General features: G+C 32.9%; 1 protein-coding gene across 1 annotated transcript in view; it reads right to left on the reverse strand.

Moving 5' to 3' along the window:
* Positions 1–138,377: 138,377 nt before the first annotated feature.
* The window catches only part of LOC133189219 (fibroleukin-like), a 6,003-nt gene continuing 201 nt past the window's right edge, over positions 138,378–144,179 (reverse strand). The window contains exon 2 of the mRNA XM_061324621.1: positions 138,378–138,637. Within this exon, the coding sequence (XP_061180605.1) occupies positions 138,378–138,637 (260 nt within the window). The remainder of the gene's footprint in view (positions 138,638–144,179) is intronic.

Here is a 144,179-nt window from a genome sequence, read left to right on the forward strand (position 1 = left end):
ATTTATTTCTTCATGGCAACACTCTACAAACGTAAACAAAAGACTTTTTCTGGATACTAGAGAATGCATTCAGTATAAACAAAATATATAATGTATATTTCATAGCATGAAATATTTAAAAGATTACATATTGACTCATCAGTACATTTCATGATTTTTTTCAGCTGAAATAGCTTTTATTAACATTATACAAAAAAAGGATCTTACCTGTCTTTAAGTTTTCAGTTGAGGACAAAACTGAAAAAAATCCATATTTATCCATTTTCTTTAAATATAGCTCTTCACGTTGATTTTGTTTTCTCGATATATGTTTTTCAATCTATAGTGATGAGTCTATTTTACATAAGATGCTAAAATATATCAAATTGAACATTTTCGTCTAACCCTAGCTATTTCAAATGCTGCACTTAATAAATACGTAATATGAAGGTTGTTAAGAGGAATGACCCTTTAAACAAAACAATCCACTCCATCCCGCCTCACACCCGTCTAAACAAGTTCCATTTATCTTGGAGCAGGGTTTTCCTTTTTTACAATGTCCACAGTCAAATACACAATTAGGTCCATATTTATATCCTTAACACTCTAAAATAAATTTTAAAAAAGAATATATAAAGATATCCCTGCTCAGGAAGCAAAATAAATTTAAACCTATTTTTATATACATAAAATTTTAGCACTGAATAGTAAATTCAATGTGTTTCTTTTTTAGTTAATTTGGAAATGCTAGAAGCTATCCAGGACATTTTTTTTAAATGCATTGTGTCTGCATGTTAATTCACCACATTTTTTTTTTACTTCAGGAAAATTTACAGTTAGTGGTATGTTTGCAGTGTATTTCATATAAACTCTCTGGAGAAAATAATTTTTATACAATTGTCTCTATGTACAAAAAGGAAAAGCATTCATTACAAGATAAACCTACATCATTCAGTCAACTGAATGGTTGGTGAAAGGTCTGGAATAGTCACTGAACGGTAAAGTTCTGCCATTCAGTCACCTTCCAGTAAACTTTAAGTCACATTTCATTTAACTGGATGGCAGAGTTTTGTTTATATTTGGATCCAGTATATCATTTAAAGCAAATAAGTGCATTTACCTCATGTAAGATGAATCCAGATAAGAAAAAAATATTTTATTGCATAATACCTGGCGGCCTCGAATTTTTTTTTTTTTAAATCTATGGCAGTCGACAAATGGTGGCCAAATATTTCCTACTGCCTGCAATATAAATAACAGGCGGCAGCCAGTTAAAATTTAGCTTATCAATATACCTACACTTCATTTACTACCACACAGTTATACGCTTGGTTTTATTTCTACTCTTTTTTTTCTTGCAGCGGTCATATAAATAATCGGCGGTTGACAGGTAATTATGTGGCGGACTTAAAATATTTTTTTCTCATCTGGTACCTACTTGCTTCCGTATAAAACAGTACTAACCATTTATGGAAAACACAAAAAGGTTCTTCAACGTTTTCAGAAAGGCTTTTAAAATTATCAAGATTCAGGTGCATGGCAAATATTTATGTTCTGTCTCTTTTACCCTTTCTTTTACTGTTCATGATGATGGAAATGGCGATGTGTTATTAATTTATACAGGCAGTTTGGGAGGTGTATTGTTTGGAATTTAAGTAACTGAAGTGTTTCAAAAGTAAAAAGCATAAAAAATCCTGCAACTTACTATAAATGTAATTAAATGAAAGAGATTAAAAAATATTAGGCCTATTTAAAATAATAAAAAAAACGTACATTTAAATAACGTATTAAGTAAATTATACGAGGGTCATTCAAAAAGTTCGTAGACTTTTGTCATAACTTTTTTTATTTAACGTCATATTACAACCAAATTTATTACACATATTTTAACAACAGATTCAAATAACTTGAATATAAAAAGTGGAATTTATCTTGATATTTGTCAAAATTATCAAAGACTTAAGACAGCAAAAATAGGGTCACGGAGCAGAGTCAGAATTGATTTATTTACTAATTTTACATTTTATAATGTTTATAGCCATACCTCTAATGAATGTTGCTTAAACAAAATAAAATTTAAATGTTTTAATTTAGTATTGTTCTATTACTTTAGATGCTTAAAGGTAATGAAATACATCGCTTCGTTTAAAAGATATGAATTTCTAAAGACAGATAGACCTGATTAAAAAAAAAAAAAAAGAAGCATGACGTCGAGGGACGTCACGGAGCAGCGTGTAGCAATAAAATTTTGTTTTGCGGAAACCTCTTAAACAAACTCTTCAAATGCTGGAGGAACTAGAAAATATATAAAAATGAGCTGTGGATTTGTAAAATTTTTGTGTGGTAGAGACTTTGAATCGGACGATGGACGGTCTGAGAAGACACAGATTATAGTTAGAAATCTTATCAAAAGAGTCGGTAACGTCATGAAACGTCTCGTGCGCTTCACTGTTGTGGAACTTGTGAAAGCAAAGTTACGCGGTAAGGAATTTGAAAAAAAACTGAAAATCCAACTTCAGCTACTCAAACAATTGTTAGCAAAGTTTTTATGAATTGGGAAGACACTATAATCCGTGTATAAAATGAAAAGACAGAGTAATTTTGAGAAACTTTCTCGACGTTGTTTTTGGCGTTACAATGTTGTTAACCGTGTTTCGTGGTGACAAAACATGTTGCTTTTAAAATTGGCTAACATGAATTCCATCTAATCAATTGGAATGAAACTTCACATATCGACAAAATAAATGTTTTTATATATAAAAATGTGTTGATCTTTAATCTTGTAAAAATAATATGTTTATGAGGAACATTGTCTACGTATTTTTCGAATGACCCTCGTATGTATCACATTTTCTTTTATTTCCTGTTTAGTCATATAAGGTGATGCAGGGCTTAGTTATGCTATTTGGATTTTTAAGTACGTTGATTTTAAGAGCATTGCATTGCATTTGACATAATAATCAGGGTGTATTTGTTTTGAGATATGAAAATATTCCGCAAAAACATTTCGAATAAAATATCCAAATCGACCATACAACAGCACTCTGCAAAGTTGACAAAGGATTGCCCTCTGTAAGGCGTTTTGCGGCCTACAATGACTTCAAATGTTCATGTAATATGTTTTGCCTCAAAACTCGTGAATAAGTATGCTAAGTTCCATTTTAATGATAAATGTTGATTAGTTAATGATACTATAGTATTTATTAGCATATAGGGTATTAGAGTAATGTACATGCACTATGGGTCCATATTAACATTAGCGAAATGGGAAAACTCAAGAGGGTGAGTGTAAGGCAACTCCTACATATGTAATATCCATCTTTAATCAAAACAAAATTGGCATTTAAACAGAAAAAAAGAGACTGCCAGCTAATAGACTTGGTTAAAGGTGGTTATGACATCTAAATAACATAATGATAACAACAACAACAACAAAAATAAAAAGAAACTTTTTATATCATATTACGATACTTGAAGGAAAAGCTGATTACTCATAATGAAGGTTATCATCTTATGTAGATTATTTCATATTATAAACTATCGACTCCAGTGCATGTTTCTACTGATTTCACAAGAATTAATTTTAAGCCATGCATTTTTTGATTGAAAAATTCTAAAATCAAAGGACTGTTACGAAATAACACATCAAGACAAGTTTCAGTGAGATGTCTGCTAGAAGCAAAGGAAAAAAAAACTGTTTATTTACTGTAATGTGTGAATCTTTATAGTTTAGTTTATTTATGCTACTTCTTTCTATTTGTTCCATGGAAGTTCTATATATCTGTAAGTGCTAGAAATACTTGAAGCTATCCATGTTGTAGTGGTAAAATACACGTATACTATATGCGTTATTAACTTATTTTTCTATATAGTACCTGTGATAGATAGGGAATTACTGACACGAAATAAAATGTTCATAATAAGAATTTCGCTTAGACCTTTCAGAAGGACGTTCATGTTTCTCCATATGAGTGGCGTATGATCCAGGTGTTTTATTTATCTTGCTAGTGGGTGTTGAGAAGACTCAATCTACTGGGATTTCGGGATGCAACCCACATCATTGTTAGAACTTCTAGCTACAGGAACAACAGTTATGTCTTTAAACATCAAATACCAAGAGGGGAGTGGGGTCCCCAATGGTCATCTATGATTGATAATTGAATGTTGCTTTCGCCATTTAAGAATTATTCACCCAGATAAAGAGGTAATTCGCTTGATATGAAAGTGACACAATTTTGATTTATGCATGGTGTTTCATTATTGACCAGCGCATGTCGTGGCTCGGGAACTCTTTTTAAAGTTAATGTCCAACATATGTCGACTCGATATATCCCAGAGATCTTGATTTAAAAGATACCACGGATTCTGACACATCTCTTTCATATTTAGATATTTACTAGAAAAAGACCTTAATGATAACCTAACAACAAAGCTTTATGATAAACGTGATGACTTCAACTTTTCAATCGTCAACTTCCCTTACAGTACCAACCAGACCCAAACTGACACCTAAACAGTTCCAGAATGCAGTCCCCGGGACTGCTTTGGGACCGCTCTGGGACTGCTGTTGGACTACTCTGGGACCGCTGTGGGACTGCTCTGGGACTGCTGTGGGACTGCTCTAGAAAGCTGACCCAGCATCTCTGGGACTGCTTTCCGGGGCTGCTTTGTTCACTGATGCGTGAAAAAAGTTCTTAGTGACATGATAGCTGCCCCCCTTGTGTATTCTGAATTTGCAGCTCCCTGTTGTTGTTTTGTTTACTTTCTGCAGAGAAATGTTAAAGACATAAAAAAACCCAAGTATTTCTTACAAAAATTAAATAAGTAGAGATAGTTATACATGTACATGTAATAACTGAATGTCTTCAGGGGCTGTTAATTTACACAATTGTAGTCTAGAATTAATTTAAAAAAAAATAAAGTACCGATAGTTAAAAAGGGAAGTCATGGGATGATTTTTATCAGTTAAATTAAACTTCATTACAGGTATAATACAATTTTTAACTTCTTTATTTCGTTTATTGACGTATTATTCAGAAATCAACAGAACGTGGAAGTACCTTTTCAAAAGGAATTTATATTTGTAAATCTAATATATTATAACATAGCTTTATAATGATTGAATTAACATAGTTTATCCCACTCTGTATTGAATTTAGTTTAGTAATCTGATTTGACAGCGATAAATGCATATGATGTATGGTGGTCAGAGGGGTTCGATTGGCAGTGGCCAGATAGCTCCGTTGGTAGATCACTTGGGGGACCTGAGGTTGAGTCCCCGTTACACGTAGGCATCTAGCATTTTTTCTACTCCCGTTATAAATGTGTACTGCAAAAAGGTCATAAACAAATTTCAATATTGTAAAGGAATACACTGCCGGTTACTCAAATAAAAAAAAATAAAGTGATAAATTGTTTCCACATATCTAGTACTTTCCGGAAAGTTTGTTTCTTTGTGTGCTTGTTTGTTTAACGTCCCTTTCGAGAATATTTCACTCATATTGAGATGCCACTACTTGCCGGTGGAGGGCTGCAAATTTTAAACCAATTAGGACTATTGAGCAGTGAGGGTTCTTTTTCGAGCCAGCACATACTGTGACACGGGACATTTGTTTATACGGTCTTGTCCGTAGGACCACGTCGGTACGTTAAAGCTTCCCATATAGAGTCACTGAAACGTTCTTCTTTCCCTTTTTTCCCCTTCGCTCACCGTGCGCTCTCCGTTCACAGTTTTGCGTTCAGCGTTCACCGTTCATTCGCATACGCCGTTCACAAAGTGTTTAGCGTTCGCAATTCATTCGTTCTCTTTGCGTTCACCTTGCGTTCAGCGTTCACTTATCGTTCAGCCTTCATTGTCATTCGAAGCTCGAATGTAAAATGACTCATCTCTTAAAGGGAGAAAGAAAGAGAATGCGAGCATCTACAGGTTTTGAAATTTTATGAAATATATATATTGTTTAAAAATTATTAACTGAATTATGATGTTATCTAATGATTTAATGTACAAAAAATGTTATGAGAATACTAAATTAAAATACTGAACAAATAAACTAGAATACGTCAATGTTACATGTGCATCAACATTTTGTTGTTATGTAAAAATCGACAAATCATTGATAGAGATAAAAACTCAAGTCAACTGAATAACCATCTACAGTATAATTACAAAATTCGTGCCAGAATTCGTGGCAGTAGCAGAAAAGAATATATTCACATTATTCATTTCTAACACATTTTCAGTTACTTAAAAAATACATGTAAGAGCTAGTTCTGAGAATTATAGATAACATTGTGCATTAAATATCTACCGTAAGACGTTCATTGATAGTGTGGTTTAAAATTTTTATTTAAATTGTAATGCACGAAAAAAAAAAATTAGCAAAGTTTAGGCGGAACTGACAGGGAATTAGCTTTTCCACTTTACATATAGTCATAGTTTATGATTAGAGAGAGAGAAAAACAAATGCTTTTCTACACTGAAACTGTATATGTTTGTTGTTCGATATAATTAAGAGCCCCCGTCCCCCCCCCCCCCCCTTTAAAAAAAAAATCAGCCACTGTACGCAATATTTGTAGTATATATTTAATTAATATTAAACAAGAGACCGGTTCTTCGGATGAGACCGTAGAAACCGAGGACCCGTGTCACAGTAGGTGCTGGCACGAAAAAGATCCCTCACTGCTCAATGGCCGTAAGTGCCGAGTATAGTTCAGAATTTGTAGCCCTGCACCGGCAAGTGGTGGCTTCTCCATATTAGTGAAAAATTCTCGAGAGGTACGTTAAACAACGAACAATCAATCAATCATGTAGGCCTGGGGGAGGGGTTCATTAGCTCCAATACACTCCATAAGTTTCATAATATTATGTAATCCTAATAACTTCTACCAACTTAACAGGTTTTAATTTGCTTTAGTATATACTTTTAATTACTGTGAATTACAGTGGGGATCAGGAACCCAAATCCCCTACACCCTTCTAGAACCCGAAAATTGGGCCAATAAATAGGCACAGTATAAAAAAAAGAATAAGGACGTTTTAGAATAAATGAGAAAATATAACAAAATATTCCATGTTAACTTCCCTTATGCATGGAGACAATGCATAAAAACATGTTACAGATCAAAATTAAAAAAAGTCCATTATTACTACAGGTTCGAAATTCCAATTGTTTAGCATGACATTGGCAAAGCTCCTAGAAAAAAAAACACCGTATGAAATCACAATTTTTGTCAACCAACCGTCCTTTTAAATTGTCTCAAGAAAAAACTGAGATAGTGGCCTGTGTTTGAATTGTGTAGATCCCATTTTGGATGGATTTTAAATAAATATTAATGACATCTAGTTACAATTAAAAGATGATTCAATATCACCCTCAGTAAATCATCAATCATTAGATGACACATATTCTTCTAAATTACAATGGAATGTAAAATATACCATCACATCTATTTCCAGCCCAATGACTCAAACATCCATCTTGACAGATTCCTGTTATGTTGTTACAATTTTTTTTCTGTTTTACAGTGTCCACAATTCTGTCCACAATCTGTACCATAAAATCCATGGTTGCAAACTGTAAAACAAATAATGCATTTTTTTATATTTTAAGTGTAACAACTTTGTTCAGTCCGATTTATTTTCCCTGTTAACAATTCACGCCAGATTGGCATGTTGAAGTGATTTGAATAATACGTGTACGAACTAAATGAATTCACGAATTTTATAAACGAATTATACTCTATGTTACGATAAAAGTATACACAAAATGTAAATTCACTGCATGTAAGCAATGATTTAATATTGTAAGTTAAAATTATTTTTTGGAATTAACAATACCGTCACATTTCTCTCCAGCCCAATGATCTCGACAACCATCCTGACAAATCCTAGTAATGTTGTTACAGTATGTCCCAGTTTTACAATTTCCACAGGTTGTAGCACAATCTCTACCGTAGAACCCATTTTTGCAAACTATCAAAAAATAATTTCAGAATAATAAATATGCTAGCACTACTTGCTTAACCGTAATATATGATTGATGAGCCTATTTTCAAAACCAAGATTTCATTATTTTACTCAAAACTCTTTCCTCGAATTACTTCATACCGTCACATTTCTCTCCAGCCCAATGGTCTCAACAACCACCGTGACAAATCCCAGTAATGTTGTTACAGTATGTCTCTGTTTTACAGTTTCCACAGGGTGTCCCACAGTCTCGACCGTAGAATCCTTTTTTTTGCAAACTAATAAGGAATAAATTTAAGACAAGATGTGTTTATGAAACACTGATGCACCCGTATGACAACTTATAGCAAAGGTTAAACTTTCACAAAGGCAAATTCAAATTTGTTGGTACCAAAAGTAAAGACTTTTCTCGAGGAATATACCTGTGAAATAAAAAAAAAACCCTAGCAGCAACTATTGAATGGATATGGAAAAGGTTAAAGTTTTTCAAAAGTAAGTAAAACATCAAGGTCAAATGGTTAAAAAAAAATTGTGCCCAAGGAAAGGTCTTCTCACAGGGAATACACATGTAAAATATGAAAGCCGTAGCATCAATCGTTCAAAAAATATGACCAAGGTAAAAGGTTTTCAAAAGTTAGGAGCAAGGTCAAAGTTCATCAAAAGTAGTTCAAACTCGAAGGTCATGGTCAAAAGGGCAAAGTTGTTGGTATCTAAATGAAGGTCTTGTCACAAAAATTACATAACTAGAGTATAAAGCTCTAGCACCAACCGTTCAAAAGTTATGGCTAAGGTTAAAGTTCGGTAAAATTTTGCAAAACTGGGTCAAACGCAAAGGTCTAGGTCAAAGTTGTTGGTATCTAAAGGAAGGTCTTGTCACAAGGAATACACTTGTGAAGATTGAAAGAGCTAGCTAAAACCGTTCAAAAGTTATGACCAAGGTTAAAGTTTTACAAAAGTAGGTCAGACTCCAAGGACGATGTTAAAAGTTCAAAGTTGTTGGTATTCGAAGGACGATCCTGTCACATGAAATGTACATGTGAAGTATGAAAGCCTTAGCACCAACCGTTCAAAAGTTATGGCCTGGTTTAAAGTTCGGAAAAAGTTTGCAAAACTGGGTCAAACTCCAAGGTCAAAAGGTCAAATATGGCTGTACCCAAAGTAAGGTTTTGTCACAAGGAATAAACATGTGAAATATGAAAGTCATACCTCCAACCAATCAAAAGTTATTGGCAATGTTAAAGTTTTTGCGGACAAAAAGACATTCTGAGAGACAGATGGACGGACATGGTAAATATTATATATGCCCGAATCTTCGATACGTGGGCATAAAAAAAGGAGAATTAAATGCAAAGTATATGAATTTAAGAGTGTGAGTATGGGCGGAACAGAAAAGAAATTTAAAAAAGTGAATAGAAACGTTTTGAATCTTCTGATTAAAAAAAAGCAATCAAGAAATGCAGGGGTTTGCCAAAAGTACTACCGTCACATTTCTCTCCAGCCCAATGGTCTCGACAACCATCCTGACAAATCCCAGTAATGTTGTTACAGTATGTCCCTGTTATACAATTTCCACAGGGTGTCCCACAGTCTCGGCCGTAGAACCCTTCTTTGCAAACTTATAATAAATAAGATAAAATACTTAGATAAAAAGTGTGTGTATTTAATAAACGAATTTATTATAATTGATCGATAATTTACGCCTTTTCCTCCAGCCCAATGATCTCGACATCCATGCTGACAAAACCCGGTAATGCTGTCACATACTGTCCCTGCCTTACACTGTTCACAAGCTTTCTCACAATTTAACCCATAGAACCCTCTTATGCAAACTAATAACAATCAAAATTAAATATAGTAGATCGTGTTTAATCTAGACACAATTTTTTTCAATCCGTTTTGTTCATTCAAATTTCAGTGAAAAGTCTATACCCTGGAATTCCTACAAATATTCTCAGACTGTTGCTTCCAAACTTTTCAATTTCGAACAAACCTAACAGTGCCTAGATATTGAATATCTAAAACAAAATCCACTTAATTGTTCTTGTTTTTATTCTTCTTTTAACTATAGTCAAGTTTTTGACAGTCATGTGATAAATGTATATAATGTGTACTGTATGTAGGAAATGGACAAATTTCAATATCGCAAGAGCATACCCTAGTTAAAATAAAAAATAATTAAGTAATAAATCTGTTCCACATATTTTGTAGTTAAAGTGCTGCTGCTTTAAATAGAATTCTCATTTTAATAGTTTAAATTTCAAGTTATTTAGCTCTAGTCGAAATATGTGTGACTTTAAGTATTCTATATGTTATCAAGTAATGCTCTCGATTTCAGGAAAGCAACAACACTTTTCAAGTTAAGGAACTTTCCGATATGTTACTTTAAAAACATGGTCAAGATCTGTTGAGTGTATGTCCTTGCGAAAAGGCGATTTAATTAAGCACCTCGGCGTGAACATGCAAACCCCGTACAAAGAAACAAGGTGGAATTAATTCAATACATTCTCTCGATAGTCTTTAAATACAAGTACTAAACAAAGGTTTCAGATTTGTATTAATGGTCTGCTTAAAATTTGCAAATAATATTCTGTTTAATAATAAAATTCATTTTTCACTGTGATAAAATTACTTGATCCGCCTCTCGCTGCACATAAAATGCATCAGATCCTACCATAATGACGTCATGTCGACAAGTGCATTGCGATCAATGACTTGTTAATATCTTGCTGTGTGAGATTTAACTAACGACAAAAATGAATGCAATGGTAAGTTTTGATGTAGTTCATTACTCTTATGCAGTTTAAAATCGCAAATTATTTCATTTTCTGTTATTGCTATTTTTGTGTAAAGCCACAGTTAACATTTCCCGTATAATTAAGCCCAGCCCCCCCCCCCCCCCTTTGTGCAGCCTTAACAGAGATGCGTTTGAAGGACCTTCTCATTGTTGAAATAATGTCATTCACTATTCTTTTGAATTCTGCTTGGCAAAACAGCATTGTAAGCAAAATATTGTTAATTTCATAGTAATCTAAAAGGTGAAAATTTCGAACAGTTATCGATTTCATGAATGCAACAGACAAAACGAATCCTGAAAAGGGGGGGGAGGGGGAACATGCTCTTCTGGAAACAACAGAGGCAGAATCAGGTGTAAAGTAGAAGATAGCTTCCACTGTTGACTGATCACACCTGCCACGAAGTCTATGTATTGACCAACTGGACGGAATATCCCTAGTCAAATTTCGTATAAAAACAGTAACCTAATAAATGGAAAGAAAAATATCATACAAATACGAAATACTTGTATTTGTACAACCATATGTTGTATTTTAAAACAAGATAGGATTTGCTTAAAGCTGTTTTAATATTTTATTTTTTATATCTTTTTTAGTTGTCAGTAGGTTGATTGCATTGCTTTTACTGTCTCGAATCAGTTGGGAGACATAAACACAACATGCAGGTGATGTTGGAATATTCCTACACAAATAACAGAAGTTGACAGTTGAAGTCATTCTGATTGTCATGCAGATTAGTTACTGGTTGACCATTATCGTTTATAAAAAAGTAAATCTTCAGAATATAACATAGTTGTGGTAGACTTTTCAGTGTTTTTTTATTCTGATGTCACTGGGTTTTATCGAGTCTACATTGAATGATAGTTATGCCTTGTTCACACGCATGCCCATCAAAATTCAATTTGCATTACATTAGCTTTTGTTATATTTGAATTAAAATTTCCGTTTTAACAGGGCAAAATTACTGTTAATTAATAAAACATCGGCGATACTGTACGTACTCATAAATTGACGCATTCAAAATTTAGTGCACTGTTTGGAAATCTATTGTTTTGCATAGTCATGAATTAGCACTGCGTCCTCGTCTGCACCATGTATTTATTTTTGATTTATTAACGCTATTTCCAAAAAGTATTTTAATCCCATTTGAATTTTTGGCCAAAGTATATGTCAGAGAGAGAGAGAGAGAGAGAGAGAGAGAGAGAGAGAGATTATCCCTGCTATATAGTCCTACAAGAAACTTTAAAATCTCGCAAATGTCTCGAAGGAAATTTAATGTTTAAAAAAAAACATTTTTTTATGCAGTGTTCTTCAAAAATATTCAAAACTGAAAATTACTATGTTACCATGCATAGTGCAAATTTTATCCCTTTGAAAATTAAAAATCTTCACATTTTAGGGAAAAAAATAGGATTAAATAGCGAATCAAAGTATTTTGAATAGCGAAAACACGCTATACAGGTATTGCTTAGCCTAATTCAAATAAAGATTTTGTTAGACCTGTTTATTTTTTAACCATTCTTAAATTATTTCCATCAACATTACTGAATCAATGGAAGCTAGACATAATGATCAAAAAGTCAACGATATATAAAGTTATATATATGAATGTTGTTAGGAGTAGGTAATGATGATAAGTGGGAAGTGGGGTTAATATTCACAAATCTTATTAAATTTTGAACATTTAGGACCATTTAGAGATAACTCATTATCAAGTTTTGATTTAGTATATTACTCTTATATAGTTCAAAATCGCAAATTATATAAGGGTGTATGTACAAGTACCGTTCCATTCCTTAAAAGAAATGGGGCCGAGGCCACAAAAGCGCCGAAGCCTGTTGCTTTCTTCCAGCCCAAAGCTACTTTGCCTTTCAGGAAAGGAGTGCTACAGGTATATTGACCAGCCTAAAATCCTCTGTTTTAAATACTTTTATTTATTGTTTGTCAATATATAATGAAGATATATTTTTATGATACACTGCAAAGTATGGCGAAGAAAATATTAGGAAGTTATTTAAATCCACTATACTTTAATGAGTGAGATGAGTGTCTGACAGCGAAAGTATAGGTACCGAGTTCGATCTTCAAGTATGACACATTTTTCCTAATACGAAAATATAACTTGGATTTTTTTTTTTATAAATTCTAGCCTTTGTAGAGGCAAAGGAAGGAGAATTTGTACATAACAAACAACGTTTTCTCTTTAAATTGCAAGTCTTCATTCCTGAAAAGTAATGAGGCACTCAAACAAAAGAGTAAAGCCACAAGTGGATTTTAATTCATTTTTGGTATTGTGAGGAATTGCTTATTTGTGTGATGACACAGTCATCATTCCCGTATAAATTAGCCCCCCCCCCCTTTATGCAGCCTCAACGGTGCTTGGAAAGTAATGAGAATGAAACTAAATCTCCCATATCTGCTATAAATTGCATTATGACGTCATACCTAGATATATCAGAAGTTGCATATTTACATATTAACGCATTCCAAAATCAAAACAGAAAATCTTTTTTTCTGTTTTAGGCATTTTGCCTTAAGGTATTGCCAAAATCTAACAAAAAACACAGTTTTATAAGATATTTATTGATAAGATTGTGAAAAATCAACATTTTTTTTTAATGGAAACACGATTTAGTGTCACAAATAAACTGAAATGTAAATATTTGGAGAAAATATTAACAATTTAGCAAGACTTTACGGGGTAAATTTCACCCGAAAGAAAATCACTGATTCACATCTTAATGATAGCAAAAACCTACAGGGTAAACTTCCTCTCAAAAAACGACATTGATACAGTTAATCTACAGTAATTCAAAGCAAAAGCAGCCATCTTTTAGACAGCGACATTACGGGGTAAATTTTCCCCAAAGAATATAACTGATACAGTATTCACTACTCTTATAAAAAGGGAACATTAGACTTTGAAAATCGCAGAACTCTACAGGGTAAATTTCCTCTCAAAAATGACATTGATGCAGTTTATATACAGTGTTTGAAAGCAAAAGCAACCATCTTGATGATTGCAAGACTTTACGGGGTAAATTCTCTCCCCCCCCCCCCCCCCCTAAGAAAATCACTTATTGTCACAGATTGTCGAGCGGATCTATCTTTTAACTAATTAAAATACAACTCAAATGCTTTTGTTTACAATTTACATGTTTAATTAATGATGATACTATATACAAATGTCATTGTTGTTGTTTGTCGTAATTTCCCGTCTCGCCGCTGGCTTTTCCACCTCACAGGCTGGAGGATGGACTCTAGGTTCCAAAGCTGGCTGGCCTATCTTCTACACGCCATGGGCGGACTTTAGGCACTGGGTGGCCTCACTGTTGTACAAAAACTCTGACATATGGATGGAACCTGCTCCAACATATACATACAAGTTTTACTTACAAGCTCTTGTGGCTTTACACAAATACACTTTACACTCATTATCAGATTTATAGATAATGGACACGTCTTAGATAAAACTCAATTACACACACATGGGTTGTTTAAATTATACATACAACTCTTACACAAATGCAATATTGCGAATTGCTACTTTACGGATAACAATTTTGACAGAAATTGTACACCGTACTTTGAAATATTTAAATACGTGTTACTATGGATAGAAATCAAATTAAAGGAAACACACATGCTAAAAATGATGAGAAATGCGATGACTGGATGTTTTAGGACAAATGAATAATATATAGGAAATAACTAAAATAGAATTATAAATATAAGCCTTACCTCAGAAAAGCTGGGCCATTACACTGCTAAAAATAATATCACACCAGAGCAAGCACTGCCGTGAATCACAAGGGTACATACATGTAAAAATCAAAGATTTAAGAGGAGATAGAGGCGTCCTCTTCTCTGGACTGCCGCGTCCAAACTAACTGGCACGGACTGGCGGGTTTTAAGGGCCAGTGAATTGAGGTTCACTGAAGGATATGTACAGTAATAACACATTTAAAACGAAGGGGTTCCCCACGGGATATTTACATGAAAATTTGAAATACATTACCAAAAGTATGATAGGATGATTTTAATTTGACACTAATACAGTATTAATGATTCGCAAACATCCTTAAGATGGCAACAATGTACAGAGTACTTTTTCTCTCAAAAATATATTGATACATTTTATACACAGTATTTCAAAGCAAAAACCCCAATCTTGTAGATAGCAAGATATTTCGGGGTAAATTTCCCCCAAAAGAATATCACTGAAACAGTATTTATGATTCGCAAACATCCTAAAGATGGCAACAGTCTACGGGGTAATTTTTCTCTCAAAAATGACATTTCAAAGCAAAAACATCCATCTTTTAGATAGCAAGACTTAACGGTGTAAATTTCTCCAAAAAGAATATCACTCATACAGAATTTATGCTTCACAATACCTTGGCGGTAACAAAAATCAACAGGGTAAATTTCCTCTCAAAAAATACTATTAATACAGTTTATCTTATACGTAGAAAAAGCAAACATAACACTTCGAAAATCGCAGAACTCGACAGGGTGAATATCCTCTCAAAGATGATACAGTTGATACAGTTTATATGCAGTAATTAAAAGCTAAAACAACCATCTTTTAGATAGAGAAACTTTACGGGGTAAATTTCCCCCCAAAGAAAGTAACTCATACAGATTTTTTTTATTCACAACATCTTAAAGATAGCAAAAATCTACAGAGTAAACTGCCTCTCAAAAATGACATCGATAGTTTCCATATATTAATTCAAAGCAAAGGCAACAATTTTTTAGAAAGTAAGACTTTACGGGGTAAATTTCCCCCCAAAGAAGGTATCACTGATACAGTATTCAATACACTTATAAAAGCGAATATTACACATTGAAAATCGCAGAACTCTACAGGGTAAATTTCCTCTCAAAAATAACACAGATACAGTTTATATACAGTGTTTCAAAGCAAAAACATCCATTTTTAGATAGCAAGACTTTACGGGGTAAATTTCCCCCCAAAGAATATCACTGATACAAAATTTATGCTTCGCAATGTCTTGGAGGTAGTAAAAAATCTACGGGGTAAATTTCCTCTCAAAAATTTTCCTGATACAGTTTACATCATACTTAGAAAAAGCAAACATTACATTTTGAAAATAGCAAGTATGTTCAAGGTAAATTTCCTCTCATAAAATAAACAAATTCTGTATATATTGTTTACAGAAAAAGCATACATTACATCTTGACGACAAAAAATCTCGGGATGAATTTCATATCAAAGAATATTGATAATGTATTATTTTAGTATTACAAACGATACTTTTTTTTAATTATCCTGCAAGCAGGAAAAGTTAACGATTAAAGTTAACATAATATTACGCCTTCTACACATAGAAAAACATACAAAAACATAAAAAAAAAACCCTCTGGCATCTTTTTTTTTTTTTGTTAAAGGAATACGATTTCTTTGTTTAAACAGCGTTTTCCTTTTCTATCTTTGACCGAAGTTCCACTACTATGCTTTTCTCTTGGCTGATAGAATAGACAGATTGTAGAGTGCATTTTCCAAAGGAAATCTGGCAACCATATTCTGAACCAATCCATAGTTGCCCTAGGGATGAAAATTTTAAGTCTCATAAACTTCAATTTTCCAAAGCCTTAGGCATTTATATATGATTTCTTGACAGACATAACTGGTTTAATATTGCGCACTAGAGTAGATCTAGAGCAACAGGTGCCTGCTCCGAATTTTTGTAAAACAGTCTTTCTGTTATATTGTATGAAAATTGCATTGATCTAAAGATCCCCCCCCCAACACACACTCATATACACACACACATTTATAAATGTTTCTTTTGAGAATGATTCTCAATCGTGATATGGGTCTACATCGTAAGATAATCAAAAAAGTTAAATGCACTTACCAAAGTATTGTATTTGTAATAAGAAAACTTCAGACAGGACATATAATTACATGTATTACTGATTCCCTCTAGGTCCATCAATGACGTTTTTAAGGGGAAGTAAAAGAGGTACTAGTAACTGATAGCCTATACAGATAGTTTTACTACCGCCTAAGTGTTGGTTAAGGTGTTTAACATTTCAGCTTCAGTTATTTCGCTATTAAAGAAAGGAACCAACTTCCGAAATCCTTATGCTGAGCAATGGGATTGTAGATCAGGAAGGAATTCAAATGCAGATACTGCCTAAAAAATACATATGACGTGACATATATAAAATTGTATATTTACCTTGATTGTTCAAGATTTGGACTTATATTTGTAGTTCAGTTCCAGCACAAAGCAGTCTCTTTTGTATCGAATCGTCCATAAAAATACAATTTTGAAACACTCTTAAAGTACTTGTGTCCATAAAATTGAGAGGTCATCTAGCCTGGTTTCCTTTCTCTAAATTGCGGGACCTCTGGCGTGGATGAGCCAGGGAACAAGGCAAATGAACGCCGGCCATATCAATACGGCCAATAATATTTAAATTCCCAACTCACTTTTCATCATGTAGTATATATTACAGGGAAACGGACAAAATCAACTATATGCATTGCTTTCAAAGGAAATGAGTGAATATATCAATGGGTGGTTGCGAGAGAAAAATTGAGGTGATCTCTTTCTCATCACTTTACTGTTTACTCTTTTGCTGCGTGAATTACAGATGTTAATCAATCCTTTTATTGGATAACATTGTGGCCATGTCATAAAACTGACCTAAGTTAAGATAATTTCTCCATTTTCTCAGCATCCATATCTTGATCTATAAAAAGCACAGGTTGCTCTAATTAAAACTTGGTGACCTTTTACATATACTCTACTGCAATTGCAAATGCATCATCTACTCATGTGGCAGTTTTTATTACTTACAAAATACGTGGTTTCAAAGATGTGAAAAAATTATGAACAGATATTCTTTTTTCAGTTGATCTTTCTACACTGACACAACCTTACAGTACCAACCAGACCCAACCTGACACCAAAGCAGTCCCAGAAAGCAGTCCCCGGGACTGCTTTGAGACCGCTCTGGGACCGCTGTGGGACTGCTCTGGGACCGCTATGGGGCTGCTCTGGGACTGCTGTGGGACTGCTCTAAAAAGCAGACCCAGCAGTCCCTGTAGTCCCTGGGACTGCTTTCCGGGACTGCTTTGTTCACTCATGCGTGAAAAAGGTTCTGAGTGACATGATAGCTCCGCCCCTTGTGTATTCTGAATTTACAGCTCCTTGTTGTTGTTTTGTTTACTTTCTGCAGAGAGGTGTTTAAGATAAAAGCAAATATAAGAAAACAAGTATTAATTTCTTACAAAAAATTAAATAAATAGAGATAGTTATACATGTAATTACTAAATGTCTTCAGAGGGCTGTAAATTTACACAATTGTAGTCTAGAATTAATTTTAAGAAAATAAAAGTAGTTAAAAAGGGAAGTCAGGGGATAATTTTTATCCCTTAAATTAAACTTCAATACAGGTGTTTGAAAAAAAAATTATCTAGGCCTATTTAATAAATTAATGCTGTCAAATTACATATGTACTCAAAGTTTGCATTAACACTATTTAAAAAAAGCAAACAGAAAACAAACAAACTTGTCATTTCAGTAAGATACATGTATTCAGAGGAACGTACGGTACTGGATTTTTTTTCTTAATTGAAAAAGCTAATACCATGCTTAAAAAAGAGCACCCCATGCTATTTTTTACCACCCTCAAATAAGACCTAATAATTTATTTAATGACCATGAAATAAAATTATTCTACCATTTTTCTGTCACATAAACAATGTGAACAATTATTCGGGGATTTATTTATGAATTAGTTTTTAATTTATAAACAAGTCATTAAAAGAGTACATTTATTTAAAAAATAAACATTTGAAAATATCAGGCATTGTGACTTGTTTCTTTTACTTTTCTTTTACCCGGCCCGTTAATACAATGGGATTGTATAAAATGGTGTCAACACCTGAGGTTTCAATCGCCTTTGGGCATAATTAGCAGAAAGTCAATGCATGTTATTTGGGTATCAGTGTTACACATCACTGAACACGCAGGTCAACATTGAGACCAATTTCAATCTTTGTACTACAAAAAACCTTAGTTTCAATAATTGTGTATAAATTTATTTCGGGATTAATTAATTTTGAACATAATCTGAGGGTTCCGTTTGAGTGATTTACAGATGTAGACTCGAACATTTATATAATAAAACACTTAAAACTGAGAATCTAAAGATAATTAAATTGGGAAGTCATTGAAAATAATCATGACTGAAATATAATACTCGGCAATGTTTAACAAAGAATTTTTCAAAAGCTCCAATACTGAAGAAAAATGCATTCAGAGTATAGTATGGGAATCGGCCTTGCTCTATAATTATTATTAGCTATTTAAAGCTAATTCTGGTATAAAATAAACAATTTAAGTTTAATTTTCTATATAAAAAAAAATAAATATGAAAACCAATATCAATCACAAAAAATAAAGAAATTGGTTTATTTTGGTTAAAAATTAATATACCAAATAATTGTGTTTAAATATTCATGTTTTTATAGGTGTGGACGTCTTCTTCATTCAATAATTATAATTTGTTTCTATACGCGTACTGTGATTTTCTTAACAGTTCAGAAATGACTGTCGCGTAAGAATTGTAAATATTTGTTGATACTACTCAGAAAGAATTGCTCATCAATTTCAACTGCCTTTTATAGTTACATTGTTTATTGGTAATCTCATTCTGAGTAAGCTCCGCCCATTAAATTAATTAACCCCGCCCACTGGGACTGCTTTCTGGGACTGCTGGGACTGCTTTCTGGGACCGCTGGGACCGCTGTGGGACTGCTGTGGGACTGCTCTGGGACCGCTCTGGGACTGCTTTAGCAGTCCCAGGAAGCAGTCCCCGGGACTGCTCTGGGACTGCTTTGTGTCAGATTGGGTCTGGTTGGTACTGTAAGTTGAAAAAGAGAAAAATAAACTAAATAAAAAAATAGCTAATGAAAAGCAATATTGATAGAATGTATTCTTGACTTTAAAACTTGAATATATTGTACATCATTTTAAAAATTAAAGAAAAAAAAATCTATCTACCTTAAGCGCGTCGACCAGTCAACATGCCAGTTTGTAATCTAAACATTGTACAAGCAAAGCGTGTGAATGTACAGTGTAAAAATATTATTAATATGATTTTTAAACATGGTTTTACATTATAAGTATATTTTAATTCTCCAGAAAACATGCAATATTTACACATCTATTTTCATTATTTTTTATCTTTAAAATCTATTAATTCATTATATGTGTAAATTTATCAGACAATAAGTACTTTAAATCATAATAGAAAAAAGAAGATAATAATGGTTATAACAATTGTTACTAAAAAAAGAATTTAAAAAACTGGTCTTCGATAAATTATAGAATTTTATTATCTCAAGATACAGTATAAGAACATGTTCGTGCTTTAATTTAATTATTAAGGTCTTCCGTTCCAACGGAAGACCTTCTACTGATTCTGATGGTTAAGATTATTATTCTTTTTTTTTCTTCTCCTTTCTAGACGCCAACTTTGAGGCCTCATATCTCGCTCATTTCTCAACGGATTTTGCTCAAATTTGCAGGGTTTATAGACGTTACAAAACTCTATCAGAATGCTGTCAAACATGTCAAAAATCCACTTCCGCTTTTGGGTTATCTCCCTTTAAATGAAAATTTAGGAGGCTTCATTTCCAGATAAAGGCTCAGAGACTACAAAAGCTGGAGTAGAAATTCTGCCGAATTTAAATAATAGAAGCATTGAAGTTGTGCACATCTATTTTTGTTTTTTGATTTCTGTGTTCAAAATGGTGCTAGATAGGGGTCAAAAATTAGAACGCCCAAAAGCGCGAAAATTTACACATATTTTATTATGTATCTTTTAAACTAAAAATATTTTGTTAAGACATGTTGAATAAAAGTTGTGCACAATTTTAAGGTCTTTCATTTGGCACCTCCAAAAAGGGGCTGGTCCCTTAAATTAGGGATCTAGGGTCCTTGAAAGTTTTCTTTTTATAACTCAAAAACGGTAAATATTTCGATATAGCTGTCGCTAAAAAAGTTGTTCTTTGACATATTATTGATCTCATGAACTTGTTATTTTGTACGAGTCTTTTTTAATAAATGAGCTAGAAGCTTGACCCATATACAGAAAACTAGTTTCATTAGACAAGTGAAGGTGAAATCTTTATGCGCATAGCTGAAATAAACTTGCTATAAATGATAAACCTATCCAAAATAAACACTAATATTACTTTAAAATAAGTTTTTACGTGTTCTGTGGTTTCATTCCAATTTATTGAGTCACACATTTTCAATACGTCTCGGGGTTTGTTTTTGTTTATAATTACGTAACCGGCCATCCCCCGATCACGCGTGACCTAGATCCAGTGATCAGTGGCCATACACTAAACAGGCATTGCCGTTCTAAATCTATTTTGCAAACTCATCTATGTACGGATAACTGTTTTTTTTTTTTTTAAATATATCGGATCTTCCAAATTATTTCATCTTATCTATGTTGGTCATGTTAGTGATATACTTATTAAACAATTGTGGCCGAAATTACAAGAGATCCATTGCGTGTGAACCAGCGACCTGCGTTCGTAAACAAAACATCTTTTCGTCGTTTAATGTTGAAACATACACTATATTAAATTTTAAAAAAAAAAGTTGGCAAAAAATAAATCAGTCTTTAACTGCATTTAACTGCGTTTCACATATACCCGGGTTTTGTGTTTGTTTACAATTATGTAACCTAATTATGTAGCCGAGGAAGCAGCTATTAGTGCTCATACACAAAACATTGTCGTTCTATATTCATTTTGCTGTCTCAATGATTTACGGAAAATTATTTTTTAAATCATACCGGATCATTCAATTAAATCATTTATTCTTATCTTAATTTGATTTAATTTAAATCCAAAACATTTTATTAAGGACATATAAAGGTCCCCGATTTCATGAATCCTAATCTTTAAACTGCATACATGTATTTAATAAACGATTTATTTCTCAATTATGTGTTAATATGTGTTTCATTTCGGAGATTCATTGCGTGTGGTTAATTCTGCAGATAATTCTAACTTGACACAAGGTTTGTAGACAAAGAATTCAAAAGAAATATATTTTGAAAACAATAAGACGCATTGCTAAACACTTTTACATTATTTTCTTTTTAAAATGGCTATCTTTATGATTAAACCAACTCTGAACATGTTATGTGAAAAACTCTGTCGACTATAGTTTTGTAACTCCAGCATATGACAAGTACATGTGCTTTTATGAAACATCCAATTTTCCAGTAACACACACAAAATCTACCTAGCTTAAGATCGATAATATACCGCCCGACAATCATACAAAAATAAAACAATAGCTGCTGATTTGATTGATAGGCCAGCAACCTGTGCTACCTGATACTGTAGTCTGAGTTTGCATGCTTTGAAAGCAATTACACGTACCTGGTCAAGCGTCAAACGCTTTCATGTACCGCTTGAAAAGTCGCTTTGTATACACTCTGGTAAAAACTTATATATTTGTTGGTAATTATATTTCACAAAATAATTGAGAGAAGACTTTGAGTTCATTATTTTTATTTTTACTGCTGTTTTGTACACTGTACTTGTACGCGATATGTCGTCCAAGATAACTGTACAGCTTTCCGAAGAAAAAAAAAACGGGGGGCTATTCGAGCCCCTTTTCGCCTTCAATGTCCTCTTCAAAACATACCTGTTTACAGAGAAGAGATCATAATATTCAATAAAATATTTCATATTATATGTAATTTAATTTTGTATGTATAAGTATCTGAAAGGCTATATTGTGCTGATTTTTTTACAATACATGTTTTATGTAATACATATATTTTAGCATACGATAAAATATCGCCAACACTATAAGCTAAATTATTTCTTATGTCCAGAACTGTGTAACGTAAATGCCATGCTTTTAAGAATTATGTTAACTTTTTATAATTTAATTCCACTTGCACGCGCGGTTCAAAAGAAAAAAATGTACAAGGAGTACATATACATGGACTTGAATATAACAAACTTATTAGCACACATCTAATGATAAAAATGAAAATAATTGATATTACACTTTTACAACTTCATTTCAATGATAAGTTATTCTAAAACTTTACTTCAAATGTCAGCACAGCCAAACTACTCTTAATTGTCTCTGTTTTAATTACAATGTCGATCACAATAACTCTTCTTTTTTTTTTTAGATCCCTTCATTTCTTATTTGTACATAGTTACATGAAGTCCATGTACGGCGCTACACCTGTCAATCAAAATTGTAAACTCCTGATGCCACGGAAGCATTTCCCCTGTGGTGTAAAATATTCTTTAGGTCAATTCTAATTTTACCCTTTTATAGACAGTGTAATATTTCGAAACAACGTTTTAATTAAGGCTGAAGATGCATGCTGTGAATTTATCAAACCTGCAGTTCCTAATTGACGATCCGCTCTTACATGCATATTATAATTAATCAGAGTCCAGTATTTGTGACAAATTTTGATTGAGATTTCACTTTCCCTTTAGGATAAAATGATTGATTGAATAGATTATGCATATGAGATGGATACCTGTACTACATATAAATGTATACTTTTCACTTTGTAACAAGAATCTGTTATTGACAAAAATAAAAGTGAAGAGTTTAGGTAAAAGACTTTGACAAATGACAAGTTATTCCTTCTTAGTCACTATATAGCTTAAAGCTATATGGTCGTGCCCTCCCCCCTCCCCCGCAATTATGTTTTTATTTTTTATTTTTATTTTTTTTATGCTTAGATATCAAAAACATTTGATTGTTTGTGCCCCGTCCCAGAAAAAAATGAAATTGCTTTCTACAGGCTTAAGTCAGAACATGATTTTCATAATGATAGTACCTTAATCAAAATGTTTCTACCCCTACGATTCGTAGTCGTGGTTTCGAATACCACCACGTCGCCTGTGTGGCGCAGTGGTTTGAGCGATTGCTCTAGAGTCGCGGAGTAAGGAGTTAATCTTTACGTGGCGGGTTCGACTCCCTCTGCGGGACGTGGAGACCGGTCCTTTGCATGAGACCGTATAAACCGAGATCCCGTGTAGCAGTAGATGCTGGCACGAAAGAGATCCGTCACTGCTCAATGACCTTGAGTGTCGAGTATAGATCTTAATTTGCAGCCCTCCACCGGCAAGTGGTGGCGTTTCCATATGAGTGAAAAATCTCGAGAGGAACGTTAAACAACACACAAACAAACAAACTATTCCACTACGGGACGTGGAGACTGGTCCTTCGGATGAGACCGTTTAAACCGAGGTCCCGTGTAGCAGTAGGTGCTGGAATGAAAAAGATCTCTCACTGCTCAATGGCCTTGAGTGTCGAATTTACAGCCCTCCACCAGCAAGTGGTGGCGTTTCCATATGAGTGAAAAATCTCGACGGGGACGTTAACACACAAACAAACAAACAATTTCACTACAGAACGTGGAGTATGGTCCTTCGGATGAGGTCGTATAAACCGAGGTCCCGTGTAGCAGTAGGTGCCGGCATGAAAAAAATCCCCCACTGCTCAATGGCCTTGAGTGTTGAGTATAGGTCTGAATTTGCAACCCTCCCCTGGCAAATGCTGGCAGCTCAAGGGACGTTAAACAACAGACAATCAAACAAACACTTTTGTGTCGCCTGCAGAGCAGAGCAGCACGTAGCGATCAATTTACCTGGCGTTTGTCTTGCTGTCCATCTGTCTGTCACACCTTATATCTCGAGAAATGGAAGAGGTAGGTATGGGTTTGATAATTTGCACATATAGCTTGACACTATGGCTTTTGTATTTTTCCATGGCTTCCGACCTAGATATCCTTGAACTTGACCTCTGACCTACTTTTCAAAATAACCAATAATGGCGATATACTTCTTTTTGATATTTATGAGGTAAGTCTATGCTATTTAGAATGTGCACTGTTTGTCATAATACATTTTGAAAAATACCAGCGTTACAGTCCACTTGACCCTTGACCTATTTTGTAAAATATATTGCAGAAGGTTAAATTTAACTTATGTCTTTTGAAATTACAGAGGCAGGGTTTGATAATTAACAGTTATACATGTTTATGAGCTCATGACAATGTATTTTGACACTGTAAGAAATAAAGAAACCACAAAAACTGAAATTTAAGTACTATGAAAATACAACGGGATCGGTATTCCAAAATGGATGGTGTAGACTGACAATTGCTGATATGATAGACTGAAGCCTCTTTCGAAGGATTGTTGAAATCACGTACTTAAATAATTTATATGTAATTATTTATAATAAATTTATTCAAATTTTATTAATATTCGTTTTAGCTTTCAGGGGTTAAGGATTTGCATTTCTATTTGATTGTTAGATTCTATCGCAGTCTTACTATCCCTGGATTTTTTTTTTTTTACGCATGAACTATATTCAATGCCGTAGCAAATAAACAGTTGATAACTTTTAGACTTAGTTACATCTTTAATGAAGCTAAAAGCAGGCGACACATGCGTTCCTGGGAACAACCTAGTTCTGTAAGAAATCGGCAAAGATAATTAAGCAGAGATTTTTGATGAATAAAATGGGTTTTTAACCTTTTTATAACGCTGACTATATATACATATATGGTCTGCGTTATAAAACATGATGTGATAGGGTAACGTAATGCACCTTGTACACGTACTCAAAGACGCCGACGTTTTTCAATATCGAAATTGGACATTAAACATATTTACAATAAAATTTGAAGCAAGCGAGTTAAAAGTAATAAATTACAACTATATGGAAACGAAATGGAAAAAAAAAACATGTGTAAACTTGTCAAGTTGGAAACACTCAGAATGGGTATTGTTGGTATCATACAGACTGTGTCATGGCCTTGACTCAAGTTCAAGGTCACTAAGAACATGATGCTTTTACTGGATGTGTGGTCTGAAAGAACATATGTTAACTTGTCAAGTCGGTAACACAGTTAGGTTTGCGTCATAACCAGAGTGTGTCATGGCTTGACGCAAGGTCATCTGGACAAGTTCAAGGTCACGAAATAGAAAGTGTACATTATTTTATTGTCTTTCTACTGGCAAAGCATTGCAAGTTGATAGTCCCTTAAACGATTATTTATCATCTTAGAATATGGCATGACCTTGACTCAAGGTCACTGCTCCAACGGAAGACCTATTCGTTGCTCTGCAACGAGCTCGGCTCTAGTTTTTTATTTATTATTTCAATTTACATGCACGCTTTAATTTATCCAGATCAACATCGAAATTATCGATCTTAATAATTGATCACGAAGAAAAAAATTAAATGTACATTGTACAGTATAAATGTGCATTATATCAATACGTAAATTGGAGGGAAAAAATCTCTTTTTTTTTTAATTACTATGATATTTTTTTAAAATTAATTTTTTACCAAATTTAATAAATAGTTTGATTTAAATACATACGGAAGCCGGTTGGTGCCAGGTAGAAAAAATGTTTTATCTGGCGGCCGCCAGAAACTTATCTGGCGGTCGCCAGATAAAATATTTTTCTACCTGGCACCTACCGGCTTCCGTAAATACATGTATATAGGGAAAGATTATTTTGTCAATTCTAATTATCCTACCTGAGACCTTACATTGCATGTTTTTGAATTTTTGTAACTACTTGCAAGCCAGTCCAAAAAAAAAAAAAAAATGTTATCACTTTCCTTAGCGTTGATATATTTATACAGGTGTACATGTTCACGAACCTCTTACATGTACTACATGTAATTTTCGAAATACTTTATATAGATATATTAAAAAGAAAATACTAGGAAAATGTACATAATATATTTTTTCATTAAATAGGTACCAGTATTTGAACTTTTGTAATTGACATAATTATTTAGTTTTAACACTAAACTTCAAGAGTACTGTGCAACAATATATTCGAGAAGTGGTGTAAATCAGATGTGGGTGCTTAACAATTCCAAGGAACTTTTGGAAAATTTGAAATCACAAGATTTTACCAAAATCAACAGCTTAAAAACTTACGACTTTTCAACTTTGTACACAACCATTCCCCACGATAAATTAAAGTCCAGGCTTTTTGATATCATTGACAGCTGCTTTTTCAATAAAAATGGAACTCGTAAATATACTTACCTTGTCATTGGTCATTTGCTAAATTATTTTGTTAAAAAACATTCTGATTGTTCACACAAGTACTCTGAAGTTAACATTAAAAAGATGCTTGAGTTTCTGATTGCGCAGTGCAGTTAAGGCTACACATGAAGATAATATGGTAATGAGGTCATAGTGAGGTTTGACGTCATGACAGTTGCTCCGCCTTGATAGATCCATATAAGGAAATAGAGTTCATAAAAGCTATTTAATGATGATTGCGAGAATTTGTAATGAATGTCTGTATTTTCAGGTTTAAATAAATAAACATTAGTGATTTTCTCTTATATAATAACAACACGTCTTCGAAATAATTCTCTTTTTATTGTGTGGTTTGGCTGCATTCGGCTTCAGTCAAGCGCTTGCACTCGGTGACACGGAATGTTGTTTACATCTAAAAACGTGGCGACAGCAGCTGAGATATATGTACTGGATAAATGCAACAATCAGGCAATCTTTGTAGAGAATAGGGATAAAATGAGAGACCTGGGCCTTGTTTATCTTTCTGATGAGAAGATGGTGACGTTATTTCGGGAAAACATGGAAAACTGAGACGATCCGCACTACCTCCCTAGGTCCCTTTCTGTTCATTAAGGTGTGTATGTGCATATGTATTAACATGTAGACATACTATTCTTTACATCGATGTAAAATAACCGTGAACATGTACAATAAGATGTATTGTTACAGTCCGTCACAAACTGCAATGCAGTGCCTTGTGTGTAACCCTCCCCCCCCCCCCCCCCACACACACACATAAACAAAACACACACTATGAAAGTTGCACACTTTTAAACATGCAATGATGTTGTCCTTTGGCATACATGTACAAACATGTAACATAATATAAGCACAGCACGTCATGATATCAAATAGTATAATTTAGATGCAGTCACACTTACAATGTATTTTTGAAGTCAAACTGCACAGTGTACAATGTATGTGCATTGTACATACAAGAGTATAAGACCCATAAATTTTAATTTATACCTATGGCAATCAAAAATATGTGAATTTTAAGATTTCAGTTTTTACCAGTGCTTCATATTTTAAATTCATCATAGAACTTTTACTATCTGTATCACTAGGCTGTAAATTTGTGGAATTTCTACATTTAATGAAGATAAAATGTTTGATTTTTCATTTGTCTGACTACATGTACATTAAGTCAGTCTTATTTGTATATACATGTATATATGTACTGTTTATATGTATAATTCTTTTGTCATTGTAGCTGTAACAGAACTGGTTAAAACTGGAATTTACATCAGCTAGAACTATCAAAATAGATGCATCAATTTCTCCACCGGGTATGATCACACTAAAGCATTTCACATTAATTTTATAGTATGCCAGTGTTAAACATTTTTTTTTAATGTTGTATAGGTAAAGATTTAAATGTTATCTCTATACTATTGATTTTTTTTTTACTTAAATTAAGTATAGCTACCAATTCTACTTTTGCAAATGTCGTAGGTTTCAATTTCCCAGAAAAGTTTTGTATCAAAAGTTTGTTTCCATTTATTTTATGAATTTCAGAAAATATAGTATAGCATGGTTTGTTTTGTACAATGCAATGTCATTTCATTCTACAATAGTAATCATTATGTTTCTCACTCCTTACATATATATTGTGTTGTAGCTACTCCCAAACAATTTGAACAATTTATTCAGGCAGCAAGTGTTTCCACCAATAAAATAAAAAAGGTATGCTCCATATAAGCTCTAAACCATACATATTCCTAGCAAAATTATTGAAATGTTTTGATAATAAAAACAGTAGAGTCATGTATATGCTTTCCATGTTACTCAATGCATTGTTTTGAGTATCACTTTTTTAAAACACCAATGAACTTTCCATAATGGTATTTCATTTTGTTTTCAGAATTGATTTCATCCAGAAGAACTGTCTGAACTGTGGACTGTTTGAAATATTTTGCACCTGCTCAGAAATCCCTTCACAGCCTGCCTTTGAATTTGAAAAGCTGTTTTTAATTAAATAAATTTTCTAGATAAATAATACTTTGAATTTTTAACAGTAAAATGGTGTGAAAGTTTGAAGGCTGTTAAGATTTGAATATCTTTACTTGAATGTATTCTGACAGGCACGTTACTGCCTATACGCAAATACGCAGATGTGTACACATCGTTTTCAAATTTAAAAAATGGGATGGAGGGGGGAATTTGTGAGAAGAGAAAAAATATCAATTATTTTATCTCGTACTGTTTCGATTCAAATTCAAATTTTATATTACCATGTTTTTTTTTTTTTTTAAAAAATTGTAATGTTTCATTAAATCATTCCCACAACCAATTTGTTGCTGAAAGTTAAAAAAGAGTAGATGATACCAATATATCATTTTAAAAAGTATTCAGCCTCTACAGGTACAATAAATTATTTAACTTTGTGTTAAAAACAATATTAAGTACTATGTCTTGTATTTTCTAAAGAAAATCGAAATGGCATGATTTTGAATGAAATATTTGGTAAAACCCATGAGCTTCCAGGAACTTCGCCCCTACATGTAGGTCCTCATCAGGGCTTCGCCCTGGACCAACGGGGGGTTTCAAAGCGGACCCCAGCCGTTCTCTGCGTACATTTCACTTCAATTCTGGCTACGCGCCTGTCTGTGTTTTTGGGTACCAACAAGATCTTAATTTCAGCATGTATATTGTGTTCACCTGTTCTTTAACAGCTATGTTTCTTGATTACAAAGTTTTAATATGATTATCTTGTTTGCGCATGGATTGATAATAACTCAAAAAAATGAGACTAAAGCCCCCCCCCCCCCCTCCCCAAATGTGATTTGTGCTAAATACCCCAAAAAAGTAAAACCTGCTGTAAACACTGTTTAATAATTTATTTTTTACATGCAAGTAAGGTAAATGGTTTCAAAGGAGCCAGAGGCAAACTGGTGAGGGGGGGTGGGGGGGGGGTGGGGGGGTGTAGATCTGTAGAAAGGAAAACAGGTTATTAAAACAGGAGTAAGCACCCCAATCCTTTCCTCATGTTCTTAAAACTTTTAACGTAGTCTAGAATCCCTAAACAGTTGAAGGTTTGATAACTAAAATAATCACATATGTATATATATATAAAAAAAAAAAAAAAAAAAAAAAAAAAAAAAAAAAAAAAAACTAAGTTCTGTTGGAGATATTATTTCTGTGTGTCTAATGGGGAAGAATAAATATTTTATCATTGATAGCGGCTGTCTATTTTGTATTACAAATGATTGAATCTTTCAATATTTTTAACCATTGGCATTTTCCAATTGATTTACATGATGTTGCGGCAAATTTTAGGCCTATTGTTTACGAACGGAGGAAATGCGGTAGGTGTCAAATACGTCTTGTGTAGCGTATAAATGAACGAAGATATACAAAACAAAGTAAAGTCAAGGATTTTTTTTTTATGCATACCGATTTGATTTGATGAAATAAAGCCTAGTACAGTCCGTAGGTATTATTTGTTCAAAATTTGCGAGGTACACAAACTCTATTAAGTACCACAGAGTTATCTCCCATGCTGGGTCAATGATGCGTTTGAAAACTATATTTATAATGATTGTGTTAAGATTTTAATTTTTAATCAAAAAGTGCAAGGGCAAGGCGACAACCCAAGAGGTAGGTTTTTATTTTAAATTCTTTACTTTATTGTATAGTTTTTAAAAAGTGATGCTCATTTCTTTGTAATTCATTAGGCAATTAAAGATTTCCGATTAAATGATGAAAAATACTCTATTTTTGAATACTGGTGTTTGTTTTCAATGAATAACTTAAATATCTCAGAAATCTGACTGAATGAGCATCAGTTTTTCGATAGAATAGATACTAAGGGACACAATGAAACATTGTACAGTTCACATATTGTATGCCTTGCCCTTGCACTTTTTGGTTAAATTTGACATTTCATATTTTGACCTAAAATCGGAGCTCACGTGACTGTAGAGGGTCACATGATGTCAAAAAATACCGATGTGAAAAGCGATGGACAAACTCTTCATAAAGCCATTAAGATATTTCAGATAGAGTTTCATACTATAAAAAATAAAACGGTTGAACTTTAAGTGTCTCGTTTTTGGTGCCTTTTTATAGAAAATGTTGCCTTAACTGTACTGCGTGACAATATCTATGTGGTTTTTGGAGACCAGGTCTTCCAACAATCTATCGGAATTTCCATGGGTACCAATTGCGCCCCGTTATTAGCAGACCTTTTTTTGTATTCATATGAAGCAGAATCTTGTACGTGAAAAGAAGAAAACAATTGCTGTGGCCTTCAACTCGACATTTAGATATATCGATGACGTATTGTCAATTAACAATGGCTATTTCCATTCTTATGTCGATACGATATATCCTTGTGAACTTGAGATAAAAGATACCACAGAGTCTGACACATCTGTTTCATATTTGGATATTTTACTTGAAAAAGACTTTTCAATCGTCAACTTCCCTTACTTATGCAGCAATATACCTTCATCATCTGCATACGGGGTATATATCTCTCAGTTGATTCGATACGCAAGAGCATGCTCTACGTATGTACAATTTCTAAAACGAGGTAAATTATTGACGAATAAGTTGATGAAACAAGAATATCGGCTGTCTCGTTTAAAGTCATCATTTCGTAAGTTCTATGGTCGATACAATGACCTTGTCAGCAAATACAATTTATCATTGAGTCAAATGCTGACTGACGTTTTTCACACTAATTGTTAGGCCATTTATTAACGGATTTTTCCGTTATTTCCCGATCATGAGAAGGAGCACACGGCGGGTGTGACCGGTCGGCAGGGGATGCTCACTCCTCCATGGCACCTGATCCCACCTCTGATGTTTGGAGGTCCGTGTTTGCTCTGCTCCTATTTTGTATTGATTAATGGACTTTTGAGCTTGAATACTGTTCGTTATCTCCATATATTTCACTTTAATAATTATAGTTTCAAAGTGAAGCCAGGGTCATCACCTGTCGGTAATCATCGACCTGTTTCGAAGAGCAACTGCAGTGGGTTTTTTTAATTGACACTTGCTAGCTGGATGTATACTATCTCCATGGTCACGGTATACCTGAGTATATTCTCTCCCCTACATTTGAACCTTTCATAAACTCTTCATGCCCTTTAAGTTACATGTACCTCGTCTTGGCACGTTATCAATGAGAAATTCAAACATTATTCTTATTTATTTTTTTTGATTTTTGATTTTTGAATTTGGAAACGTCATAGTTCTTTTGTACGTTGCATGAAGAGTACATGTTCATGTAATTTGCTGCCACCTGAATGCTGAAAATCAGTAAAATAGCTTTACGAGAGAGAGATAAAAACAGTGTATTATTTGAAATTAAAATCGCTACAACCGGCCCATGGAAAACAATTCGAGTACGGAGAGGGGGGAGGGGAGGGGGGTCATCGAAATAAATAATGATAATAAAATCTTAATTTCATCTACTTAATCATGCGTGTTTTAGGGGTGCAACGATACACTAACCTCACGATGCGATACGTATCACGGTTTTCAGTTCACGATACGATACGTATCACGATACATGACAAGGTTAAAAAGTCTTTCAAGTTTGTCTCCATATTTTTTCTTTAACTTGACAGGGTTATATAAAATGTTCATATTTTTTGATAATAATTAAAATTTTGTTAATTTGAATTGGATTATTGGGTACATCTTTGAGTTTTGACAATATTCTAAACCAATGATGAACATTTACAGGGAACTACGGGGACCTTTCCTAATAATCTTTTTAAATTGGAATGAAAAAGAAAGACATTCATTCTTTTATTCCTTTTATTTACGTAGAAAACCAGTTGTCATATTTCTCGTGTTAACACGTTTTAGTCAACAAGACAGTGAATTCTCATCGAAATACACACGTGATGAAATATCGTGTATTACCAAAGAATACGTTTAGATCTAAAGGGTTTATCATTTGTCTTAACATCTATAACATATAATCACATTAAGTCCTTCTCAGTGTTAAATCTGAGGTCTATAAGATGCTGGAGATGAGCCATTTTGAAATTGTAAAAAAGGAAACAAAACGGACGATTCGGATAATTCTGCACCGATTGAACCGAACCGCGATATCAGTTTAGCGTATCGTGAATTGAACCGTGGAAAAATATACTGCGATATACCGTCAAACGGTTTATCGTTGCACCCTAAGCCGTGTTTACATTTTTTGAATTCTTGTTTTGTTTGTTTTCTTTCTTGTTTTTATTATTTTTTTTAAACATTTAGAATTTTGTTTGTCAACATGCCGCTCCAGAATGTACATGTATGTAGTGGGGCGGGGGAGGGGGGGGGGGATCATGAACCAGTAAGGAGCACAAACTATTCAAATGATCATTTATTTTAAAACAATTTAAAAAAGTAATATATTCTTATCAGTGGACCAATTATTAGTTTTTGTTTGTTTGTTTTGGTTTTTTGATTGTTGTTTTTTAATATAAGTCTTCCGTTGAACTCGCCTAATAAAACAATGATTTATAGCATGGTAGTAAATTATTAATGATCTGTAAAACGAAACTCAAGTTACACTGTATGAGAATTTTTAGTGATTATCACGACCTACATGTACATGTAATGGACGACAACCTAGAGCTTAAATGTAAACTGCTAAATATGAAAACTTTGCATTTTACGTGTACAGTATGTTTCAGCTATTTCATAGATAAGATCATAATTCAGCTGTTTATTTTTCAAACATTTAAATTACGATTTAGCACTTGCAATTCAATTTGGAAGTTCCAACTGATTTTAAAACGCATGAATAATGCAAACAAATGAATTTGAAAGCATTTTTTTTTTATTAAGATATCTTATCAATTTCACACCATCCAATACATCGAATATAAGTTTAACACCTTTTCTTCTTTTTCTTTCGAGATATACTTACTTGTAGCTTGTAAGTTAAGAAAAATAAAAGTGATAATTCTACGTCGGATGTACGGTGAAATTCTTGAAAATTTATCAACGTTCTCCATATTGTCACTTACATGTACATGTTTCGGTCGCCATAAAAACAGCAATGATCGATTTCACAACTGTATTTAGAATATACAAGGGGCGGGGCTTACTGGCGGCAAGATTAAAGCGGGGGCCGCTTCACGCATGAGTGCGTAAAGAGAACCCGGAAAGCGAATGCCGGGTTCGCTCTAGTGGACCCAGAGCTTACCCCGAGCGAACGCAGAGCGAACCCGAAGCGCACCCATAGCGGTCCCAAATTTTCTGAAAGCGGACCCGCAGCGGACCCCGAGCGAACCCAGGAAGCGAACCCGGGGTGCGCGTTTGGTTCGCTCTGGAGTTTGTGTCCGGTCGGTACTGTACTGTTGTGTCCGGTCGGTACTGTACAATACTATGGTAAGTGCATTTAACTTTTTTGATTATCTTACGATGTAGACCCATATCACGATTGAGCATCATTCTCAAAAGAAACATTTATTAATGTGTGTGTGTATATGAGTGTGTGTTGGGGGGGGGATCTTTAGATGAATGCAATTTCCATACAATATTACAGAAAGACTATTTTACAAAAATTCGGAGCAGGCACCTGCTGCTCTAGATCTAGTCTAGTGCACAATATTAAACCAGTCATATCTGTTAAGAAATCATATATAAATGCCTAAGGCTTTGGAAAATTGAAGTTTATGAGACTTAAAATTTTCATCCATAGGGCGACTATGGATTGGTTCAGAATGTTGTTGCCAGATTTCCTTTGGAAAATGCACTCTACAATCTGTCTATTCTATCAGCTAAGAGAAAAGCATAGTAGTGGAACTTCGGTTAAAGATAGTAAAGGACGACGCTGTTTAAACAAAGAAATCGTATTCCTTAAACAAATAAAAAAAGATACCAGAGGGTTTTTTTTATGTTTTTGTATGTTTTTTTTATATTTAGAAGGCGTAATATTATGTTAACTTTAATATTTAACTTTTCCAGCTTGCAGGATATTTAAAAAAAAATATCGTTTATAATATAAAAATAATATATTATTAATATTCTTTGATATGAAATTCACCCCGAGTCTTTTTGTCATCAAGATGTAATGTATGCTTTTTCTGTAAACAATATATACAGAATTATCAGTTTATTTTATGAGAGGAAATTTACCTTGAAAAGTTCTGTTTTTTTTCAAAAAGTAATATATGTTTTATTCTGTGAATTATATAAACTGTATCAGTGATATTCTTTGTTGGGGGGGGGGGGGGGTAGTCTTGCTATCATTGAGTTGCAATGTTTGTTCATGCTTTGAATAATATATGCTGTATTATTGATACTCTTGGGGGGATTTACCCTGTAAATACTTGCTTTTTTTCAGAGTATAATGTTTGCTTTTTTTAAGTATGATGTAAACTGTATCAGTAGTATTTTTGAGAGGAAATTTACCCCGTAGATTTTTACTACATCCAAGATATTGCGAAGCATAAATTTTGTATCAGTGATATTCTTTGGGCGGAAATTTACCCTGTAAAGTCTTGCTATCTAAAAATGGGTGTTTTTTTCTTTGAAAGACTGTATATAAACTGCAACAATGTTATTTTTGAGAGGAAATTTACTCTGTAGAGTTCTGCGATTTTCAATGTGTAATATTCGCTTTTATAAGAGTATTGAATACTGTATCAGTGATACCTTCTTTGGGGGGGGGGGGGGAAATTTACCCCGTAAAGTCTTACTTTCTAAAAGATTGTTGCTTTTGCTTTGAATTGATATATGGAAACTGTATCGATGTCATTTTTGAGAGGCAGTTTAACCAGTAGTTATTTGCTGTCTTTAAGATGTTGTGAATAAAAAAATCTGTATCAGTTATTTTCTTTGGGGGAAATTTACCCCGTAAAGTCTCGCTATCTAAAAGATGTTTTTTTTTTTTTGCTTTGAATTACTGTATATAATCTGTATCAATATCATCTTTGAGAGGAAATTAACCCTGTATAGCTCTGGGATTTTCGAAGCGTTATGTTTGCGTTTTCTACGTATAAGATAAACTGTATCAGTTATATTTTATGAGAGGAAATTTACCCTGTAGATTTTTGTTACCGCCAGGATATTGTGAGGCATAAATTCTGTATGAGTGATATTCTGTTGGGGGAAATTTATCCCGTAAAGTCTTGCTATCTAAAAGATGGATGTTTTTGCATTGTAATATATCGTGTATAAACTGCATCAATGTCATTTTTGAGAGAAAAATTACCCCGTAGATTGTTGCCATATTCACTATGTATGCGAATCATAAATACTGTATAAGTGATTTTCTTTGGGGGGGAATTTACCCTGTAAAATCCTGCTATCTACAAGATTTGGATTTTTGCTTTGAAATACTGTGTATAAAATGTATCAATATATTTTTGAGAGAAGAAGTACTCTGTACATTGTTGCCATCTTCACGATGTTTGCGAATCATAAATACTGTATTAGTGATTTTCTCTTTTTTTTTGGGGGGGGGGGGGTGGGGGGTGGGGTGGGGGGGGGTTTCCCCGTAAAGACTTGCAATCATCAAGATGGTTGCTTTTCCTTTCAAACACTGTATATAAACTCAATGTCATTTTTGAGAGGAAATTTACCCTGTAGAGTTCTGCGATTTTCAAAGTGTAAAGTTCCCTTTTTATAAGAGTAGTGAATACTGTATCAGTTATATTCGTTGGGGGGAAATTTACCCCGTAAAGTCTTGTTATCTAAAAGATGGTTGCTTTTGCTTTGAATTACTGTAGGTTAACTGTATCAATGTCATTTTTGAGAGAAAATTTACCCTGTAGGTTTTTGCTATCTTTAAGATGTGAACCAATGATTTTCTTTCGGGGGAAATTTACCCAGTAAAGTCTTGCTAAAATGTCAATATTTCCTCGAAATATTTACATTTCAGTTTATTTGTGACACTAGATCGTGTTTCCTTTATAAAAATGCTGATTTTTCACAATCTATCAATAAATATCTTATAAAACTGTGTTTTTGTTAGATTTTGTCAATACCTTAGGGCAAAATGCCTTAAACAGAAAAAACATTTTCTGTTTTGATTTTGGAATGAGTTTATTGTATAAAATTGGTATCCTAATGTTTCAGTGAACTTTTAGAATCTTTTTTTTTTTTTGTTTGGCATGTTGTGAAGAAAGAAAAAAAAATAATGTTCCTCTACCAAAAAAAAAAAAAAAAAAAAAAAAAAAAAAAAAAAAAAAAAAAAAAAAAAAAAATCGTAATAAGCTTGGAATTGAATTACTTCTTTTCACAACCAGACCTATACAAATTTTTATTTGCTGTCTCTACACAAACACTGAAAAATAGATACGTTCGTAATTGTCCAAAAGAGTTTAAATTAAACGTTTTACTCCAATGGGATAACCAAGACATGTGCAATTAAGATAAAAAGAGGAATTCTTGCGGTGAGAAAAGCTTGCAATACTTAAAAATTTATTTCACCTAAAATATCTATTCTAGCTTTTAACTATCAGCTGAATTTAAAATATTTTAAAGGGGTTTAGAATTCATTGTCTTGAAAAAATGAGATATAAAGAAGCACAACGATGATTAACTTAGCGTCACATTTTTGTCCACTCCAATGATTCTGGCATATACTTGGACTAATTCCTGTTGAGGTGTCACAATACGTTCCTGTTACGCATTGTCCACACATGTGTTCACAGTTCAAACCGTAGTATCCTTGTTTACAGACTTGAAATAAGGGTATGAAAATAACATGGCATTATAAAATACTGAATATCTCTAAAATATATTAAATGATTAAAAGGGTCAATTGGTTCTAGGTTTTAGGTTTGTCAAAAAACTGAATTATGTTTTCATTTATTTCCATTAACACCCCCAAGGGGGAAGGGATGTATAGTTATTCATTTCTTCAAAGTTAAATGCTTGAAGGACAGGTGATATATAAAAAAAATGGATGCCTGGATTGGTATATATTTTTGGACCTATTTTGGTTGTAAATGATGCGAAAAATAAATATCTAAAATATTTAGAAATTTTAAACCTTCCGTGATGTTCAAAATTCTACCTTTCTGCAACCATCCTTCTTAATCAGCTCAACTTTTCGTAACTTTAAATCCAATTATTGTGAATTTGTGAATGAAAAATGAAAATCCACTCGGTTAAAGTTATTCATTTTACTCGCCTGAACATGACAAGTTGTTATTTTTGAATTTTGAGTTTGTTTAAAAGTTTGTTTGTATCATCTGTCTTAGTTTGAACTAAGTTTGGCTTACATTAGTTCAGTAGCACTGGGAAAAAATACTGTACGTGTACTGAAAAAAAAAGACTGGCTTCACTGATGAAATGCAAAATATTAACATTATCAATCAGAATTAAATTATGAAAATGTGCAAAACCAAACCATATAAAACAGTTGTGTGCATAATTTACTGCATGATTAATTTATGCTATACATTCTTCAGTTGTAAAGAAACAATGAGAAAATTTTCAAGCATTCACCGTAAAAAGAACCATAAATATGGCAAAACAGGAGCTCACACCGCTCTGAGTTTGTATTTTATGATAGTCTTCTTGTACATTGAAGCAGAATTAACCGCGAATAACTAGTATATTTATCAAGCTTAGAGAATTTCAATAAGCAACAATGGTTAAAATAGAGTAGATTTATATGATTAAAAAATAATATAGAAAGCTTTCATTAATGACAAGTAATAAAAATGTATTTACTTAACCATAAATTCTAGTGTACACGCTCTCTGAAAGCCGCGTGGTTTTCATTGCAACAATGCGATAAATTATTTTTGGTTGTTTTTTTTTACATACCATTTGTTCTGAAATTTTTTCCATAAGTTTTAACCTAATTTATATTATGCCACTTTCAACATTTTTTAACTAAATGCTCGATCCTTTCTGATTCTGACTCTTAAAAACTGAACAATAAAAAAGATGTATAAAATTTGTTGCCTTCAGGTTATCACGCAATTGACAGATTAAACTCGGTACATGCATTGCATCTCAAGTTTTGTAGCATCGAATTTTCCATGGTTTAAAGGGAATGAGTTAACGAAATATTTTAAAAAAATAGTCATTTATCCTTTTAACAAAAATAATGTATTGAACGTTGTATATTATAGGAATAACCTGTTCACATTTGCGATTTGTATATAAAAGAAAATAACAAAATAAGACAATAAAAGTATTTCCATCAGCCTATATGGAACATGTCGAAAAAAGAGCAATCTCAAAGGAGGTCTCGATAAAATCATTTCAATTTGAAAATAAGTTAATTTACGAGGTGAGGCTGATGTGGTGATGTGATGGAAAAATATCCTTACCATCCTTACCATTACAATTTGGAGGTACCAACAGTGAATTGCTACAGCCATATATACATGATCCATTGAAGACATCACACTGTCTGTTCAAACATTTAATGTCACAAAATTCACATGTAGGACCAAAATGACCAGCCTGGCAACCTTTTTAGTTAAAAAAAAATAAATTATGACAAAGACTCTCATCAGGCAATTATTTTTTGTAAAATTTCCGTAGTGTGAGTATGAAAATACATCATTTTTTTAAATATTAATTATAAAGAGGATTCCCAAAGTACTTTGAAATATATGTAAAGAAATATGAAGATAACAAACAGTTATCAAGCTCAAAAGTCCATTGACCGTCACTCTAGCTCAGTCGTTAGAGCGCTCGCTCCGTGATCGGAAGGCCGTGTGTTTGAAACACGGCAGCGACTGACCTAGTCGACAAAAATAGGTAGCAACTATTCATTCGCTAAGCGCTCGGCACTTTGAAGTGAAAATAGTGGGTCTATTGAGACCTTAAAAACCGAGGCCCCGTGTCACGGTAGGCGTTGGCACGATAGAGAACTTTAACTGCTAAAAGGCCCTGAGTGCCGAGTAAAGGTCTAAATTTGAAGCCCTTTAACGGTTTATGGTGACATCTCTATATGGGTGAAAAATTCTCGAATGGGACGTTAAACAACATACAATCAATCAATCAAAAGTCAATTGAAACAAAAAAATTGAAGCAGAGCAATCTTGGACTTCTAAAAGTATCAGAGGTTGGTTCAGGTTCCATGGAGGAATATTCACCCCCTTTCGACCGGTCACACCCGCCGCTTGCTCACCATCATGATCGAAAAAAGGAAAAATCAGTAGACGATTCAGTGTGAGAATATTTACCTAACAATTTGTATAATAAATGTCAGTCAACATTCGACTTATTGATAGAGTGTATTTGCTGACAAGGTAATTAATCTCTTTAGTTAAAGAATCTGCTAAATGTTGACCTTAAAGGAGACTGTTGACGTTATCGTTTCATCAATGAAATATATGGAGATAACGAACAGTATTCAGGCTCAAAAGTCCATCAAACAATACAAAATAGGAGTAGAGCAAACATGGACCTCCAAACATCAGAGGTGGGATCAGGTGCCATTGAGGAGTGAGCATCCCCTGCCAACCGATCACACCCGCCGTGTGCTCCTTATCATGATCGGGAAATAACGGAAAAATCCGTCGACAATTCAGTGTGTAAATAATGGCCTAACAATTTGTATGAAAAACGTCAGTCAGCATATGACTCAATGATTAATTGTATTTGCAGATTCAACTAATTTGTCACTAGCTGTCTCGTTGTAAAAATTGTTTGTACGTTGCGTATTAAATCACCTTGGAGAGAAATCCCCATATGTAGGTGTTAAGTAATAAATAAAGAAGTTGACGATATGAAAGTTGAAGTCATCCTAAAGTCATCAAAAGTATCATAAAGTTTATTATTAGGGCCCCAAGAACATCCTTTTCTAGTAAAATATCTTCTTCTTTTTTTTTTGGGGGGGGGATTAACTGTTTCCTTGAGGGATTCATATGAGTATTGTTATTTTCATAAGCAATAGTCTTTTAAAATGCGTTTTACAGTTTTTCAACAGGAATAACGACCTAAAAGACGTACATTGAAACGTATTACTAACACGTGAAAGCATTTCACTTTTTAGCGCTTTTCCTTTTAGGCTTTTCCTTTCTTACCTTTTCGCAGGATACGAGCAGCTTTAACACAAACCACGTGGGTTTCGATTACGATGGAGAAACTGTGCGAGAAGGGTGTGAGAAACTTTTAATTAGAACTTTGATTGTAAGTTGTTTAACGTCCATTCGAGAATTTTTCATTCATATAGAGAAGTCTCCATATACTGATGAAGGGCTTCAAATTTTGACCTTTACTCGGCACTCAGAACCATCACTACTGGACGAAAAAAGTGCTGAGAATCCCAAATGTTACTGATAATGTTTGATAATTACTGATACGGTGCTGTTCTTGCTGATAAATACTGATATTTACTGTTATTATTACTGTCGTTGCTGATAATTTTTGTTGTTTCTGAGAAATACTGATAATTACTGTCGTCTTTACTGTGGAGTCTGATAAATACTGATAAATATTGTTGATGTGCTGTCGATGCTGATATTTACTGATAATTACTGTAGTCATTGTTTTTAATCTGGGAAGGGACTAAAATAGCCTAAGAAATGATTATTTGTTTTAAAGAAATTATTTTATCAACAAATTCATTACAGTATTCTAACAAAAAAAAATTTTCTAGAAAAATAGTCCCATTTTATTTGTTTTCATATTTCATGTATTGATTTTATTATAATCATTTTAACATCATATTGTTAAAATGAGATCATAAATGTTTGTGTTTTTCTTTACCTTTATATTTCTCCTTTCACAAAGTTTTCAATATCTGCGAAAAATAATAATCGTGTTGTTATTGCAGTGGTTTTTCTCCCCAAGTACTTTTTAAAACAAGTTTTTATTTTTAAAGGTTAAAAAAAAATCCCATCTCATCCTTTTTTTTTATTGTCATCAAAAGCTTTTAGAGGGCATCTTTAATATAGTCAATGGTTGTTATTGTCAATTTATTTTTTTCGTGTGGAGAACTGAACATGTATGAGCTCTATAAGTTGAGACCCCCCCCCCCCCCCCCTCTATTTACATACAACTCTCATTTTAAGAAGACACACTTTAACCAGTATTAAATATATCTCACAAAAAAATCTATTCTGATTTTTTGTTGTGTACACTATGTCCTTTTATTGAAGAATGTGACAGGTTTAAATAATAAGAATAAAACATCTTTAATTTGTAGAATAATCTCTTTTATATACATATAGCCAGTGCGCTCTAGTTCTCTGATTATGTCCTCGATGCGAATTTGATATCATTGTGTGGTATCGACGCTTTCTATCTTTCGTTTTTTTTTTTATTTTGATTGTTAAGTCATCAGTACACTATAAATCTTATGCAGTGTGATTTTCAATCAATGAAATACACGTCTTTCTTTAATTCTTTGTTAATAGTACATAAATCTGCGTTAGGTCTATAGACATACGCCAGTATCAGGGAGATCAATAAATAACTGCTTATAAATGTTTTACGCGGTCAGTCAGTTAAAAGAAAAAAAATTAAAATAAAACAAAACTTAAAGTTACTTTCGTCCATTAATGTCGCCTAGCTAAATTGCAATCTCTCTCCAGAGGGCGTATTACGCTTCACTACAACACCTCTGTTAACGTCTAAATGCCAAGATTCTTGGCAAAACTTACCCTGACCTATTGCATAACAGATTATAAATTTTCAAGTTATACATTTTAGTTTTAAGATTTGAAGAAAAGTTTATGTATGAAAATTAGAAAGAGATATATCTGTATCACTTTATCTTACAAGGGATTATTTCTGGACGGGATATTGCATCACTCATGTACACAGATATGAAGAACGTGGAAAATTTAAAACGCATTGCCGACAAATATCAACATGGTTCAATTTTTTAAGACAAACAACTTGCAGCATTGACACATATACAAAAAAAGTGAAGGTTATACGCTTGTTAATCTTCCTGTGATAAAGGCCACGCGTCTCCGCCTTCCGCACTACTTTTTAGACGTTGACAGAGGTATAAGTGGAGCGCAGCGGGAACGATAACTCTGGATAGAGATTGGCTAAATTGCTGTTCTGGAACACACATGTCAACCACGTGTAAAAGTTCTACTTTCGTTTTGAGAATCGGGTCAATTATTAATACATTCTGTGTATCGGGCGACATTAATTTTGTAAAATTAGAAATAGTTTTGTACAGAGATTATAATGTTTTTTTTTCCATTTTCTCCTTGTCGGAGACCTTTGTATAAATGAACAGTGCAGGCTGGGCGCTTACCGACTTGATTAATATGCTTTATTGTAGCACAAAAAGGGGGTGGAGTGGGGGTGAAATACTGTTAACTTAAAACTGATACGCGGAAGGTTGATTCTTTAGTTTTATGTTTAATAAGTCATACATGTTATAATTACTTATTACACATTTTTTATATACATGAATAGAATTATTTTAGAGAATCAATGAACGATACCAAATTCAGAACTATAACATTTATTCATGAGTGCGATAAACAACGTCATGTTACTGTCATTCAAAATTCATAAAAGATTTTTTTCACGGATTCTGAGCGATGTAGAGTTTAATTCTCTGTTTCTGAATTGTGAACAGTTAATGCTAATATAATTTCAATAATTGCTTTCACTAAACCATCTATTCTTTTTTTAAATTTATATGTACATTTTGCGTAATGTTTTAATTATAAGATGAAGTCAAATGTTCCGTATCAATTTCTCGTCTCCGTTTCACGGGGTCCAAACCATCGTTAACCGAGATTCAGAATTGAAAATACATGTAGCCCCCTCTCCGGGATTTTCTTTTAAATTTATCTCAAGCATGTCAAGAAATGTGCATAAAACTAACAAATAAAATTAAATACTGAGCAAAGATATATTTATGTGAATTGAAATAATTAATGAATATTAAGTCTGTACAATGTATATGTAACATATAACTTCATTTCTTTTTTTTTTAATCTAGTACTGCAATGTCCTATTTTGCTAAATAGTTTTTTTTTTCAATTTGATTCGTCAACAAACTGAATATTACAGGATAATTTTTTTTCCGTGCGACCGTAAAGATTTTCCTGCTCAAAGAAGAAATTACATGAACAGTGTAGGTAGTTTATTTATTATGTACACGGTGGCCGCAGACGAGGAACAATAGGTAATTATTGCCCATTGTTACCCTGACCACTACAATTTACATGGGATATACAAGTTGTACCCCGTTCTACGCCGGGGCGGAAGACTTGTACACAATACAGCCAAATCAGAGACTGATCTTCGATTTTTGATCAATGAAGATCAATTTATTCCATGCAATTTTTGACCACACAAGATTAAAATCGATCAATTTGATCATATACATGTACTTTACTAAGTAAACATATTATAATAGATCTCATTTTTTATTTCACATTCCATAAAATTAAATTAATGAGATTTTAAATCTTATTGAATAAAAATGTTTCGTGTCAGGAAATTTTAAGAGACCAACATCAAAATAACATAAACACATGTGTACCTTCGCTCTGTCTCTGGGGATTCTTTTTAATCAGCCCCCAATCTGCCGGTTGCACATGTACGTATCGTGTACATGTAGATGTATAGAAGAGATATTCAGGAAGATTCTAAAATGCCTATAATACGTTAAAATAAATGAATAAATAAATAAATAAATAAATAATCTGTTCCTCCAGATTGAACATATTCACCTCTGTTTTCATCATTCTCTTTATTAAATTTAAAAATGCTTCAAATTTCTAATTTTCGAGCAAATTTTGAAATATCTTGACAGAGACCAGAAAATCGAACATTTAAAAATGAAAGAAAAAAATGTCTTTGAGAGAGAAAAAACAAAAATATGAAAGGTCATCTTTAAAAAGAAAATGTCGTCCTCTCTTGACCAGTTGACGGAGTGAAACCGTGCGAATCAAACTTTTCTAACCTGCAGGAAATATTTTTTATCCCGATTTTTTTTCCACCCATTAAGAACTATTTCTTATTATTGAAAAAAAAAACATCACCAACCTCCCTCCCCAAATATCTTGGAGTCGAGAGAGGGCGGCGATGAATCTTTTTAAAAGATAGCCTTATTTCTTTTTTATTTACAGTACATTAATAAAATTCCATTTATCTTGCTTACGGATAAATTATACTATTTTCATAGATCAATAGAACACATTTGCTTAATATACGCGGAAAGTTTCATTTATTTATTGTCAATATTTTCACAACCGTATGGTAGTAAATGAGATTAGAATAATTTTTGTCACAAGCAGAACATTTAAAGAACTCAGTTCTTCTTTAGCCCTTCCCAGCTTAAGAACAAAGACCACAGTAATTATCAGTAAATATCAGTATCGACAGCACATCAACAGTATTTATCAGTATTTATCAGACTCCACAGTAAAGACGACAGTAATTATCAGTATTTCTCAGAAACAACTAAAATTATCAGCAACAACAGTAATAATAACAGTAAATATCAGTATTTATCAGCAAGAGCAGAACCGTATCAGTAATTATCAAACATTATCAGTAAAATTTGGGATTCTCGGCACATTTTTCGTCCAGTAGTGCATTGAGTAGTGAGGAATCTTCATCGTGCCAATGCCTGTCGTGACACGGGGCCTCGGTTTTTAAGGTCTCATCCGAAAGACCCGCAACCTTCACTTCAAAGTGCCGAGCGCATGGCGAAAGAACTGTTGCTACCTATTTTTTTATCGACTTAGGCTAGTCGCGGCCGAAATGTGAGCTCACGACCTTCTGACGATATGAAAGTTGAAGTCATCATAAAGTCATCAAGTTTATTATAAATTTTATTATCAGGGTACCATTTCCATTCTTTTCTATTAAAATATCTTCTTCTTTTGGGTTCACTGTTTCTTTGAGGGATTAATATGATTATTGCTATTTTTAAATGCTCTTGTCTTTTAAAATGCATCTAACAATTCCTCCAAAGGAATAAAGACCTAAAAGAAGAACAGCAAAACGTATTACTATCACGTGAAAGCATTTGACTTTTGAGCGCTTTTCCTTTCAGGCTTTTCCTTTCGTACCTTTTCGCGGTATACGAGCAGCTTTAACACAAAACATGTTGGTTTCGATTACAATGGAGAAAGTGTGCGAGAAGGGTGTGAGAAACTTTTAACTAAAACTTTGATTGTATGTTGTTTTACGTCCCATTCGAGAATTTTTTACTCATGTAAAGACGTACCCATATACTGTTCTCATCTGAAGGACCCGCAACTTTCACTTCAAAGTGCCGATCGCAAGGCGAAGGAACAGTTGCTACCTATTTTTTTTATCGACTTAGGCAAGTCGCGACCGAGATTCGAACTCACTACCTTCTGATCACGGAGGGAGCGCTACTTTCTGATTTAATGATAACATTAGCTAGTTATCTTCATCCCTATACATATACCTGTTCATGTGCTTTCCTTACTGTATCAAAAATAATTAACAATTCCACCAGTAGTAGCATCACGCAGTAGTCCATAACTGAATTTCAGCCCACATGTATTTTTATCGGCCATTCAAATAAAAACGTGTCTGTGAATTCATGTTTCCATAACATTAATTTTTACTTCTGTTTCATACACTGATTAAATGTTTTTACAACGATTGCAATTTAAAAAATACTGTAATTTATTCAAGTTACCGGTATTCTGATTATTCCTATTGACATAATTCTTTTTTGTTCATTCTTCTTTAGAAGAAATGTTGGGAATGGATTATTAGGGACATGAATCTGTGTAGAGGAAATAGAGCGAACTGCGTCGAATCGGTGCAATGAAATGAAAACAAGTTTAAACAAATAATTGAAACTTAACGTACCCACAACGTAGACTTCACATATCTCAATCGATGCAAATTAATCATCATAGTTTCTGCATATCCGTTTTAAATTCGGTTGGTTTGAATTATAAAGAGCAATCCCCATCGTCACTTTATTGATTGTTACTTTCATTGTTTGATTAGGACAAATATAAGAAGACAGAGTAAACACTTTATAGCCCCCAGGTGATGGTGGTTCATAAGACGTGTGGTTAAACACAAAAACAGAAAATCCTGCATGTCGTTCCACTGCTACAATAAAGAATTACATGCAATTATAAAAAATAAACATTTTATTCGTTTGCACAGTAGTAAAATGAATAAACTGGTCCCTCATCTTTATCTACTTTTATTGGGTATGGGGGTTAGAAAGAGGTATTATGACATGATATCAAAATACAGTAAAACTCGGTTATAGCAAAGTTTTGGGGACCTGCGAATTTACTTGGCAATATCCTTAATTCGTTATATCCTTATAGCGAATTCGCTAAAGGATACATAGCGATGTCGCAATATAGATTTTTTCCCCTTCAAAATTGACTACCAAATGTATTTAGAGAATTATAAACATGAAATATTTCTAAGAGTTCAAAAGCTTTCGGACGAATTGAGTTTTAGATATAAATACTTAGAAAAATTATTTTCAGTTCAGTATTTTAATACAGAGATTTTTGAAAAATCGTCCAAAAGTTGTAAATGTCTTTATTTTAAACTTCTACGGGACACAAAACCAGATTTTTATAACCGTAAATTTGCTATATCCTAGTTCAAAATATCCATAAAATTTTACCTGAAATTGTCAACAATTTCAGCGGGGATTGCAAAAGACTTCGCTATAACCATAAATTCGCTATAACCATGATAGTACTTAATACGTTTTACCTTAATCTATGAAAAATGAACAATCAGAATTTGAAAGCTTTATTATTACAAAAACAATATAATGATATTTTACTAGGAATTTCACCAGGGATTGCAAAACGCGTCTATATAACTATACATTCGCTATATCCGTGATAGTACTAAAAGAGTTTAACTGTAATTTATAAAAAAAATGCACTATTAGAATATTGAAGCTTTATTGTTGCAATAATAATATAGATATATTTAATTAAGAATTTCACCGGTGATTGCCAAAGACTTCGATATAACCATAACTTCGCTATATCCGTGTTTGTACATGTGCTAAACAAGTTTTACTGTAATCTATGAAAATACACCATTAGAATTTTGAATCTTTATTATTTCAATAATAATATAATATTAATAATAATAATGAACATGATGATTGTGGTTATGATGATAATTTAACTTGATTTTTACTTATTTTCCTGAAGAATATCTCTAAGTATGCCACGTTAGACATTATTTTCAAAGGAAACTTCCACCAGGCATATTGAATTCCCGGATCCCCCTTAGTAAAACTGCAAGAACGCTCATCTGTTCCCTGAAGTTGTCCATCAACTGCTTTGTCTGCAGACCACTTATTGTCAGAATAAGATGAACTCTGTGATGCGTGACCCTTGTAGTCGTTTAGTCTTGCCAAGTTTTCTACAAATCAAAGCAAAAAAAAGTGACTTTTTAATATTGGAACTAATAAATCTTCTTACTTCAATAACATATACGACTAAAAACTGCATTTAAACGGTCAATGGCTGCCTTTATTGAATAAAGGCTTTAGAAACTAATGGCATAATTGAAGAAATGAACACATTTATCATCATTTAGATATTCTCTGTTGGATGTTAAAAATAAAATTATAAGAAGAAAAAAAATGTTTAAAAATTGAAGGAAAAAAACCCTCTGTCTTAGATAAAGAACGGAACAGTTTTTTATTCATATTTGGTTTCATAAATGCGAGAGTAATGTGGTTGGAAATAAATCATAAAGTTTTTTGAGTTTCTAAACGAATTTAAACAGGAACGATTTGTTTAATATCCTATTATGAGTTGTTGATTTCATAAATTTGTTTTTATGCTATTGTATCGTCATAAAGTTATTGTCTTTAGTATAGTGCAGACTCACTGTGGCTAGTATTCTTTTTTCAGTTCTGAGTAAATAATAATAGATTTTCTTTCACAGTAATCCGATCATCATTTCCTTGCATTTCCTTGCTTAGTTAAAGATGCAATAGATATCATGGGTGTAAGAGATTTTGATCTTTACATGCCTCCCTGCTGAAAGCAGCAGCAAAAGCCTAGCAAACATTGCAGTTCGATGTATATTTAAGATACGCAAGTTGCAAAAAAGTCTACACTTATCTTACTGTAATGGGGTCTAAAATATTGCCCAAAGTAGACAAAATTACTGAGGTACTTTACTTAGAAGATAGTCCAGTTGATATTTGCCCTGTGAAAGTGTAAGGAGATGCAACTGCTTCTATAGGGCCCTCTTTAAAGCCCTTTTCGGTATTGAAGAGGGACATGCCATGACCGTATTAGAACTTGTAAAAAATCCAAGAAAGTATGCGTCACAGGCAACTTACGACAAGGTGTATTCTAATTCCATGTAGAATATGTTGTGGAGAAGTCAGTGTGGTAAAGATCACTTGTACCGGAGAATTTTCTCAAGTCGATTCAAAATGAAACTATAAATTCAGTTTAATCAGATGAATATTGTTTTTTGATTCATTTTCTCGCAGCAGCAAAAGCGTCGAATATTCCCATATATAGCATTTACCCAACAATACAACATGTTGCCGTGAACAGACATTTTCTTCATCAAATTAAAAAGTCATTTTCAGATGAAAAGATACGTCCCGTTTCGCTTATCTAGACATCATGTAGTCACACACTGAAAACAGTAACCAAAACAATTGGACACCAAATCATTTTGTCGTCTGTTTCCCAGTTTTACCTACTGAATCCAATGAAATGAAGGAACCTGCCCATAAAAAGTCAAAGATTCTGATGATACTCCGGAAATCACAGATATTCAATCTGGTGACGATGAATTTATTAGACAACAAAACATAATAAAAATGGAAAATCTTTCGACGATTTGGATTTTTCTGATCTTGGTAAAATTTGTAACAGGTGCATTAAAGTTGAACTCAATGTCCTCAGCTGAAAAGATATATTCAGAAACAACCCTTGCTAGATGATGTCGCCAAGTGTGTGTACAAAGTGTGTTGATCATTCTTTGCGGGAAACAAAATATTCCTCTCCGATGACACAGAGATGATACCACAAGTGATTCCTCAAATAAAGATAATTTCCTGGCAATATTACAGTTGTTAACAAAGCATGATGAGCAGCTCTTGTCTCATCTACAAACAAGAATGCCTTATATAGGGTGAATTCACCATGCATCGGACACCCTCGCACTTAACAAGTTCTAGCGATATCGCTACCGAACGAATATTATCAAAATGAAACTTAATATGTAGTATATGGTTAAAATATAAATTTTTGACACAATCTTGTGCTATTTATTGAGAAAATATCACTGAAAACTGTTTTTTTTTTTCGAAATAAGTCAGAATTCACCATGGATCGTACAATATTCACCATGCATCGGACATAAGGTATTTAAACCAGAAAAAATATTATACCTTGATCTCGGTGCTTTAAAATTAGTTATATCGAAACATTTTTATTTAAACATTAACATTCTAGTCAAATTTAAATGACTATTTCGATCCACAGATGTGAAGAGATTTTAGTTGCATCACATCGCCTTAAAAAGGTTTTTCAATGCTAGTAATATAGCAACTTGCGCCTTTGTCTCGTTGGTTAGCATCATCTAGTTCAAAAAAATATATAGAGTCCACTTCTAGTCGTCATATATCGATAACTCGTATTTTCAGGGAAAATTTAGAGTTTTTATTTTCTATTTCCTTAAAAGAAAAAAAAAATAAAAAAAAAAAAAAAATAAAAAAAAAAATAAAAAAGCTCTCATTTGGGGTTTTTATGAAAATGGAAGTGATTATCCATTCATCCTAAAGTGTCCGATGCATGGTTAATTTGTGTCCGATGTACGGTGAAATAAACATACTTGTAAAAAACAACTATCTAAATATATACAAATATTATACATTCATTGAAGAAAAATCCTTGAAAAAATTCTTTAAAATGATCAATCATTGACATATTTCACCTAGGTCCGACTCGTTCAGCTGAAGTCTATTTAAAAGAACGACAACTCTAAAAATTGCAAAATCGTAAAATTCTGGTTTCTCCCCTTTGATGATGCAAAATATGACGTAATACCAAGGCTATTCTTGTGGTATTTTTATCACATAGGAAAATTAAAATCGGCATCATTAAAAAGTTTAAATCTTCATCTTTAAGACAGAAACAAGTAAAAACACGGGCCGGGGAGTCTCAGCTTCAAGGAAAATTTATTGCTTAAAGTTGTCCGAAGCAAGTTATGTGTCCGATGCATGGTTAACTCACCCTACCAGCAAAACCATTAATTCAGAATGATGTTATCCAAATCATAGGAAATCACATCTCAGGTAAATTTTGAAGGGTTTAAAAGGGAGGAGGTTTTATTCCATCATAGCTGATGAGGTAAGTACGCAAAAAAAGAAGCTGAAGTCTAGTGTACCAGATTTCTAGATGGTGGAGAACATCCTGCCATCATTAAGGGAGGTGGGGATTTATTGACGGCAAATATACGCAGAACTACTGGGGAAGCGATTGCTGATAAACTTATTGAAATCTTCCGCTTGCGTGCAATTCCGATTGAAAACATGCAAGGGCAAGCATACGACGGTACATCAGCAATGACATCGGCAAAAAAGGGGATGGGGGTTTCGGGGATGAATTAAGTCCCTAAACCAATTGGCTTTGTAGACACACTGTCGGAGTCATGTATTCAATCTGAGCATCGCTTTAGCCTGCAAATTACCCTTTGTGGGGAATATGATAGATGTCCTTAATCCAGTGTTTATTATCTTTGACAGTTCCTCTAAATGACAAGGGCTTCTTGAGACTATTATAGAAAATGATGAGTCGGAAGATTTTTCCAGAAAGCAACTACCGTATATACTCGCCTATAACTCGATCCGCCTATAAGTCGGTTGTATTTTTTTGTTTGAGGTTATTTTGCAGGGATTTGCCATTGATCAACTTATAAGTCGGTACAACTTTTTTACAAGAATCAGATGACAATTTCAAATAAATGTTATGATGTTATAACTTGGTTTCTAATAATATTTTTAGAAATGAAGGCGATATTTAGTTTTAAATCATTAAAAAAATAAATAATGCCCACTTAAGATTAAAAAAGAAAAAAAAAATAAATATATGAATACTTGTTCTTTGTGTACGTATAATCTTAGTATACATAGATGATATAATATATCCAGACTTTGTTCAACGATAACAATTACTGTTGTTTTTTTATGACTCGCCTATAAGTCGGACATCGACTTTTGGACCAAAATTTTACTCCAAAAAACCGACTCATAGACTTCTGGACTAAAATTTAACTCCCCAAAACCTGACTTATAGGCGAGTATATACAGTAGTTGGATTCTAGGTTAGCTGAGCTTCATATCTGCTTTTATGTGTTCTACAGTATGTACAAGTTCGTCGTCAAATGTCTGCAGCACGTTCTCAATCCAAAACTCGATGAAAGTACCAGTGAAAACTGATCTTGGGATAGACAAACTAAGGTGACCGCACAGGGGCTTTGGGCTTCGATGACGTCCTTCTCTGTGTTGATAACATTTGTCTTCATAAGGTATGCCCTAGATTCAATAAAGCCTTTGACTGTCAAACTTCAGAAAAGAGATATTGACATTTTCACTGCAAGTAAGTTAATTGAGGACCACATGGATAGGCTAAAAAATCGCAGAGAGGGGGGTACCGAATTCGAGTCATGCCTTGACGATGCAAAAGAAATTGCATACGACTTTGATATGGTGATTAAAACCATGGCGTTTGCTTCAAGCAGATCGCAGAGAAAATGTCTCTACTAATAATCAAGGAGATTATTATCGATCTGTCGTGGTCACTCCATTTCTGGACTTTTTCCTCAGTGAATCAAACAAGAGGTTTCAGAAAGAAGATCAGGCGGCATATTCGATTTGTCTTTGTTGCATGTCAACGTGACAAAAATTTTACATGAAGAGTTGTCCAACCTTGCCTTAGAACTAATATTGGGGGGGGGGGGGGGAGGGGGGCTGCCTTGTCTTTCTGTAAATGACTTGGAGAAAGAACTTAGAGATTGGAGACATTATTATGTTAACATGAGCAAAGAAACTTCACACAAGCTCCCCTGCTTAATCTTTTCAACTTTGTAGATGGAGACGTTTTCCCGAACGTTGAAATTCTTCTTCACATTGGTTGTGTTTTACCTATCATAACGTTTGAGGCAGAAATATCAAGAGTTACATCGCAGAACTGTGCAAGAAGACAGATTGACTGGGCTTGCACTGATCCATCTTCACATTCATTAAAAAAATGACCAGAAGGAAATTGTACAATAATTCATTAGGCAGGGAAAACGATCATTTCAGTCATGTTTCTTAAGCTAAATTAATAAAACCTCATACCAGAAAACATCTACACATGACAAAAATGTCGCCTGTATGGCTCATGGATTAGAGCATTTCGTTCGAGAGTTGCGAACTAAAGGGTTGATCATCATACCGCGGGTTCGATTTTTGTGAAAAAGTCCCCCCTCCCGGAAAAAACTCTGGATCCGCGCCTGATTTCTGAAAAAAAAAATTTCTATGCCTAATGTATAAGGTAGCTATAAAACCATTATCCATAACGTCATATTTAGAAAAAAAATATTTTTTTTTATATATTTATTTTTTTAGCGATAGGCAATCGCTTAAAATAAAGATTCTGGAAATATTAGAATGATCGGAATTAACATCTCCCTGTTATAATTACTTCAAGTCAATGATAGCATAAGGTACAATACCATAGCTTTCTGAAGTTGACAAAAACAGGACTCCTATAATCAGAACTTCCATGACCGACACCATCTTCTGTTAAATAAACCTTCCGCATTACTGATATGTTCGGATTTACTGTTAGTATTTCATGCTACCGATAAGATAACATTTTATCTATAGCGTAAAATGCAAATTGTATGCATACGGTTTTTCATTTACAATTTATTTCTTATCTGATAGATCAAAAACCTCTCTTTATTGAAATAACTATTTAAATAAATAATTCTTTTTTTCCGAAATTTCAAAGATATAAATTATCAAGAACAATCTATTGATTTTCTTTATCCTACTCTATATTGATTTCATATTTCCTGAGATACTCATTGGGAGAGTAGCTGTTCTTATTCTCCATAGACAGTTTATTAATGTAATCAAAGATACATTTCTTTTAAAGCTAGTGTTTATACTGAATCACGAGTCGAAGGTAAAGTGTAAAACATAGATTCCGTTCACAGAAGGCCTCGGCTCCTAAAGATCCCTTTACCGGTATACGAGTTCAGAAGTAAGATAACCTAGAAAAAAATCACAAATAATCACTTATCTAGACCGAAGCAGAGATAAACAAATCGTTTTAAGTCCTCCACCTAGCATTTAAAGTACGAAAGTCCATTTAGGACCTAATATTTTAATATACTTTCCTTAAGATATTTGATTAGTTTTCTAACATCTTATTCTTCTAACGATTTGACCGGTCGCAGTAGCCTAGTGGTAGGGCGTTTGCTTCTTGATTGGAAGGCACGAGTTCGATTCTCCTTCGCCGCGTGTTAAATGTGAAACGTAAACATAGATAGTGACTGTTCCTTCGCCAAGCATCCTGCACTAGAAGTGAAAGTCGAGGGTCTTTCGGATGAGACCTTAAAACCGAGGCTCCGTGTCAAGATAGCCATTTGCACCATAAAGAACACACACTGCTCAATGCCCCTGAGTGCCGAGTATAGGTAAAAATTTGAAACCCTTCACCGGTATATGGTGACGTCTTTATATGAGTGAAAAATTCTCGAAGGAGACGTAAAACATTATAAAATCAGTAAAACTAACGATTTGGAAAAAAAGATTCAATTAGGCAATAAGTTTCTTTTTGAGTATATGGTCTGGAAGTGTATGAAAGGGATGCATAGGTACTACTTCTTAATTATTGTGTAAGCAAGTTAGATAGGACTTCAATGTACCCTGATGTGAATAAGAGTGAAATTTTAAACCAAACTGATGTAATTCTGTACAAAACTAGTGATGAGCTAAATCACTGCATGAAAATTTGGCTTTACAAAACAAGTAAAGATAATGTAAATTTAATATTTACAATGCCTTTAATTGGCTTTTCTGAAAAAAGTCGAAGTTGGAAAAGGTAACCTTTACATTAACTTTACATGCGCTTAAATATGATGTAATGTCCCACTTTTTCTTGACTTTACAAAAAAAGTAAAGTTAATATTTACAAACATTAAACACAGTATTTGGGGTACATTAAATCTGATAATTACAAATATTAAATTTAATTAAATACCGTCTTTAATAGCCACAAAAGTTAATTATTACTATTTCCATTCTTCTGAATAAAGCTTGTGCATATGATAAATAAGCTTTTCCTTCCTTAATATACTAAGTAACAACAGATTGAATTAAACTCTGTTTATTACTATACCAAACATCTTTATACAAACATATAATCAAAAACATCAAGTTTCTTGACAGTATCTGTTCTTCATAGTCTATCCTGCAAATCCCACACACATAAATAAGTATCCAGGACAGAGTACATTTCACAAAAATCCTTTTCAAACATGTCATTTTGTTTTATAAAGAACCAACTGTTCATCCTTGAATTTCAAGATTTGAATTGACATGAAACTGTGCTCCGCTTTCTTGTTACTCGACATGTGTTTCTGTGGAAATCAACAACTGTCCAAATATATATTTTGTCACATCTTCCGTTTCAGAGTCCAAAACTTTTATTCTAGTGCAGGCAGTCTTCTATTGTTTTCCTTAAAAGAAAAAAATATATATATATTTTCAGTGACATGAATATTTTCATAGGCATCTGTGTTATAAATTCAAACAAACTGTGATATCAGTATTCACAGGATCATGACTAATTAAAATTGAAACAAGATGCAACCATATGAATAGATAAAAATTTCATACATGACCTTTAACCTCAAAAATAAAATATTTTGAACCATTAATGTCAGCCTTTATTTTTACCAAAAAGGCGATGTTAATCTTATTAAATAAGACAGATACAAACAGATGAACATGTTGTTATAAACTTATTTTATGATATAAATGGACTGGGCCACTAGCCCTTATCTTACCCCTAGGATTAGAATTTAATAACTCTGTAATTTCTTTGTTTATCATTACCTAATTTTTCTTTTGAAAGGATTATTTACAAAATATACTAATGTAGGAGTAATATAAGATTTCTCGTGACCTTCTGTAGCTAAGATACTTTTGCAGAATTGGAAAATGTTTGTCTCACTTGCAAGATAATTTGTGAAAAAGTACTGGCATCAGTATCTATGGATAATTACTGAACACATATAATTAACTCCATTTTCCTTCTTAGTAATCAGGTAACAAAAGGACCAATAGTTGCTGCTTATCGAGCTATAGTATGATACTCAAGTTATGGTTTAGGATATATGTACCTTTCTCCCAGTAGCATGTTGCTGTTCATGAATTATTTCCTGATCTTGGAATTGTAAAAGTTGAGAGGTCCCTCATTTTGAAGATAACATGCTAAAATGGAATTCATACTTTGATATTCATTTCATACGTCTGGATAAATATAGTCAATGTTTTCATAAATACTTCTGAGTTTGAAGCATACCAAAGAATGATTTTAAAAATACACAATGCAATCACAGTCAATAGTTATGAATTGCCAAACACCCTTATGTTTGTTTTCTTCACAATTAAAGAATACTTTAGATCTAAGCAATACTTGCCATCTATTAAATTAAAGTATTGAACCCTTCTCAAGTGTTTCTTCTTCATGAAAGATCTGTCAATAAGGTGTTAACTCTCTCACAGTAAGCTGAGTAGCTGGAGCCTGGAAAAAGTAATAACACATTTTTTGAAAACAGAAATGTATAACTATACTCACTCCCGAACAAGTCAAGCACTTGATAAAGTAAATAATTGTTTAAGTAACATTTTTATACTATTGATTGACTTTTTTTAAAACTAATACGTACAAGTACCGTCAAAAAAAAAAAAAAAAAAAAAAAAAAAAAAAAACATTGGTATCCCTTGGTCTGTTGTCATCCATGACTTTTTTTTCAAGAACCGGCATAATTGATTTCACAGTACCTGTTTTTGAAAAATGGATATGGTTTAGAATACAAAATAATATCTATAAAATATAACCTAACTTGCCCTCTATTAAGAACATTGCCCCTACCCTGGCTTCTATTTATTTTTTTTTTCTTCTGGCACTAATGTAAACAGCTAATCATTCTAAAACTGACCTAGAATTGTTTTTCTCGGTCTTGTTTAATCCATGATCCTTTACAGAAAAAAATGGAACAATATCCTCAATTTATCAAGTTACTTATCTAAAATACGTATCTAGCGTAGTTCTTCTTCTTCTGCTATTTACAACAAAACTTCAGAGCGCTGAAGATTACTTGCTGGTGCGCATGCGTGACCTAAGCAAACTAATATAAAGAAAAAAAAAACTGCTTTTATTTACATTTGTGATTAAAAGAAATGTTACTTTTTACATGATACTGTTGAGGACAGCTGGGGTTAGCTGTTGTCTAAAAAATTCTACTTTAGTAGATTCAGGGCACTTCAGTTTCAATGTTCCACAATTTATGCTGAAAACAAATGGAAAACGTAAACAAACCTGCAGTGCAAGCCAGCCCGGGAGCTCGAGCAGTTTTCCAAGCAATAATCTCCTTAAAGTTTCGTCCAAAATACCAGAAAATCCGATGAGACCCGCTCAACTTGATTTGAAATGATTGGCTATTCAACCGAATACACAGTGCCATATTTGGGTTACTGGTAAAAATAGATCGTTCGTTTTGTATTCGAGAAGACTTATATGAAAAGGATTACACAATACTGATGTGGAAAACATCTGTATAATATGATAATATATATTTCAGTATTTTAAAGTAAAGGTTGTCAAATGAACGGGACATATTACTGATATTACCTCTTATAAACAAAACTAATAAGCGTATGACCCCCCACCCCCTTCTGCATTAGTAATTGATGTTTTGTGACGTCCCTATCCACCACATAATTAATAAAAGGGATCATGTGTGAAAGCTTTAAAAAAGATATTTTAGTACTGCACAACAACATTGAATTCTTTACATGGATTACCATTGGTAATGTCAAATGAAGATTTTTTAATCCAAGAGAACATTCAACTTTATTAATATACATGTCATGTGTTTTGCAGTCCCTCATGTATTGTTTAACTAAGTTTTTCTCATATGATTTTGGACTTAATACACTATCACAATCCACCATAGGTTCCAACTGGCTGAATAAATTTTCTGTTCTATAATTTTAAAAGTACTTTAAATTTTAAAATAAAAATTATTTTATTTTATTCGTTGAAGCATTCCACATGCCCATTGTATAAATGGAACGTGTTTAATTTGGTAGTTTGAGCTTCAGACATGTCCAAAGATTTCTTTTTAATTGTGAGCTTCACGAAACTGAAATTTGACACTTAAAAATGATAAATCTTTTGAGAAAAAAAATCACAACAACAAAAATGAGACACAGGCCTCCACCTGCAAAGCAAGCAATCAAAGACGAGAATGAATGAATGGATGAATGAATAAATAGATGAATTAATTAATTAATGATAAAAAATAAATAAAAATGAAATAAGAAAAATTAAAATGCATACCCCTCCCCCTCTTCTTGAGTTCATACCAGAATTCAGTAAAGCTTTTCATGCAATATATTACCACTAAAACATTTTTTTAAATGTATTATTCAATAGGAAAATTATACTATGTCACAAAAAATCTTATATTTCTAGTTTGTGCATTGAAAATAATCCTGAAGACATTCGTAATTAATAATTTTTATTAACAAATAAATTAGAGTTATTTCTTTCCTCTAAAGTCTGGTGAAAGGGGCCACAGAAAGATCCGCCCCTCCATAGTGCGTAGTACGCAGTCTAGACAGTGACATCACTGGAATTCGTTAAACTGAGTTTTTTTGGGTTTTTTTCACCAAAGTATAGTAAAGTTTATTAAAAGGTGAATAAATCTGATTTTAAAAAAGAGAGGACGCATTTGAAATATCAATTATTACAGGTTGTTAAAAATTCAACAATTTCCACTAAAGTCAATGAATGACGTCACATGTCAGGTCTATGACGATCGAGTGCAAGTTAGTTGAAAACGAAAGTAACAAGGCTGTGTACTATAGGGGTGTTTTTATTATTAGAATTGATAAAATTTCATTAACGCAGGATTGGAATTAAAATTACGATTCTCCAGCATCTCGTTTATGCGGGAATTTGTCCCGAGATTCAAGATGGAAAAGACTATGGACGCCATATTGGCGACAAGGTTCTCAGTTCCATAGGTATTGTAATAAAATTATTTTTTTCAATAGAATTCACTATATTTTACATACGTGTTACCTATAGGTAGAGCTTCGCTCTCACGGGCCCTTCGGGCCCGTGAGAGGACTCCGCCCTCTATAACTGTTTTCTGTCTTTCAAGATATTGAACAACAGTCGTTTAACATTTCAGACGAAACATCTAGGGAAGGGAGGGAAGAAGAGGGGTCACCTTAATTTGTTGCATCTACTACCACTGTGTATCAGTGTCAGGATATAATAAATTAAAATGAAAAAAATATTATCATTATGAAAATTTTGTTATAGATTTAGGACAGCTAATAAAGGGGCGACTATTTTTTGTTTGATGCCGGGGGGGGGGGGGGTAAAATATTAACCTCAAAAATGTACAAATGTTTAAAAGATATAATCTCATATCAACTGAAAAAAATGATTAATAATCTTTCCTTGTCTGATGCCATTATTGCCTTTTACTCACTGAAATAAGAGTTTCTGAGTCAGTTTATTTTTTTCCTTTTGTAGTGGCGATTGGGGGGGGGGGGGGTCAAACTTTGTTCATTTTAGATAAACATGAATATATATAATCTGTCCCTGATTATTAAGGAAATCAAATCAAAATTCTGTTCATCACTAGCTGGAAAATAATTAATCTGACTTAGCTGTCAAAAAATTACCTTTTCATAATTTATCTTCTGTAGAAACAAAGAGTGGAGAGCTAATGCATGGTGCTAAGTATGGAAAGGTCTCTTGTGGATTGGTTGTGCCAGAGATAAATGTACATTATTTCCATGTTGGATAATGTCCTTAAGAATGGAAGTTTTTTTTTCAAATATAAGGGACATGACTTTTTCATAAGTTATCACTGTACAGAGATCAAAATATGTTTAAACATTGTTAGATACTCACTACATTATTCCATCTTTAGAAAAGTATTCAAAATTATTTTCTCGCATTTTTTAAAGAGACCAATATGGTGAAGAGATTTTTTTTATTTTAATCTTGAATTTTGATATTATACAGGTCAGAAGTCTCGGTACACTTTGGGTGAGTGGCAGTTGGGAAGATGGATGACCTTCAGATAGTTTGAGATGAAGATTTTTTTTAATTGATTGAAAGTGATCATCAACTCCATTATGAAGATAAATTACAAGCAAGTCAGGTGAGGAATTGACTTCTATGTGTTTCAAAGATCTTTTACATTTCATTTTTATATTTGAACTTGCTTTTCTATTATTCTAAACTTCCAAAAATAAAATTAAAGTAGTTAAAGCATGCTACAAACATTTTAAGTATCTTGGCAAGTTTTCAAGGATATTGCAGATGTGCTTTAATTTCAAAAGATAACTAATTAATGCAAACCTGGAAAAGAAATGGATGTTATTATCTGTAATTTCGAAGATTATGTTTATTATTAGCAGTCCTTTTGTCCAACACCCGAGAGATCTGAGTACCCATCCTACTGTTGAATTAATAGGTAACCAAGAGAAGATGACAGAGAGGGGAATCAAATATGAAAGCCATAGTGATCAAGAATATATACACTGACTAGAAAATATCTGAAAATTTATAGATGAGCACTCAAGCATTTATAATAATGAAAGCTATTCAGCAAGAGAATTTTTGCATAAGTTTAATTTCAATAGAATTGTGTATATTGTGCACTGAGGAAGTTAGTATGTAACTCATTATGATTATCCATTTCTTAAGAGGATGTATTCGGAGTATATTTAAATAATCATTATCTTGTAGAAAAGAGCACACAAAACCCCTCTGTCTGTGTGAAGCATGACACATATACATACACTCAAGCATTTACCACAACCACAGTTACATATTTTTCAGGGCGTGTGAAGTCGAGCACACACATGAAAATGTGTGAAGCTGGACACATATGCAAACACACAAGCATCTACCGCAACCAGTTACATATTTTCCAAGGCGTGTGAAGTCGAGCACATACATGAAAATGTGTGAAGCTGGACACATATGCAAACACACGAGCATCTACCACAACCAGTTACATATTTTCCAAGGCGTGTGAAGTGGAGCACATACATGAAAATGTGTGAAGCTGGACACATATGCAAACACTCAAACATCTACCGCAACAAATTACATATTTCCCAAAGCGTGTGAGGATGGACACGTATGCAAACATAATCTCCTACCACAGACACAATACACGTAACATTTAACCCAAAGTATAAAGTCAAGCTCAACAGGCTCACTGCGTGAAGCTGGACACATGCATTTACTTATGCATCTTGCAAAACTACATCTGAACCTATATTCTAATAGGTGTTTCAGCAATTTTTTTTCTTTATTTTGTGAATATGTAAATTGCACCATTATGCTTACAAGATGTCAACATTATTAACCTGTACATAAATACTCATTAAATAGCCTTTAATAGTTTGAATTGGAAATACTAGTACTTTGCCTGATATATGATGTGTAGTTTCTCATCAGTGATATTGAGTAATAACTGGGTATGGCATTTTTAGTTCCATTTAAACTACAAAGTTTTAACACATGTACATGCACCATAAAGGATAAATAATATATTGTATTGTATTTTAACCTTTTTAATTTTATTCTTTGTCTTTTTATTGCCTGTTCTAGTAAAAGATGTAATCTTGTAATTTTTTAACATTTTTTGGTAGATATTTATGAAGCAGAAATTATAACAGAAAAGGTTTCAATATATCTACACTAAAAGCAAATAAAAAAGAGCTCTCCATCTATCAGATATCAGCAAATCAGATAAGTTAAATGTTAATTTTAAAGTTTATTATATCTATATTCTGATATCTGATACCATTTTTACATCTTTGATTGTCCGTCTACAGTATACAAAAATAGTATAATTTTTTTTATATTTTGTAGATGACAATCTCTAATACTAAATAGAACTGGAAATTGATATAACGCTCAAAAATTTGTGTATTTTTAGCAAGATCGAGTTAACAAAAATGGGGGTGGGGGTAACACAATAGACACATCAGAAACCTATTTATTAACCCTTTAACCCCCAGAGACGCATTTGGACGCATTTTAGGCATCACAGATATTTAACTGTTGGCGTTTTCTCAATATTCGGGTTACAACAAAACAATTGATATTTTTTGAAACTAGAGAAGAAACTAATTATTTTTTCTACTCAGAATTTTTCTGTGTGATGTTGAGAAATTATCGTAAACTTGGATTGAATATTGCATATCATTGCAGGAAGTTGATAGAACTACGCATAAATGACTGATTTTGTGCTATCTTCTGTTGGCGTTATCTAAATTACAAACACAATAAAATAAAAAAATGAATGCCATAACCTGAAAGCTGGGAATGTACCCTATATTTTTTATTCCGGACATTATAAGGTACATACATCCGTTACAGAAATATTTGTTGTTGAATATTGGAACTTTTACGAGTAAAACACACAAAATGCACTATGATGTCATTTGACGTTTTACATGCACAGTAAAATCGTGCATGAGCTCAGTGTAAAACAAACTGGCTTTTTTGATATATGGAACAGATTTATTTTTTTAAAATATGAATTATTTGTAAAGAAGAGTTAATGTACGACACGTTTTGAGCCATAGACATGTACTAAAAGGAATTTTCCATAGCTATGGGAGATATATTATATACATGTAGAAATAGTCTTTCACCCAACGCCCCGATTGCGTGCACCCATTGTATCAGAAATTCCTGTCGAATTTTGTGTCAGTCTTACATGTAGTAGAAATAATTAATCAAATAATTAATACTTTCCTTACCATTTTCCTAATCTTCAGACTTTTTATTGAAAAATGGAATATATATATATATATATATATATATATATATATATATATATATATATATATATATATATATATATATATATATATATATATATATATATATATATATATATATATATATAAATCTTTTTTTAGTACTTGGTGTACTTTGAAAGGAAAAGTGCATTTTTATTAAAACAACAGGATAGATAACGCAGTCATCCTTTTTTAATGAATAAAAGATGAAAAAAAAAAAACTGTCACAATGAAAAAAATATATCAAAAGTCGTACGTCGTAAACGTAGCCAAACAAACAGCTGATTTTAATCAGATTGCTATATTTATAGAAATAATTTCTGAATAAACACACAGGAAACTCAGGTTTCTTTTTCGTGTTAAATTCATTTTTCAGTCTTCACAGAGTTAAGAACAAGTCTATATCAAACTGGATAAAAATGGAAAACTAACAAATTCTCCCTCATTGCCTAATCCTTTACAGATTAGCCGGGATTACAAGTATGTGTATTGAAGAAACTTAAAAGTTGAATCTACTGCTACAACAGAAATAAAACGGAGCAAGTATTTAAAATATTTGCCAGAACATCTCGCGAAAATAGCAAAATTCGCTTTTGAACATAAAAACCGCCTTTTATACATAGCAAAATTCGCTTTTGAACATAAAAACCGCCTTTTATAAATTTTCTAAAACTGTGGAGAAATGTTAATGAAAGTACAATCAGAATTATTCGGAAGCTATGCCTACGCTCTATAACCTTGGAGAAACTTGTGTTTTTCACTAAAGACATCAACGGAAAATATTTTTTAAACATCCCCCTTTCCCTTTTCTACAGCAATTTTGAATTATTATTTTACAAATTCATACCGAAGCTCTTGTTGTTCCTGAGGGGGGTAGGGGGGGTATGTTTACAGATAAATTACATTGAGTTAAACATATGGAAAAAATGAAGGATCATTTATCCATGTCTATGAGTATTTTAAAAACTGAGTACTATTTTAAAATTTCTTGATGTTTTAAAGCCTGATTTCAATGGATGTACATCTTCTAGACCCCTTATAAAAAGAGTTGTGATTAAGAGCAATGAACAATTTGACACTCGTATTAATAATGTCATATTGTAATTTTTGAATTTACCGGGTGGTAGTAAATACAACAAGAGGCTGGGCCACATCGCTCACCTGAGCTCATTGGCTAGGAAGAAGCAGTAATCAGTTCAGTATTGAAGGGGGGGGGGCTTTAATTTAAACTACTCAGGATGCCTCCATATCAATATCACTAATCATGGCTTTGCTGTTCTTAAACAGAAGAATTTTAAAGATTCTTTCCTATGTTTTCCACCGTCATGGTAGCTCATTCTGTAGAGCTCTCGCTCCGTGATCGGAAGGTAAGGGGTTCGAGCCGCGGCCGCGACTGACCTAATTCGATAAAAAATAGGTAGCAACCGTCTCTTCGCCAAGCGCTCGGCACTTTGAAGTAAAAGTTGCAGGTCCTTTAGATGAGACCTTAATGACCGAAGCCCATGTCACGGCAGGCGTAGGCACGATAAAGATCCCCCACTGCTCAATGGCCCTGAGTGCCGAGTAAAGGTCTAATTTTGAAGCCCTTCCGCGGTATATGGTGACGTCTCTATATGAGTGAAAAATTCTTGTACATAAAACGTACGACAACACACAAACAATCAATCAATCCTATGTTTTCCTATGTAAAACTCTGATCTCTCATTGTGGCCCCACACTACCCACCCTAAATTTGAACAAATTTGAATCTACACTATCAAAGTATGCTTCTATAATAATATGACTAATCATGGCTTTTCTATTTTTGAGCAGATTTTTCAAGATGATTCCTATATTTTTTCTTATGCAAAACTTAATTGACCCTCTGTTGTGCCCCCATGATTTGAACAAACTTGATTCTACAATACCTGAGGTTGCTTCTATATAAATATGACTAATAATGGCTTAGTGGTTCTTGATAAGAAGATTTTCAAGATATTTCCTATGTAAAAGTATTTTATAGTAGAAAAGCATTTATCATGAGAAAGTTTCACAAATGTAATTAACTAAGCAGTAATTAATTAACAAAGATTGCATTGAAGTCTAAGGGGACAAGCGATTTTTCTATTAAAATAAATATTCAAATAAAAAGAATATTAATAAATACTAGGGATACTGGTACACAGCTGTTATCGATCGAACGTCCGAGTATCGAATACTAAAATCGCTACTCGGTTACTCGGATGTATATTTTTTTTTCATATTTCAAAGAACAAAGTATATTTTTTAAATCAAAAAATGCAACTTCAAAATGATTTGTCCTTGTTTACTTTGTAATTAGCGTCACCCACAGGTCTGTTCATACCCGTTATTGTCTGTGGCTGTGTACTTGTTTATACAGTAATTACCGTGACCAATCTCCTGGTACACAGCTGTTATCACCTCTTGTGATCCGTTAGTTTTTTGGATGGCTTTAATGATTAGTATTTAATGAATATCATTTAATTAGGGTTTATTATCCTAAAATAATTTAGTTTTCATACGGTAGTGAATTCGGACATACAAAGAGATACCGCTACCACTTCAAAAGTGAAAATAAAAAAACATTAGGAAAGAAGTAAAGATTTAAAAAAATGTTTGAAATTATCTCTGCAAAGTTGACATAGCGTATATGGAGAAAACAACCAACATACATGTATTAATTGAATGATATCTAGCGATCTCGACACCATCTCTTTCTTTAAAAACAATATCTTGCGCTTGTCTAATCATTGCAAAGCTTTATTACAGATTGTCATCCTCTTGCGTTGATCATATTGTCTTCTTAAACAAGAACCATAAACCATTTCTAATTAATGATGCATTAACTGTTGCCTTTTGTGTTTATTTGAGAAATAAATTTTAGTGCAAAAAAATCATTTTCGTTTTCCTCGATGTATGTGTACAAACATAGAAAACGTTAAAAAAAATCAACGTTGGGGTTAAATAGGGCTTAACTGGTCTCAATAAAATTAACACATTTGTACTTTACAATTTTACCAAGTACCCGGGTACTCGATCGGAAAATCGTCCGAGTAACCGATTATCAAATATTTACCGATTTGACATCCCTAATAAATACTGTGGTGGAAAGATGCATAAAACAGTAGAATGACAATTGAAAACTCTTTTTTTTTTACCAGATAATTTTTTTTATAATTGAATTTTTCAAATAAAAACAGATGGAGATAACCCTTACCAAAATTCAAGGTCATAAATTAGGACACATCCCACCCTTACATGCTAGTAGTAATAAATGGGAATTATGTCTAAATATACTGAGTATTAAACACCTACATATCTGTCGTATATTCAATGTCATTGAATTTGTTCCTATTAGAGATGGAATACCTTAACTTCTTTATTGCTGATTCAGCATCCAATTTCTTTTGCTAGCTTCTGAATGCCTGACTTTCCCAAAGCTTTGGCTTATATACCCTTTGGTTTGGCTAGTCCATTGCAAGGGTTGCCAGGTCATTCCATTATTTCAGGTCTTAAATGCATTTTACTCGAATGCCCCTTAACCATTACACCTATGTTTGTTTGTTTGTTTGTATGTTGTTTAATGTCCCTCTCGAGAATTTTTCACTCATATGGAGACGCCACCACTTGCCGGTGGAGAGCTGCAGATTTTGTCCTTTCTCGGCACTAACGGCCATTGAGCAGTGAGGGATCTTTTTCGTGCCAGCACCTACTGCGACACGGAACCTCGGTGTATACGGTCTTATCCGAAGGACCGGTCTCCATGTCCCACAGTGGGATTCGAACCCGCGACGTAAGGATCAACTCCTTACTCCGCGACTCTAGAGCAGACGCTCTAACCACTGCGCCACGCGGGCGACTATTACACCTATGTATTCCTATGTCAAACTCTGACCCACTGTTGTGGCCTCGCCCTATCCGTGGGGGTCGTGATTTGAACAAACTTGAATCTACACTACTTGGTGATATTTATATATTGATATGACAAATAAAGCTGTTCTTGACAAGAAGATTTTTAAAGATATTTCCAATATATTCCTATGGTGAACTTTGTAATATTGTAATTTTGTAATTACTTCCATCCGGTAAATTCAAAAATTACAATATGACAGTACTATAATTCAATCACTAGTGAACTCTTGTTTGCAGTATAAAATAAATTAATGGCAAAATTGTCATTTTTATTGAATAAAGGGGTGTAAAATATAGGCTGGAATCGAGAGTTAGTGTGCATAGTTCTTTGCCATACTCTCCCCATGGCCTTCTTTTAAAACTTAATGATGAACTCGTGACATTGTATGTTCGAGTACATATCAGGGTGTTGTGAATTCTCAGATGCAGGTCTCTGGAACTTGGCAAGTAATTTTATTCAGTGATAAAACTCTGAAAGTAAATTGGGGACCATTTGATGTCAAAAATGACTGGGCATTAATATTGTTTCTTCTAGAACACATGGGTTTTCCAAAAAGAAAAAAAATCGGGTATTTAAGGCGAGATATTTTCTTGCATGATTCCGAGGACAAATCAACATTTAATCAACGAATTAGAGACAATGTTCAGCAATATCCCTCCTCCTCTACCTTCGACCAACGTTTAATATATGTCAATTTTTGTAACATTGATATTTGTAATTTTAATGTGTATTGTGCATAATGTGCATTGAATGTGCATTGAATATAGTAAACCCATGTTTTGTTTGAAAGTTCCCTTCTAAAAATTGCTATTTTTGTAACCATGGCAACACTATTCATTGAAATAAAAATTCTAAAATATTGAATTTTGTATCTTAGTGTTCTTCACATGTGTACCAAATTTTATTGAAGTCAGGCAAAATTTGTAGGAGGGAAAGCGATTTGAAAATTGCTGAATATAGTATACCCGTGTTTTGTTAGGAAGTCCCGTTCTCAAAATTGCTATTTTGTAACCATGACAACACTGTTAATTGAAATAAAAAAACTAAAATAATGAATTGTGTATCTTAGTACACTCTGAAAGTGTACCAAATTGTATTGAAGTCAGGTAAGAACTAGTACTGTAGGAGGGAAAGCGATTTGTAAATTGCTTATAATTACGACAATCAGACAGCTGTAAAGCCAAAGTCTTACGGACGAAGGACATTGTGTAATTGTATAAACTCTTTCTATCAAATAAAATTGACCAATATAACTAAAAACTAATTGTTTGCATGCTTTGTTTGAATAGCTAGTATCACTAATTCCTCTGTTATGGAAACATTATTTGTAAATTTGTTTATATTTCTGTAATGTAAAAGGGGAAAAACACATACTTTGGCAAGTATACGACGTCATTTTACCCTGCATTATTAAATACTTTAAGATTTTACCTTTCAGAAAATGTATAGGTTGCTTTATGTAAAAGTGACTAGAAAATGTTAAAATTTCAATTTGAAATTTTTAGGCAGTTTTGCAGAAAAAAAATCAAAATCTCTGGTAGTTAAAGGGTTAAACGTCAAAAAGCATTTGTTGAAATCTTAAGTACGAGTGTATTAAACAAAAGCCAGTATTTAAATAAGGATTTAAAAAAGTTTCATATATATATATATATATATATATATATATATATATATATATATATATATATATATATATATATATATATATATATATATATATATATATATATATACCAACTTTAATGCAGCATTAAAGGTGAAAGGTTAAATTTAATTACCTTTTCGTGTAAGTAAAGGTTACCTTTTCACCTTTACTTTTTGTAAAGTTAATACAAAGATGACCTTGCTTTTTGGAGCACCTTTAATGAGATTTACTTTGCAAGTAAAGTTTTGTAAAGGTGTTTTTTCAATCAGTGAATGACAGTGTTGTAACAATTCATTTCGAAATGAAACTAGAGAGAAAGAGCTGCAAAACACAGATGTGGCCTTGGGGAACTCACCAACAAACGCTCCTACATATGAATCTGCAATATCTTACAAACTAGATATTTTTATAAACGCGATTCAGGATCTCAAATCAAAACCAAGATAGCATGAAATGTTTGTTTAAGGCTAAACTTGATAAACTGAGAACTGATTTTATGAAAGACGTTGATAAAAAAAACGGTTACTTCGGGATGAGTTGTCATTGGACTTGGGTAGAGAGACACGACGTGTAGACCAGCTCTTGACGACTGTTCAGTTATATAATATATACAATCCCAGCTAGATGGTGTCGAACAGGGGATAGTGACAGCAAACGGTAGTGGTACAAATGTAAAACGGGCGATTCCAATCGACTAGACTCTTCCGAGATTACAGTTATGGTCAGCGGTATACCAATCTCTGAGGACGAGAATCTCTTCCACAAATCAAATGATCTCAGCCATGCCCTAGGAGAAGAGATGTCCTCAAATGTGCATGATATAGCGGAAATGCAGCTTCCAAGTAGATTAAGCAACCGTCCCGATTTTCAGAAATAAAAATACTCCTCCTGCGAAACAAAAGGGAATTGAAAGAAACTGACGCGTACAAGACTTCATTAGAAGAAGCAAACCCCGTTTCGAACGTCTAATTTAAAGGAATGCGTGGGTCATACTGAGAAACATACCACAAGGAAATTCGTTCTGTGTTGACGAAACTAAAATTATATGTACCTTTTTTTACGCAAGCTGTAGACCACGCATCCCAACCAGATTTGCTCTCTTGCTGCATTAGGATAAATCACTCAAACACTGACTGATAAGAAAGTAAATACTATGATTTGTGAATAAAAATTATTCAATGTCTACATTGGTATCTAATGAAACTTATTTAAAGATGTTAAATCGCTTGTTATGATGACAACATTGTTCATTGTATAGATAGTATCAATTGCGCCCCCTTATAAACAGACCTTTTTTTGTATTCATATGAAGCAGAACTTATTAAAAAACGTCTACATGAAAAGAAAAAAAAAAAACACTTGCTATGGCTTTTAACTCGACATTTCGATATATCGACGACGTATTATCAATTAACAATAGTTACTTTCATTCATATGTCGACTCAATATATCCCAGTAAGCTTGAAATAAATGATACCACAGATACTGACGCATCTGTTTCATATTTAGATATTTTACTAGAAAAAGACGTTAATGGTAACCTATCAATAAAGCTTTATGATAAACGTGATGACTTCAGCTTTTCAATCCTCAACTTCCCTTACTTATGTTGCAATATGCCCTTGTCATCTGCATATGGGGTTTATGCCTCTCAGTTGATTCAATACGCAAGAGCATGCTCCACGTATGAATAATTTCAAAAACGAGGCAGGCTATTGACAAACACGTTGATGAAACAAGGATATCAACAGTCTCGTTTGAAGTTTTACTGTCGATACAATGACCTTGTCAGCACATACAACCTATCATTGAGTCAAATGCTGACTGACGTTTTTCATACCAATTGTTAGGCCATTATTTATACATTTAACTGTCTACGGATTTCTCCGTTATTGCCCGATCATGACAAGGAGCACACAGCGGGTGTGACCGGTCGGCAGGGGATGCTCATTCCTTTAAATTTTGACGTCCGTGTTGCACTGCTTCAAATTTGTATCATTTCGTTGGAATTTTGAGATTGAATGTTGTTCGTTATCTTCATATTTCAGCATTTAAAGTCACGTGATGTACATGATGATTTTTTTCTAGGTGACAAATATGTCCAGTGGGCCGCGTGTAACATTTTATTGATACGAATTTATTCAAAAGATTGTTCTCTTTGTAAAACACATGTAACTTTAATATATTTAAATTCATTATGTGACTTTAATAAATAAACTACTACTTCTAATGTGTGCAAAGGTTAGCAGTGGTCATAAGAGTATAGAAAGATTCCTATTCTCAAAAACACCAATGCATCAATGTTAATTACGTTCCTGAAAAACTACATACGAATTTCATGTTTGTTAATTTAAAAAATCTCAAACTTATCGACTTATTCACAGGTCAGGCTGACATCTTAAAGGCATTTTATGTTAAATGAAGTGATCACTATTAAAATCCGTAAAAAATACTGCAAATCGAGAGTACGACAAAAATCTTAACCCTGGGAAAACCAGAGGTGGAATCATGTGCCACATATGTTGACATCCTTGTCGACCGATGAAATCTGACCCGAGTCCTTTGTATTGATAAGACTAAGTCAATTCATCATTCGTGGTCAAAAGTATTTTTAAAACAAAGATAACCATTATCATTCCGGTAGACCTCGTGAAAAAAGTAAGCAATTACCGGTCTCATAGTGGACGGTGCGTTTTATTTTATCAATGTTGACATTTACATTGTAAATTTTTCAACTAAAAGAATTAAATCTTAAGTCAATTGACTCGAAATTAAAGTAAATACATCTAGGATATAGGTTGACATGACAAACTATGAAGTAGCCTTTTAAAGCAGGGGTAAAATATTACAACTTCAAACTATTTCGTTTTGCTCAATACGTCAGACTTTTCGTCCCGTATGTGTCTACAATGCACCACCTGCTATGAGGTTTCCGTTATTGTTTTCTCTCGAATTGTGAAAGACATTTTCCCCTCTAACAACTTTTTAAAAGCATTTTGCTAATCAAGTTAAAAACCATTCTAAAAATTAAAAGTAAACACGCTTTTAAATTTGCATAGACTTTTACCAAATATTGAGGGAGAATGTATCAATATCATAAGAAAAAGTAATGTACATGTATTTCTTTTTATTTTTTAGTAACTGGGTATGAATGGGGGATTTTTTACAGCTATTTTGAATGGTGGGATCTTGTTCTGATAAGCAGATGTGTACCCGTGTTTATTTCAAACCTTTTCAATTAATTTCATTTACACCAAAGAGAATTGAAAAAAATATATATATCAGTAGTCATTAGTTTTGAGAATTTTTTATTAAAAAAAACACACACACAAAAAAAAAAAAAAAACACAAAAAAAAAAAAAAAAAAAAAACACAAAAAATAGCATAAAAAAAAACAACACAACAACAACAAAATTTAACAATATGCATAGGAGCATTCATATGTTCATTAAAATATCTTTATGCTTTTTATTCATCTATAGAAATCACGGATTGGATGTTCCTTTCATTTACAAAAAATAAGAAGACCCCAGGACATTTATTTACTATAGTGCTACAAGTTCCAAAAGATTGTGTTACAGTAATTTTTTTTAACCGAAACGACGTGGGTCTCCTGACAATGAAAGCTTTGTTGTTATCATTATTATTGGAGTAATAAAATATCCCTATATTCCTTGCCTTTGAGAAATATTTGAATTGTATAATTTCTGCATCTGACATGAATTTATTTTTAAAAAAAAATAAATAAAAGGTTATGTCCAATACAATTACCCATATATTTTAGTTTCTGTTTGACAAATAATTTTTATTTGAAAGTTTAAAAACTTCAGCGCCAACAACCAGTTTCATAAAAAGTTGACAATCACAAGATTAAAAGAGGCTAGGTCAATTTTGGATAGAAACAGTTTGAAAAGAATAAAAAAAAAAAAAAAATCAATCAAAAAAAGAATGAAAGCACATCAGGGACAATGACAAAGATATTGGCATGGTGCAAAATAAATGCAGAAAACTGAAAACAAATTAAATTAGCTTATTGGGGGAAATCATAAAGCCTAGATAAATCGAATATCAAAAATACATTTCATTTCTTCAAAAGAATTACCATAAGATCTAATGTCAAAGAGGTATATTATTATATAGAAGATATATATATAGATCTACTGTTGTACTACATAGATAACTCCAATACAGATAACCTGTTAGAAAATGCCTATGGTATTCAAATACCTCCTTACACGTTTTCTGTGTGTGTTTCTTTTAATAATATTAATACTGCTTCAAAGTTTTATCTGACTGAATCATTTTCCCTTGTTTAATTCTAGACATATATTGCTCTTCTTGGTGCTTTCCCCCCTTTGCCAGATATGCAATATTCCAGACATAAATCTTAAAAACATAAAGCACACATTTTAAATGTATTAGGAAATTAGATAAGAAAGGGGGAAATTATTGTATTTCTTTTTACCATTTGATGAATCTCATGTGTCAAAACAAAGCAAAGGGAAGGAAATATTATTTAAAGATTAATTATATTTAACAACACATTTGTGTTAGATACTGGAACATGATTTCCTTGAATTATTTTGCCATTTTACCTTAGCCCTAGCAGCGCACTTTGAAACGAGGATTCTTTTCCTCAATTCCTAGGTTCTAAAAAATCAAAGTAATTGAATGATCCCGATAAGAAGGGTGCCTCTTCTAACATTTTGAAATTCATGACTCCTCGGTAAGGGGTACTGGTGTTAGAGTGGAGCTCTATTGACTATATAGTGAAAATGCATAAATTCTTTGAAAACCTTCTTCTCTACCTTTGGGTTTTAAGCAATCAAGAAAAGTTTATTATTTTGATGAGAAAACATGCCTTATCGAAAATTGTGAAATTCATTGCCCCTGGGTTAGGGGTTTTCATTTCAGGGCGGGACTCTATTTATTTAGTGTAAATGAATTATTTCTCTGTAAACGTTCTCTTTGGTCCTGGGTATTGAGCAAAGTGGATGAAGGGTGCCTCTTCAAAATTGTGAAATTCATGGCCCCTGGGTCAGGGTCTGTGGTGTAAGGGTGGGACTCTGTTGATCATATTGTAAGCATTCATGAATTCTTAAAAAGCCCCCCCCCCTTTTTAGTATATAGCAAACAAAGTGTATGGTAATGTTAAGCCAGGACCCCTCTTAATTCATGGCCCCAGGATCAGAAGTTGGGGGACTCTATTGATTATATTTAAAATGCATTATTTCTTTCAAAATATTCTTCTCTACTCCTGGGTATTAAGCAATCAAAATAAATGTATGATTAAAATAAACAATGTTCCTTCTTTCAAATTTGTGAAATTCATGCTAGTCTCAGGGTCAGGGTATATGGTATTTTCATGGGGCTCTGTTTATTCTATATTGAAAATTCATAAATTCTTCGAAAATCTTCATTCCTTCTGGGTATTAAGAATTTAAAAAAAGTGCAAGATTATGATGAGCAAGGGTTAGGGCGGTTCTATCAGCATTTATTCCAACCAATGTACTTCTATATTATAAACAGCCAGTATCCGAGCTTGTTTTGCGTAAAATAGACATAAGACCCATATTGTGTGAAAAGGTCATTTATTCACAAAAGTACATTACTCAAATTATTGAATAGTATATAATTAGCATTTACAAAATGTGTCATTTGATATGATTGAATAAATGACATAGATTCGCAAAGGTGGGGATAAATAATGAAACCACCTAAGAACATATAAACCATTTTTTTTATGAATGCTGTATCTGAACAGGCAGAAAAAGTTAAATACAAGTATTATAATTTATAAAGTTAGAAATGTTTAAGTTTATTAGCAAATTAATATGTTCAGGCTACCCACAATTGAATATAATTTCAAGTAGATCAGTTGTGACACATTTACACTATATAATGTGTTCAGGTTACCTACAATTGAATATAACTAGAAGTGGATCAGTTGTGTCTCATTTACTCTAATGTAATATGTTCAGGTTACCTACAATTGAATATTACTTGAAGAGGATCAGTTGTGACTCATTTACTCTAAATACATAATTTAAATAAAATTTCGTGAGGCATGTTATTTTATTCTGTACATGCAGGTTCTGTTAGGAGAAATCTACTCAAACTGATCAGGAATTATTCTTAAAGGTTTTGTTACAATAGCTACAAAATACCTAAAGCATGTACAGTAAAATATATTTTTAAATTTGGCTTGACATATTGTTTGTGCAGAGATGAGCTTATTCAATGATGATCTGTAGTTATAATGAGTACAAGAATACATAAAATAAAAAAAAAAAAGGTAATGGTAATTTTCATGCATTAATTTTGCTAGTAGTTGTACTTTAATTAATAAAATGTAATTTAAATGTAACTTAATAGAAGAAAAAAGTCAAATTGATAGTGATTGTAATGTTTTTGCTAACCTTTTTGAAAACTAATATTCATTTAGCAATTAGGCATCATTTGTTTGGCCAGTTCATTCCTTCATAAATTATGAATTTGCCAGAGCCATCCCAGGATTTTCTTTAAAAGGCAGTCAACATGGTCAAAAGTCATGTCAGACAGCAGGCTCCCATCAGATGGGGAAAATCTCTAATAAAGCTTGTCTATGTGGATGCCATTGATCATGCATGTTCTATTGGGAATCACTAAAGTGAGTGTAGTCTTCAAAAAGTGTTGTACTTTTCTTTGGATTTTTATGTGGATTTTATTAGGAAAATTAATTATAAGGACACCCCAATCTATAGATCAGGTGTTGCAAAGTTCAGACATTATAGATACCATTCATTTGTTTCAATACACTTAGAAGTAGCTTTTGCAGTCATATTTTAAATCCAACAAGTACAAAGGACATAGTTTTTATATTAGGGCAGCATCACAACTAGCTGGGTAGGTTTCTCTGAAAATTACATTCAATATATGGGTATATGGAAACCTGATGCAGTCAAGAGATATATAAGGGCAGGATCTTTTACTCTTTTTCTCCAATACATTGTCCATTTTCAAATTAGTCAGACAGGGTTTTCCATCTTCCCTCAAGTATATTGAGCATAATACCAATCATCCTCTTACAAAAGTGTTTATGCAAATAGTCACAGATGGGTCAGATTAGGTCTGCTATCGCATTGTAGTTTATTCCTAGATCAGCTTTTGCTGGCCAAAATTATGTCTGTCACCCTCATGCAGCCTGTCCCTAGATTAGCTTTAGGTGGTTCAGATTATGTCTGCCACCCTTAGGCAGGCTGTCCCTAGATCACTTTTAGGTGGTTCAGATTATGTCTGCCACCCTCATGCAGGCTGTCCCTAGGTCAGTTTTAGGTGGTTCAGATTATGTCTGCCATCTTTCAGCAGGTTGTCCCTAGATCAGTTTTAGATGGGTCAGATTATGTCTGCCATTCTCCGCATACATTATCAGTTTCAGATGGGTCAGGTTATCATATAACATTGTTGCCTACAATTAATTATTAGGTAGTACGAATTGAATGCATGAAGTTTTGCTTGTGAATAATTCGTTTAGGTCAGAATAATGTCAGTTATTCAATTGAGTTGTCAGAAAAGTTTCACTTACTTAAATCTTTGCTATTATTATGCAAATAATGCCAGCCCTGGTACTGCAAATAAATGCTCTTCATTTATTCAATCAATATGGTAGGATTAAGGATGTGTGTAAAACTATTTGACATTATTTCAAAGATACAATATTGTATTTAGAAAATTCCCTGTGATGTAAAATAGATGTGAGTTGTTTCCCTTGGGTGGCGGAAAATCCAATGAAGTTGGATTTTGGTGGCCTATTTTTGGTTGCCACCTTATTTTTCACCATAAATGTTTGATAAAATTGTATTTTTGATTACTATCATGCTGTGCCTTTAAGTTTTGGGAGATCTAAATCCTGGTGTATATACAAATTGTAGAAAAACATAGGATCTCCCAATTTTCATGTCTTACCTTTGTGTCATTAATAAATGACATATTTACAACTACATTCATTCTTAGTTTTGTATTCTGGCACAAAATAACAAAGCAGCGGGAAACAATATGTTTAAAAATTTTCATTCTGAGCATATGGAAGGCATAACGTAATATTATTGGAAATGAACTGGAAGTAATATGTTTTATGCATTCATATGTATCTAAGCATTTTTGTGTTAAGAATTTAGCTATCTGTAAATTATTTAATGTGTTAACTTACGCTTCGTAAACTACTTGCATGTTATGTAATGAATAGTCTCAGATTTTAGGGACCTTGCGGTATTTAGCTAATAGTTACAATGTGATCATGTGATCAGTATCAATGTTAGATGCTCAAGCTGCAAGTGTCTGTGCACGCTGAAATTGGTAAAGGAAAACATACCCACCACCACCCCGTTCAACCGTCCCATTGGTAGTTAATTCTTTACATAGTGTTATCATTTTGTTTGTTGGCCTATTGAAAAGGGAGATACTTCTAATGCACAGTAATAGTTAATTTGTATCTACTTTTACTGGTAATACATATCTTGTCCAAAATTGAAAATTAACAATTTGATATAAAACCAAATAATCTTAATTGTTTGTTACCACCTTATTTTTCAACAAAAGTGTTTGATAAAACTTGGGTTTTTGGTTGGCCTATATTTGGTTGCCACCTTATTTTTCACCATAAGTGTTTGATAAAATTGTATTTTTGATTACTATCATGCTGTACCTTTAAGTTTTGGGAGATCTAAATCCTGGTGTATATACAAAATTGTAGAAAAACATAGGATCTCCCAATTCTCATGTCTTACCTTTGTGTCATTAATAAATGACGTATTTACAACTACATTCATTCTTAGTTTTGTATTCTGGCAGAAAAATAACAAAGCAGCGGGAAACAATATGTTTAAAAAATTTTCATTCTGAGCATATGGAAGGCATAATTATCTTTCTTTGTATAGTCTATTTGTTTTCCACATTAAAAGATGTATTGTAGTAGCCCAAGTAGATATCAGAGAGAGAGAGAGAGCACCCGCGTTTACCAACTTGTGGGGAACTCACACCTGACAAAGGACCTTTCTTATGGGGAAAGTTGAGAATTGTGGGGAAATCTCTCGTTCCCCACAAATATGGTCATGGGTATTTTTGGATTCTACGTAGTCTACTGATAAAATTTAATCGATTTGTTTTCATTTTCGAAAAAATCCCCATAAGTCGGTAAAAATGACCCACATTCTGTGTTCTCACTCCACCGTAAAACGAATGTTTGGGGATGCTGGGTAATGTTCATTCGGAATGCAGCGGGGTTTAAACTAGTCCCCCTAACATCGTAAACTTTCAAAGGCTAACAAGGAGCGGAAAACCAACTTATTGCGGGTAATGGCGGCTCCGAGGTGACAGTCATGCGGTAAGTATAGTTAGATTTTTTATTATTAATTAGGCTTACAACAACCTACTTAGTTTTAGACACGTAAATCATGCGTGAAGTAATGCATATAGTAGTACATGTAGTTCGTAGTAGAAAAGTAACATTTAACCATGTAGTGTAACGTGAAACTATGGCCCACTTCAGAGTCGTCGATTTAATTTTATAATGCTAATCCTGTAAAAAAAAAAGAAGGAATTTATATTCAATATTTTACCCCCGGGACCTGATATAGGCGTTGGAAAGTTGTTCTTTTTTTTTTTTTTTTTGGCGAAACATGCCCATGCATGTAGAAATATGTTAGATGATGCGACCGTTAGTGAAGGCGGAGACATTGAGAAAGCAAAAGTTCAAATCACAACATTTTGTGCTATCCACAGTGCACAAAATTAACCATGTAGTGTTATAGTATCAGAGAGTGAAAATTTTGTTAAATATTTTAAATGTTTGGTGAAGGCTGCATAGTTGCCCTCTCCCCACTTTTTGTTGTAGCATAGTTAAATCGTAGTAATATAGTGCATAGATATGATTGGGTGTTAAAAGGAAGATCTACACCTTCCATGGTAAGTTTAAAAAAAAAAATTTCGCTTAATTATGAATTATACATTTCTCATAAGATAAAAGGGCCATACTTTTTAAAATACCTGAGTATAAAAAAAAAACCAAACAGGATAATCATGCAATTCTCATGAAGCTAAGAGATTGATTGATTGATTGATTGATTGTATGCTGTTTTACGTCCCATTTGAGAATTTTTCACTCATATAGAGACGTCACCATATACCGGTGAAGGGCTTCAAATTTGGACCTTCACTTGGCACTCAGGGCCATTGAGCAGTGAGGGATCTTTATCATGCCAACGCCTACCGTGACACAGGGCCTCGGTTTTTAAGGTCTCATCCAAAGGACCCGCAACTTTCACTTCAAAGTGCCGAGCGCATGGCGAAGGAACAGTTGCTACCCATTTTTTTATTGGCTTAGGTCAGTTGTGGCCGAGATTCGAACTCACGACCTCCCGATCACAGAGCGAGCGCTCTACATACTGAGCTACTGTGAACGGTCTTAAGCTAAGAAAAAATAAGCCTTTGGGAATTTTATTTCAAGAGGTGACATACATTTCCTATTACAGAATTTTTGCTGTCTAATAATCATATTCTGAATGAAAGAATACCCAAATGAAAGATATTATTAATCACATATTACTTGAGATTCTGCCCAGCTAGGATACAACATATAAAATCTAATTATTATCCAGATGCAATAAAAGGTGGTGCAAGTGATATGATATATTCCATGAAAAGATATATAATAAGTTAACCAGTAAACCAATGTACTAGTATTCAGGTGTTAAAAATTATTAGATTGATAAATCTGTCTTTAATTTACTATATAGCTCTACCAGTTGCAAAGTGTAGCAAGCTAAGTGGTAGAGCTTGTCGAAGCCACAGGCAGTTGGGGCATGGACCCCCTCCCCTCTTTTCCATTTTTTTTTTCTTTATAAATCTGGGTCTGACATCTTTTTCATATTTTTGTATTCTAATATGCACTATATGTTATTGATAAATGTAACTCTTTTGTAAGGGTGAAACGTTTATTGAATTTTGTAAACGTTTAAACGAACAGCAGTAAACGAAACGTTACCGTTTAAACGGGAGAATATTTTGTGTTGAATTACTCATGAAACACTAATTAATACTCTATTCTTTCATTATAATGTAAGTATGAATTACTATAACTATTTATTTGTTGGTTTTTATGACGAAAGAATATGAAGCACATAAAACTCATTCACTTAATTTCTACACCGTCACCCAGTATTGCATTAATAGTTTGCTTGGCTACATACCGGACGTAGAAGAAGCATTGTCAAATTGGATCTTTTAATCCTGAAGTAAGTAAACTGCGATCTGCTGACTGTATTGAAACACTTTTCAAAGACTGGTGAAAACGTATTACAGTGTATATTTATTTAATCAAAGTAAATCAAGTTTTATACTTGGATAAATAAAATCATAATACATCGTTAGTATTCGCTACTCAGAAATCGGAATTAAATATGTTAGACGGTATTGGGTTTTAGATAGTTCTGTTTAATAACATATGTTTCCAGTATCGATTAAAACAGAAAACAATAATTTCATTGGTAAATATGAAATAAAACAACTTGTTTGTATTTATCTTTACTTCTGATATACACTGATAATGACCTTCGTGTAAACGTTTACTCAATTCGTGAACATTTAGAGCATTTAATTGAAACGTCGCGGTTTACACGTGTAATCATTTCGCCATAACTCTTTTGTCTCAATAAGCGTGTCATAAGCTGTTTTTAAATAATTATCTTGTTTTCGACTGATACATATATAAAAGAAAGAAAAAAGTAATATTCACTTTTAATTTACAGATTGTGCCCTCCATAACATTCATGTATCTATATAAAGATACAAGTTTATAAAATTTTCTTAGCTCTTGAAGCAGGGGCTGACAAATAGATTTTTTAGGCACTTGTCTAAGGGCAAGTGCATGGTCAATATTCACTTGCCCTACCTGAATTTTTGCTTACCCCACCATCGTGACCATAAACTAATTAATACTATAGATAGATAGATAGATAGATAGATTATATATATATATATATATATATATATATATATATATATATATATATATATATATATATATATATATATATATATACATATATATATATATATATATTTCAAAAAATAGGAAGATAAATATATATATTACATCTATATTATATATGTAATTATACTATAAGAATATAATGCAAGCCCCTGTGCCTAGCTTTATTCAGTTGTTTATTTGACTTATACGTGGATATAATTTTTTTTTTAAGTCACTTGCCCACGGGCAAGTGGTTGATAAAATTTCACTAGCCCAACCCTAAAATTCACTAGCCCCGGGCGTCGGGCAATGGTATTTGTCAGTTGTTGGGAGTTTGTTATTATTAATTTATAAAAGGAAAAAAGTTATTGGGAAACAGCAAAAAAAATATTCTCAGAAAAGGTGGGGGCAGCCCCCTTGCCCCCTTTCACCCACACCATGTGTTTATGTAGAGATGTATAACTCACACAAATAAGAACAAAATTTGATTATCAAGTTCAATAAAATATACTCGAATGTATCATTCAAATTACTCTTTTGACATGTTCCCTTAAGTGTAAAGTCTGCAGTTCAAAGTCTGCATGTTGTCGGATGTCTGAGATTCCGAAAATGTTCAGTAGTGGGAAAGGACGCTATACCTTTTTGCATGTACTTTATAAAACGAGCGCTACGAAAAGCACTACAGTAAAGCACAAACATATTTAATGAATTGACGCTTACAATCCCAGTGACTTTAAGATACATTGTAAACTTAATACATATAAGTAAAATAAATTATAACAAAGCATACTCATCTGTCTCTTGCACTTCAATCATTATAAGCGTGCTTCACTGTAGTTATAAATTTGCATCTAAACAGGGTTGTCCCTAAAACCTGGGGCCTGGGGAATTTCCCCACCTATAATGATGTAATCCCCTGGTTATTCTGGTATTCCCCCTCAACCCCTCCATTAGGGAGGAACCCGAAAAACCCTTCTACTTTTTAAATGTCCCCTGCTATTTCAATTTTTAGGGACAACCCTGCTAAAGAAGGTGTTTCCCCTTCAGAACAAGTAATAAAAAAGCTTAAAGTGAGCATGATGATAAATCACTTATGGAACATTATTAAATAACTAAGGATACAAAATATTTATTTTTTTTTATATACCAGTGTATGATACACAGCTTCTTTAATACTGGCTTAGGCTAGTGGGTTAAACTTGTACCTCAATTGATAGAACACTGGACTGGCATGCCAGGGACGGGTTAAAATTCAGTCAAAAACACAAAATTATGTCTCTAATACATTAGTGTTATAATCTTATATATAAATATTGCTTTTTTAAAATGTAGAGGTGGGATGATATATCGATAAACCAATACATACCGATATTTTCTGCTTAGATACGGTTTATGACACATGCATTGAAATATCGGTACGAAACGATACATGAACGACCTATCAAAAAATTGAAAATGGCTGCTTGTACAAAGTGAAGAGATGATATTGATATTGTAAATGCTCTTTACAACTAATAAGTCATAGATAAGAGGGAAAACATTTTCACTCTTGAGCATCCTCGGAAGATGGTACTGTACATAGAAAAGTTTAGTATGTAAAGCATCAGAAAGTATCGTTAACAGGTAATCGTAACAACAGTTAATATTATCAAATTTCATTAAAAAGAATTTGAAATTTTGAAACAAATTGGAAATTACCCTTTTTGGAGAAATTGGGAAAATCAGCCGGGGTCTGTGGGCCACTTTCACTTGGCGAGCCCTGCTGGGGGGCCCAATTTCAGCATTTTAATGACATTTAGAGTGCATAAAATAGCAAAGTAAACCATATTTCACATCTTCTGAAAATGTTTTGAAGGAAAAAAAATTATTTGTGCTTTTCATTATTGTAAGGGGAATTTTGTACTCATCAAAAGGGGAAAATGGGATATTAGGGGAGATTTTCTCTTGAAAAATAAGTCCGAATATCGGTAGTAAATATGCGCTAGAATATTGTTTTGTAAATTTTTAGTCAATGAAATTGATGAACTTCAAGTATCAATTTCAAAGCACATTTGATTTGATACAGAATCTTGATTTATTGTCAAGAAGACAAATATTGAAATAAAATACTAAATTTTTGTGTCGCCTGCAGAGCAGAGTGGCACTATAAGAGATCACATTACCTGGCGTCTGTCTGTCCTTCTGTCACACCCTATATCTCAAGATCTGTAAGAGGTATGGATTTTATATTTTGCACATATATTGCTTGGCACTATGGCTTTTGTAAATTACCATGGTTACTGACCTCTTGACCTTGACCTTTGACCTACTTTTCAATATACAATGTAGTTCATAGGGCTGATTTACAGCATATTTTTGACATTTAAGAGGTATTTCTATGTCATTTAGCATGTGCACTGTTTGTCATAACACAATATGAAAAATACCAGCATTACAATCCACTTGACCTTTGACCTACTTTACAAAAAATACTTCGGGAAGTTTAGTTTAATTTATGACTTTTGAAATTTGAGAGACAGGATTTTGATAATTAGCATTTATACATGTTTATGAGCTCATGATACTGTAATTTGAATCTGTATGATGTTCAGTTACCACATAAACTTATATTTTAACTAAATAGTATGCAAATACATCGGGATCGTTATTCCACAATGGATCATGTTAAGACTGACAATTGCTGTAAAGATAGACTGAAATCTCTTTTGGAGGATTATTGGAAACACGTTTAGCTCATGATAAAGTACTTTGAAAATGTATGAGGCCAAGATAAATAAATAGTGTGTTTCCTATTCCAACCCGAGAAAAAATAGGGTAGTTAGGTAGGGAAAACATTTTATTTTCCCTTACAGAAAAAACCAATAGAAACTTATAAGTGTTTTATACTTCACTTATAAGCCACTTATAAGTCACCTATAAGTTTTGAAATTTACTTATAAGTGTACTATAAGTCAAAATAAGTATAAGTGAGGAACAGATTTTGTTAATACTTCACTTATAAGTGAAGAGTAGCCAAATATCAGTGAGTATTTCACTTATACTTCACTTATAAGTGAAGATCAGTATGGTATTAGCCAGAATAAGTGTGGACTTAGAATTTTTACACTATACTGGACTTCTCTTGAGTTGCATTGTGGGTATTCAAGCTAACCAATCAGAAACTTTGTCTCTGAAGAGATAAACAACAAGAATTTGAAACTAAGTTAGTCTCGGTGAAAGGATGTTGTTGGAGATTTCAAATTTATTTTGAGTATGCCTTTACATCAGATTCAACAAGTAGGTTCTATTCACATTATCTTTTTATTTTAACTTCCTTTGCCGGAAATTTTGAATCAATTGACTCAGTTGCTTTCAGATTTCATAAATTTGAAGAAACCTCAAGGTCATTAAATCTTAACTGATTTCTTTTTGTCAAACATTTTTGTTTGTGAGCTGAAATAATATATAAAGTTTGCATCATCAAAGAATGTCATATGAGAGGGATTTTTTTTCTCATAAAATTTTAACTTAACTATTTCATCTTAGGTGAAGATGCATGTGTATATATGTAAAAAAAAACTTTGAACATCATGCAACCCCTGCATGATTTGTTCTAAATTAAGATCTTAGAGGCAGTGCTGTACTTCACTTATAAGTGACTCATACTAGATAAAGTATAAAGGGCTAATACTTGACTTATAAGTCACTTATAAGTGACTATACTTGCATAAAGCAAAAGTGGCTAATATTTGGCTTATAAGTCACTTATAAGTCAAGCACCTCATTTGCATATAAAATCCTAATGAGTCACTAATCAGTCACTTATATGTTAAATGTATCAGTGATGTATAAGTCCAGTATAAACAACATACAAGTAAAAGAATAAAGCACTTATAAGTCACTTATCAGAAATTTCTGTAAGGGTTATTTTAACATTTTATTAGTTAAAATTCAACTTTGACAATAAACATTTCTTTTTCTAAAAAGGGCGGCTTACTAATGGCATTTCTGTTTAATGTGTATAGGATATGCATTTTTTCAAACACCGAAGTGATCGAGATTAGGATTTTTAATAGTGAAGAGGAATTGTTTACTTCCGGAAAGATATCCGCGGATAAATTTTTCAGGGTTGGCTCATATATTTTAGGGTTGATCGGGTTACCGGAAACGCACAATTTATTTATCTAGGCCTGAAATTCAGTTAACACATATGTAAATACAATGAAAATACATTGGGATCGGTATTCCACCATGGATCATGTAGAATGACAATTGCAGTAAGGACAGACTGAAATCTGTTTTGGAGGATTAATTGTTGGAAATATGTCTTAATAAAATGATAAGTAGATATTTCTAATAATTTCAATTAAATTATTCATTTGAGGGTTAAAGAACCATATTTTCTTTGATTGTCAGATTCTATCAGAGTCTTATACTATCCATAGGTGCCAGTTTTTCTTTGCAGGGAAATGCATGTATTGAACTATCGATCATGCTAAAAGTAAATAAAAAGCTGACCAATTTTAGAATTTTGTCACCTTTAAGGAAGCTACAGAGCAGGCGACACATGTGTTCCTTGAAACACTCTAGTTTTAATTTTATATAGTTTTCATATATAATTATTATAATATCGAGATATGTATCATATCATGTTATATGTATTGAGATATGTATCGTATCACAAGATCTACCTGTTTTGTCCCACCTCTATAAAAATGTTTGCTTTTGTTGAACTCAATTGCTTTCAAATTGATGATGATCATCATATAGGTACTCATTGAAGAAGAAAAGAAGAACCGAGAAGACCTGTTGTTTACATGATACTTAAATTTGCACCAGTCTTGCAACTTTATTTGTTATTGACATGAACAATATTTCAATTTTTTTTTTTAGGAAAGGTTTAAATCTCAAAAGTTCAAGGGGTCACAATCTTTAAATTATACCAGCTAGTACATGTATTTTTTAAAAAAAATGTGAAAAGTTTAAACAGTACAAAAAAGATGAATGATTCAATGCCAGATGTCGGACTTGATCTCGCCCCTCCAGATAAAGCAAAATGTCTTTTAAAACTATCTAAGTTGATGCAAAGATTACATATTATATTTTATATTTAACTGTTCTTGTGTGTCGAGACAAGGTCAGTTGTATTGAGAGCACTAACAAATTAAATTTGCTATTGGGGTCAAAAATCGGGTGTTGAGTGATGTAGCTCATAGACTTTTCTTGTAATCATGGGTAAAAATATGTACTGATGAAAAAAATTCAATTAAATTGTGTAATACAGAGCAAAACTATTATTGCAGATTTTGGAGTTTTCACAAGAGCAAACTTAAGGTGACTTTATTCTTGAAAATGTTGGAGACTGAGAGGCAGATGTATAAACAGACAACTCTGCATGGAATTGGAGGATACGAGTATATAACTGAATGCATTCTATCTGGATTTCTGTATGGTGACAGAAGGCTTTTGTAAGTCAGGATAACAGTAATAGATCATAAGTAAAAAATTATCATTTAAGTTCTCATTTTGAAATCTATGCTTCATTTACCATAAAAAAACATTCACTGACCTCATTTGCTGACCTTATGGTTATTCAGTCTTAGAAATGCACTTTTAATTTTTGTTTTCAATTGATCTTACTTGAAAGGAAACTCCAATTAACTTTGTGCTAATTTTAGCCCTTTTTTCAAATGAACACCTAAGTCACTCACTGGCCTATTTGCTATCTGCTTTTGAATATTTTTAGCTTCTTCTCTGGAACTGATGAACCAATTTCAACCAATTTTGGCAAAGAATATCTAGTATGATGAAGGGGAACAAAAATTGTGAATTTCATTATATCTGCCACCCCCTCCCTTTGGCCTGAGGGATAGGCTAAACTTATTAAAATTATTGCAATCTTTAAAAATCTTCTTTTCTTTACTTCTGGAAATTAAGCAGTTGAATTGCTGCTATGGTTGAATAAGCATTAAGCCCTCTGTCAAAATTCTGAAATTCATTGCCCCAAGGTCAGGGGTTCCGGTGTAAGGGTGGAGGTCCATTGATTAAATATGGTGAAAATGCATTATTTCTTTGAAAATATTCTTCTCCGCTCCTGGATATGAAGCAGACAAACTAAGTACAAAGTTATGGTGAGCACCTCTTCCAAAATTATTAATTTCATGGCCCTTAGGTTGTGGTGTTAGGATGGGGCTTTAGTGATAATTATAGTGCAAATGCATTAATTCTTTGACAATCTTCTTCTCTGTCTCTGATTATTAAGGGGAAAAAACTAAGTGCAGGTTTTAATGAGCAAGGGTGCTTCTTTGAAAATTGTGAATTTCATAGCCCCTGGATGAGAGGTTGGAGGGTGTGGTCTATGGATAATACAGGTATAGTGAAAATGCATTATTTCTTTGAAAATTTCTTTTCTGCTCCTGAGTATTGAAAACAATATTAAGTTCATGGTTATGATGAATAAAGTTGCCTTTTCCATAATTTTGAATTTTATTCCCTAAGGGGTCAGTAGTTTTGGTGTTAGGGCAGGGCCCTATTGGTTATATAGTGAAAATGCATTATTCCTCTGAAAATCTTCCTTCTTTGATCATGTGCATCAGATCTATACCAATCTTAGTACATAGTTATGATAAGTAACAGTGTCTCTTTCAAAATTGTGAATATCATGGCCACTTGGTTGGGGATTCTGGTGCTAAGGCATGGTTCTATTGAATATACAGTGAAAATGCATTAATATTTTGAAAATCTTTCCTGCTTCTCGGTATAAAGCAGATAAACTGAGCCCATGGTTATATTAATCAAGGGTACCTCTTCCAGATTTGTGAAATTTGTGGCTCCAGGGTCAGCAGCTCTTATGTTTGAAGATAGAGTTGTCTATTGAATTTATATAGTGAAAATTCCTTAATATTTTTGAAAATCTTTTCTTCTCCTGGGTATTAAACAGACAGACTATTAAATGAGCAAAGTGCCTCTTCCTGAGTTCCAAAATTATGAATTTCATGGCCCTAGGGTCAGGGGTTTTTCTTTCTCTTGCCCTTAGATTTAGTTTTGCTCAAATCATGGCCCCTGTGTAGAGCGGGACCACAATGGGAAATGAAAGTTTTACAGAGGAATATATAGCTAAAGATCTTTAAACGTCTTTCTTCTCGAGAACAGCAAAACCATGAGTAGTCATATTCATATGGGAGCATCCTCAGGTAGCACTGCCACAGATTTAAGTTTGTTCAAATCATGAACCCCAGGGGTAATGGTTGAGTGGGGCCTCAATTTTGGATCAAAGTTTTACATAGAAAAACATAGGAAAAATCTTAAAATAAAAATTAACTGTTCAAGAAAATAAAACCTTGGTTAGTCATATTCATTTGGTTGCATCTTCAGGTAGACTCAAGTTTTTTTTTTTTTTTTTTTTTTTTTTTTTTTTCAATCATGATCCCTTGGGGTATAGGACTGGCATTAAAAAAAAAACCTATGCAGAGTGTTTAAATGCCTTTTAAAATTAATTCTGATGTAGAATTTTTTTTTATTTATCAATCAGACATTCAGCTGTATAATAGTGTACATACTGATGCATCAGTTTCTCTCAGTATGTCATTTAAGCTCACCTGAGCTGAAAGCTCAAGTGAGCTTTTCTGATCACCCGTTGTCCGTCATCCCTCTAGCTGTCTGTCCGTCAGTCTGTAAACTTTTCACATTTTCAACTTCTTCTCAAGAACCACTGTGCCAATTTTAACCAAAGTTGGTACAAAGCATTCTTGGGTGAAGGGGAGTTTAAATTATAAGAATAAAGGGCCAAGCCCCCTTTCAAGGGGAGATAATCACGAAAAGACAAAAATAGGGTGGGGTCATTAAAAAATCTTCTTCTCAAGAACGACTGAACCAGAAAAGCCGAAACTTATATGGAAGCATCCTGGGGTAGGGTAGATTCTAAATTCTTTAAATCATGACCCCCGGGGGTAGGGCAGGGTCACAATAGGGAATCCATTTTTTACATTGAAATATGTAGAAAATATCTTTAAAAATCTTCTTCTCAAGAACCACTTAGCCAAAAAAGCTGAAACTTATGTGGAAGCATCCTTGGGTAGTGTAGATTCTAAATTATACAAATCATGACCCCCGGGGGTAGGGCAGGGTCACAATAGGGAATCCAATTTTTACATTGAAATATGTAGAAAATATCTTTAAAAATCTTATTTTCAAGAACCAATGGGCAAAAAAAAGCTGAAACTAATGTGGAAGATTCTAAATTGTTCAAATCATGACCCCTTGGGGTAGGGTGGGGTCACAATAGGTATTACAAGGGGGAAAATCAGATGAAGAACAGCAGGGCCAAAGTTACTCAGGTTAGCATTGTGGTCCAGGGGCCTCTTGTTTTACCCTAAAAAAAGCACTATTTATATGATGTTACCCATTGCAAAATATGTTGTTAATGATGAGGGTAACATTACCACGATTCATTCAGAACAGATCACTTTAACCTCCGACTTACTTCAGCGAAAATTCTTTGTGAAGATATAACCATGTTGATAAATATTGAATTATCAGAAAATTTTACAATATGTACTAATAAATGATTGATTATAATTGAGAGTAATCAATTGATGCCAGGGATCAACATTTATGGTTGTCTGATTGCCCGAGACAAGTAAATTCTCAGTTTGGGCAAGTGAAATTGTCAAAGTACTTGTCCGATCGGGCAAGTGATTTTTTTCACACAAATACACATATTTATTTAGATTACATTAATTTATAAATAAAACAATAAATTGAACACTTGATTTCCGCCACGCACCTGATTGACAATGTTTCCTTGGTAGCGTTTCTGGATTATACCATTCATTTTAAAATCGTGTTCGTTATTTTCCTTTGTAGTAAATACGCTCTACGTCTAACAAAATTTTGTTAACTTCTTATTAGGAAATTAGATTATTTATTCATGCACAGAATATATGTACAGCGTAACACAATGTATCCTGATCAAGATAAGATGTATGTTTCGTAACAAATATCTTCCTTTAGCGTTGCTTCAGAGTTATCTCTGAAAATCACGATTCACAAAAGGGTCCTACCGAAAATGATTTTTTTTTAAATATGAATTTTATTGCATGTATAAGGAATTTAAAAGGAAATGGCTATTGCTGCATGGCAGTGTGTGTTAGAAGGTTAAATTTACAAGTACAGTTGTATACATTTATGTACAAATGCAGCATCGTTTTTTTTTTCACTGACTGTTATATATATATATTGATATTTGATCACATTTTTTCTTATCATAACGTTTACAGAAATTAATTTTTTTCTTATTAAGTTCTTTCCTAATTTTGGGCAACCAAGTTTTGCATTGAGACAAGTCAAAGTTTGAGATCACTTGCCCAAAGGGCAAGTGAATCTGAAAGTTAATGTCTATCCCTGGGTGCAGTGCCTCTGGCCTGATGTGTCATTTTTTACACTGGACCAGAATGTCTAATGTCTCAGAGTTGGGTTTTGAGCTTAACTATTTCTACGCAGTCATTTCAATGTTTTTTTTATAAGTAGAAAATATCATACAATTCAAAATGCATAAATAAACATCATTAAGATGCATGAACTGTCTACAGAATTATGTGGGAGCGATCCCTGGTAAAAGAAAAGCTGTTAGGCCTATACTTAAGATGTTTTTCGGTCTGACAAAATTTGTTCAGTCCTTTGTATTCATTGCATTAATTAAAAATTACACAGGACTGAATGTCCAGTGTGGTCGAAAAAACTTTCGCATAGACTGACTTATAAGCTCTGAATTGAAAACAGTTTTATGCAAGAAAAAATTAAAATCTAGTTAAGGAAAACTCTATATGCAGCATATCAAACATGTTTAATGTGCATTGATTTAGAGGACTTATGAACATTATTTAGTCTCAGTACATTTATATGATGATTGATTCTTTAAATTTAGATTTGGTAGATATTTATTGAAAAAATAATTTGTATCTTTAATGTTAATGTTAAGTAAAATAATGCATTTCTCCAAAAGCCAGTAGTGATAAATATTCCTCACGAGTCAAAAGCGATAAATATTCCCCACAAGTCAACAATGATAATAAATATTCCCCACAAGCAAACAGTGATAAATATTCCCTACATGTCAACAATGATAAATAGTGATAAATATTCCCCATAAGTCAACAGTGATAAATATTCCCCACAAGTCAACGGTGATAAAAAGTGAAAAATATTCCCCACAAGTCAGCAGCACAGGTACTTATGGATAGGACCCCCCCCCCCCTCCCTTAGGACTTGGACTTTTTTTTTTTTTTAGAAATTATATTTATTACACTTATTTATCAGGTGTACCATAGGAATAAATCTGTAAAACCCTAAAATAATCGTTCCACACAAAAAATACCCCACTGTACATTATAAGAGAGAAAGGTATGCCACATGTTTACGTTGTTCCCCCTGCTAGTCTTTCTGGGTTTAAAAACATGGATGTATGGTGGTGGAAATGTTAAAGTAGTCCCCCCCCCCTGATTTTTTTTAGATACTAGTCCCCTACCGGTGAAACCAGAGGGGACTATAGGTTTAAGGTTTCCTCTGAGTCTGTCCATCCTTCTGTCTGTCTGTCCCTCTGTCTGTCTGTCAGTCTGTCCCACTTGGTTTTCCGCACTTTTTTCGTAAATGCTTTCAGATATTGAGCTGATTTTTGGTATGTGAGTGTATCTTGATGAGTTACAGATCAATTTGCATTTCGTTCCGCTTCATTGATTTTTGACGGAATTATGGCCTTTTCAATTTTTAAGGGTTTTCCGCAATTTTCTTCTAAACGCTTTGAGATATTGAGCTGATTTTTGTTATGTGTCTTTCCCTTGATAAGTTATGGATCAAATTTGCATTTCGTCCCGCTTCATTGATTTTTGACGGAGTTATGGCATTTTCAATTCTTAACGGGAACCAGCTTACACTTGGCGATAGGGGACTAGTATTGCTAATGCAATACTCTCAGAGTGCTTGTTAATTATTAATTTGTATGTTACAAAGCAAGAAAAGATGCAGTATTATTGGAGGTAGGTTAGGTCACATTATGAGGTCACAATTTTTCATGGAGATAAAAAAGTTTCTGAAGAACAGCAGAGCTGAAATGGCTCAAGTGAGCGTTGTTGTACATTTAACCTCTTTTAGAGCATCTTTTATTTAAGAAGACTTCAGCTTAAGGAAGCTATTGATCTTAGGTTGAGTTGACTTCTTTTTCTCGTTGAACATATGGGGACAATCAAGAATTGGAGTGGCTAAGAATCAGATGGAGACCCAATGTCAGTTCACATGGAATACCAGGGTTTGCATAGGAGGACGTTGGAACTGGCTTAAGTATTCGAGTTTCTGATGGCAGTTGATGAAAGAAGATGTCATACTTAGGGAAACATTATTAAATTACTTTGAATGGTAAGATTTGGTTATTATACCCTGTAAAGTTCAGTATATAAACATGATATACTGTAAACCAACTTTAACTTGCCTGCAAGAAAGATCTGTAATTTTCGCAACCTTTATTACTTTCAAATATTTCTCATCACAAACCAATCATAAGTTGTGACAGCTATTGTATTATGGTAGAATGTTTCCTTCACTGCAAAAATTAATGCTTACTGTTGCAGATGGATTTCAGGGTAAAGAATCCTGAATAAAAATTGTCGGGAATAATAGTTGATTTACAGAATACATGATTTTGCAGTTAAACATAGGTATTTTGAAAACTGATATCTCGAATACAGTGGATATGTCAGTAATTTTTAAGTCCCAATCACTTATTATATTTAATAAGTATTTTACCCTTCAGTGCTCCAAGTTGCGACTAAAATTGTCGCATTTGCCAAAAATTTAAATTTGCGACTGGAAATTAAAACTAACTCGCATTATTGCGACTGAGAAAATTTGGGTTGGCGGTTGTCAATTTTTATGACCGGGAGCAAGATTACTTTTTTCCCAAGCTTCTCTATCAAGAAAATGTTTGAGGACATCCCTAAAACTTTGTTAAGCGTCGCAAAGACTGAGATTAGGTAATGATATGCCAGCATGCTATACAGTCAACAGAACGGCTGTCAAAATGTTGTATTCTTTTTAAAACTTGATCTTGTTAATGGAGCATTTGGCTAATATAGCTTGAATATCATCATGTTTTGGCTATGTGGACAACAACTGTTTAATACGTAGGTTCATAAAATAAACATAACAAACAGCCGACGAAGTCAGATCTCAATAGTTCAAACTTATGCACGCATCAGTCAAACTTGCTGCAATTTCATTTGAATTAATTTTAATTCTAGGATAAAACACTTGTGTTCTTCATTGCACAACCATACTGGTGGTTCTATGAACTACTATTTCATGAGTGGTTTCTTCAGCCTAGCAAATTATTAAGTGACAGTAATAAGTAATCTTTGATAAATTTTAAAAAGACATGGTATGTACATAAATGAGTGTTGTTCCTTGCTTTTACTATATGCTACATGTAAATGTGTTTTCACAAAATGTTTTTCACCATGGCGAGTGAAATATTTGTTGATTGTGACCAGAAATTCTGAAATGGCGACCAAAAAAAAAGTTTAGGTCGTCATTTAGCGACCTGGTAGGAAGTGTGACTTGGAGCACTGCCCTTAACATCTTGAATCTTCCCGATATCTCCAAGTTTTTCCACAGTTCCATGGATAGTTCGAGATAACGGGGTTTGAGTATCAGGTTTGACATTTATTTTAACAAGTACTAGACATGTCAGGCTACCTTCCATAATTTGAATTACTAACCATAAAATCACTTCTTGCCCTGACGAAACTTATAATTGCTAATTTTAATTGGTAACTTTTGAAACTATCTCTCATGTGTGTCAAGATTCTGACAGAGTATCCATTTTGAGTCTGGTTCATTAATTGGGACATGAAAATTATGAGCCTTAAAGACATTCAACAAACTTTACTAAAATTATTATCCTAAATATTAATAAATACAGAAAGTGTTATTTGGTAAGTATTTACACCATATCAATTGATACATTTCAACCCAGACTTGTCTACTACAGCTAAAAATATATATTATAAAAAAATTTATTGCTAAAAATAACAATTGTGTTATGAAGGGATTTCAACATAACAGAGCAAAGGTTGTGCTTACATTTGTACAAATAAGATAATTTTTTTTTTACAATTTTGTATATATTTATTCAAAAGACTGAAAAGGATTTAACAGTTATCAACCTGACCAAAAGGTCTAGTTCACATACAAATGCACACAACCATACCATTCATTTAACAAGTTGGTCTGACATGCCTTAGAGTTAAACCCTGACTGTATTATTATTTTCTTTTAGCAAGATCGCAAAGTTCTTCATTTCAGATTACTGGTTAGCCATTTTTGGGGGACATGTATCAGTACTATAAAGACATTTATAGATGTGTCTTTAAATACAATGCATCAGAATACATGAATATGGTTAGGACATATAGAGTTTGTCATGTCTATCTTCCTTCTTTCTTTCCCTCCGTTATGCTTTGTATTTAGCACAGTTTAAAGCTCAGTTTCAAAGAAACTATGACAGGATCTTTTAATCAAACTTCATATGCTGATACACATGGAGGAGAACTATTCAACTGCATCAACATTTCATGATCATGACCTTTCCTTTGACCTTGACTTACTTTTCTTAAATTAGTGTTTAGCTCAGTTTTAAAGAAACTATTCAAGATATTTTTACCAAACTTCGTATGCTGATACATACTGATGAGGGCTATTCAACTGCATCAACATTTTTTTTAACCTTGACCTTTCCTTTGACCTTGACTTCACTTTTCTTAAATTAGTATTTAGCTCAGTTTTTAAGAAACCATTCTGGACTGTGTTACATGTATCAAACTTCATATGCTGATACAAAATGAAGTAAGCTTTTGAAGGGCATCAACCTTTTTTTTTACTTTAACCTTTCCTTTGACCTCACTTTCTTAAATTTGTATTTTGCTTAGTTTTAAAAAAAGCATTTAAGATATTTCTACATAAGCTTATGCACTTAATTAAAGAGAATTTGGTGAGAATTTATCAACTATATCTTTTTTTTTAGATTTCAATTTAAATTTTGAAGACCGTTCACAGTAGCTCAATCAGTAGAGTGCTCGCTCCATGATCGGGAGGTCGTGAGTTCGAATCTTGGCCGCGACTGACCTAAGTCAATAAAAAAATGGGTAGCAACTGTTCCTTCGCCATGCAATCAGCACTTTGAAGTGAAAGTTGTGGGTCCTTTGGATGAGACCTTAAAAACTGAGGCCCTGTGTCACATCAGGCATTGGCACTATAAAGATCCCTCACTGCTCAATAGCCCTGAGTGTCGAGTAAAAGTCAAAATTCATACACTACTATTTGATAATGACCAATTGATATTTGCCCCCAAAATCAAACTTTGACAGAGAAATGCATAATTATGTTCTAAAACAGGTGAATATATTTTCATCAGCCATGACATCATATGTTAGATATGACATCAGGAAGATGACCTATAGTCAAATTTTCCATAACTTTTGTAAAATGATAATGGACTGTATCAGTGAAATATGTTAATATTGTTATGGAGCAGATTTGCGCTTTTTAAATTTTAGAGTAAAAATTGAACAAATTGTGTACATATTGTCCTCTTTCTGAAAAATAACACAAAATCTAAATAGTCTGTGATGTCCTAGAAACAAAAATTGTCAATGACCTGCTTCAAAACCATGATATTTTTTGTTAATTCTGATTTTTCTGCCCCCGCCATAAAATGGCCAGGGGAATATAGTGTTACTCTGTTCTGTCATTCCATCATCATTCTCTTCCCATTCATTATCTCTGCAACAGTTGCACACATTCAACGCAAATTTGACATATGAATATATTTGTAAATGCAGGTCAAGGTCGAATTTGGTTATGGTCCGATGATTTTTGACAGTTATTCCTCTTGAACTTAGAAAAAATGGAAATGTTCAGTTTCCACTTTCTTACTTTTGTAGGGATGTATATATAAGGTTGAAATTGCATATGCAGGTATTTTACCAAAAAATACAGGTCAAGTTCAAATTTGGTCATGGTCCGATGATTTTTGACAAAGTTATCTCTCTTGAACTTAGAAAAAATTAAGAAATTAACTGCATAGGCATTCATGGCATTCGACACATCTAGTTCATGCAATATATACAATTCAGGACATTTCAAGAATTTTTAAAAATATGACATTTAAGGGGGGGGGGGATTTATATAGCTCCTTTATTGTTGCATTACTAATATACCCGCGACTGGGCATTTACGTCCTATGGAAATCTTTGTTGTCTTTTCATTCTGTGAGATTTATAATATTTAAGTTTCTAATATGCTTATCATTTGAATGCCTACTAAGTTCATGATTTTGTAGTTGGTATTTCACAAATACTCTGTGCCATTTGACAAACTTAGAATACTGCCAAATGCAATTTACATCTCGGATGCGGGGTGTGCAATTACAAAAATTGGCAACTAGTTGTATTTTTTGTTGATATTTCCTACATTGCTTTAAATGCTCATGACCGATGCTTTCTTTTCAGATATTACCTAAAAACATCAAACTACAGGGGAAGAAAGAGGACTGCCTATTTCCTATATATCTTCACATATATTGAGAATTTAAAGAATTTTTAAATCAGTGGAAATAATTCCTTATCTTTATACAGTCATGTATGTACAAATGTACAAATGCTTTCACGATGAAATGACTATGCAAAGAATGGAATAAAACATGTCACTGTCTTGAATTGTTTACTTTATGCATTCACAAATATCAATGTTGGCCTGTGTGGAAGGAGAAAGGTTCATGAAATAGTATCCTTAAGGAGAATATACAGTACTTTAAAATATTCAGCCAAATTTCTTTACTTGCATGTTGCCAGACATTATTAATTAATTAGGGCTCCGCTCTGCGGGCGCCCTATAGTAATCAGTCTGTCCGTCCGTCCAAGATCTCTTGTCTGGAGCATATCCTCTATCTCCTTGGCCCAATCTGGCTCATACTTCAGTAACAGAGTGTCTTTGGGTGAAGGGTGTGCAGTGACCTTGAACCATGTTTCTAGGTCTAAGCTTAAGGTCATAGCAGAATTATATGAAAAATCCTTGTCCGGAGCATATCTTCTCTCCTCTTGGTCCAATGTGGTTCATACTTCACTCACAGAGTGCCACTGGTCAATTGATGTGCAGTGACCTTGAACAAAGTTTCTAGGTCAAGGGTCAAGGTCAAAAATAGCTTCTCTGTCTAAAATCTTTGTTCAGTGCATAATTTCTTTCCCTTGAGTCCAGTTAGCCTCAAACTTTATCAATTGACTTAAGGTATGGAACATCTGTGATTTTCCTTCTATATTTTGATAGAGGATATGTAACAATTTTCATAGAGGATATGCAACATTAGTGATTTGTGTGCTGTCTTTTGATAGAGGGTATGGAGCTCTCGTGATTTTTATGCCATTTTTTATTATAACAAGGATGACATAGAAGCCCTTTAGACTCAAACAACACATCCCTTAATAGTACACAAATGTTCCTCTTCAAAGTAAACCCTTTTCAGCTACTTTACCTTTTCATGTTCGGTTTTGAAAGCGGGGCTCTTTGAGATGGCCACCATCTCGATGATATCTGGTTATGAGTGTGAGGTTACAAGCCTTATAATTCTTTTATATGAAAATAATTTTAACTACTAACTTCAATTGTAAATGTCATGTTACCATGACAGTTGTAATTGTCATGATCCCAGCAAGCACTTTGGTGTGCTGAAATGTATCAATTATAAAGAAAAAGGTGGGAGATTTGTCTTGGAAAAAAAGGAACATATTACAAGGATTATTAAGAAAAAATAGTATGAAAGAAAGCAAAGGCCATCACTATTATTATGTGAATTAATAATCTTAGCTCTCTGATTGGCTGAGATCCATTTGATAGAAAAAATACAACAAGAACTTTAAGTTCACCTGCACTTGACTTTCCAGGTGAAAATATGAATTTTTAGCTGCAATAATGTAGCTCTCTTCGATATTTTTCATCTGATGTAAAAAAAAATCGGAGAGGGCTACGTTGTTGCAGCTCATGAATTTTGTCTACATTGGACTAAAAAATAAATTGAGAACTTCCTAATGGATAAAATTAGATCTGAAAAGTTATATCACCCGTAGAGGGAAGGGAGCACTTTTTCCTGAACGATGTCTACTATCGCTTAAGTATACATGTAAAATGTTCGTGGAAAGGCTTTTTGATCTTCCTTTTTGATACAGTATAATATTGTCACCGGCGACATTTATGTACCTTCCATAACTCCACATATTGTCGTCTGTCGGTATATCTTATTGCAGGCATACAACAAAATTTGATTACCCTGAATGCACATATTAAGATAATGCTAATGATGAGGAAAGTTAAGAAGGCTTGGTAGCAGACATGTTGTACATACATGAAATATCTCTTTAATTTAAAATATCTGAAATATTTATCGAAATTAATTGCATCCTACTATTAATTTAACTTTTAAAAAGTACATTGATATCCAATGCTTTTGAAGATTTAACCAATATCACATACATGTAGCTTCTATGGAAGCAGATTTTAATCAAAAGGGTCATGGGCCACAAGGGTTACCTGAAAAACTTTTGGTCTGCTGTTCTACATTAAGATCCCCCCCCCCCCCCTCTACACTGTACATGTATTCGGATGTAAATTTCTGATCGCCTTTTGTGACCCAACCCTATATACAGCGGACGTGATTTGATAAAAAATGAATATTTCTAGTCTCTACCATTGGATTTTTCCACTTTAGTACGGTTCCTTAATCACGGCTTTGCAGTTCTTTTAAAATCTACACCAAGTAAGGAAGCTTCCATACAAATTTCAGCTTTTTTTGGTCTTGTGGTTATTGAAAAGATTTTAATGACTCTACCATATCTTTGGCTTTTCTTGATTATTTTCCACTAAGAGTGATTACAAAAAGTCACTTGAGCTTCCAGCTCAGGTGAGCTAAAATGTGCCCCCCCCCCCACCACCATCCATAATTACATTGGCACATGTATAAGAATAGCAAAAGATATTATCAAGATACATATTACTACTGAACTCAAAAACTCTATATAATGACAACTGACAAAAGAGAATATTCAGGAATTCTGAAATCTTTGTAAATCATAGTCGTGTACACCGATCCTTGACAAAAAAATTTTACCACAAAATTTTCTCCCTTCATTATTGCGAGTAATTCTACTGTCTGTCTCCGTCCGAGATTCAACAAAGTAGAAAAAACACTTCGTTATATTCACATGCATGTGATTTTCCAGGTGAATATAAGGATTTGTGTTCTCTACATTGGTCTAAAAATAGATCAGGAAATTGATACCAATAGTTTTGGAAAGCTATTTCACTTGCTACCGACTTCCACTCAGGTGAACATAACATTAGGGATATATAATTTGGGGTGGGGATGGTTTTGGGGTGGAAGGGACCCCCCCCCCCAACACTTTTTCCTGAACGTAAATTTTTACTTTTAATTCAATTAGAATAAAAACGTTCATTGAAAGGCTGGTCCCTCACTAATGGTTCTTAATACCCCACTGTTGCAACCACTATTGAAATAACGAAATTATTTCAATAGTGAACGTTATTTCAATAGTGGTTGCAACACCCCACGCCTAACCCCACAAAACATCAAACAAAATTTGAAGTAAAGAGAATTCTCTTTTCGTTGGGCTAATCAACGATTTTCCCCTGATAATGCCCCCATTGCCCCCCCCCCCCTCCCCCCGCCGAAATCGATGCTATCAAAGAGCCTGACATTATTTCTTTTATTATCATAGCAACTAAAGTTGATTTCAAAAAATCCAATTTAATACGACTGGTAACGTTTATTTAACACTGATTCTCTCATTGCAATTGGCTTGTAACAAGTAAGATGACATGAACTGCTTAATGATTTTATATCATTTCACCATTGAATTATATATCAAAACAATTATTGCTGTTTTGAGATCAATGAGATGATTTAGCCACCTTCGATGTACAATATTCATCTCGCCCTTCGGGTTCAGTGAATATTGTATTCATCAGGTGGCTAAATCATCGTATTGAACTCAAAACAGCAGTAATAATTGTATGAAATAATTTATCGGCGACAAAATTTGCAAATGTTCACAGTACATATTGTCGCCGACGACAGCATGTGCCGATGCTTGACTGTACATTTATTTTATCGTCCATTATGCAGAAGGAAAGTAAGGAATTGTCACCGGCGACAATATGTATACCGATGGACGACAATATGTGTAATGGGGGTAGGTACATATTGCCACCGACGACAATACGAACAGAACGACAATATGTACCGTCACATCCCTTCACACGAAATAAAATTTGGAATTTAGATTTTTTTTTTTACCCCCACCCTCTCCCCCTAGGTTTCAAAATCGATGCAACGTGCCTGATATTTTTTTTTCAAATTGTATTAAAAATACAGAGTCAGAAATTCCAAATTAATACAACTATTATATAGTTATTTTTATTTTATCTTCAGCAAATGTAAACAAGAAAGGTTGCATGTTAACTTAACAAGTTTGTATTATTCAATCATTGAATCAAATAATAAAACAACTATACAGTTAAACTAATAGGTATCTCGAACATTGATATCTCTAATACCATGGATATGTCCAGGTAAGATGGAAGTCCCCAATTCTTTTTTTTATGCATTTTAACCCTAATATCTCGAATCCTCCGATGTCTCGAGGTTTTTTCTTGGTCCCATGGAGGTCGAGATAGCAAAGTTTGACTGTAATGTTGTTTTCCCAGGTCAGTACGATGATTTATACACACATACAACAAGTTATTATATCCCCGCTCCGAATGAGAAGAAGGGGTATACTGTTTTACCCTTGTGTGTCTGTATGTCTGTCTCTTTGTCTGTCTGTTGGTAACAAATTTTCGTCGCAGTTTTCTTAGCAATTACTCATCGCATATACTTAAAATTTTAGCACACACTTTCTTTAGGCATGTCATATGTTGGGATTCATTTTTGTACGAATTCTTGTTTATTCGTGCGTCTGTCTGTATCAAATTTCCGTCGCAGTTTTCACAACAATTACTCTTTGCAGTTCACATGAGAGTGTATATTCACATCAGATTACTAGTGAGTATTGCCTCACAGACTTCTTGTTTAATATGTGTGCAAAGTTAGAAAATTAAATACCCCTTCACAGTGTACAGTAACAAAATTTAAGATCCTACCAGCTAGGGTTTTGCACGCAGGCACGTTATATATTTACATCTATATGAAAAATGTAAGCCAAATGGGTCAATCGTTCTCACTGAAGAATGCAAATGTAATTTTCTAGAACTATACTGACTGCCTAACTTATCGTAATATTCAGGATAAAGATCGACTAATTTTTTTTATAAAATCAAAAGCCAAACAGAGTGATATCACTGGCATCGAAAGCGGGGGTAAATGAAAAGATACACATAGGGAATGGGCCCCTTGTTTCTTGAACTTGTTTGTTAATAGCTTGCCTCGTTTTAGATATTGTTCATACGTAGAGCTAGCATACTCTTGCTTATCGAATCAAATGAGAAACATAAATTCCATATGCAGGTGATAAGGGTATCATTGCTACATAAGTAAAAGAAGTTGACGATTGAAAGTTGAAGTCATTACATTTATCATAAAGCGTTGTTGTTAGGTAACTCTAGAGACGCGCCAGGTCTGATCTGCAAAGTAGTAAAAATTGTTTAAATGGCAAGTAGTACAGGTACTTTCAGTGGCGCAAGGAGAATGAAAAAGAATTGAGGCTCTGAAAATTGAAGATGAAAATGTTGCGGTCATTTGCAAGAGATATTAATATTTTTTTTTTGCATTACATTATATCAAATTGTACAACTTAGTATCTCGTGAAAAGTACTCTCCCCCCCCCCCCCCCGCACTTTTTTCTGAGTATAGTTTTTTACTATAGTAAAATTTCCACTGGCAATTTCCAGAATTTGGACAGTAAATTACCTTTTTTTGTTTTGCTTGTCTGATTTTTTGGGAAGTTGCCCCCCCCCCCCACTTTTGAAACCTTTGCTACTGGCCTGTATATAGTTAACACCTCTTATTGTATCCTTAACGCGACTTGCAAGGTATTTTTTTATTTGGTGTACCTTTTTTTGCTCTGAAAGTGTACTAAACCAACCAGAGGACGTGTATATGGTATTGAGAGTTGACTAGTATACATGTTTAAATACTGCATGTAGTTAAATATATCACGTTGAAAATTTTCACACCAAGAAAACGATTGTCAACCTAGGCGCAGCCGAGGTTGAAAATGGTTTTCAAGGGGGTGACAATTTGTAATATAGATAATAAAATGGGAATAAACAGGCGGATAAAGGGTGAAGATTCGAGCTAACAACCTCCGTCAATTGAACCCCCTTGTTTATGTGTGCAAATATTTGTTACCTCTCCCCATAAAAATATAGGATTGTATATCCCCTTATGTTTGGGCTTTCTAAGGGTCTGCGTACTGAAGAATTTTTTAAGCTGATGCTAAAAGATATTAACTGTTTCAGGGAGTATGGGGTAAACTGCGAAAATTCGAGATATAGTGTATACGTCCCAAACACTGAAATACATAGGAATTTGAACGTTGCTGGTTGTTGAATGATCTAAAAACAAAGTATGAAAAATTCTCTTCTTAATTACTAATAATTTAGATAGTATACGATTTGCAGGGCATTTCCACCATGAATTCCATATTATACAGATACACATTACTGATGGACCATCAAATAAAATGATTGCACAGATTCAAGTTAAAAATAATCTTAAGAAAATCATGCTGTACGAACAAGATATTATTGTGACATATTTCTGCCACTACTTGTCAGATGTTTATGTCAACTTGTCGAATAATTATTGTTGACTTGTCAGATAATAATCATCAGGACCAGGAACTCGGTATTTTGTTATTAAAGTATGTTAAAGCCACTAACTGATATTTATTTGTCATCAAAATGTGTCAAGATATGTCAACATAATATTCTGACAAGTTGACATAATTATCTGACAAGTCGACTTGTTAGATGTTACATGTATGTCGACTTGTCAGATACTGATGTCGACTTGTAATATATTATGTTGACTTGTCAAAAAATTATGTCAACTTGTCACAAAATCATGTTGACTTGTCAGATAATACCAGAATCATTAAAAAAATTCGTAGAATTTTGGCATAACTTTTTTATTCAACATCATATCATATCATATCGAAAATCGGTGCACATATTTTAGCAATAGCTTCATATAATTTGAATTAAAAAATTGAAATATATCTTGATATTTATCAAAATTATCAAAGATTTAAAACAGGAAAAATGGGGTCACGGAGCAGGGTCAAAATTGAGTTATAAACTAATCATATACTTTATGATGTGTATAGTCATACCTCTAATAAATGGTGCTTAAACGAACTAAAATTTAATTGATGAAATTTAGTATTGGTGCATTTCTTCATATGCTAAAATGTTATGTAATATATTACTTCGTTTAAAAGATATCAATATCTAAAGACAGACTTCATTAGAAAAATCAAAAAACGATGACATCGAAGGACGTAACGGAGCAGCGAGTAGAGAAAAAATTGCTTTTCATTCAGGAAACCTTTTAAACAAACTCTGAAAATGCTGGACCGGAGAACCAGGAAGTATATATAAATGACCCGTACAATTGTATATACAATATACATGGAAAAGACAGTTTTTGGGTGGTAGAGATCTTGAATCTGACGTAAACGGTTTGCGAAGAAACAGATTATAGTTAAAAATTTTGAAACGTGATGTGCACTTGTTACAACGCACTTGAAAAATTATGCACTTGAAAAAAAAATCAAAGTGCGTTATATTTTGAACCAAGTTAACGCACTTGAAAAAAATTCTTTTCAAAGTGCTTTAATATCGACCATATTAACACACTTTGAAAAAAATGTGCATGGCTTGCAGGCCCGTAGCAACGGTTTCAAAAGTGGGCGGGGGAGGGGGGCAACCCCCCCCCAAAAATAAAATCAGACGAGCAAAAAAAAAAAAAAAAAAAAAAAAAAAAAAAAAAAAAAACTAGATGAGATCTCGTTGCGAGCAACGAGTAGATCTTCCGTCCGTAACGTAACATATGATCAGAATCTTATCATATATTGTTATAACTCTTTAACGATCAATAATTTGTTATACATTACTGAAGCAAATATGCTTATCTTAACGATTTACAACAATATATGATAAGATTCTGATCATATGTTACGTAATAAGGGGTAACAAGGGGTCAGAATGCTTTTTATATCTCGAAAAGGGAGAATATTTTTATGAGCAATACTGAACAAAAGATGGTCAGAATAAAAAAAAAACTAGATGAGATCTCGTTGCGAGCAACGAGTAGATCTTCCGTCTGATTTTTCGATAAGATGAGATATGATTTTGACTATGATCTTTGTTATAAGATAAAAATATATAGACTTCCCCAATTAGAATTCATTTTTCTGATTAATATAACATTATCAAAGAGCTATAGATGACATGCCACCCCTCCAAGTCCTTAATGGGGCCGACTGACAAAAATTGAAAGAGTGCATATTGTCTAGAACATTATTCTGACGATCCTTTGTTCAGCAATGCTTTTCAAAATATTCCCCCTTTTCAAGATATAAAGCGTCAAAGATTTAGCATTCTGGCCCCTTGTGACCCCTTCTTACGTAACATATGATCAGAATCTTATCATATATTGTTGTAAATCGTTAAGATAAGCATCTTTGCTTCGGTAATGTATTACAAATTATTGATCGTTAAAGATTTAAAGTTGAAAGACTTTTGGTCTCTCTCAGCCCCTAATTTGAGGGTTCAGCTAGCCCCTCTTTCTTGATATCGAATGAAAGGACGTTTCATTCTGCACAACTTTTCTTCTATATGTTTTAACAAATTCTTAAAATGTATAAAGATATGAAAGAAAAGGTGTAAAATTTTGTGAGATGTTTATGAGACATTTTTTGAGCCCTACCGAGCTTCGGCGCCTTTTGCACTAGAGGGATTTGGACACCTGCCTGCAAATCTACAAACCTTCCCCTACCTTCACTGAAAATCTTGACTCAATATCTTAAGTCATTTCGGAGGAGTTTCCAGGACAGGCCGACCTTCTGAAAATCAGAAAATCCTTAAAATCTCGAGATAGAAAGTGACGTTATCAACGAAAAAATTTTCCAATAAGGTTTAGATCAATACCTATCAGATCTGAAAGTTTCATGAATCGGCCAAGACGTTACCGAGAACTCGCGTGCACAAAATCGGTAAGAATAATAATAATAGGGAAAAAGAAACCGAACGAAAACAATATGGCCTTCCGTTGGAGACGGAAGACCTTAATTAAACTTACCAAAAGTGTGTGTGGAAGGGGGGGGGGGGGGGGGTGGGGGGGGGGACTTCCCAAAATTATCTGAAAAGTAAAAAAAGCTAATTTACTGTCCAAATCCTGGAAATTGCCTGTGCTCGACCTTACAACATCAAAAGGGGGGAGCAGCATCTAAATGAAATGTTACTACAGCAAAATACTATTCTCAGAAAAAAAGTTGGGGGGGGGGGGGTGAATATTCTCAGTACACTCTATGTAATTAGCTCTTTTATTTCGTTTGCAGTTGACTTGTAAAAGAAAGAAAATGTGTCGCATGATTTTACATCATAATTCAACTTAGTAAAACGATTCAGTCTGTGTTTTTTTTTCTCTCAATACTTTTATAATACTCCAGTAAACAAAGATATTATATATAATTTTTTTGCATTTCAAAATAATCAAGTCTATTTAAAATTAGATGCTAGATCCGCTCGCATACTCGCTACACTAACTACATTGTACGTAAATTTTAATCAGATTGAAATTAATACTTTTTTATCTGAAATATTATGTATAGAAAAACAAAGTTAACAAATCATCTAATTTCGGCCTGAAACGCCAGGACAACGTGACTCAAATGTATATATATCATATGACTGTCCGCCAACAATAAATCATAAAATCTTAGAATTTCGCATATTCGAAGTCGACTTTTTATAATTAATAATGTATAAACGATGCATGAACTTTTCACAAATATAAAAGTTTAGAATTTTAGTCTATTTAGACTATGATTTTTACAGTAAAATTTAGAAGTACATAATGCAAGCAATGTTGTTAATAATGAACACAGAGAGAAATCTAAATTTTAACTGTTTACATATTTTTAAAATTAAAGTCAGTCGGATGGGATGATAACTGGTGTCCCAGGTCAAGAATTACAACCTCCTGGCACGCAAAGGGTCGTTTCTCTGGATTTCTAAAAGAAAAAGAAGAAGAGTAGGCTCACTTCGGGCTGCCAGAGAAACCAAATATTTTTAAAAACCGGTCATATAAACCAAAATTTGGGCCGAAATATGGCTAAAATATGCCTACTTGGCATTAAGCAATAATCTATCAATCAGTCGATCAATCAACCATCCTTATACTGTTATTACGATATTTAATTAATTTATTCAGTCTACAATATGGAACCAAGAACTATGATGAAAGGACGAATATTTTTTGGGGGGAGGGGGGGGGGGCAAAGTATAATATATGGTACAGAGTGGGTAATTTTTTGCCTAACTATTTGTCCAATTACGAGTAAGAGAGGGTATACATGAAATCGCTATTTGAAGGTGAATGTGAATGTAGAAACTGTTTTAGAAAAAAATCCTGATAAAAAGAACATGTAAATGAGCTTCTGAGGCTATACATGCTTTATCGAAAGTGAACGCGACATATATTTTGTTAAAATTGGAAAATAACAACCCCAAGACTTTATGGATTGACCGCTAAGAAATGAAAGCAGGGTCATCTATTTTGTGAATGAATTTAGCAAAAAATACTCCAACCAGATTGCCACTGCTCTGTGAATACGCGATGAAATTCATATTTGTAAATGAGAGTAAAGTCGCGGTTCATGTAAAATAAAATAAAAAAAAGGCTCTTCTGGTCCAGTAGTCTGTACGTTAAGCTTACCTAGGAATAAATGTGTTTCCTGACTTATGCAAGACCTAGCTGCTCTAACCTCCGCAAAGATATAAATTAAAACTAACACAGCGTCTGACAAGCCAAGCAAGAACGTGAATTTTAAAAAGAATCTTAAGACCAGAATGAGAGATGATTTCCAAAATGCAATCATATCCCATGGAAATATCTGCAGTTTTGATATGAACTCTAGCGAGATTGTTTGGTATTCATTACAGTTTTCGCAGTATACACATGTATATGAAATCATCCCAATTCTTTACAGCAAGTCGGACCGCGGTTTTTCTTACAACCCGAAAGGTCCATATATTTGGAATAGCCTATATATATGATTAAAACTTCCCTGGGACATACTTATTAAAAAGCAGTTTTCTTGTATCACGGTGAAAATTATGATACAAAATTAAGAGGCATTAAATTTAAAATTGCCTCTGATATCCATGTTTTTAAAACGCTTGTCTTAAGAATAAATGACCCAGATTTATTTAAACTTTTTATATTGATAAAACTGTATGGATATGATTTTTATATTTTTGCAAAATTTTCCTTTTAAAAATTCCTAGTTACTTTATATGGAAACCGCAAAGACGGGACTGTATGAAACACCACACATGTACATGTATGTCATGTGATGTGGTACAAAATGTCACATCGTAGCAAACCCCACAATCGTACAACCAGAAAATACTATCCTTTCTCATTTCTGGAGAAAGAGAGACCTAGATGCAGACTCGCGTCCGTGGCAATGAACTCAACCAATCGAGCAATTTGTAAGAAATAGATAAAAAACCTAGAGAGCATTATTTTTTTTCATAAACAAAAACAAACCAAAAAACAAGCTCCCCAGAAAGGGATATGTGCTGCTTCATTTTCGTTGTTGTATAGTGAAAATTCTCTATTGTGAGGCTATATATAGTGAGTGCTTTATCATAGTTTATGCATTCTGGGTTTTTGTTTGTTTGCCTTTTTGTTTTTTTCTTTATTATTTTAATTTACGGTTTAGATACTTTTGAGTTCGTACGAAAAATTAAAGGTGATGTGCAGTCATGATTATACATGTACATTTATTGACTGGGTTAGTGTGCAACATGCAATTTGTTGGACCTTTGACAAGTCCTAAACTGTTAACTAGAATCGTTTACTTTATATTATGACAGAGGTATTTTGCTCTCCCTTCCACGTTTGCAACAATGATGATATCGGGCCAATGCCGAAACTGTCAGACGTTTACTACTTGGTTAACCCATATTGACCTTAAAAACGTCAAAGCGGTCCAATATATCTAATCGACATCTCATCAAGCGGTGCTTAATAAAATTTTTTGGATCACGCGATGAAACTTACGAAATGTTAAGACTTTTAACACGCATTCTCTGTAAGTACCAAAAAATCTTGGAAACGACATGTCTCGGATTTTGATGAAATTTGCACCACAGGTGTGTCTTGGTACAAAACTAGCAAATATGGAGTCGGAAGTTCCACACGTGCACTCGGTTGCCATGGAGACGGATCCATTGAATTTGGCCATTTTTGGCCCTTTTTGACCAAATGAAAACATGAAAATTGAGGAAATGTAAACAAATATTTATCGGTATTTAATAACCTCAAACAAAAATCATTGGATCATATGATAACATGAACTTTTAAGGTACACAGGGCATATAATCATTTATTCTAGAAATATTCTCACTCAAAGAAAAAGGTCATGCAAACTGACATGGTTTCTGAAAATTTGAAAAATGGGGAATTTAGTATTTTTTGAGATCTTTAAGGCTAAATAACAAAAATTGTCCGTGGGAAATTTCCGAATCTTATGTGTGTTTTTATACTGGAGAATTAGTAGTATCATCTCATGAAAAAATATTGGTGGGCTTTTTATTCTATTTTTAGTAACATTTATCTATAAATAGATATATTTTAGAAAAATCTAAAAAATCAAATTTTGGCAAAGTTTTAGATGTCATTGCTGGATAATTGGGAAGTATATTGTAAAATTTAAGATGCTAATGACAGTAGCTGGACACCACTAGCTTGAGTGGACAATGGTAGAGGGGGATTCCCATTTCTATTTATAGTATCAAGCACCTAAATATAGATATGTCTCTGAATATTGGGAAAAATGACAGTTTTATGCTAATTGGAAGCTTCAGAGAAAAAGTCTTAACAAATATTAAGCTTTCTGCAATATGCCTTCAAAAAGAACATGTGTTTGTACAATAATTGATACAATATTGAGGATCGACTCTTGTTTCTTTTTATAGCAACAATGGTCTAAAAATAGATTCCTCGAATTATCGAGAAAATGTAGATTCTTGCACTTTTTCAGGCAATATTGGATGGAAAAAATGCAGACTAACTGTTATAAACCTAGTACGACTGAGAAGTACTAGAAACCATTTACTGAAATACACACTATTAGAAGGGAGTTCCCTTTTCTATTTTTAGCACAAACACCCATAAATAGAAGCATCTCAGCATATGAGGAAAAATTACAATTTTCCGCCAGTTGTAAGCGTCATTGAAAAAGTATTCACAAAATATACTGTTGTCTACAATATGTCATGAACAAGAACATTTGGGCAAATAATGATTGACACAATATTGAAGATGGACTCTCTTTTCTTTTTATAGCAACAGTTGTCTAAAAATAGACGCAGTAAGTTATTTAGAAAATATAGATCTTTGCACTATTTCAGACATTATGGATTAAAAATTTGAATACTCTCTATTATAAACATTATGTGACTGACAAGTACTAGAAACCAATGACTGAAATGCAAAATGTTTCAAGGGGATTCCCATTTCTATTTTTAGCACAGAAAATAAAAACTTTAATACGTCTTAGTATATGAGGTAAAATAAAAATTTCCACATACTGGAAGCTTCATAAAGAATATTTACAAACAATTTGCTATGTACAATATTTTAACAGCAGGAACTGACAAGTACTAGTGGCCATTTACTGTAATGCCCTGTATTTGAAGGGGGTTCCCATTTCTATTTATAGAATCAAACACAATAAAATTTACGTCTCAATATATGAGAATAAATAACAATTCTTCAGTAAATAAGCTTCACAGAAAAAAAAAAATAAAATAAATAAACTGCTCTCTACAATATATCATTATCAATTAAGAACAGTCAGTCAGTTAATATTTGACACTATTTTAGGGGTGAACTTTCATTTTTTATAATAGCAAAATTGTCAAAAAAAAATCAAAATGCTGTGAGTTATCCAAAATATGTAAATTCTTGCATTATTTCACACATAATGGATGAAAACTTTGCATCCTAACAGTTACTGTTATAACCATTATGTAAAAGAAAAGCACTAGTGACCATTTACTATGTAGATTCTTGCACTATTTCAGACAGTAAAGATAATTTTCCACCAATCAGAAACTCATAGAAAACGTATTTACGAATAAACTGCCCTCTACAATCTGTTAACATCAAGAACATGTGGTTAGACAACACTTTGTATATTATTGAAGGTAGATACTCAACTCTTTTTATAACTATAATTGTCTGAAAAGAGGTGCTGTGAATTATAGAGAAAATGTAGATTCTTATTGCACTATTTCAGATATTGTAAAGGGCAAAGAAGAAGGTACAGTTTAAATACAATTTTAGCCCTGTATTTTTTTTAATATGAAATTATGTTCAGAAACTAAATAAATGCTTTCTCAACCGTTTAAATTCACATGCAGAAAAATCATACAGTTTTTAGCTCAACTGGTCAGAGACCAGAAGAGCTTATGTGATAGCAAAGTGTCCGTCGTCTGTCCATCTGTCTGTCCGTCTATCTGTGAACAATGTTTCTAAATGCTACTCCACTTACAGTTTTGGGCTGATTTCAATATAACTTGGCACACAAGTAGACTACTTTAAGATACATAATTCTTTTATCAGTTTTTGATTTCGATGAACGGTGTTGCCATGGTTACTAAAAATAGAAATTTCTTTAAAACACTTTCAAAACGCTACTCCTCCTACTGTTTTTTTTTTATTTCAATATAACCTGGCACACAAATAAATTACACTAAGATATATAATTCTATAAATTGGTTTTGGATTTCGTTGAACAGTGCTGCCATGTTTAGTAAAAATAAAAATTTCTGTGAAATACTTTCAAAATGCTACCCTCCTACAGTTTTGGTCTGATTTTCATATATCATGCAAGTAGACTAAACATAAATACAAATTGTCTATCCTTTTCTTTTTTTGATTTTGATGAATGATGTTGCTATGCTTAATAAAAATAAAACTTTCTGTATTTTTTTTTTCTAAAGGCTATTTCTCCTACAGATTTAGTCTGATTGCAATAAATCTTGCCACAAAAAGAGACTAAACCAAGGATCATAATTCTACCTAATGCTGTTCCAATGTTTCAAGTCAAGATGCTTCTTTCCTTTTCCTTTTTTATAAGTACAAACCGATAGAGCTACAGTCTCATCAGATACTTTTAGTTTATATATGATCTCCTAATTACCAATTGTGACGTCATGAACCTGTGCATTTTCCTGTATTTTAATTAAAACTTGCAGAAGACATCAATTATCATTGGAATTTTCTTTTAGACTTTTTAGAATATGGGCCATATCTATAGAACCTTTTGGCCAATTTTTCATTTTTGTCAAATTTGTCACAGAGCGTCCTTGGCTTATACCAAACATAGGGATGTGCCCCTTAAACAAGGAGAGATAATTAGGGAAACATGAGGCCCATGGACCACAAGGCTCAGCTGAGTAACTCTGTCCCTCCTGTTACTCACCAGATCCCCCTCCCCTTGTCATACTTATTGTGGTCCACCCTATCCCTGGGGGTCATGAAATTTGAACAATTTAGAATGTACACTACATCTGGAAGCTTCCACATAATTTCAGCTTTTCTGGCCCAGTGGTTCTTAAGAAGATTTTTAAAAATTTTCGTATATATTTCAATTTAAAACTTTGCTTCCCTATTGTGGGCCCATCCTAGCCCCGGGGGCCATGATTTGAATAATTTAGAATTTACACAACCTCAATCCAGAAGCTTCCACATAAGTTTCAGCTTTTCTGTTCCACTGGTTCTTGAGAATATGTTTTAATGACCCCATACTATTTTTGTTCCTTATTGATTTTCTCCCCTTGTAATGGGGCTTGGCCTTTAATTTTAACAATTTAAACTCCCCTTCACTCAAGAATGCTTTGTAATAAGGTTGTTTAAAATTCACCTAGTGGTTCTTGAGAAGTTGAAAATGTGAAAAGTTTACAGACGGACGGACAAACGGACAAACGGACGGATGACGGACAACAGGTTATCAGCTTAGGTAAAAGTAGTGGTTGCTAAAAAAAAAAATCCTCTTCTTTAGAACCACTGGGCAGATTATCACCAAACTTAATTATATGCTAACATGGATGAAAATATGATGTAGATTAAAAATTGGTCAAGGCATCACCCTGGGGTATTATTATATTGCCCAATATAATGACTGGAATTAAAAATTTTTTTAAATGATGGATCTTAGGACCTCATGTCAAGTTGACTCAAAAGTAGGTCACGATGACCTTTTTTTGAATTTTGCATGCATTCAACTTTCATTTTATTTTGATGCATATCTCGGACACTTTGAAGTCTCTAATCATCAAAACTTATCAGTCGATGCATCATGGGGCCTTAAAATGTGTCAATGAAAAAGTAGAAAAGTAAGTCACCGTGACCTACTTTCTGAATTTTATTACTAATCATTTTCAAATAAATTACTGTCATTATTTTAGATACTGAGAGGTTTAGACTGATTAAACCTTGTAAGTTGCATTTGAATTTTGTCAGTATTTATTTTCAAATCATTTTAGAGGCATATTTTGAACACTATGAAACTTAGAATCATCAAACATTGTCAGTTGATGCACCTTGAGTCCTCGGAATGTACCTACTAAAAGGTAGATCACCATGATCTACTTTTAGAATTTCATGACAATATTTAAATGTTTCAGATGGTAATTGGCATAGATTCATCAAACTTTGTCACTTGATGCATCTTGGGTCCTCAGGATGTGTAAAACAAAAGTAGGTCACTTGGATTTTTAAGGGAATATCTAAATATTTGAAAGAGTAAGAGGCTAATAATTTCTCATTTGATGCATCTCGGGATCCCGGACTATGTTAACCTAAAGGTAGGTCACAGTGACTTAATTTTGGAATTTCACGGCTATATCTAAATATTTCTGATACTAAGAGGCTAAGAGTCATCAAACTGTCAGTTAAAGCATCTTGGGTCCTCGAAATGTGTACACAAAAATAGGTCACGGTGACCCAGCTTTGGATTTTTTGAAGACAATATCTAAATATTCCAAATTATAAGAGGTTTACAATCATTAAATTCACAGAATTTATCCAAAAGGTTGGTCACGGAGCTACTTTTGGGATTTCAAGGCTTTATCTAAATATATAACATACATGTACTAAAAAGCTTAGAAAAGAAGTGATACGGTTGTAAAATTTATCAGAAGAGCGATCCTAGGCCCTTGGATCTCTTGTTAAATTGCCATTTCATTGATCCGTTACAGGGTTATTCTCAGATGACTTCTAAAACCCTCTTGCCTCTTGTATAATTTTGTTGCTATAAATAAAAATGTAAATCCTCATTGATTTTGTGTATTTCAGTTATAAATAGAACTGGAAGTCCTCGTTTTTTGCGCTTGTCAGTTAATGGTAACTAGTACATGTACTTGTCAGTCTTATTATGGATATTTTACTAGAAAAAGACTTTAATGGTAACTTAGCAACAAAGCATTATGATAAACGTGATGACTTCAATTTTTCAATCGTCAACTTCCCTTACTTATGTAGCAATATACCCTTATCACCTGCATCTGGGGTTTTTGTCTCCCAGTTGATTCGATACGCAAGAACATGCTCTACGTATGAACAATTTCTAAAACGAGACAAGCTATTGACAAACAAGTTGATGAAACAAGGATATCAACAGTCTCGTTTGAAGTCATCATTTGGCAAGTTTTATGGTCGGTACAATGACCAGCAAATACAACCTATCAATAAGTCAAATGCTGACTGACGTTTTTCATACTAATTGTTAGGCCATTATTTACACACTGAATTGTCTAAGGATTTTTCCGCGTTTTTTTTTTTTTGTTTTTTTTGATAATGACAAGGAGCACACAATGGGTGTGACCGGTCGGCAGGGGATGCTCACTCCTCCATGGCACCTGATTCCACCTCTTATGTTTTTGGAAGTCCGTGTTTGCTCTGCTTCCGATTTGTATTGTCTAAATGGACTTCGAGCTTGAATATTGTTCGTTATCTCCATATTTCATTTCGTTTTCACCATTCAGTTAGTCTGCAAATTTTCCATCCATGACATTTCAAATAGTGCGAATTTACATAATACAGCATCTATTTTTAAACAACTGTTGCTAAAAAAAGAATTGTGAGCTACCTTCAATAATATGTAAAGTGTAGCATCTAAAAATAGAAATGGGAATCCCCTTGAATCATTTTGCATTTCAGTCATTGGTTTCTAGTACTTGTCAGTCACATAATGTTTATAATAGAGAGTATTCAAATTTTCAATCCATAATGTCTGAAATAGTGCAAAGATCTATATTTTCTAAATAACTTACTGCGTCTATTTTTAGACAACTGTTGCTATAAAAAGAAAAGAGAGTCCATCTTCAATACTGTTTCAATCATTATTTGCCCAAATGTTCTTGTTCATGACATATTGTAGACAACAGTATATTTTGTGAATACTTTTTCAATGACGCTTACAACTGGTGGAAAATTGTAATTTTTCCTCATATGCTGAGATGCTTCTATTTATGGGTGTTTGTGCTAAAAATAGAAAAGGGAGCCCCTTCAAATAGTGTGTATTTCAGTAAATGGTTTCTAGTACTTCTCAGTCGTACTAGGTTTATAACAGTTAGTCTGCATTTTTTCCATCCAATATTGCCTGAAAAAGTGCAAGAATCTACATTTTCTCGATAATTCGAGGAATCTATTTTTAGACCATTGTTGCTATAAAAAGAAACAAGAGTCGATCCTCAATATTGTATCAATTATTGTACAAACACATGTTCTTTTTGAAGGCATATTGCAGAAAGCTTAATATTTGTTATGACTTTTTCTATGAAGCTTCCAATTAGCATAAAACTGTCATTTTTCCCAATATTCAGAGACATATCTATATTTAGGTGCTTGATACTATAAATAGAAATGAGAATCCCCCTCAACCATTGTCCACTCAAGCTAGTGGTGTCCAGCTACTGTCATTAGCATCTTAAATTTTACAATATACTTCCCAATTATCCAGAAATGACATCTAAAACTTTGCCAAAATTTGATTTTTTAGATTTTTCTAAAATATATCTATTTATAGATAAATGTTACTAAAAATAGAATAAAAAGCCCACCGATATTTTTTCATGAGATGACACTACTAATTCTCCAGTATAAAAACACACATAAGATTCGGAAATTTTCCACGGACAATTTTTGTTATTTAGCCTTAAAGATCTCAAAAAATACTAAATTCCCCATTTTTCAAATTTTCAGAAACCATGTCAGTTTGCATGACCTTTTTCTTTGAGTGAGAATATTTCTAGAATAAATGATTATATGCCCTGTGTACCTTAAAAGTTCACGTTATCATATGATCCAATGATTTTTGTTTGAATGTATTAGATACCGATAAATATTTGTTTACATTTCCTCAATTTTCATGTTTTCATTTGGTCAAAAAGGGCCAAAAAGGGCCAAATTCAATGGATCCGTCTCCATGGCAACCGAGTGCACGTGTGGAACTTCCGACTCCATATTTGCTAGTTTTGTACCAAGACACACCTGTGGTGCAAATTTCATCAAAATCCGAGACATGTCGTTTCCAAGCCCTATAGTAAATTTGTTGGTGCTAACAGAGAATGCATGTTAAGATATAGCTATATTTATAAATGGAGCAATTTGAAGAATTTAATATTAACAACAATAATGTCTATGTTATCTATGCAAGGTCATCATGTGCGATGTATGTGTGATTACCTACAGAAAATGATTTAGTAAAATATCCCCACTGCGTGTTATATGCCGGAAAGAAGCGAGTTGTCCATGAGAAGAGCCCCCCCCCCCCCCCTTCCGAACGAATTACTGATTTTTTTTTTTTTTGGTTTCCGCATTATCTTATGTATAAAGAAGCTGGAGTTGAGCTGGATTCTTTGAAAGTGAGTATACCCCCCCCCCACCTCTCGAAAAAATTCTCCTATTGATTCTATTGCATGATAGTAATGGTATAAGCAATACCACCATTGATATTGTATATCAGAGAAAGTGTGAAATGTCAAATTTATGTAAATCACCAAAATGTCTCATTTACCAACACCTTGTTGATAATTTTAACCCCCCCCCCCTCATCTTATTCATGTAAACCAATATACATTTAAAATATAGAGTACTAATTACAAGATTAAGACTATCTGCACAAATCTTAATGATTGCACAAGGAAGGTATAACAGAATTGTGAGAGATGATAGAATATATCATCTTTGTGAATAAGGGGACAAATAATTTGTTTAAAATGTCCACATTATAGTACATTAAGACAAAAATATAAAAAAGGCTTCGACTCCTGAAGACCAGTCGTCCTCAACTTAGTACAATTACTTAGTACACAGAATAGTAAAGAATTATGTAATTTAGGTATTTTTATCCAATTAGCTTATGCTACAAGATCGTTGTCTTTAACCAATCTATGATCACTGAAAATATCTTAACGTGATATATTGTACATGTTGGATGATGACTGATCTCTTTAATTCATCGATCAGTTGAAGATATTATCATTATTTAACAACAATTTTTTAAGAGGAATTAGCTAATAAACGCACAATTTCTTTAAAGACGGAAACAATTCAATAAAAGGAAATATATCATTTTAATTATGGAAATATTGGATCGGGAAAAAAAAAAGAATGGGAAGGGAGGAGAGGGGTTTAAATCTAGTTCCTGTGGTGAATTGTTACCTTTATATTTATTTAAATGAAATGAAACTACACTTCCTATTCCGCTGATGGATTTCATTACATTATCACCGAGCAAAATTAATATTTTTGAAATAAATAACTTTTTAATATATTATACTAAATTTTGACGTTTATCTACAAAATTGTTTATCTGTTTTTACTATGTGCTAATATAATAATAATTAACTGTGTCTAATTTATCTCATTCCCTTTGAAGCAGGATTAAGACATTCCAATTGACTTTAAGTGGCTGTCAAAAGAATTGATACTCGTTAGGTGTAAATGCCTCAGGACCTGTTAATCTTATATCAATAACATTGTTTATATAATTATTTAGCCATGTCTTTTATGTCCATTCTATCAAAGAAACACACCTGTCCATCAATTAATTCAGCCAGTGTCATAATGCAATTATTGTTTACTCTCTCTGTCTAACAAAAAGCTATGTCCATTATACCTTCATCAGTTTGGAGGCCCGATGCTCTACCGGCCACATCCAACTCGGTTACTTTAAGACTCGTAAAGTATTGTTGATATTTGCTATCGTCGAAAATAAATTTGGAAACCTGATTTCACCAGTTCTTGGACTTAATATTGGAAGACCATAAGGAAATCGGCACCTTTCTCGTTTACGTTGTATTACGGCCCACAGCGCCGTCACTGTATTAACCGCCAACATTCCTTCTTCCCCGTTTACTCAAAACAACGGATATAGTCCAGGAATTAGTTTTATACCTTATAACCAAAATCTAACTGGTTATAAAACAGGGGCCTTGGCAAGTATTTCACATCGGAGAGGCGAACTAGATCAAAAAAAAAAAAAAAAAAAAAAAATGGGGGGGGGGGGGCTAACTAACTCTTTGTAACATGAAGTTAATAATTAAAATTTCTGCCAAAATCTTGATATTAAATTTACCTTTAAGTCAATAGCTTAGAAGTATATCCTGATTAAAAAAGAACAATGAAATATACAACAACAACAAAAATACTTTATGTGTTTTAAGTTACATATACTATAAATTAAACAAAACCGGGTCATTTTTAAATAGCTAGGAGATGGTTCGTTTAAATTTGCTTTTTTTTTTTCTGAAACGGCTTAGAAAGAACTTTGAATGGTTTATGACGAGGTATAAGTAAATATTAAAATATATATTATTTTCTATTATTGTATAATATTTATTGTTACTTGCCGAAAGAATGCATAATTAGGAAATTAAAATTGAAATACATGTATCCTCATTGAAAAAAATTAAAATACATGTAATACCTACATTTTTGAAATGTAGAAATATCGATTCATCAAAGATTTCCTAACACTGATCGACCGATTGGTTAGACAATGAACAGGCCTGTTATACACGGGGAAATGTGTCAGGAAAGGGGTGGAGGCGCCTCCGACCCCCCCCCCCCCACACTTTCTCCAATTGTTTTCTGAGAATAGTGTTTTTTGCTTAAGTTTTGATATGTAAAAATCATTCATTTAGACACTGCTTGCCCCCTCCCTTTCACACACATTTTTCTGTTTGTATGTATGTATATTGTTTTACATTTATATGAAAATATACAGGTTTTTACAACGTACTTTCTTTTTGCCCCATGAGGGCCCTTAATTGGTAAATAAACAAATTGAATTGTTGCTGTTAGGTCGAACTCGGCCAAACTCCAGCATTTGAAAAGAAAAAAAAGTAGAGAACCCCCACCTCGCCCCCAAAACAGAGAATTTTCCAAAACGTTGCTAGCTGTGAGAAAAAAAATCATCAATATTTTTGTTATGTATAACTGCGAAGGAAAAAAATGATTAAAGCAAAATTGCATCGGACAAAATTGAAATCATACAGAAATCTTTTTTTTTCTGGAATTTTTCAGTCTTATTACTGTAGTCATAAAGGGAATTACGTTCTTAAAAAAACTTAAAGCAGCCCCGCGTAACTAAAATAACATCTAGGTGCAAGATAAGCAAACATGTTTTTAATGAATAACCATGATAACGTTTAAAAATATAAATATCAATGAACAAAATCGATTTTCAATAAGTTGAATCGGGCTTGATGTTCGACGAAACAATATGCATATGCTGTGACGTCATATCGAAGGTCGAGAGAATGAGGTTTACATGCAGTGTACATTCAATTTATACATGTAGGCTATTAAATGGAGATAAATCGATAAATTGAAATGTTTTATGTCTATATTAAATTGTAACCATGAATTAGCGGAAGGTGTAGAGCAAAAATACACGTAAAATTTAAGAGTAATATTAATTTAACAGTAAATCCAGAGGAGTTCTGTTGACGTTCCCCATAAAAATAAGTGATAAAAAACATTCCCCATAATTTTCGATTACATACTGAAACAACACATAGGTTATTTTTAAAATAAGAAAGGAGAGACAACAACAAGACAGGTATTTTCTACAATAATTGCCCATTATTTAAATAAAAAAATGACAGGAAAGCACTTTCCCCACAACATATTCACTCAAACTCAATAAAAGGGTGCAATTACTGTCGCCTGTGAAATACTTTCAAACTATGCATTACATTTCAAATGATTGAATGTTATTTTAATGTTTGTAGACTTGTTAAACTAACCCTTATATAACAGCTGTCTGACTTCATTAAAACTTGCGTAAATTACCTCCAAATGTGTCATTTTGAAATGTTCGTTACTGTCGCCGGTAACAGAGTTTGGACTTAAGGTGCTTAATTTTAAAACTTAAAGAAAAGAAACCGTAAAAAATAACATAATTTAAGATTAAACATATCAAAGTCTGAAAATTAAAAATAACATCGATGTTTTTTGACTGATTTTATGTTCTGTACTTGATTTGAAAGCAATGTCGCCAAATAAGACACACGATAAATATCGCAAAATAAAAATATTATGAACGTTACTTATCAATACACAAATATAACTACAGACAAGCGATGTGATTTTTTATGTAGCTTACTATCATAAACATCCTTTCTTAATACATATACATTTCAACTTTCATCCGCATAAATTTAATTCAGTCTGTAACTTTGCCTTCTTTCTGCGATGAAATAACAATGAAATGTTCGTTACCTTATTCATGCAACTAAACGTACTATCTTCACATCGGCTGGTTATTTCATTACAAAGCTAATGTGTGTCGCATATAAAAACAACATTTATATCAGCAATCCTACTTTCATTCGAATCAATATTCCATGGTATGTGCTTGTTTGAAATGTCCGTTACTGAAATGTTCGTTACATAGTTTTAAATTCAGTCACTTTAAACGGCGAGAAAACACAGCTTCAAGCGTTTTTAGGATAGAAGTTACAACCCGCCATTATATTTGAATGTCAGTGTTGAAGGTGAAACATTCAAACATTCAATTTCTTAAATACTTCATGCTGAAGACAAGGTTGGTCTATACACTGATGTGTACTGTGATTTATGAACAATATTATGATATTTATTTATACAGAACAACTGAGAATGAATAAATAGACCTCTGCTTACAATTTGACATCCATGTTTGTGCTGTATATTTATACTAATGCTCAAAATAAACAAAGAAATGTTCGTTACAGATGGTAACGAACATTTCACTTTCGGTATCATATCGTATTGAAGTATTATTTTAATTTCTTTATCCGTCTATGAAGTTAAATGGATTAGAAACAATGTACCACATGTATGATAAGTTGAATTTTGATTTGTTTATATAATTAAAACAATAACACTACACAGTGAACACAGTGTTTTAAAAGATGTCATGTTGATATTGTTTTGTTTTTTAATATTATTCTTGATCTATTGAAATTTTGACAAAACGGCATTTTGTCATTTCATTTACTGTACAGAAAGTATGCACACATTTATAATCATGTTTATCATGGATGTTTCCTTCTCAAAATTTAATATTTTTTTCAAAATTAGTCTAATATTCATAAGTAACGAACATTTATGAAATGTGGTAACAAACATTTCTCATCATGTTATGTAATTTTATTTCATTTCTATTTAAACTAAATGGAAAAATCACTAGCTTAAATTCAGAAAGACTACCGGGAAAGACTAAGGCTAAGGCAAATAAGAAAGAATGTAATTATAAGCTATATACAGCCGTGATTAGGATTTGTGAAATGTAACGGACATTTCTAAGGATTGCAAAGTTAACAATTTTACAGACTGTAAAGTAACTTTCAAGAAACAAAAATGTTTATAGAAGTGAGGAAAAACCTTATTGTATAATTTGGTACAAGTGATATTTTAGACATGCATGGAAGAAAAAAAAATGGAATATTAATCTGTTGGTAACGTACATTTCCAAAGGATATGACTATCACAGTGTAGGAAATTGACCCGTTTTTTGACTATTCAATAGAAATCAATATTCTTATTATGATTGTTTCTCATCATTATTATGAATATTTACAGAAAATTCTATCACAAAATCCAAAATAATTTCTCTAGTGGCACAAAATTACCCTTTTCACAATCAAATGACTTCAAAATCATTTATTGACACCTGTATAATATATTTCAGCACTAACCTGTGTGTTATTTGCGTCAATAAAATAATTTACACTAAATTTGTTTAAAAGTAAGTGAATAAGTATTGTTAAAATTTAATTTTTATTTATCTAAATCAAAACTTGTTTTTTCATGAAATGTACGTTATTTTTATAGTCTTTTTTGTTCTATGATTGCAACGACATTGCATTTTGTTTGGCGAATTCCAGATTCTTTTAATGAAGATTAAAACACATATTTTCAGTGTTTGTTGTGTCATATTTCTTCTAGTATAACATTCATAAATTATTTGTAGAGTGTAAAACATGCAATATTTTTATATTCCTAAAATGGGGAAAAGTCCAAATAATACCATTTCCTTAAACATACGGTATATCACTAATAATAAATCTCATTCTGAGTATATTCCATGGTTTTTAAATACGTACACAAAGTGTTTTTATTATACCTTGTTATAATTTGATATTTATAATCTAATATTTTGTGTTAAGCCACTGAAAAGTAATGAAACCCCCTGGTAACGTACATTTTTAAGGTTAAATTTTATGATAAAATGTCATAACTTTAAAATGTCACAACTCAGAAACCCATCATTTCTTGTTGAAAAAAAATTGTATTTATAATGTTGAATTATTGATCTTTAACTATCAATCAATGTTTTTCTTTTTTCTTACAATCCATTTTATGACCGATGCCACTGGGTCTTTGCACCCTTTTATTGAGTTTGAGTGATTCCATTCGTCCAATTCCTCACAAGTCGGCTATGATGGGTAAGAGAGAGAGAGAGAGAGAACATGTGTTGCATGTGAAGAACATTCTTAAAATATCATAAATATATATCCAGGGACCTATAGGTCCCTGATATTACTTCAATACCTGTGACGTTCTGAAGATGTGGGAATCATGTACAGACCCAGGCCAAGATGCATTGATGTTTGTAAGCTTTCCTGCAATAAATGTTATAATATTCAGTTTAATGTTAACAACTAGAAAGTGATTATATGCTTAAATTGTAATTGAATTGATTTAAAACACACTTTGTGTGAGGAAAGGGGGGGGGTGACAGGTGGTGCATGATTTAATAGCAATATAAATATGGAGGACAGGCTTTCTTCTTTAAAATTTCTGTTTTTCATTTAAATACAATATATTATTATTAATAATGGAACATTCTACTAGTCAACAGAAACATAATAATTATTATTGATCATGCATGTTTCAGGATTTTTTTTCAAAGTTTGCACTAGTATAGGGATTGGAGCTGATTAATGTGCAAAATAATTCAGTTTTACTCAATTTTCCTATAAATCAAAGGTCAATTTTATATATTTTACCAAGATATATTGCAGTGGTATTAAATAGTCAGATACCTAGTATTCCAATTAATAGTACCATGTTTTAATTACCTAAAAATTCCATGTGAAAGTACTTGCATGTCCCAAATTCTATGTTGTAAATTCAGAAACCAAATAATTAAAAAAAAATTCAATGAACAAATATATCAAGACTAGATTTTATATAAAGAAAGGCATATAACGTTAGGACTTTAATTATTTTTTAAATTATTTTCAGGGACCTATATACTAACATTAGTATATAGGTCCCTGTTATTTTTAATATTTAAATTTGCAGACATGTACAACAACTTTATTCTGATATGAATCTCTTTTTCATTTTTTTTATTTACAAAAATGAAATTGGATTTATTTTCTTGTACATGTAGGGTGCAGTCCCAATACAATGATGTCTTCTTGATTGTAGTGAAATAAATAATCAAAGGTTGGATCCGCCACATTATTTTTCGAAGGGGAGGTTAATCTAGATTACATGTATATATCACTTTAAAAAAATCATTTAAAACATTGAATGTACAACTAATACGATAATAATGAAAGAGGGATTGTAGAAGGAGGATTGAAAAACCGCTGAATTCATTGTATCTAGAAATTATGAAATTTTATGACATTGAAAAAAAAAAAAAAAAAAAAAAAAAAAAAAAAAAAAAAAACATCGAACGAAAATGTCACAAGGGGCCTTTGAAAGGTCAGTGATAGATACCTTCGTGGTCACATACAGCTTGGACATTGATGCTGTGAAATCCTTTCCTATTCACGAAGGAATTTTCGTCGTGTGAAGGGGCCTGGATCCGTACATGAGTCCCATCGATGCACCCGATTACATTGGGGAAACCTGCCATCCGGTAGAAGCCCGTTGTGATCGTAGACTTTGCTGTTGCGTCGGGCCATTTTATAAATGTGTTAGCTCTAGCAACCAGTGCTTCTGTGACTCTCTTAACGGTGCGAGAGACTGTACTTTTGTCAAACCCTGTTCAAATTTGAGTAATCTGTATATTTTTTTTTCATTATGGATAGACTATTTAATCCGCGTTTTACGTTTAATAATGCGATATATACCCATGAAATTTTCCATGCACTGTGTCATTATTATTTTTAACTTTAATTAAACTTCATTTTTAACATTTACATAGTATATGTACTGTATTCTATTAATTGTACCTAGGGTGTCTCCGACAACCTGCAAAAAACTACCACTTGCAAGGTAGCGCAAGGTTATCATGACTTGATGTTGAACGGTATGTGCGCTGTTCCTTTTAGTGGCTCTTTCTAAATCATTTTTGATGACATCCCCAATAAAATTTTTGACCAAATCGATACCTTCTTCTTAATTCTTCGTCAGACCAACCATCTAAATTTGTGTGTAGTCTAAAAACACGCTGTTTTCTGGGTCCAGGCGGATGAATAAGAAAATTACGGGCCATATTTAATCACGGTGTTAACTTCTTAATCTACCTACCGTAGATGGATTAAATTTAACACAGATTTAACACCTTGTTAACACAAACACACCTTTGAACAACACTTAATCATGTGGTTAAATTTAACACACTTGTTAGCACAGAGATAACACTGTGTTAAATTTAACCACCTTTTGAACAACCGGGCCCTGATGTTTATTTTTCCTAATAATTCTCAGAATTATTAAGATGTTACAGTTAATATTCCACAGTTTTCCGAATCTAAATGATATATTGATATTGCGCAATAATTTCCAGGAGTGATAGAAGGACATCTGAGTTATCATGACATATATTATAAATCTTTCTTTTATGACGAAAAAAGAAAAAAAATTGACATCCACCAAACCATTTTTATTCAGGAATTTATAGAGAATTTTACTTTTTTTTTGGTATATATATCTAATTCTAAATAAATTAAAATGCCTGTTACTGATGCTATTCATTACACAAATAACATATTTGTAAGGTATTTATAAGATAGTAATATTGAATGATCCATGCAAATTTGCAGTTTCACATAGATGTGATGGCTTATAAATATTTGTATTTTGTATCGTAATTACAAAGATAACTTCCTTGATGTTTTGTTTATTTCAGTTTTGCTTATCTGAATTCTTCCCTAGTGTATTCTTCTGAAAAGTACAGTTGAAATCCTAGTTGCTGATTTTTAAGTTGTCGCTCTAAAATTTACATGACGCGCTTATTTCTTAACAGTGGACAGTAAACCTGCCTGTTATTGTGACGACAATTACCATTATTTTTTTTTAAGTGTGTTTTAATGATTCTGTGCATTTGAAATGCTTATTAAAATCCATTTACACAGAGATTACGCAAATTCCCAAAAGAGTTCTGCTTATTTTACATAAACATGGTGTTAAAAATCGGTAAGTCGTCGCTCTAAAACGATTGCATGACACGTGTATTTCTTTACAATTGACAGTAATCCGGGCTTTTATTGTGATGGCAACTATCATCCTTTTTCAAAGTGTCTGTTTATGTTTCTGTGTATTTGAAATACTTATTTAAAATCCATTTAAATTTCCCAGGAGGATGATCTGATTCAATTCCTTTCTCATACTATTTTTATTTTCATTTTTTTGGTTGTTTTCCTCAGTTGCTGCTCCGGCCGTGTATATCCCTATGAATATTTTTTTTTTTTTTTAATTGAAAAATGATCTAGAAATTTAATGTTTCCTCATACGTATAGGATAAATTGCTTATGATACAGAGATAGTACTGATTGATTGAATCACTACATAGAGTAAAACTGTCACCTTTGGAAAACACAAATAACGAAAATACCCCCCCCCCCCAAAAAAAAAGTGGAAGAAATAGGAGTATATGCCTGAATCTAAATAACCATTCAGAAAACAGCCACGTGATTTTATTACCCCAAAGGGTATATCACTACTAATCAAATAATTATATAGGAAAAAAGAAAATATTTAACACCAAAAATAAAAATTAACTTACACTTATCTGCACAATTATTAAGGGTCCTCCATACATCCTCAGCTTATGTTTTCATATTATTAAGTAGTCCTTTTATCAAGCATATCAACCTTAAAAAAACTGACTAGGAATTGAAATAAAATTCATACTGATTTTTTTTTGTTAATTTGAATTTCATATGTGTGAAGATATTTTTCCCATCGAATTTTGAACAATAACAATATATTTTTTTCCCCTGGCATATATTTCTTAGCTCATAAAAAGACCTCAAAAATTTAATTCTATCAGTCAACATATAATTTTAAGAAATTGATAAAAGTTATGGAAATAATTAAAGCGCGTTTTCTCTAAAATACGTGGACGAAAAATCAGTTTAGACGCCTGATAGTATAGAAGAAACATTAATAAATAAAATTGCAACAAGAAATTGAATCAAAATAAAACTTATTGACGTAGAATAAAATGTTCAGAATCCTTGGTATCAACGTTCCTTTGTAGAGTTGTCTTTCCTGTTAACCGGACCTCAAAAACTTTTGCAAATCTCCGCATACGTCATCCTACTCAAGTTACTCATTATTGACAACTAAACTGGACAGATATAAATGAGCAAAACTAAAAATGCATACTTTATACTTTTAATCAATAATCATTAACGAACATTGAGATTTTTTTTTTATTGAAACGGACAAATCAGTGTGCAAAAATAACAAAATATACTTTGTTGACGATATCGCAGTGGATTGATTAGCCTGAAAGTATAAATAAACAAGAACGTTTTCTCATAGATGTACCTGGTATTCAGGCAAATTTTAAAATAATGTCTGTCTGTCCTTTCCTGACTAAGGATTAAAAAAAACAGGGTCGGTAGGTAGGTGGGGATTTTTTTTCCCCAAGAAAATTTCAACATGATTGCGGAATTATGGAATTAATTTTCTGGAATGCATAAAAAGTAAATGTTCCCCGGAGGTTAAAAAAAAATTGAGTCAGGCAATTTTTAGCCAGTCGGTCGGGAGAGGGCAACCAAACATTTTTTTTGAAAGATGGCCTTACAAATTTTTATGCTACAAAAACGCAAAGGTGTGCTGTTTTTTAATGGACACCTTTTTCTTTCGGTCACACAATCACCATACCATTTGTTCAGTGTTTATGATAAGGATGTCGCTTTCAGCTTCATGCATAATTTCCCCTTGACAAACTTTCATTTCTTAAACGATTGTAAGACTCCCTAACGTCAGTACACAAACTATGCAAAACCGGAAGTAATCTGGTATTTTTTCCTCGACATAGGTCACAGGTCACTGGGTGTGGAGGACACTTAAGGACACGGAATCATATAAATAACCTCTCTCTCTCTCTCTCTCTCTCTCTCTCTCATTTTAACGATTTAATAATGGTTTGTCTACTTATGCATTAGCATAATAGCAAGATTTTATAGTAAAAATGATTTTAAAAAAAATCTGTTGTCTCAGTTTCACTTGTAAACTTAGATAATGTTCTTTTATAGGTACTTAGTATATCAATAAGAATATTTCTACGACCCCCTTTCCCCTTTATGATTACTTATTTTAAACATCTAGTTTAGTTGTGTTTACGGTTTCCTGTTTTTCTAATGCTTTAAGCATAACTTATTATTTTTTTGAATTTTTAAATCACTTTCTTCCATGCAATTAATAAAGTTCATTGTTTCAGATAATAATAATAATAAAAAAAATGATTGCTTTTAGCCTCTTGTACTTTCCGTAGGATAATTTATTCCTTTGCTTCGTGTCACAAAATGTTTAAAACATTTCTACGACAAGAGAGATAATTCTACATTATTGAGCTCGAATTTGAAGTTCTGCATCAATAAATTTAAACTTTTTAGAAGAAGGGGAAAACTACTGCTTACAAGTAGGAAATTGGTTTTGGCTTTAATTGTATAATTAGCAATGCAGTCATTTCCATTTCTCATTTTTTTTTACGATAATTTGCAGAAAAATAAATCCTTTATTCATTTTTAATGAAAAGATAAATTTAGAAAAAAAAAATGTTAAAAACAACATCTTGATTCTCTACTTTGGAACTTGAAATAAAATTATGCTTTAATTTCTTATTGACATTATTTTTGTAGTTTTTGGAGACTAAGTCTTCCAACAGTATGTTGATTTTCTCATATGTGTTAGATCTTCCTTATTGTACAAGATGTCTGTATTTCTAATCTTTGATGCAGAATTTATTCAAATATTCCACATTGGAAGAAAATTATTGCAGCTGCCTTCAATCCAACATCTTTACTAACATACTGTTTGCTTATTCGTTATTTTGCCTTATTATTTTAAATTTGTGTTAATCATCTTGGTTTACAGGTGATTACAGAATAAATTAAAATTACAGACAATTTAATACATCAAAAAACTCTAAATAATTTCTTGAAGATTTTTGAAGATTTTGATTTTCTTGCAAAGACGCAGAGATTATTTTCTTCTTTTTATTTTATGTATTGAATTGCAGTTTTTTTTTTTTTTTTTTTTTTTTTTTTTTTTTTTTTTTTTAAATTTCTGTAATAATTTTTTTCATCTGGAAAATTCAATTTTTAGTCTAAAATCACAGTCAGAATTGTATTTTTAAAAAAAAAGAGGAGGAGGAATTATATTACAAGCTACTAATGTTTACAATTGTAACTGTTCAATATCCTTTCCAGAATAAGTATCACAAAAAAGATCATAAGAAATTAAATAATTTTACAAAACGGTTAAAAAAGGTAAGTATACCACGGAACTGTCAGTGAAGATTCTTGAATGATCACGAAACATTAATAGATTACCACTGAAAGCATATTAAGGACAGGAAAGGGATCCAGTAAGCTAATTCTAATTCGCCCGCTGAATGGTCACCTGAATGTGACTAAATGACGACTGAAGAGTGAAAGATAACTTCATGGAAATACACTGCAATGTACAAGACATTCAGTAGCTTAATTGTTTCTTAATGGTCACTGATTTCCACCTTTCTGTTTAAACTGAATGGTCTTTTTTTTATTTTACAAATTGCTTTAGAAAAGAAACATAATAGTAATAAAAGGTTATGAAGTGAAATAAATAATTGAGTGGAGAAAGAAAGATAACTATAAGTGATCCTTTAATGTTCATTGAATGCCGCTTTTTAGTTTTCTCTTAATGTTTTTTATCGCCGGAATCTGACTGAAAGATGGCCAATTCGACCTAAAACAATGACAATCAATCAGTCGGTCAATCCTCTGATTTTTATCAACGAGCAATACAACTTTAGAAACTAAATATTGGCATTTTTTGTCTAAAGTCAGTGGCATCAAAACATGAGACATTGTAAAACATTCATCAGGATAAATTAAAAACTAGTCTTTTTGATAATTTACACATGAAAACGGTCTTTCCTGAAAATCATAAACTGTGCAATTGATTGATTGTATGTTGTTTAACGTCCCATTCGAAAATGTTTAACTCATATAGAGACGTCATCGTATGCCGGTGAAGGGCTTCAAATTTAGACCTATACTCGGAACTCATGCCATTGAGCAGTGAAGGTTCTTTATCACGAAAACGCTTATCGGAAGACCTGTGACTTTCATTTCTAGTGCCGGGCGCTTGGCGAAGGAACAGTCACTACCTATGTTTACGTCTTAGGTTTGACGCGGCGAGGGGAAAGAGTATCGAACCAGAGCCTTTCGATCACAAAGCGAGTAAACTGTCCGAGGGTTGTTCTATGTGTGATGTGTATTGTTCGATATCTCAAAAGCATTCGACTCAAATAGTAAAATGAACATTACATCCCTTCGAAGTATTCTCTGCGGTTTGAAATAACTAAATCCAATCTCTGAATATGTTTCTGAAATGCGTCACATATGTTGATTTAGGTAGAAATTTGAGGAACTGGCTAATGGCTAAGCCACGGGGTTATCGGGACTTGTAATCACGGCCAGATAAGAACTTTTTTAGTTTTGGAAAAAAAAAAAGAGAAAAAGTCGCATGGGGCTAGATGTGGAGAGTATGGTGGGTGTGGCAAGACGGTGACTTTCTCCAACTTCGGAAACTGCTTCAAATGCTCAGATGTATTCGATGGACCATTATCATAAAGTAGACAAACACGCCTAAATCCTGACACATGGCGTCGTTTATGATAATGTTTCTTGAGCTTTTGTAGTATAAAATCTTGGTAATAACGACCTGTAACACTTTTGCCCTTCAGCACCGGAATTTTTAAGCTATACCATCACAGGAGAAGAATATGCAACAAAGACCATTCTCTGTGCTTATGGTTCTTCTGGCAACTACAAACCTTCTACTGTGTTTAGTTTAATTAAAAAAAAACTGTTAATAAAACCCCCCCATAATTTATAGAACTTTATTCTGGACTTAAAAAAAATATATATATGTGTACATCATTCTTTACATTATAACAACTTTGCATTCTTCGTGTATTTCTTTATATCTTGTAATACCATGCTAAACAATAAAGTGTAAAAAAGTAAAAAAAAAAAAATGTTTCTGATTAATTGACTGAATCGCATGGCGACTTCTGCAGGATGGGCAATGCGATATCATTGACTTTGAGTACCTAAAGCATACTTGCTAAGCACATTTTGCTACTAATCTTGAACTAATGGGCTGAAGATCTATGCTTGACTGCGCGACGTTGTTTTGTATACTACGGAATAGAGAAAGTCATTGTGGACGATACATTTTTTGAACTTTGAACTAAGATAGAATGACCCTGATTATGACAATCATCTCTGACCCTTCTAGCATGATCGACTGTCGACACTGTCTACTAAGTAGCAATTTTGTTCTTTGAACATTTTCATAAGTAATTCTGCCTATATGTGCAGTGTTTAAATACAGAATTATTAAAATTAATCACAAAAAATGTTATACAAGTAATAAAAAGTAAGTAGAGAATAAGATTATCACTCGAAAAACCACTCGGGAATTCCTTTCTTTTCTTCTTTCTACATATCAAAAGTACGATTGCCGATATCAGCCTGTGTAAAATAATGGTACAAGGACTCTACCATGTATATCTGAAGTTTTATTTTATTTTTTATACATGTACATTTGTCTTCATCTGTACATGCATACAAAATATAAGGTGTTTTAATTTCGGAAAAAAAGATATATATAGATAAAAATAAACAACAGAAGTAGATAGATTTCGTCATTGTAATTACGGTACATGAAAAAAAAATCTTATGTTTCAAAGTTTTGTCTATCATTTTTCAATTTTTGCACTTGACAGTTGATACTCTGTAAAGAATAAATCACAGCTATGAAAGGTAGACACCGGCATATAAAAAACAATCATCAGGTGAAGCTTTTTTTCTTTAATATTTAAAATTATGTACAACATAATAGAATCTTAAAGTCAAGAAGACTTTCCTTTAATATGGCTTTTCATCAGCTTTTTTAAAAGTTTATTTTTCTCTTTTTTCAACCTAAAGGTGTGTCAGTGCAGTTAGATCAACTAAAGAAGAGTAACTGTTCATGATTTTTTCACATCTTTGAAACAGCATATTTAGTAAAGTAATAATAACTGCCACATGAATAGATAATGCATATGTAATTGCAGTACAGTATATGTAAAATGTCACCAAATTTTAAGGAGGGCAACTTCTGCTTTTGATAGATGAAGATCTGGATGCTGAGAAAATGTAGAAATTACATCTTAACTTTGGTCACATTCATGACATAGCCGCAATATTATCCAATACATTGGTTGATTAACAGCTAAAAAATTCACGCAGCGGAAAAGTAAACAATAAAATGATGAGAAACACATCACCCCAATTTTTTCTCGCAACCACCTACAGATATATTCACTCATTTTCCTTGAAAGCAATGCGTTTAGTTGATTTTGTCCGATTCCCTGTAATGTACCCTACCTGATGGATTGTGTGTTGGGAATTTTAATATTATTGGCCGTATCAGGTACTAAGTGTTTCAAAAGTGTACTTTTATGGGATTAATGACGATTCAATACAAAAGTGATTGTTTTGTGCTTGAACAATTACAAATTCAAGACAAAATCTTGAACAATCAAGGTAAATATACAATTATATATATGTCATTATATATGTATTTTTTAGACTGGATCTGCATTTGAATTAGTTCTTGATCTACAATTCCATTGCGCCACCTTGAGGATTTCAGAACTTGATTGCTTTCTTTATTACTTGAAATAACTGAGGCTGAAATATTAAACACATTAACCACCATTTAGGTTGCAATGAAACTATCTGCATATGCTATCAGTTACTTCTCTGACATCCCCTTAAATAACCCTTCCATGATGGACCTAGAAGACATCAGTAATACTTGTAATTATATGTTCTGTCTGAACTTTTCTTATTTCAAATACAATACTATGGTATAGGCATTTAACTTTTTGGATAATCTTACGATGCAGACCCATATCACGAATGAGCATCATTCTTAAAAGAAGCATTTATTTATGTATGTATTTGTGTGTGTATTTTTTTTTTGGGGGGGGGGGGGTCTTTAGATGAATGTAATTTCCATACATCACAAACAGAAAAACTGTTTTACAAAAATTCGGAACAGTCAGCTGCTCCTCTACTCTAGTGCGCGATATGTGTCATGAAATCACATAAAAATGCTTAAGGCTTTGAAAAATTAATTAATAACTAAATGAGATGATTTATGAAACTTAAAATCTCATCCTTAGGTCGACAATGGATTGGTTCAGAATATGGTTGCCAGATTTCCTTTGGAAAATGCACTCTGCAATCTGTCTATTGCATCAGCCAAGAGAAAAACATATAAGTGGAACTTCGATCAAAGATAGTAAAGGAGGACGCTGTTTAAATAGAGACGGGAGACAAAGACAACTTATTCCTTTCACAGGGAAAGAAAGATGTGAGTGTTTTTTTCATGTTTTTCTATGCTTTTATATGTTTAGAAGGTGTAATATTATGTAACTTTTCTAGATTGCGTGGTATTGAAATAAAAAGTATCGATTGTAATATAAAAATATTATATTATTGATATTCTTTGAGATGGAATTTACTCCGGAGAGTCTTTTTTTCATCAAGATGTAATAAATGCTTTTCTGTATATATATATATATATATATATATATATATATATATATATATATATATATATATATATATATATATATATATATATATATATATATATATATATAGTATTAGTTTAGTTTATGAGAGGAGATTTACCTTGAAAAGTTTTTCTGTTTTCAGAAAGAATTTTTTTTTTTTTTTTTCTGTGAATTTTATAGGCTGTATCATTGATTTTCTTTGGGGAAAATTTACCCCGTAAATTATTGCTATCATCAAGTTGCAATGTTGTTAAAACTTTGCAATGTTTGTTTATACTTCGAATAATATATACTGTATAATTGATACCCTTTAGAGGGAAATTTACCCCGTATATACTTGCTATTTTAAAAGTGTAATGTTTGATTTTTCTAAGTATGACATAAACTTTTTTTTGCTATCAGGAAGAGGTTAAGATTGCTTTTGTTGCGAATAATAAATACTGTATTAGTGATTTTCCTTTATAGGAAATTTACCCCATAGAACCTTGCCATCCTTTAAAGTAATATGAGCTGCAACTTTGATATCAGAAATATTTGTTGCAAAATTATAATTAACTATTTCAATGACAGAAATAAGAACGTTTTTAAACTTCTGTTGCTCATATTTGCAATGGAAGAACTATTTATAAGCTTTGATTGAAGCAAAATTACAATTTTGTCGTCCTGTACAATATTGATTTCCTATATAACACTATATATTTGGTTATACAGAATCCTTTATTCTGAAACAATTTGAAACTTTATTTCTGTCTAATTGATGAAAAAGGTTTAAATTATATGCAAATTTATTATAATAACACAGTTTAATAGCAAAAGAAAATTATCAGAAATGCAGCTCATATTGCTTTAATTGTAGATAATGCTGATTTTTCACAATCTTACCTATAAATATCTTATAAATCTGTATTTTTGTTAGATTTTGTCAATACCTAACGGCAAAAGACTGGAAACAGAAGAAAAAAGAAGAGATTTTCTATATTATAATACTCTGTTAATTTTCTCTAATTTACAACTGGGTAGAAGTAAGAGCTATTTTTTTTTAATCTATATTAATGTATACACTCCTAATATTTTTTTTTTCTTTTTTTCCCTTATTTTTGCATTCCACAAATTTAAATTTTAGAACTTTTAGTTTACTAGCTTCATTGAAATCTTGAAACAAAGATTATTGCAGTGTATGAAATGTGTAATTTTTCAATTGTTTTTCCACTTAAAAGACCTTGATCATGGTTACAAACACCATTCAACGATATTAATTTTCCTTTGTTCTTTAAATTGAATTCAGTTATGCCTAGGTTGGCTTATGCTTTAATGTATCATAAAATTGTCTTTTTTCACCTATGTCGCAAATGGATACCTTCCCTTTGAATGCCTGTTGGTTTTCGATACATAAGTCCAATTTTATCGATTTATACGTTTTTAAAGGGTATGGGTGTAAAACAACAAACAAATTATATAAATGGAGTTTAGAACGTTTATATGTTCCGACACCGATATCGGCATTTTAAAAATGATATTATTTTCTTTCCTTTTTCTGCAAAAGTTGCCAATGTTTTGACATTTGATGACAATGAAAGACTAATTTTTGATAATTGGACACCTGTGCCGTATCAGAACTGGAATTCAGACGACGAGGATGAGACAGCAGTTGACCCTATCTGACTTATCATAACAACGGTAGGTGGCGCTGGGTTACTGAGAGGAATTACACGTACTATACAGGAGAAGAAGGACTAAAACTTCCCTTTATTTGTGAGGATTCTCCGTTTTATTTGGAGCCGGAAGAGTGTTCTATTACGTAATGTTTCATTGTTTTAAAATGAAAATAAACTTTTGCCACCATTATATTTTTATCATTGAAAAATTGGCATTTGGACTAGTGAGTAAAAAATGTAAATAATTGAATGTAATCTTCTAAATTTTAGGTAGTATATTTGTCTTCTAGGAAGAGATTTATCCTCAAGTTTTTAAGTAAACCACAGATAGCATGTAGACAAAATGTACCATGTGGCGTCCCGTTATCTTTGCACTTCCTCATGGAAACTTATTGGCAGGATAACATGTAGACAAAATGCATATTGTAGCGTTTCGTTATCATTGCACTTCTTCAGGAATACTTACGTTCAGATCTCTTCTTTCCATATGTAGAAAATAAAACTTAACAACAAGTGTTATTAGAAATTTTTTATGCACCCGTAATCGAAGATTCGGGGAAATATATATTTTGCTCTAACTGTCCGTCTGTCTTTCTGTGTCTCTGTTGGTCAGTTTATCTGTTTGTCTGTTAGTCCGTAAAATAAAAACTTTAACCTTACCCATAATTTTGATTGGTTTAAAAATGGTTTTCTTTCTTTTCAGGTGTATTCCATGCAAAAAGACCTTTCCTAGGGTGTAAATATTTTTGACCTTTTGAACTTGATCTTGGAGTTTGACACACTTTAAAAAAATTACCAAATTTTAACCTTGGTCAATTCTATTGAACGGTTAAATCAGGTAGTTACATGCACCACATGTTCATTTCTTTTGACAAGACCTCCTCCTATAGGTACCAACAATATTGACCATTTGACCTTGACCTCATGAGTTTGACCTACTTTTGAAAAACTTTAACCTTGGCCGTAAATTCTGAATGGTGAGTGCTAGGGCTTTAATATTTCACTGCTTTATTTCTTGTGCCAAGAGCTTTCCTTGAATACCGACATTTTTTACCCTTTGATCTTGACCTCAGACTTTGACCTCTTTTGAAAATCTTCGGTCAATACTTTTTAATGGCTGATTCTAAAACTTTCGTAATTCACCTGTGTATTTCTTCTGAAATTCATTTGTGTACTATTAATTTTGGCCTTTTGGCCTGACAATTTTTGACTAATTTTTGAAAATCTTTAATTTTGGCAATAATTATTGAACTGTTGGTGCTTTTATAGCTTTTACATTTCAAAGGTGAACTCATTTTGACAAGATCTTTTTTTGAGTACCAACAATGATGATCTCTTGACCTTGACCTTAGAGTTTAACTTGCAAATGACAACCTTCGCGATAAGCGGCCATACGAGGGCATAATTGTTTCCCCAAAACATCTTGTTGTATTAACATCAGCTCCTAAAAAAACTTTTTCTCTTTATTGGACTACAAATACCAAACTGCAGTCTATCTATATATATTTTTTTGAAATATGTATCATAGTCCATACACCGCATAATAGAGAATGAATTGTCTTAACACAGACTTAAGCATTGAATCATTTTTTTTAAAATGTTGTCTCATAATATTAACGGTGAGTGCAAACAAATTGAGAAACGGAAGCTAGCGCTTTATGAAAATTTGTTTGTACACACCATTGCTGATTCGAGACGGCATCTTTCAAAAAATAATGATTCAATGCTTATATATACTTTTTTTTTACTCCTCGCCTTGCCTTTTTTTTTTAAAGAATATTCGTATTATCCATCGGGTAGATTACAATTAATAGAAATAAACGTGAATTTTGATTTCCGGTTATGACATTGCACTTACACGGCGTTGAACATTTGTGACGTCAAAATTAAATGCATACTATAACCTTTTGCGCCTCCCCCGTCTTTGTTATTGTGTTTTGAATGCGTAACTATCAACACATTTTATAAACAAAATACTTGTGAAATATAAATATATGTATCTGTGTTTCAACCCGAACAAAAATTACAGTGACGATATTTGTCTTCGATGACGGATCTTGTACATTTAAGAGCGGAAAACTCTATTTTTTATTCTTTTTAAATAATTATCTGTAGCAATAAAAGATATTTATCTTCAGAAAATGTGATGTTTTGACTCTAACCTCATAATATACCCTTGCTAAAAACATAAGACCTCTAAGACGTACGAATCTGGCATCATTGCGTTTCTTGCCAGAAAAAAAAGCCAAACAAATATATTAATTGTATAATTCAATTTGTAGAAAGAAATATGAAGTACATCTGATGTCAAATATTTAGCTCATTTTTTTCCCACAAAATAAAAATGGACCAAGAGCATCCAAAAAAAAAAAAAAAAAAAAAAAAAAAAAAAAAAAAAAAAAAGAGCAAATATTGTTATGAATATAAAGTATATTAAGTATATAATGGATTATGTCTGCTCATCCATTCAAAATATGCATGCATGGAAAAAAGATGAGGGATATCTCTTTAAAGAAATATAATCCTGGATATATTGTGCTGCGGAACATGAACATCAAATGTAACTAATTATGATTAGGTTATAAAATATCTTGAATACAATGAAACGTGTTTTATCCGACATGCACTGGGAGAAAATAAACATGAAGTAAGATTACACAGTGTAAAGATTATAGAAATTAGTAGAAATGAGAATGAAATTCAATGTCGGAATTCACAGATTGTACAGGTGTCGGAGAAAACAGTTTCCACTGTAATACTTTTTATAATAGAACAATCTTTATCCCAATTATCCGTCAAAGCATCTTCATGTGGCAGTGTTTGTAAATAAGAACGAAATATTTCTAATTTCCAATTTAGTACAACACATATTATGTACAGCTTTAACTGGGTACATTTGGTAAGGAAAAAATTGATAAAACATTACTGCTTCAGCAAATAGTTCAACGACAAAACCCCCTCAAAACACAATCCTTTACAAGTTTTCTCTCTTAATATATAACATTATCAAAAAAAAAAAAAAAAAAAAAAAAAAAAAAAAATGAATAGAATCCCATGATAAATTTAAAATTCTCTTTTATCAGAAATTTTACATTTGACTGATTGATGATCGTCGCGGCTAGGATAAGGCTGTCCGAAGAATGTCACAGTGTACCAGCCGCAGCAACTTCTCTGAACTACCTAGATATGACGTCATAATGGCATATGACGTCAAGTCACTGCAAATTTGAGCAGATATAACGGGGAAAGTGTCATAACTTTTACATTCCTTTCACATCACATGTGGAATTTTTTACGTTGATGTTTAGTTCTTGTGTCTGGATTGTTGTTTTAAGGCTGTTATGATGGTGAATATTTGCAGTATAATATCGTTATTCCTTTTTCTTGTCTAACATGTACGTATTCAAACAATTACAATAAAAATGTGAAACGCTCCCCCTTACTTGTCTGTAGACAGAGTGAGAATTTATAAATCGTGTACATATCAGACTGGCACAAGTGAATAATAAGGGTCAATTGAAGATATTCTTTGTGAATCTACTAGAGAAATATGTCCTTTAACTGAGTTTTGCTGGGGGATTGTATGTAATTTATCCCATTTTGTATAAATTGCGATGAAGAGTGGAAAATGACCCCTTGTATGTGGGTAAGTTGAATTTCTCGTGAAATATTTTCTTAAGAAATAAAATTCAGACTTGCCCCCAGCACTTTATATATACCCAAGAATACGTTTAATTGATTTATGTAACAAGCCGTTCACAATTATTTTGTTTTTCACTTGTGCCGATGCGATTTTTGTCCAAGATTTAGGAAAATTTATAAGTGTCCGTCACGTGATCAAACAGTCATGTGACATCACAGAAATGCTTGTTTATAATACCTTATTCAACTCTCTTTACAACTAAATGGTGTATGTATACAAAGAGTACAAATTGAAATCAAAACATAGCTCAAAATAAAATAGTATATATCTAATGCATATTAAGCATTCGGACAGCATTAACATAGCTGCGGTCGTCAATTTGAGGCCTGGTCTCTCAATTTTGAATGTCCATCTGTTGTAAGTAAAAAAAAAAATAATAATAAAAGTATTAAATAATGTTTAAGAAAAATTAAAGGGTATGTTTTATAAAAAAAAAGATAAAAGAATTAAATAATTTTTTATGAAAAAAGTAAAAGAATTTAATAATGTTTCAGAAAAAAAGGCATGTTTTATGCCTTTTACTAATATTCTAATAACCGTTTAAAATGTTCAAGGAAATACCAAATATTAAATACGGGTTTTTAAGATTGAGTGTTGTTTACCTAGTGACGTTTTATCAACATCAGAGTCCCCCTCACAGTTGTCCCCCTCCTTAATGTAGACAACCAAGGTGCCCACCAGTATGCCGGGTACCAGGGACCGTTGAGGAAGGCGATGTGACAGGCCTTAAACCACCAGCCTCCTTTATAGTCAGCAGCACAGTTACCATACTTTTTCCTGTCGTTATCCCTGTCTGGTGTACTGAAGTACATCCCAGACAGATCATAGTAAATTGGATAACCAGTGTCTAACATACTGTCACCTGTAGAGAAAATACATCACAGAGATCATTGATTGATTCATTTAAGGTTTGAATCATTATTTTATACAGGATATAGTTTCATAACTGCAACAGTATGTGCAAACGAATTGAGTAACGAGCTTTATCGCTTATATTATTTTACATTTTTAACTCCTTGCATTGACTGTAAATTTGATTTAGATTTCAAAATCCCTGTATTATCATTAATAACAAACAAACAAAACAATACAAAAACTAATAACAATGGCGGATCAAAGGTTGCTACTGAATATAGTTAAAACTAGAGCTGAGCTCGTTGCAGAGCAACGAATAGGTCTTCCGTTGGAGCAGTGACCTTGAGTCAAGGTCATGCCTTATTCTAAGATAATAAATAATCTTGTAAGGGACCTATCAACTTGCAATGTTTCGCCAGTAGAAAGACAATAAAATAATGTACACTTTCTATTTCGTGACCTTGAACTTGTCCAAATGACCTTGCGTCAAGCCATGACATACTCTGGTTATGACGCAAACCTATCTGTGTTACCGATTTGACAAATTCACATATGTTCTCTCAGACCACACATCCAGTAAAAGCATTTTGTTCTTAATGACCTTGAACTTGAGTCAAGGCCATGACACAGTCTGTATGATACCAACAATACCCTTCTGAGTGTTTCCGACTTGACATGTTTACACATGTTTTTTTTTTTTTATTTCGTTTCCATATAGTTGTAATTTATTAAACTCGCTGGCTTCAAATTTTATTGTAAATATGTTTTATGTCCAATTTCGATATTGAAAAATGTCGGCGTCTTTGAGTACGTGTACAATGTGCATTACGTTATCCTATCACATCATGTTTTATAACGCAGACCATACATGTATATATAGTCAGCGTTATAAAAAGGTGAAAAAAAACCCAACATTTTATTCATTAAAAATCTCTGCTTAATTATCTTTGCCGATTTCTTACAGAACTAGAGTGTTCCAAGGAACGCATGTGTCGCCTACTTTTAGCTTCATTAAAGATGTAACTAAGTGTAAAAGTGATCAGCTATTTATTTGCTGCGGCATGGCATATAGTTCATGCAAAAAAAAAAAAAAAATACAGGGGTAGTAAGACTGCGATAGAATCTAACAATCAAATAGAAATACAAATCCTTAACGCCTCAAAGCTAAAATGGATATTAATAAAATTTGGATAAATTTATTATAAATAATTATTTATAAATTAATTAAATACGTGATTTCAACAATCTTTCAAAAGAGACTTCAGTCTATCATATCCGCAATTGTCAGTCTACACCATCCATTTTGGAATACCGATCCCGTTGTATTTTCATAGTACTTAAATTTCAGTTTTTGTGGTGTCTTTATTTCATACAGTGTCAAAGTACATTGTCATGAGCTCATAAACATGTATAAATATTAATTATCAAACCCCTGCCTCTCTAATTTCAAAAGACATAAGTTAAATTTAACCCTCCGCAGTATATTTTGCAAAATAGGTCAAAGGTCAAGGTCAAGTGAACTGTAACGCTGGTGTTTTTCAAAATGTTTTACAACAAACAGTGCACATTCAAAATAGCATAGACTTACCTCTTAAATATCAAAAAGAAGTTGTATATCGGCATTATTGGTTATTTTGAAAAGTGGGTCAAAGGTCAAGTTCAAGGATATCTAGGTCGGAAGCCATGGTAAAATACAAAAGCCATAGTGTCAAGCTATATGTGCAAATTATCAGATCCATACCTCTTAGAGTTCTCGAGATATAAGGTGTGACAGACGGACAGCAAGACAGACAGACGGACGCCTGGCAAATTGATCCCTTAATGCTGCTCTGCTCTGCAGGCGACACAAAAATGTTTGTTTGATTGTCTGTTTGTTGCTTAACGTCCATTGAGCTGCCAGCATTTGCCAGTGCCCAGAGGGCTGCAAATTAAGGCCTGCACTCGGCACTTACGACCTTTGAGCAGTGAGGGATCTTTTTTTCATGCCAGAACCTACTGCTACACGGGACCTCGTTTATACGCTCAAACCACTGCGCCACGCGGGCGACATGGTGGTATTCGAAACTGCGACTCCGAATCGTAGGGGTAGAAACATTTTGATAAAGGTACTATCATTATGAAAATCATTTTTTGACTCAAGCCTGTTGAAAGCAATTTCTTTTTTTCTGGGATGGGGCACAAACAATCAAAAATTTTTTGATATATAAGAAAAAAAACCAAAAACGTAATTGCGGGGGGGGGGGGGGCACGACCGTATAGCTTTAAGCTATATAGTAAATAAGAAGGAATAACTTGTTATTTGTCAAAATCTTTTACCTAAACTCTTCACTTTTAATTGTCAATAACAGATTCTTGTTACAAAGTGAAAAGTATACATTTATATGTAGTACAGGTATCCATCTCATATGCATAATCTATTTAATCAATCATTTTATTCTTAAGGGAAAGTGAAATCTCAATCAAAACTTGTCACAAGTACCGGACTCTCTGATTGATTATAATATACATGTAAGAACGGATCGTCAATTAGGACTGCAGGTTTGATAAATTCACAGCATGCATCTTCAGCCTTAATTAAAACGTTGTTTCGAAATATTACACTGTATCTATAAAGCACTGTATCTATAAAGCAGTGGCACCAGAAGTTTACAATTTTGATTGACAGGTGTAGCGCCGTGCAAGAATTTCATGTACATGTAACTATGTACAAAAAAGAAATGAAGGGATCTAAAGAAAAGAGTTATTGTGATTGACGTTGTGATTACAACAGAGACAATTAAAAGTAGTTTGGCTGTGCTGGCCTTTCTGACATTTGAACTAAAGTTTTAACTCATCATTGAAATGAAGTTGTAAAAGTGTATTATCAATTATTTTCATTTTCATCATTAGATGTGTGCTAATATGTTTGTTATATTCAAGTCCATGTATATTCAGTCCTTGTACATTTTTTTTTTCTTTTGAACCGCGCGTGCATGCGCAGGTGGAATTAAATTATAAAAAGTTAATATAGTTCTTAAATGCATGACATTTACGTTACACTGTTCTGGACATTGAAAATAATTAAGCTTATAGTGTTGCCGATGTTTTATATGTATTTTAAAAAATATGTATAACATAAAACATGTATTTTAAAAAAATCAGCACACTATAGCCTTTCAGATACTTATACATACAAATCAAATTACATATAATATGAAATATTTTATTGAAAAATGACGATCTCTTCTCTGTAAACAGGTAGACATTGAAGGCGAAAAGGGGCTCGAATAGCCGCCAGGTTTTTTTTTTTTTTTGTTCGGAACGTGTACAGTTATCTTGGACGACGCATCGCGTACAAGTACAGTGTACAAAACAGCAGTGAAAATAAAAATAATGAACTCAAAGTTTAATTCTCTTCTCTCAATTATTTTTTGAAATATAATTACCAACCAATATATGTTTTGTTGTTTTTTTTTTTTTACCAGAGTGTATACAAAGCGACTTTTCAAGCGGTACATCAAAGCGTTTGACGCGTGACCAGGTACATGTAATTGCTTTATAAGCATGCAAACTCAGACTATCAGGTAGCACAGGCTGCTTCTCTGTCAATCAAATCAGAAGCTATTGTTTTATTTTTGTATGATTGACGGGCGGTATATTATCGATCTTAAGCTAGGTAGATTTTGTGGGCGTTAATGAAAATTGGGTGTTTAATAAAAGCACACGTACTTGCCATATGCTGGAGTTACAAAACATTGTATGTCAAGTTAGAATTATCTGCAGAATTAACCACACGCAATGAATCTCCGAAATTAAACACACAATAACACATAACTGAGAAATAAATGGTTTATTAAATACATGTACATGTATGCAGTTTTAAGATTAGGATTCATGAAATCGGGGACCTTTATACGCCCTTAATAGAATGTTCTGGATTTAAATTAAATCAAATTAAGATAAGATTAAATGATTTGATTGAATGATCCGATATGATTAAAAAAAATAATTTTCCGTAAATCATTGTGTTAGCAAAATGAATATAGAATGACAATGTTTTGTGTTTGAGCGCTAATAGCTGCTTCCTCGGCCATATGCTGTCGAGGGAAAGATAACATAATTGTAAACAAACACAAAACCCGGGATGTATGTGAAATGCGGTTAAATGCAGTTAAAGACTGATTTATTTCTTGCTAACATTTTTAAAATTTAATATAGTGTATGTTTCAACATTAAACGACGAAAAGATGTTTTGTTTACGAACGCTGGTCGTTGGTTCACACGCAATGGATCTCTTGTGATTTCCGCCACAATAATGTAATAAGTATATCACCAATTTGACCAACAATAGATAAGATGAGATAATTTGAAAGATCCCACATGATTAAAAAACACAATTATCCGTGCATCGTTGAGTTTGCAACATAGATTTAGAACGGCAATGCCTGTTTAGTGTATGACCACTGATCACTGGATCTAGGTCACGCGTGATCGGGGGATGACCGGTTACGTAAATATACACAAAAAGAAATCCCGAGACGTATTGAAAATGTGTAACTCAATAATTTGGAATGAAGCCACAGAACACGTATAAACTTATTTCAAAGTAATATTAGTATTTATTTTGGATAGGTTTATCATTTATAGCAAGTTTGTTTCAGTTATGCGCATAATGATTTCACCTTCACTTGTCTACTGAAACTAGTTACCTGTATATGGGTCAAGCTTCTAGCTCATTTATTAAACAAGACTCGAACAAAATAACAAGTTCATGAGATCAATAATATGTTAAAGAACAACTTTTAAGCGACAGCTATATCGAAATATTTACCGTTTTTGAGTTATAAAACGAAAACTTTCAAGGACCCTAGATCCCTAATTTAAGGGACCAGCCCCTTTTTGGTGGTGCCAAATGAAAGACCTTAAACTTGTGCACAACTTTTATTTAACATATCTTAACAAAATATTTTTAGTTTACAAGATACATAGGAAATATGTGTAAATTTTCGCGCTTTTAGGCGTTCTAATTTTTGACCCCTATCTAGCGCCATTTTGAACGCAGAAATCAAAAAACAAAAATAGATGTGCACAACTTCAATGCCTCTATTATTCAAATTAAGTAGTATTTCTGCTCCAGCTTTTTTAGTCTCTGAGCCTTTGTCTGGAACGAAACCCCCAAAATTTTCATTTAAAGGGAAATAATTCCAAAGCGGAAGGGGACTTTTTAAATGTATGACAGCATTCTGATAGAGTTCTGTAACGTCTATAAATTCTGAAAATTTGAGCAAAATCTGTTGAGAAGTGAGCGAGACATGAGGTCTCAAAGTTGGCGTCTAGAAAGGAGAAGAAAAAAAAAAGAATAATAATCTTAACCATCAGAATCAGTAGAAGGTCTTCCGTTGTGACCGAAAACCTTAAAAAATAATATAATTTTCTTTTGTTTTTAAAGATATCATTTAAAATTTTCCAACTACTAAGCAATGAGAAATTCAATTACCGCGGAATTCGTAAATTATGTCTACCAATGATATCGTAAAATATTAAAATCATGGAATTAAAGACGCTTACTG

This window comes from Saccostrea echinata, unplaced genomic scaffold (genome assembly GCF_033153115.1).
Source record: "Saccostrea echinata isolate AGI-Se365-2 ecotype Australia unplaced genomic scaffold, CSIRO_AGI_Sech_v1 ptg000017l, whole genome shotgun sequence".
Classification (NCBI taxonomy): Eukaryota; Metazoa; Mollusca; class Bivalvia; order Ostreida; family Ostreidae; genus Saccostrea; species Saccostrea echinata.